The sequence below is a fragment of the Ornithorhynchus anatinus genome, chromosome 10, assembly GCF_004115215.2.
Source record: "Ornithorhynchus anatinus isolate Pmale09 chromosome 10, mOrnAna1.pri.v4, whole genome shotgun sequence".
Taxonomy (NCBI): Eukaryota; Metazoa; Chordata; class Mammalia; order Monotremata; family Ornithorhynchidae; genus Ornithorhynchus; species Ornithorhynchus anatinus.
Window position 1 is genome coordinate 40,335,795 of NC_041737.1, and position 144,179 is coordinate 40,479,973.

The 144,179-nt window shown below is 43.5% G+C and overlaps 2 protein-coding genes across 5 annotated transcripts; both read left to right on the top strand.

Moving 5' to 3' along the window:
* Positions 1–17,869: 17,869 nt before the first annotated feature.
* On the top strand, positions 17,870–26,245 carry LSM8 (LSM8 homolog, U6 small nuclear RNA associated). Its single transcript, XM_001516354.5, has 4 exons — positions 17,870–18,038; positions 20,617–20,657; positions 22,663–22,790; positions 24,450–26,245. Exons 1-4 carry the CDS (start codon positions 18,008–18,010, stop codon positions 24,538–24,540), a joined length of 291 nt encoding a protein of 96 aa, XP_001516404.1. The 5' UTR covers positions 17,870–18,007; the 3' UTR covers positions 24,541–26,245.
* Positions 26,246–38,352: 12,107 nt separating this feature from the next.
* Positions 38,353–115,193, top strand: ANKRD26 (ankyrin repeat domain 26). Of its 4 annotated transcripts, XM_029073314.1 has the most exons (40): positions 38,353–38,434; positions 39,025–39,198; positions 39,860–39,966; positions 41,394–41,531; positions 44,361–44,491; positions 48,455–48,488; positions 49,835–49,907; positions 52,419–52,479; positions 52,873–53,768; positions 56,298–56,463; positions 56,869–56,921; positions 58,108–58,204; positions 61,379–61,477; positions 61,782–61,810; positions 61,910–61,991; positions 62,100–62,144; positions 63,008–63,048; positions 63,705–63,753; positions 65,250–65,309; positions 65,711–65,775; positions 71,829–72,926; positions 73,970–74,145; positions 75,276–75,332; positions 78,127–78,160; positions 78,665–78,806; positions 80,200–80,413; positions 81,214–81,397; positions 82,344–82,487; positions 84,858–85,814; positions 91,856–92,008; positions 94,089–94,159; positions 94,833–94,926; positions 97,014–97,126; positions 98,119–98,248; positions 100,731–101,012; positions 101,210–101,445; positions 103,327–103,555; positions 108,718–108,775; positions 114,272–114,317; positions 114,979–115,071. In XM_029073314.1, exons 1-38 carry the CDS (start codon positions 38,429–38,431, stop codon positions 108,769–108,771), a joined length of 6,774 nt encoding a protein of 2,257 aa, XP_028929147.1. In that variant the 5' UTR covers positions 38,353–38,428; the 3' UTR covers positions 108,772–108,775; positions 114,272–114,317; positions 114,979–115,071. The 4 variants fall into 4 exon arrangements, with proteins under 4 accessions (XP_028929147.1, XP_028929148.1, XP_028929150.1 ...); XM_029073315.2 differs by lacking the exons at positions 52,873–53,768; positions 108,718–108,775 and adding an exon at positions 52,576–52,778 and having other exon boundaries at positions 114,979–115,193; XM_029073317.2 differs by lacking the exons at positions 71,829–72,926; positions 108,718–108,775 and having other exon boundaries at positions 114,979–115,193.
* Positions 115,194–144,179: the final 28,986 nt, after the last annotated feature.

Below are 144,179 nucleotides of genomic sequence, written 5' to 3' on the forward strand. Positions count from 1 at the left end.
TCTGTTGCCGACTTGTTCATCCCAAGCGCTTAGTACAGTGCTCTGCACATAGTAAGCGCTCAATAAATACTATTGAATGAATGAATGAATGAACAAGATCGGTGACACAGTGAGAAGGCTAGCAATAGAGAATCGAAGTGCGCAGGCTGGGTTGTAGTAGGAAAGGAATGAGGGAGATAGAAGGGGTCAAGGTGATCGAGTGCTTCGAAGCTAATAGCGGGGAGTTTTTGTTTGATGCGGAGGCGGGTGGACCACTACTGGACTTTTTTGAGGAGTGGGGAAACATGTCCTGAATGTTTTTGTAGAAAAATGATCCAGGCAGCAGAGTGAAGTAGGGACTGGAGTGGGGAGAGATAGAAGCCTGGGAGCTAGCAAGGAGGCGGATGCAGTAATCGAGGCGGGACAGGGTAAGTGATTGTATTAACAGGGTAGCAGGTTGGGTGGAGAAGAAAGGGAGGATTTTAACGATGTTGTGAAGGAGACACCGCCAGGATTTAGTGATGGATTGACCGTGTGGGTTGAATGAGAGAGAGGAGTCACGGATAACACCGAGGCTATGGGTTTGTGAGACAGAAAGGACGGTGGTGCCGTCTACAGTGATGGGAAGATTGGGGGAGGACAGGGCTTGGGAGGGAACATAAGGAGTTCTCTTTTGGATATGTTAGGCCTGAGGTGATGGGAGCACATCCGAGTAGAGATGTCTTGAAGGCAGGAGGAAATGCAAGACTGCAGAGGGGGAGCGAGATCAGGGCTGGAGATGTAGATTTGGGTGTCACCTTCATAGAGATGGTAGTTGAAGTCATAGGAGCTAATGAGTTCCCCCCCACGCAAATTAGGGAGTGGAAGGCAGAGGAGGAGCCTGTGAAAGGGACTGAGAATGAGTGGCCAGAGAGATAAGAGGAGGACCAGGAGAGGACGGTGTCAGTGAAGCCCGGGTGGGATAATGTTTCCAGGAGAAGGGGACGGTTGACAGTGTCGAAGGCAGCTGAGAGGTCGAGGAGGATTAGGTTGGAGTTGAGGCTGTTGGATTTGGCAAGAGGAAGATCAGTGTGCTGTAGGGCTTCGGGACGGGTGCATAAAGGGTGCAGATCCAAGTGCAAAGGTACCGCAGAAAGGGGTGGGAGAAGAGAAAATAAGGGTTCAGTCAGGGCAAGCTTCTCGGAGATGTGCTTTTAAGATTTTGAAGGTGGGGAGAGCGACCGTCTGTTGTATATGAAGAGGGAGAACGTAACAGGCCAGAGGCAGGACGTGGGAGAGAGGTTGGTGACAAGATAGATGAGATTGAGGTACAGTGAGTAGGTTGGTATTAAGGGAGAATAGAATTAACATCTTTTAATTACACAGAGGATGCTGCAACTCTGCCTTGGGAAACTTGTCCGACCTTGAGAAAGCAAAGGCTCGTATCAACCTCCCCCATCATCCTCTAGAATATAGATGGGATCAAACTGATGCTGTTTTGGGGCGACAGGGTTAATTGCTGCTTCTTCGTTCTCAGTGGGGACCTGGGAAGCCGGGGTGGCCTGGACTCAAGCCGAAGACTTCCAGATTTCAAACTGCGTGAACTCCGGAAGGATTCAAAGGATCCAGCCTGGGAACGGATTCCTTAGGGGAAAAAGCACTTGCAAGGTAAGATCAGGTGAATGAGGACGGTTTATTTTCTGGTGCCGACCCAGAAGAATCGTGCAGGGGCCCTGGCAGAAATGGAGAAAGACACTCATCTGAAGGAGTCTGTGTTTCTTCTCAGCAATGCCATTAAAAACGTTCTAAAAGCAAAATGTAGTTCTGCAAAGTGGAGAGAAAATTTGACAGTTGTCGGTTTGAGCCACTTCTCCAGTATCTAAGTGAGATCCGCTCGCATTAAGGGATGACATAAACCAGATATGAACTCTGAGTTTCTACTCAGCGTCACTACGTCACGTGATGAAAAGTTTTATAGTAAGTCAAACCAAGGGCCCAAAGTCAAGACGGCGTATATATGGGCTCGAGAAGAGAGCCAGACCCAGAAGACTCTATTATTTTCACTGGGCTGCCTCCACTTGAATGCTGAATGTGGGATTTTTTAAGTGCAGGAATGATATGAGCCAGTTCCTGAAAAGGAAAGACATGCCTCCCTTCCTCCCCATTATCCCCTCACCCCATTTTAAGTGAGGGAGACTGCTCAATCAAACTTCACCCCAGAGCTAGCTTTCACAGCTTTTTGGAAGTTCGAATGACTCGTAAAATCTTCCAGGTGTTAAAAATTAGCTAACTCCTGAGCCAACTGAGGACACGTGTCATCACTTAGCCAGAATCTCCATCGGAGCGTGGCGGGGAGGGATGGGAATTAAGCATGTGCCTCGTGTTCGTCTACAGTAAATGATGTCCACATGCTATGGAAGAACAGAATCATCATTGAAGAAAATCAACTGGCTGGATTTGCAACTGAGGTACCGAAAGCCCAGTGATGTATTTCCTTTTCCTCCTCACCACCATCATCAAATGCCAGTTAGCAAGGTTCCTCATGAAGACGGTGCCAGGCTGAATGTCACTATCTTGACGGTAATCTGAGAAAGCAAAGGCCTATTCCCACTGGATGGGAAACTGAGAGGTCTTGGCAGAGTGATGGGGACTAGGATGTTATCTCGCAGAAGCCCTTGGGCAAAAACACAGCAGAAGATTGTTCTGCCTGCCGCCTCCATCCCTAGCGTAGGTGATGCTGGCTAACTCAGCCTGGCCCACTCCCAGCCTCATTCCGATTGACTTTTCCTCCCCACCCCCTACTCTCACAATACCACTGGCTCCATTCCCATCTCCAGAGGATAAGCAGAAATCTGCAAAGTCTAAAAAGTAAAGACAAAATACAGACATTCTATGATCTTCCAGCCCATCCTAATGATGTAGTCTTTGGCTTCGACCCCAAATGGATTGTTATTCCACTGATCCTCCGTGAATAGACCCTTGATTTGGGGAGGTGTGTCCCTATCATTTTTACTTCAAAAGTGGAGAAGAAAAATCACTTGCAGTGGATAATAAATGTTCTCCTGGCAAGTTGATGCGAGATCTGTATAAAAATGACATCAAAATCTCTAGCTGGGTCATCTGAAGTCGAGCCTGGGCAGATACTGATGTAAACAAATGTGGATTAGGTAACCCAGTCACAGACTAATAGATCCAGGTTATAATAGAGGCCCTTGCAGAGATGAGTTTAAGGGGGATGAAGAGAGCTCTAGAGAAGAAAATAAGGCCAAAAAACCAAGCCCAGCCAGACTCAACCCCACGGATCATCCATTCTTTTGAGCTGGAGCTCAATTCCCTATTGATCCGTCAGTATCTCAGGGCAAGGAAACTGAAGGGACGGATCAGGGTTATTCTTCCTCACAGAATCAGTCAACCAATTTTGGGATGTCGGATCCCAGTCATATGTACCTCAATTGAGTGGCAGGCAGCAGGGCTTAGAGAAGAAGCATGGTGGAGTGGATAGAGCACAGGCTGGGAAGCAGCAGGTAATGGGTTCTAATCCCAGCTCCACCACTTTTCTGCCCTGTGAATTTGGGAAAGCCATTTCACTTCTCTGTGCCTCAATCTTAAAATGGGGATTGAGACTGTGAACCCCACATGGGACAAGGACTGTGTCCAACCTGATTTTCTTGTCTCCATTCCAGCACTTAGAACAGTGTCTGATACATAATAAGTGCTTAACAAATACCATAATTATTATAATGGACATAGCAGGCACCAGAGGATAGAAATTTAGTTTAAGTGCACAAAGTGGACCCACAAAGTGTGTGGTCAGGAAAAAGCACCAAGTTATTTTCAATAAGCAAAGCAAAAGGAGTGAAATGATAAAATGCAAACAATAAAACAATAAACCCAGGAGCTGTCAAGATAACCATGCATTAGGGGAACTCAGAATAAAGGTATTCCCCATGTCACAAAAGGAACAACAATAGCCTCCTGGAAAGTGAGGCTGTATTTTTTTTAAGATATTTATTAAGTAGTTGCTATGTGCCAAGCACATGGTAAGATGCAGTTTAATTAGTTAAGACCCAATTCCTGCCAAATACCTGGCTCACAGTCTAACAGGGAGGGAGAACTAGTATTTTGTCCCTGTTTTCCAAATGAGGAAACTGAGGACAGAGAGGGTGAGTGACTCGCTCAAGATCACCTAGCAGGCAAGTGGCAGAGCTAGGACTAGAACCCAGGTCCCCTGGCTCCCAGTCACGTGCTCTTTCCGCTAAACCTCGCAGCCACCCCTACTGCCGAATCGTACGGTAGGTTTTTCCCAGAGACTTACAATGGGATCTGAGCCAAAACATCTGGAAAAAGGATATGAAATTGCTTTACGTGCTACAGACTTTGTGTTAAAACATCCCTGACCTACAGTTTGATCTTGGGTAAAGCGATTCAAAGCATGACAGTACAACATTAACTAAATGAGGAATTGCAGTGTGATTATGAATCTTCGCTGCTGGTTGCAAAAGCAAAAACTTGTTCTGCTGAGTGTTTTTTCAAGGTGGGTGAGGAATTTTTACAATTTAGATTGAAGAAGCTTCTTCTTCCCGTCTTCCTAGAGTACGCTGTACTAGGCCAGCTCCGTCTGGACTCTCCTTCACTCCTTTAAATCCCCTCTTTCCGACACCATCTTCTTCAATCATTCTTATGAATTCATCTTAAAAATTGATGCAAGTTATCTTAGTCCCAAATCTTAGCTGGGGTATCAATCAATGGTATTTACTGAGTACCTACTTTGTGCGGAACACTGCTGTAAGCACTTGGGAGAGTACAGTAGAGCAGAGGTGGTAGACACATTCTCTGCCTACAAAGAGCTTACAGTCTAGAGGGGTCTTGTCTTATGCCGTCCAGTCATCTCCGACCCATAGCGACTTGATGCCTCAGTTCTACCTGTAAAATCAATCGATGGTATTTACTGAGCGCTTACCGAGTAAAGAATACTGTACTAAGCACCAGGAAAAGGGAATGCAGTGAAAATAAATAGACTGTATTTATTCATTCAATCATATTTATTAAGTGCTTATTGTGTGCAGAGCACTGTACTAAAAGCTTGGGAAAGTACGATACAATAATAAACAATGACATTCCCTGCCCACATGAGCTCACAGTCTAGGGGCAGGGGAGACAGACATCAGTACAAATAAATAAAATCACAGATATATACATAAGTGCTGTGGAGCTGACGTGAGGGGAGAGAAAAGAGAGCAAGTCAAGGTGATACAGAAGGGAGTGGGAGATGAGGAAAAGCGGGGCTTAGTCTGGGAAGGCCTCTTGAAGGAAATGTGGCTTTAAATAAGGCTTTGAAGGAGGAGACAGTAATTGTCTGTCAAATTTGAATAAGGGAGGGTGTTCCAGGCCAGAGGCGGGACGTGGGCCAGGAGTCGGCAGCAAGGCAGGGGAGACTGTAGACTGAAGATTCTAGACTGTGAGCTCCTTGTTGGCAGGGACTGTGCATAGTAACTCTATTATATTGTTCTCTCCCAGTGCTCAGCACACCCTAAAAGCGCAATAAATACACTGAACGTTTGATGGAAAATAAATACCTGTTCTCCCTAAATTGTGAATCCTGTGCAGGACAGAGGCGGTGTCTGACCTGAATATCTTGAATTTACCCCAAGGCCAAGCACAGTATTTGGTATATAGTAAATGCTTAATTAATACCATAATTATTATCCTGGAATATTTCTCAGGGAATTTTCTTCGGTATGGCTAGCAACATAATGTTCACACAACTTCATAAGAAGATTAGAGGCCGTAACACTGACTATTGTATTGTACTTTTCAAGGGTTGAAATTTTGGGCAGGGTTCCCTACCAGAACAGAAGCTAGACAGTGATTAATGATTCTTTTAGGCTAATCCTAATGAGGCCTGCTTTCTTTTCCCACTGAGAAGCTTGCTTAGAACCATGAGTCCTAATAAATCCTGAGATTTATGCGTAGAAAGCAGAGGATTGACTATACGTAAGGAATAAGTATTCTCTCCTTTTCTTTAAAGGCATGTGTTAAGCACTTACCGTGTGCCAGGTGCTGGGGTAGATACAAGATAAACAGGTTGGACACTGTCCCTGACCCAGGGTGGGCTCACATTATTAATCCCCATTTTACAGATGAGGCAACTGAGGCGCAGAGAAGTTAAACGACTTGCCCAAGCCAGCAGGTAAGTGGCAGAGCCGGGGTTAGAACCCAGGTACTCTAACTCCCAGACCTGTGCTCTCTCCACTAGGCCAGGCTCCTTTCTCTTGGTGGATGACCAAGGGGAAGGAGGCTGTCCTGTCAGTAATTATGATGATCGCATCAACATCATCACCCTTCTTATCATCATTAACTGTATTTGACACACACCTACTGTGCACAGAGCTCTGTACTCGACCCTTGAGAGGCGTATGGAAGAAGTCTCAAACGTGATTCCTAACCTCAAAACACTCACCATCTCATAAGGAAAGCCAACATAAATTTATGACTATACCATATACCATAGGAAGCATGAGCTTAGATTCATCCATTCATTCAGTCAATAGTATTGATTGAGCGCTTACTATGTGCAGAGCACTGTACTAAGCCCTTGGAATGTACAGATCGGTAATAGAGACAGTCCCTGCCCTTTGACGGGCTTACAGTCTAATCGGGGATATCACGCATGTAAATATTTAGCTGCCTTTTGTATTTGAAGAAGTCACCATTGATGGTGAAACTCACCTACGAGTACCCATGTGACTGAAAAGGCCAAAGATGTGAAAAAAAGACAATGGATAAATAAATCAGAAACAAATAAACGAGTGCCTAAGCATACCAATGGAACGTCAACGCCTACTTCCCCTTGGTCATCCACCAAGAGAAAGGAGTCTGGCCTAGTGAAGAGAGCCCAGGTCTGGGAGTTAGAGTACTTGGGTTCTAATCCTGGCTCTGCCTCTTACCTGCTGGCTTGGGCAAATCGTTTAACTTCTCTGTGCCTCAGTTGCCTCATCTGTAAAATGGGGATTAATAATGTGAGCCCACCCTGGGTCAGGGACAGTGTCCAACCTGTTTATCTTGTATCTAATCCGGTAGATTAGAGGATTAGTCTATCAGATGGAGAGACAAACAGTTAAGCAGTGATGTGAAAGATACGATTATTTTAAAAATGATATTTGTTAAGTGCTCACTATGTGCCAGGCACTGTACTTAGCACAGGAGTAGATACAAGCTAATCAGGTTGGACACGGTCTCTGTCCCGGGTAGGGCTCAGAGTCTAATTGACCATTTTACAGATGAAGTAACTGAGGCACAGAGAAGTGAAGTGATTTGCCCAAGGTCACACAGCAGACCAGTGGCAGAGCCCGGATTAGACAGTAGGTCCTCCTTACTCCCAGGCCCGTGCTCTATCCACTAGGCAACACTGCCCTCCATGATGAATATAAATATGATGAGTAAAAATCTCCGTTTTGAAATGCAACGCATTATATGTAGGCAGTGGCTGCAGTCAGAGAAACAACGTTTTATCAAGTTCAGGTCTGTACATTTTGGGAGCAGATCTTTCTGAGGGTGGTACCAATATATTTATTTTTGTAACCAAGGCTGGGATTTAGAAAACCTCTCACACTGTCCTTTGTTCAGGACTCAACAAATCCCTGGTCTCCAGTGGTAAAGGCAGGGCACTTATGGGAAAATACATTCCTTGGAATCCTGATTCGTATATTTTAAAAGCAGCATAAAATGAGATCATTGATGTGAAAGTCCTTTGGAAAATGATAAGTGGTCAATATATTCAAGGTATTACCATTACCGTTATTATTATCCAGGATTTTCTGACCGTTGAACTCGGTTCTCTTGAAGTACGTACAACCGCACAGACGCACGCAAGAAACCGAAAGATCGCAGACGACAGTGAACAGCTTTCCAACATCAGTGAAGTCCTATGGATAGACTAATAATAATAATAGTATTTGTTAAGTGCTTAAATTGTGCCAGGCACTGTACTAAGCGCTGGGGTAGACACAAGGTGATCAGGTTGGACAAAATCCCCGTCCCACATGGGGCTTAAAGGTTGAATTCCCCATTTCGCTTTATGAGGCAACCGAGGTATAGAGCAGTTAAGTGGCTTGCCCAAGGTCACAGAGCAGACAAGTGGTGGAGCTGGGATTAGAACTCAGGTTTTCTGATTCCCAGGCCTGTGCTCTTTCCACTAGGCCACACTGCTTCCACTGGAAGGTGGCCCGAGTGCCATTCCAGTCCACACCTAACACGAAACAAGGTGGCGAGAGGAAACACTTCAAAGACACCGAGAAGGGCAAACTCAAAGATGTGATGTAGCTGCAGATGGGAACAGCAGCAGAAAATAAATCAGTCTGAGATACAGCAGTTGGAAATGGGGTAACTTGGAACAGAGACTTAGGTAAGACTGTGAATAATAATAGTAATAATAATTTATTGCTATTGTTCTTGTCGGTCTCCCCCGATTAGACTGAAAGGCCGTCAAAGGGCAGGGACCGTCTCTATCTGTTACCGATTTGTCCATTCCAAGCGCTTAGTACAGTGCTCTGCACATAGTAAGCGCTTAATAAATGCTATTGAATGAATGAATAAATAAATGCTGTTGAATGAATGAATAATAATAATAACAATAATAAAAAGCAGTCCCAGGCACCCTGGGTGACAAATCCAACCACAGAATAAGAGTCTAGCCTTCCTTGCACAGATGTAAAAGGGACAGTTGGTCAAATGTTGATGGATATCACTAGCCACACCTGCACACACTGATAGAATCGCACCATCCGTAGCATCTCTGAACTTGAGAGATGACTTTAATAGCATGAGAGTCCCACTGCAAGAGTTTAATTGCTTTGTTCCTGCATATTTCTTCACATTAAGCAGAAAGTACTAACCAATACCTCAACGCTCTCCACCAAGTTTCTCCCTCCTGTCGTTGACTCTCCTCACCCTCAAAACCCCTCAGATAACAGAGGCACAGAGAAATGAAGTGACTTGCCCCCAGGTCACACAGCAGACAAATGCCGGAGTGAGGATTAGAACCCGGGTCCCCCTCTAGTCTGTGAACTCGTTCTGGGCAGGGAATATGTTTACCAACTCTGTTATATTGTAATAATAATAACGTTGGTATCTGCTAAGCGCTTACTACGTGCACAGCACTGTTGTAAGAGCTGGGGTAGATACAGGGTAATCGGGTCGTCCCACGGGAGGCTCACGGTTAATCCCCATTTTACAGATGAGGTAACTGAGGCACAGAGAAGGGAAGTGACAAGTGGCAGAGCCGGAATTCGAACCCACTGTACCTTCCCTAAAGCTTAGTACTGTGCTTTGCACACAGTGAGCACTCAGTATGATTTATTGATTGAAATTCGAAAATAATTCAAGGTTGCCTGTCTCCCCCATTAAATTTAAAGGTCTTCTGAGGGCAGAGACCGTGTTTCCCGTTTTCAGCTTACTCTCCCGAACAGGCTAGTAGAATGCTCTACACCAACTGGAGCTCAATAAATAATACTGATTGCTTAGTTTTTCATCTGTTTTGTAGGGCCAAGAGATCACATTCAGCCGGTTGTAAATGAACACGAACCCCAGGGACACCAGTTTAGTGGCTTCTCCAAAAACCCATGATCTCCTCTTAGCCTTGATTTATATGATTGTTTCCCTGTAATTTTCTCTGTTAAGGCATTAATTGGTTACCGAGCTTGTCAGGCCTACTGAGCTATAATTAACATTCTTGAATGTTAGCTTTTTGTTTTGTTTTGTTTATCGTCTTCTCCTTTAGCCAACCAAAATAGACTGTGAATATAGGTTTTAGCAACTACCCAGGAAACGCAATATGGAAAAAAACAATAACATTGCAGTTTCAAAAATCTAATTTTAAGGCTGAAATCCTCCTGATGTGAACATTTCCACTTTGATGAAGCTGAGTGTTTTGCAGACTCACTCTGAGAACCCTTGTGCACTTTAATGATGTAAGAAGATCTTCTCTTTTGAAAGAGGAATTGGGATTTTTAAAATCCTCTGACAGCTCCTTGTGGGCAGGGAGTATGTCTACCAACCCTGCTGTCATTTAATCTCCCAAACGCTGGAGATTGTAACGCTCAGTAAACGCCACTGATTAAGGTGTCTGACTTGTACGGAGGTTGGCTCTTTAGAGGAGATCACAGTAATTGGTCAACAAATGCCACTGATGGATGGATTGATTGAGAATTAGGTGGTTCATGGAGGAGGCTTTTATCCTCCCCAAACTGGGTCTAGATTAGTACTGACTCAAAGTGGTTTCTAATATAGCTCTAGGAAACGGATTAGAGACCCCTGTCCTGAACCATCTGAAACAGTCTCTCCGCTAACTTACCCCATCTTCCAACTGTGCTCTCTTCACCAGTACCCCCCAGCTCACTCTCTTCTCCTTTTCAAGTTTACCTTTTTTTTTTTTTTAAAAAAAAAGGCATTTTAATGGTACATCAATGGTATTTGTTAAGCACTTCTGATATGCAAGGCACCAACCTAAGCTTGGGAGTGTATACAAGCTAATCAGGTTGGACACAGTCCTTGTCCCATATGGGGCTCATAGTCCTCATCCCTATTTCACAGATGAGTTAACAAAGGCCCAGATAAATTAAGACCCTTGCCCACTTGCAGACAAAGTGGAAGAACCAGCATTAGAAAAAGCAGGTCCTTCTGACTCCCAGGCCCGTGCTCTATCCACTAGGCCACGCTGCTTCTCACCTTCTACCTCTCCCCATACCTAGTGAGAAGCCGTGTTGCCTAGTAGAAAGAGAAAGGACCTGGGAGTCAGAAGACACGAGTTCTAATCTCGGCTCTTCAATTGCTAGCCGGGTAATCTTGGGCGAATCACCTAACTTCTCTGTGCCTCAGTTTCCTTAACTGTAAAATAGGGATTCGATGCCCATTCCATCTAGATTGTAAGCTCGTTGAGGGAAAGGAACGTATCTGTTACGCTGTTATATTGCACTCTCCTCAGTGCACAGAAATACTCAGTAAATGCGACTGACTGACTGACTCTCTCCTACTTACACTGGGAGCCCAGTGTGAGGTAGGGATTGTGTCCAACCCGATTAACTTGCATTACCCCAGCGTTGATAATAGTGCTCGACACGTAGTAAGTGTGCTTAATTAATGCCATTATCACCATTATTATTACTATTATTTAACTGGGCATGTTACAGGACAAGTCAAATATCCTCTCCCCACCCTGCCCTTTTAGCATTTATCTTCCCAGACACTTTCATGGCAGTTTGCTGGGACTAGCCAACTTGATCGTTTGAACTCCAGTGATTTTACAATAGGAAAGGGCACTTAAATGTTTCTATCACTGATCCATCATTAAAGAAAGGAAGGAGCATTGAAATCCTCTCAAAAGAATTACGCTGTAATGCTTTGCTATTTGAGGAATGAAAGGCCTTTAGAGTCCCTAAAGTTAAATACGGCATCCCGAGAGCAAGGAGAGTTGCTATAGCAAGATCACTTAGCACTTGCATCGGTAACTTCTGCATGGAAGGTCTCCAGCCTTAAATTTTCTGATTTCCAGTGAACATTTTAAAGACCATTTTCTGATTATACGCTACAAGGCACAGAGACATCTTGGATCACCCTGAAAAACGACCCGCCACTGTCAAAACCGATGAATAGGAGCCCGCAGTGCATCTCGGTGCAGAAACCCTGAAGAGATTGGTCCCCCTCCCCTCCCACTCCCACCTACCATCTGCATCCCCTGCAGGGACAGGCGCAGTGCTGAGGAACAAACCCAGAGATATGGGATAAAGGTTCAGGAGACTGACTTCAACTGCAGCTCTCTCCATTCTCTAACCACCAAAATCAGGTTTCGGAGAAGGAGCGTTTAGCTCCTCCGGGATGGCGACGAGGCAACGTGGCTTCTGGGGACCACCACGTTGACACTGCCAGGCTCCAGAAGAGGCGACACCTCCTCCCGGGTCAGCTTCAATCCCCAGCCCTCCAGAGCAGAAGGAGAGACCTCAGGTGTGACTTTTTGGCCCCCTCCCATTCCGAACAAGGACTCTCACAAACCAAAAAGGGCCCCAGTTCTACCCTCCCTAGCCCCGAGTTTCATTCATTCACTCATTCATTCATTTGTATTTACTGTGGCTCAGTGGAAAGAGCACGGGCTTTGAGGTCAGAGGTCATGAGTTGGAATCCCAGCTCTGCCACTTGTCAGCTGGGTGACTGGGGGCAAGTCACTTCACTTCTCTGTGCCTCAGTTACCTCATCCGTAAAACGGGGATTAAGACGGTGAGCCCCACGTGGGACATCCTGATTCCCCTGTGTCTACCCCAGCGCTTAGAACAGTGCTCGGCACATAGTAAGCGCTTAACAAATACCAACATTATTATTAAGTTTCAGTCTAAGCTCTTGAGAGACTACAGTGCAACAATAAAGAGACACATTCCCTGCCAACAAGGAGCTTACAGTCTGGGGTCAGGGGGAGACAGATGTTAAATATAAATAAATTACAGATGTGTACATAAGTGCTGTGGGGCTGGGAGGAGGGGGATAATAAAGGGAACAAGCCAGGGCAGTGTAGAAGGGAGTGGGAGAAGAGGGAAGGAGGGCTTAGTCAGGGAAGGCCTCTTGGAGGTGTGAGGGCTAGCATGGTTTCCTGCCTACTAACCTATTTGCGGGGGCCACACCATTTTCTTCTTTCTCAGCTTCCTCTTCTCCTCCTATTATGTCTTCTTTTTTTTTTTTAATGGCCTTTGGTAAGTGCTTCTATGTGCTCAGCACGGTTCTAAACAATGGGGTAGATACAGGCTAATCAGGCTGGACACAGACCCCGTCCCACATGGAACTCCGTCTAAATCCCCATATTACGGATGAGGTAACTGAGGCCCAGGGAAGGGAAGTGACTTGCCCAAATTCCCAGAGCAGACAAATGGGCCGGGATTAGAATCCAGGTCCTTCTGCCTCCCAGGTCCGTGCTCTACCCACTAGGCCACGCTACTTCTTTGCCCTCTCGAAGGAGCTAAATGCTCATACTCTGAAGCGTGATTTGGGTAGCTAGGGAAAGGAAGGAGCGAAAGTTTGACGTCAGTCTCCTGAACCTTTGTCCGAAGTTGCTTTCTCCTCAGAGTCGTGTTCCGTAGGCTGAAAGAGGCCAAGGTTGTGCGGGGTCCAAGTGATGGAAATAGCCTGTAGCAGTGGGGTCTCGAAAAGCTTAGATCGCTCGTTGCCTCTAAACTGAAAGCTTGCTGTGGGCAGGGAATGTGTCTGTTACCTTGTTATATTATACTCTCCCAAGCATTTAGTACAGTGCTCTGCACACAAAGCACTCGATCCATACGATCGACTGACTTGTTTTCATCCGGACCACCACAGCCCACCAGTACACCATCAGTGAACTCTCTGGCATGACTCCGCCTTGGATCTTATTGTGTGGGTTTAATAATGTTGGTATTTGTTAAGCGCTTCCTATGTGCAGAGCACCGTTCTAAGCGCTGGGGTAGACACAGGGCAATCAGGTTGTCCCACGTGAGGCTCACGGTCTTCATCCCCATTTTACAGATGAGGTCACTGAGGCACAGAGAGGTTAAGTGACTTGCCCCCCAGTCACGCTGTTCTCACCCTCCCTCGGTTTTTACCCTACGCCCTGAACCCTGCAGGCTTCTTGTCTCTAGCCAGGGGAATGGGGGGATAAAGGAAGCTGATTGAAATAATAACGCAGCAGTGGGTGGAGCACTAGAGGATGAGAGAAAGTAGACTGCAAGCCTCTTAAGGACGGGGATCATGTCCTGATGGGTAAGGCAAGAGCCTTGGAGTCAGAGGGCCCTGGGTTCTAATCCTGCCTCTGTCAAAGTCTTAATCCCCATTTTACAGGAGGGACAGTGACTGTGTTTGACTTGATCACCCTATATCTACCCCAGAACAGTGCTCGGCTTAAACAGATACCACACGCGGGGAGAGGCAGCGTAGCTTAGTGGGTAGAGCCCGGGGCTGGGGGTCAGAATCCTGACTCGCTTCACTTCTCTGGGCCTCAGTTACCTCATCTGTAAAATGGGGATTGGGACTGTGAGCCCCACGTGGGACAAGGGACTGTGTCCAACCCGATTTGCTTGTATCCACCCCAGGGCTTGATGCGGTGCCTGGCGCATCGGAAGCGCGGAACAAATACCGCAATAATTCATTATTATTATCATATAGTGAGTGCTCAATAAATGATGATGCTATTTATGATACCATCACAGGGAAGGGGATATGATAGGGAAGCAGCGGGGCTCAGTGGAAAGAGCCCGGGCTTCGGAGTCAGAGGTCATGGGTTCGACTCCCGGCTCCGCCACGGGTCAGCTGTGTGACTGTGGGCAAGTCATTTCACTTCTCTGTGCCTCAGTTACCTCATCTGTAAAATGGGGTTTAACTGTGAGCCTCACGTGGGACGACCCGATGACGCTGTATCTCCCCCAGCGCTTAGAACAGTGCTCGGCACATAGTAAGCGCTTAACAAATACGAATATTATGATGATGATGATGACAGGCCACAGTTATCTCCTTCCTCTTTCTGGTAATCGCATCCCTGCATAAATCCTTGAGCCTTACGCGATGACATCACCAGCCCCTTGTAACAGAACTGAGGAAATATCCCTTTCTGTCAGGAGCAGATACGATAACTCGAAGCAGGTTTCCGAGGGATCATCAGCTCTGTCAGCCTCTAAAAAGAAGACAGATGACCATTCTTAGGAGCGGGAGGCGTGTTCCAGTGTAATCCCATCCCGCAGGGGTGAAAATTCATTAGAACCATCAATTAAGGTTCCTTTACACGGGAATTTGCCAGGGAAAATTCCACCACTCCGTGATAAGACAGTTTTGGTGTCCTCCAGTGGCCGCTTCAGTCAACCGCATTGGGTTTGAAGGAGACATGGTCTAACAGACGCGTTCTGAGAGCCGAGAAGATTGCAAAAAATCATCATCATCATCATTTAAAGGACCTTTTCCCATTTCCATAACAATAATTTACCCCACTAAACTCTCACTCTGGAATTTTTCCTCACCAACAATGCTGCCTGAGCACCTACTGTGCACAGAGCACATTACATCGGGTGCCTGTAGTGAGCACAGCTCTGTACGGAGTGCTCAGTGTGAACAAAATTCTCTACTGGGACTTTACGGGGTGAAGGACACTATATTGGACACTTCTGAACATACGGCATAAGTATAACTGGGGAAGCAGCGAGGCTCAGTGGAAAGAGGCCGGGCTTGGGAGTCGGAGGTCATGGGTTCGAATCCCGGCTCTGCCGTTTGTCAGCTGGGTGACTTTGGGCAAGTCACTTCTCTGCGCCTCAGTTCCCTCATCTGCCAAATGGGGGTTAAGACTGTGAGCCCCACGTGGCAACCTGATCGCCTTGTATCCCCCCAGCGCTTAGAGCAGTGCTTTGCCCATAGTAAGCGCTTAACAAATGCCGTCATTATGATTATTATAACATACAGCATGAGAAGCAGCGAGGCTCAGTGGAAAGAGCCCGGGCTTGGGAGTCAGAGGTGGTGGGTTCTAATTCCCGCTCCGCCACTTATCAGCTGTGTCACTTCGGGCAGGTCACAACTTCTCTGTGCCTCACTTACCTCATCTGTAAAATGGGAATTAAGTCTGTGAGCCCCACGTGGGACAACCTGATTACCTTGTATCTACCCCAGCGCTTAGAACAGTGCTTGGCACATAGTAAGTGCTTAACAAATACCATCATTATTATAAGTCATGGTTCCCTCCGCTAAGAGAGCTTAAATCGTACTGTCCCAAGCGCTTAATTGAGAAGCAGCGGGGCTCGGTGGAAAGAGCACGGGGTGGGGAGTCAGAGGTCATGGGTTCTAATCCTGGCTTCGCCACTTGTCAGCTGAGTGACTTTGGGCAAGTCACTTCACTTCTCTGTGCCTCACGTCCCTCATCGGTAAAATGGGGATTAAGATTGTGAGCCCCATGTGGGATACCTGATTACCTTGTATCCCCCCAGTGCTTAGAACAGTGCTTGGCACATAGTAAGCGCTTAACAAACACCATCATCATCATTATTATTATTACAGTGCTTTGCACATAGCAAGCGGTTGAGGAATAGGATTGAATGAATGAATAATGGGGGAGATCAGCTGTCACGAATTGCCAAATACTGATTCCAACAGCTAAAAAAACAAAGAATAGACTGTAAGCCCATCAAAGGGCAGGGACTGTCTCTATCTGTTACCAATTTGTACATTCCAAGCGCTTAGTACAGTGCTCTGCACATAGTAAGCGCTCAATAAATACTATTCAATGAATGAAATGTCGAATGAGTAACAAATGAACAAATAAAAACTTCTAGACTGTAAACTAGTTTTGGGCAGGGAACAAGTCTACCAACTCTGTGGTACTGTACTCTCCTTCATTCATTCAGTGGTGTCTATTGAGCGCTTACTGTGAGCAGAACACTGTGCTAAGTCCCAAACGCTTAGTACAGTGCTCTGCCCGCAGTAAGGACTCAATAAATAGCACTGATTGATGGATAAGCTCGTCTTCTAGATTGTGAGCTCGTTGTGGGCAGGGAATGTCACCGTTTATTGTCGTACTGTATTTTCCTGAGAGTTTAGTCCAGTGTTCCACGCGTGGTAAGCGCTCAATAAATAAGGTGGACTGAATCCATTGGTCTTAAGGACGCAACCTTCTATTAGTTCCACTAATGAGATGTACATCACCTTGATTCTATTTACTGCTGTTGTTTTAATGAGTTGTTCATCCCCTTGATTCTATTTATTGCTGTTGTTTTAATGAGATGTCCATCCCCTCGATTCTATTTATCGCTATTGTTCTTGTCTGTCCGTCTCCCCCGATTAGACTGTAAGCCCGCAAAGGGCAGGGACTGTCTCTATCTGTTGCCGATTTGTACATTCCAAGCGCTTAGTACAGTGCTCTGCACATAGTAAGCGCTCAATAAATGCTACTGAATGAATGAATGAATACTTTTGCTTTTGAGCAGCAGCGTGGCTTAGTGGGAAGAGCCCGGGCTTGGGAGCCAGAGGTTGTGGGTTCTAATCCTGCCTCTGCCCCTTGTCTGCTGTGTGACCCTGGGCAAGTCTCTTGACTTCTCTGTGCCTCAGTTCCCTCCTCTGCAAAATGGAGATTAAGTTTCTGACCGCCCCACCTGATCACCCTAGAATAGCGCTTGGCACAGAGTTTGTGTGCCGCTTGCCAGCTGTGTGACTTTGGGCAAGTCACTTAACTTCTCTGTGCCTCAGTGACCTCATCTGTAAAATGGGGATGAAGACTGTGAACCCTACTTGGGACAACCTGATCAGCTCGTATCCCCCAGCGCTTAGAACGGTGCTTTGCACATGGTAAGCGCTTAACAAATACCACCATTTTTAGAGAAGCAGCGTGGCTCGGTGGAAAGAGCCCGGGCTTGGGAGTCAGAGGTCATGGGTTTGAATCCCAGCTCTGCCCCTTGTCAGCTGTGTGACTGTGGGCAAGTCACTTCACTTCTCTGTGCCTCAGTTCCCTCATCTGTAAAATGGGGATTAACTGTGAGCCTCAAGTGGGACAACCTGATTGCCCTGTATCTACCCCAGCGCTTAGAACAGTGCTCGGCACATAGTAAGCGCTGAATAAATACCAACATTATTATTAACAAAGGCCTCAACGACTACTGGGCCTCGCAGCCCTTCGGCGCATGCGCAGACGTTTAGCCTCAGGACCCCCCTCCTTCCCCCTCCCGCCCGAAGAGCGCGCGTGCCCGCGTCCTCAAAGGCCGCGGCGACGAAAGTCTCGCGGGAGTTAGGGGTGGGGGAGGGGGGGGTGGGAGGGAGGAAGTCTCGCGATAACGCGTGGGAGTTGAGGGCGGTGGCGGCGGAGGTCTCGCGATATCTCCTGGGAGTTGAAGGCGGTGGCGGAGGACGTCTCGCGATATCTCCTGAGAGTTGAAGGCGGAGGAAGTCTCGCGATATCTCCTGGGAGTTGAAGGCGGCGGCGGAGCAAGTCTCGCGATATGTGTCCGTGTGGTGGCGGCGGCGGCGGCGGCGGTTGAAGGAGCGTTGCGGCCGCCGTCTCCGTCGGCCGGGAGCCATGACCTCCGCCCTGGAGAACTTTATTAACCGTATCCGGAAGCTGAGGGGGGCTCGACCCGCCGGGACCACCTGCGGGGGCCGCCTGGGCCGCTCCGGTCCCGTCCGGTCTTGTTCGCTCCCGGGCTGCGCCTCCCCCCCTCCCCTCCCCCCCCTTAATCAATAGGTTGATTGATTATTTAGGGCCTAGTGGCTAGAGCAGCACGGGCCTGGGAGGCCCAGACGGACCTGTCTCCTAATCCCGAAGAATGGTGTTCGTTCAACGCTTACCACCTGCCAGGCCTCGTAATAATAATAGGAATAACGTTGGTATTCGTTAAGCGCTTACTCTGTGCAGAGCACTGTTCTAAGCGCTGGGGGAGGTGCAGGGTCATCGGGTTGTCCCACGTGGGGCTCACAGTCTTCATCCCCATTTTGCAGGGGGGGAAAACTGAGGCCCAGAGAAGTGAAGTTCATTCAGTAGTAGTTACTGAGCGCTTACTGTGTGCAGAGCACTGTACTAAGCGCTTGGAATGAACAAGTCGGCAACAGAGACAGTCCCTGCCGTTTGACGGGCTTACAGTCTAATGAAGTGACCTGCCCACGGTCACACTGCTGACAAGTGGCAGAGGCGGGATTCGAACCCATGACCTCTGACTCCCATGCCAGGGCTCCACTGAGCCACGCTGCTTCCCTCTGCCCCTCCTTCCCTCCCCATTCCCCCCCTTCTCCCTCCCTCTGCTCTCATTACCCTATTTATTTTGTTAATGAGGTGTTCATCTCCTTGATTCTCTTCATCTTGATGATGTCTTGTTTTTGTTCCGTCCTGTTTTGCTTTGCTGTCTGTCACCCCCGTTTAGACTGCGAGCCCCTCACTGGGATGGCCTCTATCGGTTGCCAAATTGTCCATTCCAAGCGCTTAGTACAGTGCTCTGCACATTGTAAGTGTTCAATAAATACTATTGCATGAATGAATGTCCCACTCGGGGCTCACAGTCTCCATCCCCATTTTATAGATGAGGGAACTGAGACCCAGAGGAGTAATGGGACCCGCCTAGTGGATAAAGCATGGCCCTGGGAACCAGAAGGACAAGGGTTTTAATCCTAGCTCTGTTACTTGTCTGCTGTGTGACCTCAGACAAGTCACTTTACTTCTCTGTGCCTCAGTTGCCTTTTCTGGAAAATGGGGATTAAGACTGTGAGCCTTATGTGGGACAAGGATTACCTTGAATCTATCCCAGCACTTAATACAGTATCTGCACAGAGTAAGCGTTTAACAAATAATGAGAAGCAGCGTGGTTCAGTGGAAAGAGCACGGGCTTTGGGGTCAGAGGTCATGGGTTTGAATCCCGGCTCGGCCTCTTGCCAGTTGGGTGACTTTGGGCAAGTCACTTAACTTCTCGGTGCCTCAGTTACCTCATTTGTAAAATGGGGATTAAGACTGTGAGCCCCATGTGGGACAACCTGATTCCCCTGTGTCTACCCCAGTGCTTAGAACAGTGCTCGGCACATAGTAAGCGCTTAACAAATACCAACATTATTATTATTATTACAAGAGCAGACAGGTGCCGGAGGCGGGATTGGAACCCATTTCCTTCTGACTCCCAGGCCCGGGCTCCATCCACTGGGCCATGCGGCTGCTTCTGGGACCGTTTGCACTGGGGTGGTCTGGAAATCCCCTGTTGATAATATTTAAGTGCTTCTAAGTGCAAAGCACTGTTCCAGGCACTGGGGAGGAGATACAAGGTGATCAGGTTGTCCCACGTGGGGCTCACAGTCTTAATCCCCATTTTACAGATGGGGCAACTGAGGCACAGAGAACACAGCACACAGCTGACAAGTGGCTGGGCCAGGATTTGAACCCATGACCTCTGACTCCCAAGCCCGGGCTCTTTCCACTGAGCCACGCTCCTCTACCCAGTTGATGGCAGCTCTGGTACGGTCACCTCATCGCCTCTCCCCCTTTAGTGCCTTAATTTTCCATCCATCCCTTTTTATTTTAAGCGCCTACTAGAGCAGGCGTTCAGTGAATACTGTTGAGAGGGAACACAAATTTCCCTCCAGGCTGGATGGCCTGGTTAAAGGACCAAAGGGGTCCTTAGAAAATTCAAATTGATAACTAAAAAGATGGCTCAAAAGAAATGGTATATGACACTCTGGATTTCCATCCACCAGCAATATCTGGGGCAACCGTAACCCGACGTGTTTTCTGTTTTTGTGTTTACTTTGAAGCTAGAGGGATTAAAGGTGGCAGGTTCGGTGAGCCTCTTGTTGACCAGTCATTCAGTGGTATTTATTGGGCTCTTATTTTGCACAGAACACTGTACTAAACACTTGGGGGAGTATGATACAGTAGAGTCGGTAGACAATCCCCGCACAAAGCTTACGGTCGATTCTTTGTGTTTGGAGATCTACTGTTTGTGCAAAGCAAAGTATACCCAAATTATTTTTTCCATAAGCTTCGGACCAATCTGTAGAATATCCTCAGCTGAATTACCGAGGGTAGCTATAATGTTCACGTTTAACAAATGGGGTCAAAAGGTTTCCAGAGACTCCTAAAGCAAGTCTTAGGTCAAGTTCCCAGTCAATGTAGGTTCTCTTTGCGAGATGTTTCCTTGACTCGGGGATCAGGTACCGTTGCAGTAATTACGTCTGATGGCAGAATGATTGTGGTAAGTTCATTATTCCATGCTTTTTTACGTAGCTCTTGTTTGGGGATTCATTTATTTTATATTGGTTTTACTTTACCTGTCCCACCACCAATGTACCCCTATATTTGTAACATCCTGAAAATAGTTGAAACTTGGGTAACAAAGACCAGACGCAGCTATTCTGGCAACTGCCTGCTGATCTGTGACTCTTTGCCAGAGTTCTGCGTGGCCTCTGACTGTGAATGTGTTTTCTTTATGAAATTCACACACGCCCTTCGTAGTGCGTTGCACCCCTCTTGCCTCCTAGCAGGTTTGGCACTGCCTTTTTGGGGTCGTGAGTGGCAGAGAGGGGGTGCAGAGGGGCACTGAGAAAATCATAATGGGATCATTCTTGATCCCTAAATCTTTGTGGCTGGACCAAGGCTTGTTTGTCAATTGCAACAGGAGATTCCCTCATCCCGTTCATAGGAAAGAGCATAGGAAATCTGGGTTCTAAATCCGCCTCTGCCATTTGCCTGCTGTGTGTCCTTGGGAAAACCGCTGTGCCTTGGTTTCCACATCTGTACAATAGGGAGGAAATTCCTGTTCTCCCTCTCTTATGGTTATTTTTTTATCAACCCCAGTGCTGAGCACATAGAGTACTTTTTAAGTGCTTACTACGTACCAAACACTGCACTAAGCACTGGGGTAAGTACAAGATAATCAGGTTGGACATAGTCCCAGTCCTAGGTGGGACTCACAGGTTGAGTAGGAAGGAGGAGGCTTCTTTAATCCACATTTGACAGGTGAGGAAACCGAGGTGTAGAGAACATGACTTGCCCAAGGTCACACGGCAGTCAACTGGCAGAGCCGGAATTAGAACCCAAGCCCATTCCCAGGCTCTTTCCACTAGGCCACGCTTCTTGGTACATTGTACACGCTTGGTAAATGTCATCGTTATCATTATTTTAGTTTGGCTTTACTGAATCTGGGGAAGTAAGTCTCGGGACAGGACATGCTTTGTTTTTACTAATTATTGTCTTGGAGTGAGGATTAGGCAAGTGAGTAGTTGAATCCAAATAGTCGCCTCTTTTCTCGGGCTCACTTAAAAAACAGGGGCTTAATCAGGCTCACTTAAAAAACAGGAGCTTAATCAACTTCCATTTTATGACCGTCAAAGGAGTTAAATCATTCACTGAGAATATAAAGGGGGTGGAATCCTAAACAGGCCCATTTTTGCAGGTAAGAAGAGGAGGCAAGATGCCGAGTTCTAAAATGAAATGGGAGCATTCAAGCCCACTTTCCTTTATCTCCAGGAGAAGTCTGTATTCTGGAAGTTTAGGGATGAGGGCCCAAGGGACTGGATCCTGCCTCCTTCCCAAAGAACCTCAGAACCAGTAACTAGAATAACCACTTGCCCAGTTCCAAGATCTTTACCCACTGTTTTCTGTTCAGACCCAAGCCTGTTTCAGGGACTTATTGCATTGTTCTTGCCCTCTAAGAGATTGTTTACGTTTCTTGGGAGATGTGGGGTTCATCAAGAAATTCTGTCCTAGTAAGTACCGGTAAGTGCTTACTTGTGTGGAAGACATTGTGCTGAGTGATAGGAAAGAATCCAGCTGTGAGATCGAGACACTGTCCTTGATCCACCGTCCCCAGTCGAAAAGTAAATGGGAAGAGGGGACATGCGACAGGGAGGTAGGAGAGATGAAACATTAAATGCTTCGAGGAAACTCGCCGAAGAATGCAGGTTAGCTCTGAGATCTTGGGACTTGTATATCTGAAATTATTTAGCTCTAAAAAAAATAGGCCAAGCAATTTATTTTCATGGCCAAACTAAACTTCTCTGCCTTGGAATAACTGGAGATTGTCAAAAAGGGTTTGTATTGTAGAATTTTCACTAAAGCTGTTTGCTGTTTTAAAATGATTTAAGTATCCCAGAAATAGAAAGGCAGCTAACTTGATCTATGTTTGTCGTGCATTGTTTTTGGGACTTGATTTAGGACTGGGATGATTCCTATGTTCCCTTTTGATGTGCACCTTCTAGGGAACACTGAAAGGGTTCGATCAGACCATCAACTTGATTTTGGATGAAAGCCATGAACGGGTATTCAGCTCTTCCCAAGGAGTAGAACAAGTGGTCCTCGGGTTGTACATCGTAAGAGGAGACAATGTGTAAGTAGAGTGTGTTCCCGCTACAACCCCACAATTGGAGGTGTTGTTTTTTTAAACAAAAGACCATCGGTGAAAGGGCAGTACCTGGTGAGATTAAGAGTCTGGGGTATATTTGTCCAGACGATGTTGGCCTCAGAAAGTCAAATCTCTTGAAGTTTACCAACAGTGGTGTCTGACAAAATGGAAACCATATCTCAAGATTGATTAGTTATGGTTAATTGTTAGTTGAGAAGCAGCATGGCCTAGTGGAAAGATCATGGGCCTGGGAGTCAAAGACCCTGGGTTCTCATCCTGGCTCTGCCACTTGCTCGCTCTGTGACTTTGAGCAAGTCACTTAATTTCTCTGTGTCTCCGTTTTCTCATCTGTAAAATGTATTGCACTCTCCCAAGCTCTTAAGTACAGTACTCTGCACAGAGTAAGTGCTCAGTAAATTCCATTGAGTGATTTAGTGAGGAGGTGGCATCCTCAGGATTCCTCCTGCTGCTCTGCCCAAGTGTTGGCTGCATGTATTTACGGTCAGTCAATCAATCACATTTAGTGAGCTCTTACTGTGTGTAGAGCGCTCTACTAAGCACTTGGGAGCGTACAGTATAACAGAGTTGGTCGGCACGCTCCTTGTCAGCTGCGTGACTGTGGGCAAGTCACTTGACTTCTCTAGGCCTCAGTTCCCTCATCTGTAAAATGGGGATGAAGACTGTGAGCCTCACGTGGGACAGCCTGATTACCCTGTATCTCCCCCAGTGCTTAGAACAGTGCTCGGCACGTAGTAAGCTCTTAACAAATACCAACATTATTATTATTATTACCCACAATAAGCTTGCAGTTTAAAGACCAGTGTACAGTGTAGTTAGAGATCATGAGGATATTTGCACAGTCTATTTAAAAACCTTAGGAGGAATAACCTTGTCCACACCCTGGTCCACCGGGCAAGCACACTCCGTCGGCCACACTCGCTAATTTGCCCCACTGATGGACAGGAAAACCGTGCCTCCGTGCTTCACTTAGCCCCACATCTGAAGATCAGAGAGGACAGGGAGAGGGTGGGCTTGCGCCCTTGTTATACCTGATAGGGGCCAGGGAACCTCTTGGAATGGAGGAGACCGGTTTGTGAAGATTTTTATATGAAAGAGGGAGGCCTTTGATGCCGCAGTTCCATCAAACCACCTGGCAAAATGGAAGGCACAGAGAAAAAAAACCCAGATGCGATTTGAGGTTCTTCTGGGTTTTTTCCCCTTCCGCTCGTGAAATTGTATAATGCAAGTATTTTATGGTATTTGTTAAGCACTTACTCTGTGCCAGGCACTGTACTAAGTGCTGGGGTAGATACAAGTTAATCACATTGGATTCAGTCCATGTCCCAGAAGGGGCTCATAGTCTTTACCCACATTTTACAGATGAGGTAACTGAGGCACAGAGAAGTGAAGATCACACAGCAGAAAAGTGGCAGAGCAGGGAATTCATTCCCTTTTAGACTGTAAACTCGTGAGTCGGGGACGTATCTCCCAACTGTTACATTGTCGTAATATGCTCTCCCAAGCAGTTAGTACAGTGCTCTGCACCCAGGAAGGGCTCAATAAATATGATCGAGTGAGTGTTCCATACCATTCAGACTTGACCCTAAGAAATTTTAATTTGTGCCGTTTTTTCCCAATTGACAGTGCAGTCATTGGAGAAATTGATGAAGAAACAGACTCCGCTCTCGACTTGGGGAATATACGAGCGGAACCTTTGAACTCTGTCGCCCACTGAGGAGAAGAAGAAGCTGGATTCGTGGGACTTTGTAAATCTCTAGCTGTACAGAACTGTTTATCTGCGTTTGATGCGGTAGCGTTTTTATAAATCGTGTGACATTGCCATCTGAAGGGTTTGCATGCATCGTTTGGTGAAGGTTTTGTAGTCGAATAAGTAAATTAACATTTTTACATGTATTAAATACAAGATTTTTCATGAAGTTGCAAATTTGGCAGCCAGATTTTTTTTTTTTTTTGTCAAGCATAGGTTACCTAGTGCAGAGCATTCCTGATGATATTTGGCATTTAGTTTAAATGTGGTGATTTTGACATTTTCAAAGGTTTGGGAGACATTTTCCAGGCAGAATTTTCGTGTTAATTATATCAGAAATATGGATTAGTACTTGCTAGTCAAGAGTCAGAGAAAATGGAGTAGTAAGGTAGCAGACTGTAACTGTCGCATTTCTTGCCTTTGCTACCGGGGATGTTTGCCGGTCCCGTTAATTGTGGAGCCTTGCCAACCCTTTCTCTGTTCTGGTGGGCTGGGTGAAAGGGTGGAGGGTAGGAGTGTGCTCGATTTCAGAATATCCTTGGGAGAGGAGACAGGCTGCCTCTTGGTGGGGAAGATAAGAGGTAGAGGATGTTTTGATGGCACTAAGCAATAGGAGTTGTATAATGGCTAGGAGACACAAAAGTGAAGAAAGGGTCGTGGGAACGAAGTTCAGGAACGGAGCCTAGGAAAAGCTTTCTAGCAGTAGGTGGCACCTGCAAGGATGATATATCGTTCTCCGCATCGCTTAACATTTCCGAGTAGGCTTTAGCCCCAGTGCCACAATTTGTAATCATTTCAGCCAGTATCTAACGTATGCCTCGAAGAAGTATGCTAACGAGTTCACCTGGGCAAAATGAATGGCTTTCAACCAGTAGCAGAATAGATGATCAAAGGGTAGGTTATGCAAACTGAGGATTATTCAGGATCCCCTTAAAATAGAGGTCTCAAACTCTTCAGTTGAAGCTTCTGAGACCTCCTGGGGATTGTGAATTCTTTGGCATTCCTCTTCAAAGCAATTCAGATGAGGAATGACATCTTAACTGGGGGATGTTGTGTAGATTTTAGACATCTTGGCTTATAACGAATTTGATTTCTCCCAGATTTGGAAGCAGGTACGATTCCCTGGGAAAAAGTACAGTGTAACACATCACGACACTACCGCATCAGAGTCGATAATATCTTTGCCCTACCAAATCCAGGGTACCTGGATTTTAAAAGCTGTCAGAGCACGCTCGGTTCATTCGTAGCCTGAGTTTTCACCATGTAGTGGGGCTAGAACTGTTGGGGAATTAGGGGACTTCTTCCAACAGAGTGCATGAATCTGGATAGGGTGTGATGTTGGAAGAAACAGTGGAGCGCACTTGCATGGCATAGGTCACGGGGCTATAAATACAACGCGAGTTAACGTGGGGTTTGTTAAGAATATAAATCTTCACGCTGCAAGAGAACTGGATTATGTGAGGCTGTCATACTCTGGGTTGCCTAAAGAAACTTAGGTGACATATTTCTTCAGGAATGCTTTGCAACCATCAAAAACAACTGGAAAATAGTTTTGTAAGATTCACCGTCAACCTCCAGAACAGTCCCTTTTTTTTAATTCCCCATGTAAATTACTCAGCTAGCAAGTGATTGATGGTATGAGAACTGAAGTAATCATCGTTTTTAAATAAGAGCTAAGCACTGTTGGTGTGACTCAAGGAAAGTGGGCTTTTGGGGAGTGTTTTTGCTTCAAAATTTTCTTAGGGTTGGAGGCAATCGTGGGTGGATTACCTAACTTCAAACCACGAGCATGAGTTACCTCACAATTCTAGTGCATTTTTATAAACACGAGTATATTTTCACAAAGGAACTGTCATGGCTTTTGAGAATTTTCAAACATTTTTAAACACTTGGGCATAGTTCAGCCTTCCTTAGTAATACACAGATGCAAAAGAAATCCAGGAAGCATCCTGTTAGAAATAACTGGATGTTTTTGCTTGAAGCAAACCTGAAAGGAGGTTGAAAATATTTAGCATTGGGTTAGGTGTGCACAATGCTCCAGGTATCTGGGTTCTAATCCTGCCCCTGGTCTGCCGTGTGACCTTGGACGAGTCACTTAACTTCTTTGGGCCTCAGTTAACACATCTGTAAAATGGGGATCAAGACTGTGAGCCCCACGTGGGGCATGGACTTTGTCTAATGTAGTTAGCATGTCTCTACTCCAGTACTTACAGCAGCGTTTGACATATATTAAGTGCCCAACAAGTACTATTATTATTATCATTTCCAAAGCCTGTTACTCAAGGAATGCAAATTCCCAAAAAGAAAAGGGATCTTCCCTGATGGAGCTCCCTCTTTTTTTTTTAAATTTCTAAATTTTTTTAATGGTATTTAAGTGCTTATTGCATATCAAACTGATCTAAGCGCTGGGATAGATACAGGTTTTTCAGGTCGGGCACAATCTCTGCCTTCCATTCAGTCGTATTTACTGAGCGCTTACTATGTGCAGAGCACTGGAGCTCACAGTCTCAATTGGAGGGGAGAGGATTTAATTCCCATTTTACAGATGAGGTAACTGAGGGACAGAGAAGTTAAGTGACTTGCCCAGGTTCATCCAGCAAGCAATTGAAAGAGCCCAGGCAAAACCCATCCAGACCCATGTCAGCATATTTGGGACCAGATTCATAACTGCTTGAAGACCAGCTGTAGCTTGCAATTTCAGTTGCAAAAAATCCTGCCCCTTTTCAGTCTGTTACCCACATAAGCAAACGGTAAGAAGTGGGGGAGCTGGGGATCATCCTGGGTGCTCTGGATCTCTCATTGTGTTTTCTTCTAATTCACCTTCCCTCTATTCCAAGAGCTGTCCACTCTCTACCTGCAGATTTTTTTTTCTGTTATCTAACCCACACCTGCATAGAAACACTCGTCTCTCCATCTGACTTGCAGCTTTACTGTGGATGCCCATGTGTTGGGTAAATTATAGCTATGCAGCAGGTAATAATAATAAATATGGTATTTGCTAAATGCTTACTGTGTGCCAGGCACTGGATTAAGCACTGGGGTGAATACAAGCCCACCTACTGATACTTTTATTAACTTCCTAGTAGAAAACAGGAAAAGACAGGGTAGATGTGTTTTAGATCGCCTGGTGATCACTATTTTCTCACCCGTTACCCATGTCCTTGCCTGAGTGCTCAAGTCAATGAGAAATTGGGTGCAAATTATAACACCAGACTCCTTGTCATTTTCTAACCTGGGTAATTTCATCCACCAGGGCGATTCAGGCCAAAAAGGAATTTGCCACCTGGAAACTTAGCTACGAAACATGAGCCCGGGTGGGACAGGGACTGTGTCCAACCTGTCTTGTATATATCTTGTATATACCACAGTGTTTATTAGAGCGCTTGGTTCACAGTAAGTGCTTAACAAATACCACAATTAGTAGTATGAGCCCGGTCCCAGCGGACATAACCAGTGAGTGAGTTTTCTGTGGGTGGCACAACTCACGTACCGCGCACCGCCATGTCCAAGGCAACGATTTGAAAGTATTTGTTCCTCAGAGGCAGAAGGGTGGCTGTGAAAACCCAATCAGTAGCGCTAAGTAAATGCTGCCATTTTAAGCAGTCTCGCTCTCCCCTCCTACCTGCTTAGAGGACAGCCCAGAGATGAGCTAAGTGGAATGGCTGAACTGGGAGGAAGCTCAAAGGTCTGGGGAGACGGAACTTCCCGAATGCTCCAGGAAGGCCCTCGAACTGGCTTTCTGAATTACAAGTGGCTGCCCTAGAGACAGGCTAGCCCAAGCCAAACTACTTTTCTTACCACAGACCTGGATGAAAGAGATTTAATTAGCCCCTCAAGTGAGGAAACCTGCCAGTGAATAATAATGAGGAAACAGCCTCCTGCTGTGTGCCTAAATGTAAAATTAAATCAAGAACTGGGTGACTTTTGAGGCTGATTCCAATTAAGAAAAAAAAAAGCAAGCAACAAGCTCTTCCCAACATGTGTGTCCTCCAAAATTAACAACTCTAGACAGATCCAGGAAAAAGCAGATTTTTTTAAATGGCATTTTCTAAGTGCTTGCTAGGCACCAGGCACTGTACTAAGCACAGGGGGGTATACCAGTTAGTCAGGTTGGACACAGTCTGTGGCTCAGGCCTAATCCCCATTTTACAGGTGAGGTAACTGAGGCACAGAAAAGTGAAGTGATTTGCCTAAGGTCACACAGCAGGCGAGCGGCGGAGCCGGAATTAAAGCCCAGGTCCTTTTGACTTTATCCATTAGTCCGTGCTGCTTCACTTTTAACCAGGTGAAGAGACCCAGGATTAAAAACCAGTCCATTCAAGGACAAGCCGGTGTGGGCCAGGGAAACCCTGCTCCAAGGCTGCTGCTCTTTGGGTGACACCGGGCAAGCTGCTTGAGCCGAAATGACCTCCTGCCGTGCCCTTATTTATGCCCGCCAGGTGTGAGCAGAGGGGGAGGGAGATTAGACCACCAGCTAGTGAATGCCAGCCACCTGAGAACCCCCTCCCCTCCACACCTGGTTGACTCCGGTCCAGATCCCCCTTCTGAGGACTGTGAGAGCGAATGCTCTGTCTCGGTGGCACAAATGAGGTGGACACTGTGGCCACGTGGCTCTCGGGAGGGCCAGTCGCAATGTCTTGCGGTTGCTGATTTGCCCATGGGGATTGTCTCCCGAATTGACCCTGTCTGTTGACTGGCTAGCTGATTGACTGGCAGAAAGGGCCAGCTTCAGACACTTTGGTGCCGTGAGGAGGGAATCGATATCGCCTCCCTGATGTGATGAACGTGCCGGGACGGTGCCGGGCCTGCCACCCCGGCCCACCTGCACCCAGGGTCCACCTCCCCGTCCGGGGCCAAGGCGCTGGGCAGGGGGTAGCCACGCGGGAGCTGCCTTGGCAGATGTCGGGTGAGTACAGCGTTAAAACATTGGGCAGTGGCCTCGGGCCCATTCTCCTTAAGGCAAGATATATTTTAGCAGGGGTCGACATAGAATGGGGACATTGCTGCTGCTGTCCCACTGCTTCTGTCCAAAAAGAGCAGCAGCCTTTTGGGCGGTTGAACGGAATCCCCCGATAGTGATCGTTTCCATATTATTGTCAGTGGCGTTACGTGAGGATTTCGCCCTCAGCCCGCTTTTCCCCACTGGTTCGAATCTGGTCTTGATGGACGGCAGGGAGGGGTATTGAGGGGAAGGAGGAGGTACTGGTGGAACAAGTGAGGATGAGAGGCTTATCTGTCTTCCTCCTTTGCAGAGAGTTGAGTTCACTAGCTATTCTGGGGGAAACGTGCGTCGGATAAATCTTAAAAGTGAGTCTCCCCTCTGGTGGGAAGAGGTTAATTAATTGATGTTGGTATTTGTTAAGCGCTTACTATGTGCAGAGCACCGTTCTAAGCACTGGGGTAGATACAGGGTCATCAGGTTGTCCCACGTGGGGCTCACAGTCTTCATCCCTATTTCACAGACGAGGTCAATGAGGCACAGAGAAGTAAAGTGACTTGCCCACAGTCACACAGCTGACAAGTGGCAGATCCGGGATTCGAACCCATGACCTCTGACTTCCAAGCCCGGGCTCTTTCCACTGAGCCACGCTGCTTCTCATGTGAGACGCTCGGCCACTTGTCAGCTGGGTGACTTTGGGCAAGTCACTTAACTTCTCGGGGCCTCAGTTACCTCATCTGTAAAATGGGGATGAAGACTGTGAGCCCCACGTGGGACAACCTGATTCCCCCTGTGACTACCCCAGCGCTTAGAACAGTGCTCGGCACATAGTAAGCGCTTAACAAATACCAACATTATTATTATTATTATTATTAGAAGTGGCTTATAAGAGGTGGCTAAGAAGACTAACCCAGCATCCTTAGGAACACCAGCTGCCTTTCCCGTGAACCTCTGAAGGTGAAATGTCCTGCTCTGTAGGGTTTCGTGACTAATTTGGCAATTTTAAAATGGTATTTGTTAATGTGCCGGGTCCTGTACTAAGCGCTGGGGTGGATAGAAGCCAGTCAAGTTGGACACGGTCCCCGTCTTGGACGGGATTTGCAGTCTCAATCCCCATTTTATGGATGAGGTCTTGAAGGAAGCTCCTCGGGGAATCTCTGCTTATTTAGGCAAGCCCTATTTTACCACTTTAAACTTACCATGTTTTAGAACCCTGCAATTCCCCATCCATGGACATCTCCAGAAGTACTTCTCCTGCAGCACCACCTTCTAGCTCATCGCTATCACGCTGGTGAAAAGCGCGCTGTTTTGGATACGGCGAGTCCTGGAAGCAGCGTGGCTCAGTGGAAAGAGCCCGAGGTCGGGAGTCCGAGGTCATGGGTTCGAATGCCGGCCCCGCCACTTGTCAGCTGTGTGACCGTGGGCAAGTCACTTCACTTCTCTGGGCCTCAGTTCCCTCATCTGTAAAATGGGGATTAACTGTGAGCCTCACGTGGGACAACCTGATTACCCTGTGTCTACCTCGGCGCTTAGAACGGTGCTCTGCACATAGTAAGCGCTTAACAAATACCAGCATTATTATTGTTCATTCATTCAATAGTATTTATTGAGCGCTTACTATGTGCAGAGCACCGTACTAAGCGCTTGGAATGTACAAGTCGGCAACAGATAGAGACAGTTCCTGCCCTCTGACGGGCTTACGGTCTAATCGGGGGAGACGGACAGACGAGAACGATGGCGATAAATAGAGTCGAGGGGAAGAACATCTCGTAAAAACAATGGCAACTAAATAGAATCAGGGTGACGTACATCTCATTAAACAAAATAAACAGGGTGATGAAGATAGATACAGTCGAGCGGACGAGTACGGTGCCGAGGGGGTGGGACGGGAGAGGGGGAGGAGGAGAGGGAAAGGGGGGAGAAGAGGGTTTAGCCGGGGAGAGGTGAAGGGGGGGATAGAGGGAGCAGAGGGAAAAAGGGGGGAGCTCAGTCTGGGAAGGCCTCTTGGAGGAGGTCTACCCCAGCGCTTGCTGCTTGCCACTTAGTAATACGTTAAGGAATACCACGTTTATTTTTACTATTATCGTAATAATATAAACCCAACTTCAGTCACATTACTTCCTTACAAACATTTTTAGCTGCTGGAAGCTCCCTTTATTATTACACTAGCTTCCTTAAAAGCATTTACAGGTGCCGAAAGCCACAGATTGGGAACACACCACGCAGTTGCAGAGCATCGGCTCGGGAGTCAGTGGACGTGGTTCTCATCCCCGATCCGCCGCTTGTCAGCTGCGTGACTTTGGGCAAGTCACTCCACTTCTCCGGGCCTCAGTTCCCTCATCTGTGAAATGGGGATGAAGACCGTGAGTCCCACGTGGGACAACCTGATGACGTCGTATCTACCCCAGCGTTCAGAACGGTGCTCGGCACACAGTAAGAGCTTAACAAATACCGATATTATTATAGCATGTGCCAAGCGCTGGCGTCGATACAAGGTTGGGGCTCCCAGTCTTCATCCCCGTTTTACAGGAGCGGTAACTGCGGAACGGAGAAGTGAAGTCTATCCGTTGCCGACTTGTTCATTCCAAGCGCTTAGTACAGTGCTCTGCACATAGTAAGCGCTCAATAAATACTATTGGATGAATGAAAGCGGCTTGGCCAAAGTCACACAGCTGGTAAGTGGTGGAGCCGGGATTCGCGCTCCCTTCCTCTGATTCCCAAGCCCGTGCTCTTTCCACGGAGCCACGCTGCCGCTTGCACAGTAGGCGCTCGACAAATAGCGTTATGACTAATAACTCCCCTTTGCAACGTGGCTGCTGGTCGCCCACCGAGCGATTGGAAAAGGAGAGATGAGAACACCCCCTGTGGCCTCTCGCTAGGGTCTCCTTTGTCTCCCTCTCATTTATTGAGCATTTACTATGTGCAGAGCACTGACCTAAGCGCTTGGAACGAACAACTCGGCAACAGATGGAGACCATCCCTGCCCAGCGACGGGCTCACCGTCTAATCGGGGGAGACACACGGCAAAGCAAAACAGAACAAAACGAAAACAAGACAACATCAATCAAGCTAAACAGAAGCAAGGGGATGGACTCCTTATTAATAAAATAAATAGGGTAATCATATCCCGCTCCCTCCCCTAGGGTTTCATTCAGTCGTATTTATTGAGCGCTTACTAATAATAATAGTAATGTTGGTATTTAAGCACTTACTATGTGCAGAGCACTGCGTGGCGCAGTGGAAAGAGCACGGGCTTTGGAGTCAGGGCTCATGAGTTCGAATCCCAGCTCTGCCATTTGTCAGCTGTGTGACTGTGGGCAAGTCACTTAACTTCTCTGTGCCTCAGTTCCCTCATCTGTAAAATGGGGATTAAGACTGTGAGCCCCACGTGGGACAACCTGATTCCCCTGTGTCTACCCCAGCGCTTAGAACAGTGCTCTGCACATAGTAAGCGCTTAACAAATACCAACATTATTATTATTATTCTAAGCGCCGGGGTAGATACAGGGTAATCAGGTTGTCCCACGTGAGGCTCACAGTCTTCATCCCCATTTTACAGATGGGGCAACTGAGGCCCAGAGAAGCGAAGTGATTTGCCCACAGTCACACAGCTGACTAGTGGCAGAGCCGGGATGAGAACCCATGACCTCTGACTCCACAGCCCGGGCTCTTTCCACTGAGCCACGGTGTGCAGGGCAGTGCACTAAGCGCTTGGGATCATTCAGTCGTATTTACTGAGCGCTTACCGTGTGCAGGGCAGTGCACTACGCCCCTGGGATCATTCAGTCATATTTACTGAGCGCTTACCGTGTGCAGGGCAGTGTACTACGCGCCTGGGATCATTCAGTCGTATTTACTGAGCGCTTACCGTGTGCAGGGCAGTGCACTACGCGCCTGGGATCATTCAGTCGTATTTACTGAGCACTTACCGTGTGCAGGGCAGTGCACTACGCGCCTGGGATCATTCAGTCGTATTTACTGAGCACTTACCGTGTGCAGGGCAGTGCACTACGCGCCTGGGATCATTCAGTCGTATTTACTGAGCACTTACCGTGTGCAGGGCAGTGTACTACGCGCCTGGGATCATTCAGTCGTATTTACTGAGCGCTTACCGTGTGCAGGGCAGTGTACTACGCGCTTGGGATCATTCAGTCGTCTTTACTGAGCGCTTACTGTGTGCAGGGCAGTGTACTACCCGCTTGGGATCATTCAGTCGTCTTTACTGAGCGCTTACTGTGTGCAGGGCAGTGCACTAAGCGCTTGGGATGTACAATTTCAAGATAGAACCCCTCTCTGGCCCAGGCCGGGCTGACGAGCTAAACGCGCCCACCTCCTCACCGTCCCCCGTTCTGGCCTCTCCCGCCGTCGACCCCTGGCCCAAGTCCTACCACTGACCCCAGGACTGCCCTCCCTCCTCACCTCCGCCAAACTAATTCTCTTCCCCTCTTCAAAGCCCTACTGAGAGCTCACCTCCTCCAAGAGGCCTTCCCAGACTGAGCTTCCCCTTTGGCCCCCCTTCACCTCCCCTCAGCGAAGCCTCCATTTCCCCCCCCTTTCCCTCTGCTCTTCCCCCTCTCCCCTCCCCTCAGCACTGTGCTCGTCCGCTCAATTGTATAGATTTTTATTATCCTATTTATTTTGTTAATGAGACGTCCATCCCCTTGATTCCCTTTATCGCTATCGTTTTTGTCTGTCCGTCTCCCCCGATTAGACTGTAAACCCGTCAAAGGGCAGGGACTGTCTCTACCTGTTACCGATCTGTCCATTCCAAGCGCTCAGTACAGTGCTCTGCACCTAGAGAAGCCGCGTGGCTCCGTGGAAAGAGCCCGGGCTTGGGAATCAGAGGTCATGGGTCCCAACCCCGGATCTGCCGCCTGTCAGCTGTGACTGTGGGCAAGTCACTACTCGGTGCCTCAGTGACCACCTCTGTAAAATGGGGATTAACTGGGAGCCTGACGTGGGACGACCCGATGACCCTGTCTCTCCCCCAGCGCTTAGAACAGCGCTCTGCACAGAGCAAGCGCTTACCAGATACCCCCATTATGATTACTATAAGTCGTATGGAATGGAATGATTCACTATTCCATGATTAGAATTGAACGATTAGCGTGTAGAACGATTAGGACTGAGTGATTAGACTGCAAGCCCGTCAAAGGGCAGGGACGGTCTCTCTCTGTGGCCCATCTGTCCATTCCAAGCGCTCAGTCCAGTGCTCTGCACCCAGTGAGCGCTCAATCAATACTATCGAATGGATGAATGGGCAGGGCCGGTCTCTGCCTGTGGCCGCTTTGTCCCTTCCAAGCGCTCAGCCCAGTGCCCTGCACGGCGGAGGCGCTCAGATCAATCCCAGGGCATGAATGAGCGTTGAACGCCCCCGGCTTGGCGCATGCGCCGCCTCTCCCCTCGTGCACGCGCGTTGGGGGCCGGAGAGGGCAAGGGGCGCGGCGCATGCGCGGTGCGGCCGTCGGCGCCCGGGCCGCGCCGTTGCTAGGGTCGCCGCCCGTTGCCGGGGAGGGAGGGAGGGAGGGGGGGTCGGACCGACCGGTCCTGTCCGGTTGGGTCCGGTCCCGCCCGGTCTTGTCGGGGTGGGTCGGGTTGGGCCCCGCGCGATGGAGGCGGGGCGGTGGGGCTCGGGGGTCCCGGGCAGCCCCGACGGCCCCGCTCCGGCCTTCGCCGCCAGGGTCAGGACCTTCTTCAAGTTGGGGTCGAAGAAGAAGCAGAAGAAGCAGCAGCGGCAGCAGCAGCGGCAGCAGCAGCAGCGCGGGCAGGGCCTGCTGCCGCGGCCGGGGCCGGGGCCGGGCTCGGGGCGGCGGGGCAGCCCCCGGACAACGCTCCTTCCCGCCCCCCCGACGCCCCCGACCCCCGCGACCCCCCCGAGCCCCGCGACCCCGCCGGCCCGGCCGGGCTACCGTCTGCACCCCAAGGAGCTGGGGAAGCTGCACCGCGCCGCCTGGGACGGCGACACCTTCCGCGTCCAGCACCTCCTGCTCCTCCGCAAGCACGACCTCGACCAGCCCGACAGGGCCAACAGGTGCCCCCCCTTCCCCTTCCCCTTCCCCTTCCCCTTCCCCTTCCCCTTCCCCTTTCCCTTCTCGCCGGGGACGGCCCCCTGAGGATAATAATGGATGGCATCTGCTAAGCGCTCACTCTGTGCCCGGCCCTGCTTTCCCCTCCTTTCCCTCTGCTGCTCCTCCCCCTCTCCCCTCCCCTCAGCACTGTGCTCGTCCGCTCACTGTATATAATAAGAATAATCTTGGCATCTGCTTAGCGCTCACTCTGTGCCCGGCCTTGCTTTCCCCCCTTGCCCTCTGCTGCTCCTCCCCCTCTCCCCTCCCCTCAGCACTGTGCTCGTCCACTCAACTGCATATAATAAGAATAATCTTGGTATCTGTTAAACGCTCACTATGTGCCCAGCCCAGCTTTCCCTCCTTTCCCTCTGCTGCTCCTCCCCCTCTCCCCTCCCCTCAGCACTGTGCTCGTCCGCTCAACTGTATATAATAAGAATAATCTTGGCATCTGTTAAGCGCTTAACTAGGTGCCGAGCACTGTTCTAAGCGCTGGGGGAGATACAGGGTCATCCGGTTGTCCCACGTGAGGCTCACAGTCTTCATCCCCATTTGACAGATGAGGGAACTGAGGCCCAGAGAAGTGAAGTGAGTTGCCCACAGGCACCCAGCTGACAAGTGGCAGAGCCGGGATTCGAACCCACGACCTCGGACTCCGAAGCCCAGGCTCTTTCCACCGAGCCACGCTGCTTCTCCATGTGTCAAGCACTGTACTAAGCACTGGGCGCTGTAATCGGGGGACTCGTTCAGCGCCACGTGCCGGGCGCTTGTAACTAGAGGACCTGTTCAGCACTTACCATGTGCCAGGCACCGTACTAAGCACTGGGCACTATAATTCGAGGACTTGTTCAGAGCTTACTTTGTGCCAAGCGCTGTTCTAAACACTGGGGTAGATACAAGGTAGCCGGGTTGGACCCGATCCCCGTCCCCCACAGGGCACACCTCCAGTGCTTAGAACAGTGCTCGACGCATAGGAAGGGCTTAACAAATACAATCGTCATTATTGATCCCCGTTTTACAGCTGAGGGAACTGAGGCCCAGGGAAGGGCCGTGCCCCAGGTCACACACACGTGGCAGAACTGGGATTAGAACCCATGACCTTTTGATTTCCAGGCCCCTGCGCTACCCCTAAGCCGCTTACTGTCTTAAGTGCTGGAGGAGATACAAGCAGCGTGGCTCAGTGGAAAGAGCACGGGCTTTGGAGTCAGAGGTCATGGGTTCGAACCCCGGCTCGGCCACTTGGCAGCTGTGTGACTTTGGGCAAGGCACTTCACTTCTCGGGGCCTCAGTTACCTCATCTGTAAAACGGGGATTAAGACTGTGAGCCCCACGTGGGACAACCCGATTCCCCTGTGGCTACCCCAGCGCTTAGAACAGTGGTCGGCACATAGTGAGCGCTTAACAAATACCAACGTTATTATACAAGATACTCAGGGTGGACACAATCCCTTCCTCACCTAGAGCACGTCGTCTCAATCCCCACTTTAAAGATGAGGTGCCTACACTTGTCCTAAATTCCTTGCCAGTTCTCTCCTTGACCCCTCCAATCTGGCAAGGGAGGAGGCAGTTGTGATGATGTTTTTTCTCCCCCAGTGCTTTAAAGCAGTGTGGCTTACTGGAAATGATGTTGAGGAGGATGGTATTTCCTCAGAGCTTACTATGTGCCAGGCACTCTGCTAAGCACTGGGGTGGAGACAAGCAAATTGAGTTGGACACAGTCCCCGTCCCATGTGGGGCTCGCAGTCTCAATCCCCCATTTTAATATTCATTCAGTCGTATTTATTGACGACGATGGTATTTAAGCGCTTACTATGTGCCAAACACTGTTCTAAGCACTGGAGTGATTTTTTTTTTTTTTTGGTTAAGCACTTATTATATGCCAAGCACTGTTTTAAGCGCTGGGGTAGATAGAATGTAAGCAGTTTTTCCCACGTGGGGCTCACAGTCTTAATTCCCATTTTACAGATGAGGGAACTGAGGCACAGAGAAGTTGTGTCTTGCCTAAGGTCACACAGCAGACAAGTGGAGGAGCGGGATTAGTTCTGTGTGCAGGGCACTGTACTAAACACTTGGAAAGGGCAATTCAGTAATAGAGAGAGACAATCCCGGCGCACAGCGGGCTTCACGATAATAACGGTGGAATTTTTTAAGGGCTTACCATGTGCCAGGCGCCGTACCAAGCGCCGGGGGTGGATGCAAGCGAAGCAGGTTGGACACGGTCCCTGTCCCACATGGGGCTCACAGCCCCACTACCCGTTTTACAGATGAGGGAACTGAGGTGCAGAGAAGTGAAGGGATTTGCCCAAGGTCACACAACGGGCGCGTGACGGAGCCGAGATTAGAACCCGTGACCTTCGGACTCCCAGGCCTGTGCTCTTTCCACTCTGCCCTGCTGCTACTCGTGGAAACCACGTGGTCCTGGTTTGCCACTGACCTGCATAACCTTTCTGCCTCAGTTACAAAGGGGGGGGGGGAGGGGAGCCAGGTGTTCCAGCCCCTAATCCCCCACCCGCCAAGGAGGCTGGCTGGAGGCTCCGCCCGACGGCTCTGGCCGGCTGCTGTCCACAGAGCCCTACGGCAACAATTTGGGGGACACAGGAGCCGCCTGACACCCCTGAGAAACTCATTTCAGATGATCTGGGCTGTGGGCCGAAGAGTGATTCGCCTTTTGTTTTAAAATGAGTTAACTTGTTTGATTTCGGTTCCCTTAACATGCTGTCTAACTTGTGCTACATTTTATAGGACACCGTTGCACCTTGCCTGTGCCAAGGGATTTCCAGAAGTTGTGAGTCTCTTAGTTGAAAATAAATGCAAACTGAACCTCTTTGACAGTGATAACCAATCTCCCCTGATGAAGGTAAGTACCATGAGTCTGTATGAAATGTATACGTATCATTTTAGTAGAAGATGCCTTTTGCTGTCCTTCACTTGTATTTCCCCTCTAGACCATAAGCGCCTGTTGTTGTTTTTTTAAAAAATTGAAGTGCTTGCTAGGTACTAAGCGCTGGAGCTAATCAGGTTGGACACGGTCTATGTCCCACGTGGGGCGCGCAGTCTTAATCTCCATTGCACAGATGAGGTAATTGAGGCACCGAGAAATAAAAGGACTTTGCCCGAGGTCACACCGCAGACGAGAGGCAGAGCTGGGATCAGAACCCAGGTCCCCTGACTCCCGGGCCCGTGAAGGGAATATATCTATCGATTCTGCTATATTGTATTCTCTGAAGCTTTTAGAACAGGCCTCTGCCCACAGCTAGAGCTCAATATAGACGATTGTTCGATCGATTAATAAGATAGCGGGGACTGTTGTCCGTAGGTACCATCGGGGCGGTTCCCTTCCAGCATGACAGGTGACTAGAAATATCTATATTTGATCTCTCTTACTGTCTTTTGAACTAGTCTGGGCTTACTTAATGTAGAATCTAATTCCGTTGGTTTGATTCGTAGGCAATAGAATGCCAGAAGGAACAGTGTGCAATTATCCTGCTGGATCACGATGCAGACCCCAACCTTGTGGATGCCAAGCACAATACTGCCCTTCATTACGCTGCCTTAATTCCGAATGTATCTTTAGCAGGACATCTGCTTGAACACCGAGCTCATATTGACGTGCAAAACCAGGTAGTTTACTTTCTTGTACAAAGAGTCACCTCCGTTCCGTTCACAGAAACCTAGGTTTTTGCCTCTTCACGTCGATCAGCAGTTCTCTGACTCCCCTAAACAGAAGGCCCTCCCACCTCTTAAAGCTTTCCTTCAGATCTCCAAGCCATCTGCGGATTAGGGATCAGTGACGCTGATTTAGTTGTGTCTTTGGAAGCAGATGTTGCGTCAACCGTTCGGCTGGTTTGAGACTGCCCGCCAGTGGCCCCGGTTTTAGAAAGCTGGGTTTAACGTGGGCATTCTAGATACTTTGGTAGTGTAAAAACCCTTCAAATAATAATAATAATAATCAGTTTGATCAATATCAAATAAATGTTGATCGCTGTGCTTGTGTCTCAGGAAAATTGCTCAGGATTGAGTGGGTTTTGAAATTGTTTCATATTCTGAAAGGGATCCCTTAATATCAGAGCACGGAGCCCATTAAGGAAGTAGTTACTAATAATGGTACCCAGATATGATATAGTTACACGGGACAAGCTCTCTAGTAGTTTGTGAGGACTTATTTCTTAATTCCAACCTTATTTTTTAATCCATCCGTAGTCCATTAAATGTCCAACTGGCATTTGGTTCCCGAGCGAGATGCTATATAATTTCCAAGGTAACTTGTTAAAACTTTTTGCAGGAGGGATACACACCACTCTTGCTGGCTGTAATTCAAAATCACCAAGAAATGGTGGAGTTCCTCCTTAAGAAAGGAGCAGATGTGAATGCCCGGGATAACTTTAAAAGGTTTGTAATTCCTGAAGTTAAGAATCTTTTGGGAGAATCTTTAGAAACTCACCAGAGTTAAAAGGAGGTTGCTAATAATAATAGTGATGGCGACATTTGTTAAGTGCTTCCCGTGAGCCAGCCGCTGTCTGAAATGCTGGGGTAGATATGAGGCAGTCGGGATGGACTCTGGTCCCCGTCCTATTTATTGGGCTCACCATCTTAATCCCCATTTTGCAGATGAGGTGACAGGCACAGCGAAGTGAAGTGACTTTCCTAAGGTCACACAGTCTGTTGCCGACAGAGCCGAGGGGGCCCTGACACCTTCAGGAAAGCCATCAGAACGGCGCAATCTCATCGGCTCAGTCCTCTCCGCCCGAGCCCCGGATGTGCTGCCAGCTTTCATTCGTTCATTCAGTCATATTGATTGAGCGCTTACTGTGTGTGGAGCACTGTACTAAGCGCTTGGGAGAGTACAATGCAACGATAAACAGATGTGGCCACCCACGTGCCCAGTGGTACTTTGATGTGCCCCAGGCTTACGTGTACTTGGTTGTAAACCTGTACCCTCAGTCCAACTCTGAGTTCTCTGCTTTTGAAAGAAGTCCTGACTCATGGGCCTTTTAACCTGTGTCATTTCCCCCCTCCCCTCCCACACACAAGTTTCTTCCCTACTTGTGTGTGTATTCTTGTGTACTTGTACACAAGTACTTGTGAACATGCGTACTTGTGTACAAGTGTACTTGTGCACAAGACGTACTTGTTTACATGCGTACCTGTGTACCTGAAGTACTCGTGTACAAGCACACACTTGTACTTGTGTACAAGAAGTACTTGTGTACTTCTTCCCTAGGAGAAGCAGCATGGCTCAGTGGAAAGAGCCCGGGCTTGGGAGTCAGAGATCATGGGTTCGAATCCCGGCTCGGCCACTTGTCAGCTGTGTGACTGTGGGCAAGTCACTTCACTTCTCTGGGCCTCAGTTACCTCATCTGTAAAATGGGGATGAAGACTGTGAGCCTCACGTGGGACAACCTGATTACCCTGTGTCTACCCCGGCGCTTAGAACAGTGCTCTGCACTTAGTAAGCGCTTAACAGACACCAACATTATTATTATTATTATTACTTCCCGAATTATCCTTTAGAATTTTCGCTGATAGATACTGTCCCCTCAGTTCTTGAGTCCCATTAGGTTGTAAACTCCTGGAGGGTGGGAATTACATCTTCCACCTCAATTGAACCGTCCCAAATGCTTAACACAGTGTTCTGAACATGGTAGGAACTCTGTGAAGACTATCGATTGAGTCTTTCTAGGACATGATGAGCCTTCTAGTTCTTTTGTGTGTGTTTATGTGTGGGTGTTTTAGTAGCATAATTCTTAGCTTACATTCTTTGCAAAGAAAGACTTTCTCTAAAATAATTGAGTGAATTTTTCTCTTTGTTATCTTAGAACAGCCCTAATTCTTGCTGCCAAGGGTGAACAAACCGGTATGATCAAACTTCTCCTCGAGCACAATGCCGATACATACCTTGAGGATGATCAAGGATGGACAGCAGAGAACCATGCTACTTTTAGTGGTTTTCATGCGTAAGTAAGATCCTAGAAACCATAATGCTCTTTTTATGAGCCAACTTGAAAATCTGCCTTTCTTCCCTGTTTCTGAGATTTTCATTAAGCTGTTTTGGGTATCTACTCAAGGACACAAAATCAGAACCCACAAAAATATGTTCTGAGACTATTTCCATCAACTTTGACATTTTGAGATCTGCCAGCTCCCAGAAACCTCCAACCCTGCTGCAGGTGGACTTTCTGGAGTCTTTTTTGTTTTTGCCACATGCACCCCTACTCTCCCTGTCCCCTCCCCCCAGCCCACCCCCATCCTTGTTTCTCCTTTTTTTCCATCCCTTTCTCTGTTCGTTGTTCCTCTCTCCCTTTCCTGGTCCCTGGAATCCTATTTTCTCCCTTTATTTATCTCCTTATAGTTTCCTTCCAATGTCCTCTTCCTCACTTTCTTCCTTTTTTTTTTTTTCCGTCCCACCTCCCATCTTCTTTTCATTTGATTTCTGTAAAGAATTCCCATTCCCAACGAGCCCTCTATGTGGAATCTCTTCCTCTCCCTGGAGGTCTTCTTCCTTTATGCATGTCCTTTACCCTGGCCTCTTCTCTCTGGGAATCTGTACATCCAATGGAACAAACTCTCTCTCTATGAAAATGGTGGGCCACAGGGTATGCTCAGTGGTACTGACATAGGAACTGGAAGTCAACCGAACAGGAAGCCATAGGCTTCTGCTCCCAAAGGAACAGAAATAGGAAGGTTAACTGTGTTCTCTGCAAGATTGCTTGGGGCGGAGGATTATTTCTGTGTCTGTGCTAGGTATTATGGTGGATTCCCTCCCCCTTTTCCCCCCTAACGGTGCAGAAAGCCGTTTTGAGGTGGGGATGGGTGTTCTGCCTTCCTTGCAGGTTTTGATCATTCTGCCAACATAGAGCAGCATGACTGAGGTCATGGGACCGTTTTCTAAATCACCTCCTCAAGGCACTTTGTGAAATGATGCTAGAGTCTGGAGCTGGCCTGAGATAGCTTAAGTTCTGAGTCACATATTAATGTCAGTCTCCTCCTCTAGATTGAAAGCTCTTTTTGGGCAGGGAATGTGTCTGCCAGCTCTGTATTGTTCTCTTCTGAGTTCTTAGAGCAGTGCTCTGGACACAGTAAGCACTCAAATACCATTGATTGATTGATTGATTGGCTTAGCTTGGCCTGTTCCCCGACTTCAGGGAACTTACATGGTTTCCAGAAACAGTAACGAGGCCTCTTCAGACCACCTTCCTGTTTTCCTGTTTGCCTCTACATCCTCCGGCAAGCCAGAAGGGCAGAGCATGAAAAAAAATCAGAGTGTGTGGCAAGTATCCTTTGCTATTAAGAAGGAAAGAGTGATTATTGTAACTTTGTATCCCCAAGAAAAGGAAAGAATCCATCAATCAGTGGTTTTCACTGAGCCCTCACTTAGTATTGGCAGGGCCCTGATTTAAGCACTTGGGAGAGAATAATTCAATCGGTAGACAAAAACGTTGCCCTTGAGGAGCTTACAATCCAGTGGGAAGGAATAGTGTCAGGTATGGAGGGTGAAGCCGTGGTGAGTGTGGAGGGTGAATCGAAAGGAAGGAATGATGAAGAAAGCCGATTACTTATTTGAAAGCCTGTTAATCCAGCAATATTTCATCAGGCAACCAGCAAGGGATTCTGAGGGTCATAGTGGCAAGGTGTCTGGATTATCGGATCATTTTAATAGCAAACGTTGCGCTGTGGGTAGGACGGGGAGGGCCTGGGGGAAACCGAAAGCCACGGAACAGCTAATGGAGGCTGGAATTTCTCTAAGTAATTTTATTTTTTGCATAAATCTCAACCGGGCAGTAGGCTAAGTAGATGGAATCCCTAGTTAGTTTCAGCGGCAATATGTTTCCCGCTTATCACTTCCCGCCCCCGTCTTCGTTGCACAAATGGCAGGGGAAGCAGCATGGCATAGGGAAAGCAACGTGGTGTAGCAGTTAGAACATGGGCCCGGGAATCAAAAGGTCATGGGTTTACACTTTACACTCCTCCACTTGTCTGCTTTGTGACTTTGGACAAGTCACTTCACTTCTCTGGGCCTCAGTTACCTCATCTGTAAAAATGGGGATTAAGACCGCGAGCTTCAGGTGGGACTGGGACTGTGTCCAACCCGATTTGCTCATATGCACCCCAGTGCTTAGTATAGTGCCTGGCACAGAGTAAGCACTTAATAAATACTGCAGTTAATATCGTTATTGTTAAAGATGGCATGGGGCATAGCCCTCCCCATCCCCAACCACAGATTTATGCAGCATTCTTTCTCTGAAGCTATGGGGGTGTTAGGGCTCCCCCAAATTCTGGAGTCCCTCCTCTAGTTCTCGGAGTGGGAGCTTGGAGATTTCATAGTACCTAGCTGAAGAACCCAATGAGAAGCAGCGTGGTTTAGGGGAAAGAGCACAAAGTTCGGTGTCAGAGGACCTGAGTTCTAGTCCCAGCTCCTCCACTTGTCTGCCGTGTGACCTTGGGCAAGTCGTTTCACTTCTCTGGGCCTCAGTTATGTCATCTGTAAAATAAAGATTAAGACTGGGAGGCCCATATGGGACAGGGACTGCACCCAACCTGATTTTCTTTTCTCTACCCCAGTGCTTAGTAGAGTGACTGACACATACCTAGACTGTTGAGCCCCATGTGGGACAGGGATTCTGTTGCGCTTCTTAATTTGTACCTACCTAGTGCTTAAAACAATGTTTGGCACATAATGGGATGCAAATGCAATGATAATAAGCACTTAAATACCATTAAAATAGATAAATGTAGAGTTTGTATCATTTCTAGCTGTTAATATTATTCTCTCTCTTTCTCTCTAGTCATAGTCTTCTAATAGCTCAATATGCACTACAGAAAAACCCTAAGCAGTGCTCGTCATCGATATTCAACAGTCCAGACAGAGCTTTTGTGAGTGGGTTTACACTTGGTGGACCGGCTACAGATAAAAAAGGTATGATATCGGTAACCCCGAGGAAATTGTTGACCATACTTCAGCTGCTTCCCTATGATTCTCTGGTATAAGAGGAATTCAGGTCATGAAAGTGCTGTTGCCATTTTTTTAACGGTGTTTGTTAAGTGCTTACTATTCTGTCAAGTCTTATTTTACTGCCGGAGTAGATACAAGGTTATCAGATTGGTCACGGTCCCCGTCTCACATGGGGCTTACAAGTAGGAGAAAATAGGCTTTTTCCCTTGTCTGTGATGAGGGTGGAACTCCCTGCAGTTTTTAATGGCACTGTGGTAGTGTGGATCGGGTAAGTCAGTCAGTCATATTTATGGAGTGCTTACGGCGTGCAGAGCACTGTCCTAAGCGCTTGGGAGAATGCTTGGGAAGCAGCGTGGCTCAGTGGAAAGAGCCCGGGCTTCGGAGTCAGAGGTCATGGGTTCGACTCCCGGCTCTGCCACTTGTCAGCTGTGTGACTGTGGGCAAGTCACGTCACTTCTCTGTGCCTCAGTTCCCTCATCTGTAAAATGGGGATTAGCTGTGAGCCTCACGTGGGACGGCCTGATGACCCTGTATCTCCCCCAGCACTTAGAACAGTGCTCTGCACATAGTAAGCGCTTAACAAATACCAACATTATTATTATTATTACAATATAACAATAAAAAGACGCATTCCCTGTGCCCAATAAGCTTACAGTCTAGAGGGGGGAAGACAGACATTAATATAAAGAAAGAAATTACACATGTATACATAAGTGCTGTGGAGCTGGGACGGGGGGATGGATAGAGGGAGCAAGTCAGGGCAGCGCAGAGGGAGGGGGAGAAGAGGAAATGAAAGCTTGGTCAGGGAAGACTTCTTGGAAGAGATGTGCCTTCAATAAGGTTCTGAAGGAATTTATGCTAGTGATGAATACAAATCTTGGTGGTTCTTGCTTCCCTCAGTACCTAATAGTAGTGCTAGTAAGGTAGAAGTAGTGATGATATTTATTAAACACCTTATTGGGTGTATAAAATGTGTATATACAGACACACACACCCCCACATAGTGGTTTTTGGTATTTGAGGAAGGAAAAATGCCAATGATAGTGAAATTTACCTGTGAGTGGGTGCGTGATTGAAAAAGCCAATTTGCTTGACACGGTTTAAGTTGTAAGGTTGTCCCTTGATGTGTGCTCCTGTTTGATGCTTCTAGTGCCTGGTGCTGTATTTTGTTTTGCCTCCTTGTCTCTCGTTCCTTACAGAATTTTTGCTCAAAAAGAGCCATTCCTTTTTCGGTCGTAGTACACCCTGCCGGTCCGTCCTCAGCAATCGACTCCCTGGTTTTCACCTAGCTTGCAGCATTTTCCGTGTCTTTGTTTGACTGTGTCCTCAAAATGATTCTTCTGTTCTCCTTTGCCGCTGGTCTCCCAGTTTCAGCTCCCCTTTCAGCAGTTGTTTGAGTATTTTGCTGTCTCCCATTCTCCTCACATGTCTACTTAAGTGTAGCGGTGTTGAGGTGAGCATAGCTTCAATACTAGGAGATTCACTTCGTTCCAGAGCTTCATTATTTGTCATCCCATTTTACCGTGCGAGGTTGAGTTTAGTCTGAAAATAACACTGATGAAACTGCTGAAGGAGTCAGATTTGTTGCCCGTATGAAGTCCAAGTTTAGTTTGGTCTGGAATCTGACACTTTCTTGCTACCACCCTCTGACTGATCGTCTCCCAAAGGATGTCCTGGGCTTATCGAAATGGCTTCTGCTCAGTTATAGTGTATTGTCCCCAGTGCTCAGTACAGTGCTTAGACTGAGCCTAAGCCTACAAATGCCTGGCTTTTTCAGGGAAGTGGTCTACGGTCATTTGCCTATCTTCTTGGATATATGCAGATGACTGAGCCCTAGGTGCATATGGCAATTCATGAATGACAGGACTTTGTATGATGCTCAAAATCTATTGAGTTGGAAGAATTTCTAGAGGTGTGAAAACAATCAGACATCCAAATCCGGGTCTCTAAGTGTTTAGCCAGTACCGCTATCGTTATTTTCCAGCGTGACTATTTAGAATAACAATGATAGTAACCTTGGTATTTGTTAATGAGCCTTGCAGTGATCCTTATCAACTGCTTCCTGCCTGCAGAGCACTGGACTAAACCCTCGGCCTCGCACGACAGAGTTGGTAGACACGGAAATTACGATCTAGAGGGAGAGGTAGACATTAAAATCAATTATGGCTATGTACATAAGTGCTGTGAGGCTGAAGGTGGGGTGAATATCAGGTGCTTAGGTGACACAGAAGGGCAAGGGAGTTAGAGAAATGAGGGCTTAGTTGGGGAAGGCCTCTTAGAGGAGATGCAATTCTAGTAGGGCTTTGAAAGCAATGACAAATCTGTTTTGTCGTATGTGAAGGGGTTCCAGGTCAGAGGCAGAGGGAGAATGTGCGTAAGGGGTCAGTGATGAGATGGAGATATGGTGACCAGGCAAGTAAGGTCTGCTTTCCGTTTTTTCTTTAGGCATTCTCATAATCGATTAATTAGTAGAACTTTTCAAAAATCATAGATTTTGTTTGCCTTTTTAAGGTTGGAAGGGAGCTGCTTGTTTTCAGAGTATGTTCTGATTTAACTGTTTCATCTGTCCTTTCCATGCCTTTTCCTAAATGGATATAGAAATCCAGGAATCTCCCAAGGAAACATCAAGAACAGGAAATTCAGGGAAAGGTATTCTGTGAAATAAGCCTTCTAATATATCAAGTAGAACCTAGATGAAATAGGAGCAAGTATTCAAATCATAAGGACAAAGACTATCATAGTTCAGATTAGATATTTTTACATTGTTTTAGTATCTTTTGTTTCACCTCTTGTATGTAGTGTTTTTGTGAGCCAAGACATTTTGTAGTGTAAGGTAATATGAAATTAAGTACTGTGACCATGCTTCAAGTGTAATATGCCAGTAAAAAGAAATTATAGTGTTATGTCCTTTTTAAAACCTGAAATGTTTACTGAACATTACACGTTTTTACAGGGGTTTCCCCGCAAATTAACGTGGTAGAATCGATTGTTTAGAAATTGGGACTCTTCCACTTCTTAAACTAAAACTCAATATAACTGACTAAACTGCATCCTATTGAACTCCAGCGTGTAATAAGTTAGAGACAAGCACTGTCCTAAGTACTGGGATAAATGCAAGATAATCAAAGTGGACAGAGTCCCCACCCTACCTTGGGGCTCACAGTCTAAGTGGGAGGGAGAACAGGTGTTTTTATCCTCATTTTACAGATGAGGAAACCGACTCACAGAGAGGTGATAATTTGTACGAGGTCATGCAGCAGACGATGGGCAAAGCCGGAATTAAGACTCAGATCTCCTAGGACACTCAGTTCCAGTCCAGAGGGAGAATCGCTACCTGTCAATAGGCTACAGAGTTATTGGCCAAAAGAGTTTGTCATTGTCCATTCAGAAGGGAAGGGATGCAGCAAACAAAGCTTTATCCGAGTGGGAGAGCAGGCGTCAGAGTGGGAATTCAGCCAATTCCCCTGATCCTCGGCCACCGATTGCCCACCCAGCTTTTTGGCAGTACAACTGATTGGACTCGAGCCCAATACTCCCATGTAGTGGCTACTGCATCTGTCACCGGGGGGGAAGAATTTCTTCTTGAGTTAAACCCTGCTCCTTCCCGAATTCAGTATTTTTTTCCCTTGAAATGAGTGCATGAAGAAAATCAATTTTGCTTGTTTCATCAATTGGGTTTTATACTCTCCAGTCAGATTGTCCTAACTGCCCGATGTTTATGAAACTGGTCAGCAAACAACTCTTCTTTGCATTTTTTCTTCAGTATTGGTTTATTGATTTATGACCATTCGCATGGAGTGAATTGCTTAGGCTTTGAAGTTACGTCACGTATTCTCTGTGTACTTGTCAGTTTTGTTATGTGGTCGGCCTTAATCTAATAACATTTCTGGGCTTTACTCTTTCATTATAATTTACCTTTTTCCACAGGCATGGATGAGAGTTCCTCAGAATCTTTGAGCAGGTGGGTTTTTTGGTCATTTCCCCCCAAATCATCAATGATGTTTATTGAGTGCTTATTGTATACAGAGCAGCGTACTAAGAACTTGGTAGAGTACAGTACAATAGAGTTGGTAAACGTGTTCCCTGCCCACAGCGAGCTTACAGTCTAGATGATATTCTTAAAGGCATATGTAATTGTCCCAAGGCCTGTTAGCAGTAATCATACAGAATACTAAAGTGATATTGGGGTTTATGGTGTCCTGTGAGCTTTTCAACAGGAGTTTAGGAACGGAAGATTAATGAGTTCACTTCTCCCTGTTGAAAAGAGGGGGGATGGACTGTCATAAACTCAGAGACAGGTGCCCCTTCCGGTTTAGGTGTGAGTAGAAGAATATCTCCCCTCTGCCTCACCCATAATGCAGTAATGCGCCACATATTGCCTTGGTGGGAGCAGACAGTACTTTCTGACCTTTGGGGGTGTGTCTGGAGTAATTTAATGCCTTCTCCCCTTTTTATGGTATTTGTTTAGCACTTTACTATTTGCCTGGCTCTGTACTGAGCTCTGGGGTAGATACAAGCTAATCAGGTGGGTCACACTCCCTGTCCCACCTGGGGCTCACATTATTAATCCCCATTTTGTAGATGAGGTAACTGAGGCCCAGAGAAATGAAGCGATTTGCCTAAAGTCACACAGCAGACAAGTGGCGGAGCCGGGATAGAACTCAGGTCCTTCTGACTCCCAGGCCTGTGCTCTGTCCACAGCTTCGGTAACTGCCACGTCTTAAAAAGACGCGTGACGGAGCAGTATAATAATTGTGGTATTTGTTAAGCACTTACTATATTGGGCTGGATAGAAGCAAATCAGGTTGGACACAGTCCCTGTCCCACACGTAGGGCTCACAGTCTCAATCCCATATTACAGATAAGGTGACTGAGGCACAGAGGAAGTGAAATGACTTGCCCAAGGTCACACCTCAGACAAGTGCAGAGCCGGGACCAGAACCCATGTCCTTCTGACTCCCACGCTCGTGCTCTATCTACCGCACCATGCTATTTCTGGATGGAATTGGCCAGACGGGCAGGTGGAAAGTGTCTGAGGCAGACAGGGCCCATTGCTACTTCCATGTGGGGCATAGAGAGAGTGTGGTTGTGATGGTGTGGTCCCTCATTATCTCTGTTCCTTCCCGGACTCTATTCCCTGCTCCTCCTTTTGACATCTGCTTGTTTCAGGCATTAAAAGAGATGATTGTGAGAAAGGAGGGAACGTACAGGCGAGGACACTTGGCTGCTTCCAGTTTTGTTGACCAGTTGTTGGATTAAACTATGTGTAGAGAATGGGTACACTAATTTAAGTATGTTTTGATTTAGAGCCTCTAATAAACCCAGCCCTTCAGACTCCTGGCCACCCTCAGATGAGGAAGAATCGGACTTTAGTACAAAGGTAGGTTGCGTTTTGAAGAAATTACGTTTTAGCCCTAAATTTCAGGATTTAAAAAATATTTTTGGGCCACTTTCAAAAATAAAATCTATCAGTAATTTTTGAATTTTCTGGAATCAGAAGGGATCACAGGTAGAATTGGCGATATCAAACTCTGTATCCACGTGAGAGATCCTGTACTTTTTTTTAAATTGGTATTTGTTAAGCGCTTACTCTGCCAAGTCTTTAGAGATGCGTGATGGAGCGATATAATAGTTAAGCACTGAATATGTGCCAGGCACTGTACTACACATGCTGGGCTGAATGCAAGCGAATGAGGCTGGACACTTTCCCTTTCCGACGAGGGTTCGCAGTCTCAATCCCCTTTTTACAGATGACGTTACCGAAGCACAGAGAAGTTAAGTGACTTGCTCAAGGTCACACAGCAGACAAGTGCAGAGCCGAGATTAGAACCCTGGTCCTTCTGACTCCCGGGCCAGTGCTCTCTCCACTAGGCAACATGCTTCAATGTGTGCTTCCCTGCACATCACTTCTCTGGCGTCTACTGAGAATTACTTCTGGACTGAATGCCAGTACAGCCGATTCTGGATTTTAGATTAATACTGAGAATATTTTGGAAATGGAATTGGTAAACTCATTCCATCAATCTTCGACGTCTTTACTCCATTACCGTTGACAGCCGGCACCCACTGGCAAGTTTCATTAAGATAATGCTACATTGGTTGGTGAGCTCGCTCCAGGGCTAGGCAGATTTATAGCCAGGTTCAGGCAGTTCTTTGCCCTGTGTTCCTCCATTCCCCCTGCAGTATTCCACAACATTTTCACAGGCTCTTCTTGAAGCGAACGAGGGGGAACTATCTCCTAAAAGAACCCGCACACGGCATTTTACTTTAAGACGGTTCCTTTTTCCTCACATCTCAAAAAAGCAGGAAGCTGGAACCAACAAAAGTTGCTACTTTTGAATTTTCTAATCTGCATTTCTCTTGGTTCCTTTCTAATCGTTTTCCTAACAACATTCCTATTGCCTCAATCAATCAGTGGTATTTATTGAGCACTTACCATGGGGAGAGCACCCGACTAAGATTTTGGGGACTTGAATACAGTAGAGTTTACATCAAAAGAGTAATTTGTAATTTGTATTCACTAGCACTATGCAGTGTACTTCAACACAAATTATTTTTTCTTCTTTCCTTGCTCATGTAACTTTTGGCAGCTTCCTTTAGAGCCAGTGGCATATAGTTACTTCACCTGGCTCCAGTGGTTAAACAGTCTTCAAATTCATTTTCCACAAGTTCCGCAAAACAAGACAATCCAAACGACATTTCCTTTTTCTTTTTTTTTTTGACCCAAACATAACTACTTTTAGAACAGACACATGATGCATAGTTAAGAACTGGCACTTGTTCATTTTAAAATACTTACTGCTTTGAAACCAGCAGAGTCAAGACATGTGGACACAGACTTTGAGCGGGCCGTGAAGTTATAGACTGTGATTGAGGCTTTCCAGAGATCCACGATTATTTATGATTCAAATAGGAATGTGCTGTTGGAACCTGACTTGGCCTCCTTTTACTGCCATCCCCAGTGGTGTGGAGGAGTCCAAAAAAAAACCCCTCGTGAAGCTCCCTCCAACTCATCTTGGGGAATTCAATCGATCGGTCGTGTTTACTGGGCACTTACTTGGGTGCGGAAGCCTGTAGTAAACGCTTGGGAGAGTACGGAGTTGGTAGAAACGTTCCCTGCCCACGATGAGCTTACGGTCCAGCGAGTCTAAGAATTCCTGCCCTGACTGCAATACCAGTTTTGTTATGTTGACTCTGCCATGCCTTCAGTCAAGCAGTGACATTTATTGAGTGCTTACTTTGTGGGAGAATACAGTACAACAGAGTTGGTAGACACGTTCCCTGCCCACCAGGAGCTTACAGTTTAGGTGAGACCCATTCAGATAATTTACGGATAAGTACGTAATTGCTATAGGGCCGAAGATGGGGTGAATGTCAAGTGCTTAAAAGAGGACAGATCCAAGCGTATAGATGATGCAGAAGGGAGGGGAGTAGGGGAAATAAGGGCTAAGTCAGGGAAGCCTTTCGGAGGAGGTGTGATCTTAATATGGCTTTGAAGGTGGAGAGAATGAACATCTGTCAGATATGAAGGAGGAGGGAGTTCCAAGCCAGAGGGAGGATTTGGACAAGGAATCAGATTGTGAACGAATAACGGAGAGGTACGGAGAAATCCCATAGGGCTGTCCCATCTGGGTTTTGATCAAGAGTCCGTCTCTGCTCATAGATAGTATGGCTATTATATTTTCTCTCCCTGCATAGGCAGGAGAAGAGAAACAAGCCTTTTGAATGATAGCATGAACTACTTAAGAAAAACAATCTTGATAATGCCTTTTTCCTATTCCGTCCAATGATCAGGCAACTTTTGTTTTAATAGAAATCATAGGAAAACGCTGAAGTGTTGAAGTAAATAACGTTTTTTAGTTTTCAAATCTCCTATTTATTTTTTTTATAGAAGCCTGCAAAGCCAAATTTAAGCCGTCTAATAAATGCTTCACAACAAATCAAGAAAGATGGTAAGCTCTTGCATATTGGTTTCCCCGTTTGGATTTGATGTCAACTTGAAATTGGGCGCTTTTCATGAAGTTTTGCTTTTGTTTTTATTGTGGTAGATGAAAAAAGTAGCCTTGTCAGAACAGAACGCATTACCTTTCTTGGGCCCAGTATGTCAAGTAGTGAAAAGGAAGATGTGACTGAATCCCCTCCTAAACCTTCACCCCACGTCCAGTGCATCCCTCATCCTGTCCTTCCTTTACCTGGCTCCTTTTCAAAACCTCCCTTGATGACTTCCACTCCTCTTCTGAACATTAAAAAGGTAATGTGTTGGACTAGTTTTTGTATTGAATTTCCTAATTGTTGAAAGGCTGTTTTTGTTCTTTTCCTCCACACTTACACATGATATTATGAAGATGACAAGCCTACAAAGATTGTGATTGCTCACCTATCATGTAAAGACCGAAATGAAGCAGTCAGAAGAAACAGAGGCTTGTCCAATGTAGATTATAAAGCGTTGGATCCAAGCACTTTGGGCCCAAATGATCAGGAGGAAGAAGAGCTTGGACGTAACCAGGATGGACAACTAGAAGAGTTTGGAGAAGAGGAGGAAGAAGAAGAATTCAGTCAAGAAGAACAGGACGATTTAAAAAGTGGAGGAGATCCAGACTATGATGAAATAGAGACTGCAGAGGAAAGTCAAATTGAAGATGAATATTGGGAACCCTTGAAAGGAAAAAAAGATGTAGTTAAACAGGAGCAGAACCTCTCCACCTTTACTAGTAAATGTGATGGACATGAGAAAAAATTGGAAATATGTGAAGAAAACACGGACTTACTATATCCTACTGATATTCCTGTATCGTTTATATCTGGAAATTATGAATACATAAATGAAAACATAGTTTCCACATTTCCTCTGGAAAAAGAGAGCGTATCTTACTCACTGAAGAATGATGATGGTGATAAACCTCCATGTCAAGATGAGGTGCAAGAAATAAATGAAAAAGACCATATCAGTAATACAGATCATGAAGAAGAGTGTGGAAATACAACTCAATTTATTCCAAAACATAATGTTTACATCAAGGGGCAAAAGTCAGGCATAGTGGAGACTGAGAAGCAAAGGAATATAAATCAAAAATTAAATTTAAAGAGTCCTAAGCCACTGAATGATCGAAGCATTGAAAATAATGAAAGCAAAAAGCATGTCAAGTGGTTTAATATCATTTGTGCATCATTGGAGTCACATGATGACACACCATTAGATGATTCTCAAATGTTGGAAGCAACATATGCACAAAAAGTCCAAGTAAGCTGAATTCAGTGCTCCAGAAAACAAATGTTACAGTACTGATAATTCAGAAAGTGAAGGAAATATCACCTACGTCAAATCGGATTGACTATAAGACACCCATTTCTCCTGTAATGCAGGGGTTGAATTTTTGCAAACCTCCAGCTTAAAGAAAACGTGTGTTCTAGTATTCACAGATTCATATGCCGGGCATGGGCTTGTGCACAAATCATTTCTGCCAAACATCACTCCATACTTTATGCAAATTACACTTTATCAAGTGTTTCTTATCTCCTTAGCTACACTGGAACCAAAGCACCTGAGTAAAAATGCAATAGGTGACATCATCGATCGATAATACGTATAGAACTCCTATTGCGTGCAAAGCACTGTACTAAGTGCTTGGAAAGTGCAGTAGTCTTGGGGGATATGCACCCTGCCCTACTGAATTTACAGTCAGGCAGGGGAGAGGATCATTTAAAATAAGCTACAGGTAGACAGAAGTCATAGAATATATGACTGAAAATGAATCACAGCAGTAAATTTAATTTTAACCAGTAAGCATTGTAATAATTGAGATTAGCAATTTACTGATTGAATTTAATTCTAAGAACCGAACATGGTGTGAGTTCTTAAATGGGAAATAATCACCGGAGCAATACACTGAAAGGAAGAATTAATGTTTCTCCCAAAGTTTATTACTGCCAGGAGTATCCGTAGCTTATGGAAGAATCATACCCACTGATGAAGTTTGGAGTGGCTGTGCTTCACTTATCTTAAATAGGTTTAGGATGAATTAAATGAGGAAATTTGTTAGGATTTATTTAATTGTTTTACTTGTAGTGGAAGCATGGATTGAGTGAAGTTACTCTTTGCATACTGACTGTGATCACTGATTGTGATTTTGAAACAAAGTTAGCCTAAGCGTGGAAACGTTATTTTTAGAGGTGGCCGGCCTTCAGTTCAGAAGTCACACTGCTATCACAAAGGTGGTTATTTAGCCCTGTTGCCTTTCCGTGCCTCTAGATAGTAAGCTCTTTGTGGGCAGGGAATGTTTCTGTTATATCATACTATCCCAAGCGCTTAGTACAGTGCTCTGCACACAGTAATTAATAAATATGATGATTGATTGAAATGCCAAACAGAAGCAACATTGTATTTACTCTTCCCTCTAGACCCTGTACTTCTTATTGGCAGGGAACGTGCCTACCAAATCTTTAATTGTAGGGAAGCAGCTAGGGTTAGTGGAAAGAGCACGGGCCTGGGAGTCAGAGTAATTGTGTTCTAATCCCGGCTCCACCGCTGTCCGCTCTGTGCCATTGGGCAAGTCACTTACCTTCTCTGTGCCTCAGTTTCCTCAACTGTAAATTGTGGATTCAATACTGATCTTCCTCCTAAATAGACTGTGAGCCCCATGGGACAGGGACTGTGTCTAGCCTGATTAACTTGTATCTGCCCCAGCACCTATAGCTGTTCTGTGTACCTGATAAGTGCTCAATAAATACCAGAGTTGTTGTTACTCTCCCAAGTACAGTTCTCTTACACAGAAAGCGCTCAGTAAGTATCTTCAATTGTTCAGTCAATCAATGGTAGTTATCGAGCCCTTACTTTGTGCAGAGCCCCGAATTAAGAGCTTGTAAGAGTACAGTGCAACAGAATTAGCAGACGTTCCCTGCTCATAATGAACTGACAGTCTAGAGTGATGATTAAAACTTCCAAAGAAGTATATTCCTTATCCTCCTTCAGTAACTCTGACATCAAGCACTAGTAAACACTGCAATAGAAGCTGTTTCTATCCAAACTAATTCTACATACTGCTAGGTCAGCCATCTCTTATCTCCTAGCTATATGCTATCTCCTTGTTCCCTTCTCAGGTGGAGAGAGATCTGTATAACCTTCTGTTTTCTGAAGAACAGTCGTTTCAGATGGAATAATCTTTGTTCATTTATATTTTCTTTAATCATCTTTGGGCATGGTGGATAATAAACCAATTGGCATACTAGCACATATTTGACTTCTTTGCATATGAAAAGTGGAAGTGTCGAGCTCTCAAAGTGTGTCACAAGTTATTCTTTTCAATTTGAGAGCTCAATACATCACTTTCATTAATGTAACACTTTAATCATATTGTGTCTGTTGCAATATACAGGTTGACCTTTAAGACAAATCATAGGTAATAATCTTGATTCATTTTATTGGGAAAATTAAGCTAAAATTCCATTTTTTGGGAAGTATGGAACGTAGAAAGTCATTGACTTTTCTCAGAACCTATATGCGCTTATTGAAATCTGAGTATGTGCCTGGAAATTCATATTTGCTTAGATTTAAAATGGAGAATATTGGTCATCTGTAGGCCATATGTTGAAGATATTGCAAAACTGAAACCTGAAGTTAGTTCCTTAACTTCAGTTTTTTTTGTCAGTGGATAGTGACACTAAGAGTGGATAATTATATAATTATTAAATAAATGTTATCTAACAAATATTATTTCATTTCAGTGTTCGGTTTGGGAGGTCACTATGTTCTTCTTGTCCTCATTTATCATAGGAAGAATCAGTAGAAACTGAGGATGAAGAGGAAAATAGTGGGAATTCTAGTGATGATGCTCCCAAGGAGCAACCGCACAGTTTTAAAAGTCTTACTAAATCTTTGAATAGTAGTACCGGCTACCTCAAAACTCAGAACACATCACAGAATTGTGCTCTTGGCGGAGGTAAGCTATTAAATTCCTATTCCAACTTTTCCTTTGATTTAAACTATGTGAATTGATTTGTCTGTGATATGAATGAATATATTTTCTTGACTGCTGCATTTTTCTCACAGAAATAAAATCCTACCAAATAGATAAATAAAAATACAACTTTTTCTAAAGATTTTTTCCCATATGGTTACTTCTCCAGCCAGCCCCTGACCCTCTTATCAGGCTTCCAGTTCCCAGTCCCCTTAGCCCTGTCCCTTGGAAATTAGTGTGGTTTTCTAAAGCTACCTTTAAATTTGATTATCTGTCTGCTATTTTCTAATTTGAGGTTTAGGCCAAGAAGTGTAAAAGCATTTTTGAATCTTTTTTGTCATTAAAAGTTTTCAGTATATAAAATGTCATTTCTGGTATACTTTATAGATATACTGCCAGAACTAGGAGTTGAAGAGGAAGAAGAATCCTGGAAATCTGAGGTATCTTTCTTTAAAATAGCTCTGAGGAGACTAAGTATGCCTTTGGTTTAACAAATCCTGAGTTGCATCAGTTTGAAATTCTGTTTTCACAGTAGGCTTCCTTTTGAAAGACCACTTTGTTAGTGTGGCTGGTAGATCCTTGTGTATTTTAGCAGAATAGTAACTGAGGGCTCTCTCAAGGGTCAGAGTTGCAAACGTATGGAATTTATCACTACAGGAAGTTGCGCGAACCAAAAATAACCACTTGGAGAGATTTGGAGGAATTTGTGAACAGAATGCAGAAAGACATGTAGAGGAAGAAGTTTGGGATGTGAGATGGTCAATCTTATTTTTTGAGCACTTACAGGGTGCACAGCACTGTACTGAGTGCTTGGGTGGGTAAAATATAGGAGTAGGAAGGTAGATGCCCAGGAAGGCAATCACCAAATAGTTCTTTCATCCGTTCTTTGGTGCCACTGTGGGAGACAGAATACCTAGTTGGATGGACCATTACCTGACCCAATAATAGAATTTCTTAGGTTCTTAATGATATGGGGAGAGGAGTGAAGGTTTATGATGACAGTGGTGGCAACTGCAGAAGAGGTAGCCCGAGAGAGCTAGCCCACTGGAGGAGGAAAGGCAGAAAAGATAGAGCTAGCCCCAGTTGAGAGGACACCTTTTCCAGCTTGAGACAGCTACTTCTGCCTCTCCTTACCTCACCGGCTTTCCTGGTGCAGGCAGTAACCTGTAGCTTCAGGAAATGGTCTGTTTACTGTTATATTGTAGTCTCCCAAGTGCTTAGTACAGTGCTCTGCACACGTTAGGTGCTCAATAAATATGATCGACCGATTGACTTCACAATACAGCCAGCCTTTCTTTGACAGTTCAGCAGCTCCTCTAGGGAGAGCAGCAGGCCAGACCAGAAACTCCTGATGCAGAGGCGAGAGTTTCTGGAATGCCACTAACGTCCTCGTTGCATTAATACAGTAAATGAACAAATCTGTGCCGAGATGATAAACCAACAGTACTCGTATTCCATATTTTGTATATTCCAAATGCCATGTCATTATATCTAGGGGAGAGTCTGTGTTAATCATCTGAGCAATAACCACCTTAGGGAGTAAGTGTAAAATGAGAAGAAATCTCTCAGAAAAAGTTTCAGCTTGTGAGTCGTTTCTCATGTCTTTGTTGGCATTATCGTTAACAGAGTGCCTCTGAGAGTACCCCAGAAAGATCAGTCCCTCATTTGCCTGCTGCCCGAAGCAATGAGCCAACAAATAGTATTTCAAAGGAAAAATCAGAAGGTAAGATATTTTGAAAATGCAATTTATGCTAAAAAGAATTAATTTTATGGTGGTAGAGAAAGCTGTGTCTGAATTATGGACGTGATTTTTTTTTTATGGTCAACATTTTTATTCAGTTATCCAGTTTGTATATTTTCCATGCTCTCTTTTATGCTTTTTCTAATTTCCATCTTTGGAACCTGTCACTACTTTGTCATATCTCTGAGAAAATAGGTGCAGGAATCCTGGCAGAAAGCAAAATTCAATCACCCAATCACTGAATTAATGGTACTTACTGAGCACATACTGTGTGCAGGGCAATATAGTCAGTTCTTAGGCGACTACAATACAGTAGCGTTGGTAGACACTTTCTCTGTCTACTAGAAGCTTACAATGTAGAGGAGGAGACAGACATTAAAATAAATTATGACTATATATGTAAGTGCTGTGAAACTGAGGGTGGGGTGAATATCAACTGCTTAAAGTATACAGATCATCAATCGGTGTCTTTTGAGTACTTACTATGTGCAGAGAGCTGCCTTTGTGGATAGAGCATGGGTCTGGGAGTCAGAAGGACCTGGGTTCTAATCCCTGCTCCACCACCTGTTTGCTAAGTGACCTTGGGCAAGTCACTTAATTTCTCCGAGCCTCAGTTATCTCATCTCTAAAATGGGGATTAAGACCGTGAGCCCCCTGTGGGACAGGGACTATGTCCAACTTTAAACACCTTTGGGGCAGGGAATGTGTATTCTTACATTGTGTTCTCCCAAGTGCTTAGTAAAGTGCTTTGCATACAGTAAGTGCTCAGTAAATGCGATTGAATGAATGAATGAACTTAACTTGGTTCTACCCCAGCACTTAGAACAGTAGTTGATAAATAACACTTAACAAATACCACCGTCATTATTATTTTTTTTTAAAGTGCTGTGGGGAGTAGTTGGTAGACATAATTCCTCTGCACAAGGAGTTTTCAACCTACTCATATCAGCCAATTTTGTTTCCTTTTAGCAACTTAAGGCGGCCAAAGAATCAATGAGAAAGTCAGTTGAAATTAATGGCTAGGAGTTTTGTAGATTTCAGTTACCCATGCCCTCTCTGTTCTCTGTTAACCACAGATAAATTGAGAATGGACGTACTAATTTAGGTGAACACGGTCTTTTTCAGCAAATAAGACTCAAGTGGCTTTGACTTCATTTCATATAGCTCCTTCTTGACAAGCTTCCAATTTTGTTGCTCTGAGTGTTAGCCAATCACAGTCAGATCATTTACCATTTGAAGTACTTGCAAGATGGTGTTAAGACTGTCTCTACTCTTCCGTATGACATTCATTATTACTTGGGTTCAACAATGATTGGCTCTAGGCATTTAAACAAAATCATCACTGATCAGAGCTTTAACTTCGATTAACCTTTATTGCTTGATTTTATATGATGCTTTATTATGGCGTTTAAGTACTTACTAAGTGACAGGCACTGTATTAAGTACTGGGTAGATACAAGCTAATCAGGTTGGACACGGGCCCTGTCCCACGTGGAGCTGTAAAGTCTTAATGCCCATTTTACAGAAGAGGCAACTGAGGCACAGAGAAGTGACTCTCTCAGTACCTCTGTGCCTGATTTTACTGGGTTTACCAATCACACATAGTATTAATAGTATTAATCACACAAAGCCTCCTCTGCATTTAGACTTAGACTGGGCGTCAGGGACTGTGTCCAGCCTGTTTATCTTATACCTACTGCAGCACTCAGTTCAATGCTTGGCACCTAGTAAGTTCTTAACAAATATCATTTTCATAGTTATCCACATCTTTAATTTTTCCCCCTTCAGGTATACAGGCTATTTGACCCATTTATTTCTTCGATTAACCTCTTTATGTTTGATCAGATGTAGCTTTTCTTAGGTTATGTAATACAGTTCTTATTACAACAAGATTTCTGCTTCTCTTTTCAAGAGTTGATAGTCTTTAAATTAACAGATATTTACTGAGTAGCTCCTTCGATATGTCGTGGAAGTATGAATTTGGCAGAGTTGGCTCAGAGTTTACAATCTTAAGAAAGGGATGAGATTAAAAAGAATAGTTCTAACAAATAGATCATGTTTGTCCTTAAGTGTGACACTGAAATACAAAAGTGGACATAGTTGTACTCGAATAGAGAGGACCCAATTCTTTACCAGGGGCAGGAGAATGGCTGGGTGTTAAGTCCCTATAAGAGTCACTGGTAATTCTAATTGGGGGAAGGAATCAATTGATTAATCAGTGGAATTTATTGAGCACTTACTGTGGGCAGAGCACTCTACTAAGCACTTGGGAGAGTACGGTACAATAGAGTTGGTAGTTAATAATAATAATATTGGTATTTGTTAAGCGCTTACTATGTGCAGAGCACTGTTCTAAGCGCTGGGGTAGACACAGGGGAATCAGGTTGTCCCACGTGGGGCTCACAGTCTTCATCCTCATTTTACAGATGAGGTAACTGAGGCACAGAGAAGTGAAGTGACTTGCCCACAGTCACACAGCTGACAGGTGGCAGAGCTGGGATTCGAACTCATGAGCTCTGACTCCAAAGCCCAGGCTCCTTCCACTGAGCCACGCTGCTTCTCTATGCTCCCTGCGCGCAACAACCTTACATTCTTTGCCCAAGCTTCTTTCACTGTGGCTTAATGGAAAGAGCCCGGTGTTGGGAGTCAGAGGAAGTGAATTCTAATCCTGCCTCCACCACTTGTCTACAGTGTGGCCTTGGGCAAGCTACTTAACTTCTCTGTGCCTCAGTTACCTCATCTGTAAAATGTGGATTAAGACTGATTCTCATATTCTTCACTCTTTTGTCCTTTTGCATCCGTTTCTTGTATAACACAAGGGTTGCATGTTTGCCGAGCCTTGCCCTAAGGAGATGTCGGCTGCTTTGATGCCTAGCACAAGCACATAAGTAGTTTCTTCTGCAAACTCAGCTTGCCAAACCCAGACACGGATTCCCCTAATCCCCTAACAGTGTTCTAGCTAAAAAGTGTTTGAAAACATATGTTATGGCAGAACTTTGTATACCAGAGCTTGGCACTTCTAGTTAAATAGAAAGTTGTAAAGGTCATTGGAAAGATTCAAGAAAATCAAATCACTGTTCATTCTATAATGATCAAATGATGTTGCTTCATATTAACCTTTTCTATATTAAAGGTTTGTTTTAATTCATTTCTTAGATATATTTTATGAACCATCTTTCGTGAGTGGATCAAGAAACTGTAATATGAACAAACTAGAGGATGTCAGAAATTTAGGCCGGCCAGTAGACCACATGGGTATGGATATTACATTAAGAATGAAATTATTTTATTAATTATTATGGTCACATTATTTTGCATACACATTTCCACTTAATCCACCTGAAATATGTAACTGCTCGTGTTATGTTTCTATATTATGTTTTCCTGATATGCTAATAATTGGTTCTGATTTCTATCATATGACAAGAGCCTTTAAAAATTCAAACTTTCATTTTCCTAAAATGGCTATTCAGATATTTACTAATAACATATGAAGTTTTAGTTGGCTTATAATAATATTGAAAGGCAGTACATAATATGATTTTCTCCTCACTTACAGATAATTATGAGAACCATCCTGTTTCGAAGGTAATAATGTTTATACTTGGATTTCTTTGATCAATTCTTAATTAAATGTTTGATGAATGATGTGTATTGGACTATATTTTTCTCTTTTTTAAATAATAGTCAAATACAACTAAGGCTGTGGTTAGTAAAGATTCTGTAAATCAAGAAGAAGAACAAATGGTTAAACAAAATCGGACATCAGGTAAATTCATAAAATTAGACTTTAGTTTGCAGATGTGATTTTAAAATATTTGAAATTCTCATTGAAAATATTTATTTTTCCTCTTTCCATCTTCCCATTTCATTGCAGATTTTATGGAAGAATTTGGTTTAGATAATGCAGATGACATTGAAGGTATTTGAGTTTTTTTTTATTTGCAAGTGTCATGTAGTGTTATCACCCTTCCTTTTAAAAAAATTTTACACTGTAATTTCACTTCTATCCCACGTAGCTCTTTTTCTTAAGTTTGTGATTTTTTGAATATTGCAGTTTATCTCTTCTTTTATGGAACCCTTGTTGAAAATAATGGTACTTGTCAATTTACATAACCCAATAATACAACGTGGTAATTCCCTCTTTTTGGCTACATCCACTTTTATTCTTTTAGTGGAAAAACTGGTTTATATAATGTCACTTTTCTTGAAAAGCCTTAAATTGGGTATCTAAAAGTTAGACATCTTGAAAATGCTTGTTTGTTTAGAGGAGACTATCCAATATTAAAATATAGCTATGTAAATTAAATAAAAAACGGATTAATATCTAATCAGTACAGATAATTACTTTGGAAATGTGCTGGCTGAAATTCTATTGATATCTTAAGTACATAGGAAGAATGATTATTTTAAAACTCTTCTAATATTATTACTTTTACCCTCATAGTTCATAATTTAACACAGTGGTTTACAGAAAATGAAACAGAATTTAGTTTAGAAATAGTATGCTATAGAGAAAATAAAACATTTTATAAAATAAAGGAGGTGAGATAAAATGAAAGAGGATGATTTGGAAAAATGAAAATATTCCTCATAGCTGAGTGAGGATATTTTTGTTAAAGAGTACAATAAGGGTCCAACGGTCAATAAAGAGGAAATCTTTATATGGGAGGGGAACAGCAGGAGAGAGAATATTAAAAGAAAATACAAGGGAACAAATGTATTGAAGTAAACTGTATCACGTAGTCAAGCATGAAGTGCTATTTAAATTCTTCTTCCTTTCAGATGCATCAGATTGGGATTCTACCGATACATCTTATAAAAATGTAATGTACTAGCATTCCTTAAATACTTGCAATTTACAAATCACTGTACTAAGTTCTGGGTTAATTGTGTCATTCTCATTAAGTTGTAATTATTGAGTGCTTACTGTGTGCAGAGCACTGTACTAAGCGCCTGGGAGAGTACAATGCAATAGAATTAGCAGACAAGTTGCCTGCCCATACCGAGCTGTCCTCCTGGAAGCTCCCTTCCAATCTAAGTGAAAGAGAACAGAAATGTATAAGAATAAGAATGTAATCCAAACAAAAATGAAAATAACAATCATCCAAAATGCCAAGAGTAAAAATAATGTCTTTGAAAGGACAATCTTTCTCACCATTTCGGTCAGACATTTTATAGTGAGAAACATCCCCAACCTTCCCAATGTTCCCAGCTTTGGGAAGGTGATTTCTGTGGTTTCAGGTGGGGGGAGGGAAGCTTCCCTGACATTGGATAGCCCCAGGGTTCCGATAACATGGACTCCATCAGCGTGCTGTAAAACTTCCAAGATTCTGACTTTGGAGGGTGGTCGTCCACCTGAATCACTGTTATTGACTGTAAATGAATCAATGGCCAGTGGTATTGGACAGAAGCTGAAGAAAGTGGCCCACTCCCCAACTGTGATTTACCACCAGAAAATTATTTTTCTCTTTCTTGCCAGAGCCAGAATGTACCACAGTATAGTCCAGAAGTAAAGAGAGCACAAAAAGGTAATTAAGATTATCACCTTACTATTTTCTTTTCCCCAATCTTAATTAATAGGATGGTTCAGAGGACTAAAATAGTAGTAAGAGTAATTTATAGTAATTGAACTCCCATTTGGTGCACTGTACTAGGTGTTTAGGAAGTGCAAAATAATCATGTATCATGTTTCCTGCCCACCAAGAGCCTATATTCTAATGGGGGGAATGGACATAAAAATATTTACAGCTAGGGTTATTTGGGTACCCTAGTGGAATAAGCCTATATACAGGAATGCTAAGGATGGATATAAAGAACTTTGTGAGTGCTGGGTTCAACGATGCGTTTTAGGGTGCTACAAATGAATCAGAGAAGGCCTGTAAGAAAAGGTGGGCTTTTTAATATGTGGAGAGCTAAGTTCTGGTGAATTTGAGGGGGGAAAGTGTTCCCATGGGAGAATGGTGGAGGTGGTGGGGGAGGAACTTTGTGATTGAGGGAAGGGGAGAAGGAGAGTTGAGAGTGAGGTAGAGTTAGGTTAGATCAGGTGGAGAGAACATATAGGTATGATGGGGTGAGTTAGTAGAGAGCTTTGAAGCTAGTTGTGAGGAATCTTTATTTGATGCCGAGAGACTCAGGAAACCAGTGGAGTGCATTGCGATGAGGAGATCGACATATTAATACTTAAGAGATATGCCTTTCTAAAATTTGTTCTGAGTATTCTTTTATTATAGAGTCGTTAGTCATGCTGCAGTTGTCAAATGGAATTTTTGCTGCTTTGTTAATATCACACAAAGAAAAATGAGAGAAAATTTAAATTGAGCACTGTTTCAAAAATTTCCCTTGACATTCTGTACCATTTTTCAAACTATCATTTGAGATTTTCCATTTTTTTTTAGAATCGCTTTAGTGCTCTTCCATGTTATTTCCTTCATTAAACATCACTTCTCTTAGTTTCCTTTATTTCCAACATCCTAGTCAGATATTGCTTCTGTGGTTTTATAGAATTCAGTTCCCTGGCAGTTTAGCATGTATTAATCAAGCATCCCTAGGGTACTGAGTGGATACTGTGTTCCACTCAGAACTTGATGCCCTTATTAAAGAGTATAAATGATGCCATTTCCTTTTCCTGGTTTTTTTTTTTTTTTTTTTTTTTTACTATTTCTTCACTCTGATTTCTTCTCATGTATTATTTGAGGAATGTTTCTCTGCCATCCTATGGGAAACATTTAGAAATAATAAAGGATCAAATTCTCCCAGACAGTGGATCCTGTCAATCAGTCTCTATTTAGGTTGTCCCTCTTCTTCCCTGACATCTACTAAAAGTATCTATCCTCCTTTCTATGCTTAGAGGGGTAAAAAATAAAATCAGGACATGTGTGTATCTAATAAAAATCCATTGCTTATTTGTTGACATGTGCATCTTTACATACAGAAAAAATGAAGTGCAGTACTTGACTTTAAAAATAATGCATACAGTGTTTTGAGGTATTATTCAGAGCTAAAAGCTGATGAACTTTGGTTTCAGATTCTAATGGAGATTTAGAAGATGCTACAATTTCTTCTAGTTCCAGACATTCTGAAAAGTGTAAGAATTTCCTCTTATCACCTGGGTCTGTTCTTTGAGGTAGTTTATTTGTATCATAGTCAACAGATTACTCTGTAAACTGATTTTGAAAACTATGATTTGGCATGAATTAAAAGTCAGGAAACGGAAATTAAAAGCCACATGGTATGGAGTCTGCCCAATGAAGAATTTAAATGTATAGTTAAGGTGTTTTTAGTGAATGCATTCTGTTTTTTAAAATATTATTAATAAATAATAATAGTATTTCTTAACCGCTTACTATGTTTATATTTAGCATTAAAGTCCAACAGGTAAAAAAAAAACAAAAACAAACTCCAGTAACTAGTGTAAAATTTGGGATTTGGTAGATGGTATAAAATTTAAGTATAAAAGCTTTTTAATCAATATAAATTTGCCACCAGCACCTGTACCGAAGAATTCATCGGAAGAAGCCCATGAAGGCCTCAGTGGAAGTATCCCGCAACAGGTGTGTAAATATTAAATTGTGCGTATAACTTGTTGTACATTGTTTTTTATGGTGTAGAATCGAATATTTCTCTCAGTGATAATGCTTTTCAACCCAACTCTTGGAATCTTAGCTAAACAACTCACTAGCCTGTGTCTCAAATGTGGCAAGGATCGAGGGATTATTTGTGGGTGGTGAAAATGTATCACTAGTGGCTGGGTGTCTGGGGAGCAAATTAATCCATTTACTGAGCGCATACTATGTATCAAGCGCTTGGGAGAGAAAAGTAGAGTGAGGAGACATGATCCCTGCACTCAAGGAGCTTACGATCGAATGGGGGAGGAAGACATTAAAACACATTTCAGGTAGGGGAAACAATCATGTATAAGAATATGTATGTAAGTGCTGGGGGCTTGAGTTGAGTACCTAAGTGCTTAGTGGGTATGCAGTCCCGCGCCTAGGTGACGTGGTAAGGAAGGAAAATAGGATGAGGAGGTGAGAGATTAAGCAGGTAAGGCCTCCTGGAGGAGGTATTAGTAAGTGTGTAAGATGGGGAGAATGGGGGTCTGTCAGATGTGAAAGGGAAGCGAGGTCCAGCCAGAAAGGCAAGTCGTGAACGAGGCACAGTGAGTAGGTTGGTTTTAGAGGAGTGATATGTGCAGGCTGGATCGTAGTGGGAGAGTAGAGAGGAGAGGTAGTTCCCTCACCGAGTTGCCCCCTTCTTTTTTTCCTGGTCATATGTCTGCTCCTCAGTGGTTTTAAGCCCATGATCGGGGGAGAAAAAGTCAGATAAAATTGCAGTGGCAGTTGTGTCAATAAACCAGAGCTAAGTCTGAAACTTGCCCTTGTCAAGCAGAAATTTCAAATATGCTCAGGTTGGGGCATGCATTATTTCTTACTTATCTTTCATAAAAGGAAAACATCTTAAAATTGGTCCATAATTTGACATATCAGTCAGTTATCCTATCTTCCATATTGAAAGTAAATTAGTCTCTTTAAATGCCTCTCAATGACTCACTTTATAGAAGTTTGAACTGAGTCATCCACAGTTTAATTGCTTCTTTTATAGGCTTTTCAAATATTTATAGCATTAATTCACCTTAAGGAGTGGATGGCATCGGACACCAACAAAAATAACCTAAACATATTGAGCTTTTTAATCCAGTTATTAAAAGGCACTTTGGAAATTGCCTGCAACATAGAAATGAAGCATTTTCCAGTGTTTTTTTTTCCTTTTCTGAAACTGCTGTTACTTTTTTCTATGTAGCCGAGGTGCATTTCATTGTAGTGGCAAGCTAAACCCATGAGGGTATTGAAGCATTGCAGAATTCATCTCAAGGCTTTTCTACTCTCAGATTCTCCCTCAGTGTGACAGTAATGCGGATCTGGTCAGAGCTCTTCTCTAGAGGTGATTTTGGTGGAAGTGGTTTTGCTGGAGATGATTTTGCCGGCGCAATTGAATTCATCATGCTACAGTGATGTTCTGAAACTGCCCCTTGCTGTGTTTATTAAAAAGGCACCATAAGCATTGGTTTCACTAAAGGTTGACTTCAGTATTCCTGGGTACAGAACCTGTAGTAGAGGAAGACATTAAAATATATTTCAGAATGACTTGTTCAACTCCAGTCAGTCCATGAGTCCTGCTGGGACTGAGCCCAAGGGCCAATTGAGCCAAAATAGGGAAAAAACTCTCTTAGTTAATTGTTTTCTATCTTGAAATAAAAGCTTGCCTGCCACACACTCATTCTCTTCTGCTGTATCCCAGTACACTCAGTTCTCTTACAAAGTGGCAGTTGTGTTCTTCAAGAGCCTTGCCTTATAAAATAAAAATCACAATCTAGTACTCACCGACAACAAACTTATATGCATAATATTTCTTATAGTGCATTTATTTGCACCAATGTGTGGGTTACGTTATATCTAGACACGTACACTGGGGGAAAGAATGTTCCTTAATTTTTCAGCAGCATTCTTCCCTAATCGTGTAGTGAAGACGCATCTTATAAGAGAGCCAAATGGTTTCCAGCAACTAGGGAGAGGGAGGCACATCTCTCCTCTGTTTCTTACTTTCAAGCAAGTTGAGAAGCAGCATGGCTTAGTGGGTAGAGCATGGGCCTGGGGGTCAGGAGGACCTGGATTCTAATCCTGGCTCTGCCCCTTGTATCCTGAGTATTCTTGGGCAACTCACTTAACTTCTCTGTGCCTCAGTTCTGCATCTGTAAAATGGCAATTAAGACTGTGAGCCCTCTGTGGGACAGGGACTGTGACCAACCTGATTATATTGTATCTACCCATGCGCTTAGTACAGTGCCTAGCACGTTGTAAGTGCTTAGCAAATATCACCATTATTAAGGAGGTTTTTGCCAGAAATTGAGAGGAGCTAAAGTGGGGGGCACAAGCAGTTTTTCTCCCTTTCTATTTTCTCCACTCCTCTACCTTGTGTGGTTTCTTAGCTCTGAGTGGCAAAAGGTAGACAGAATTCGTCTTTTCAGCTCATCACCATGATTCTTAGTCCTCAAAGGACTGTAAGGCAGAGAGAGAGAGGAGATGCCATCTTGGTTGTTTGTCTGTTCCAATTACCTTCTCATCTCCAGGCTTTGAGGGCTGAGATTTGGACAGATGGCTAATCCCAAATCTGCTAAATAAACATGCTTGATTTAGAGAATCTCAGTAGTACATTAGGGATGTCATAGTAATCAAACCCCTTTTTCTTCAGGGACCCAAATTGTAAACATTTTCTCTAAATATTTATGTAAGATAGATAAATAAAGATTTGTGTTCTCTAAAATTCAGCCAAACAGCTGCATTTAAGCTTTCAGGTGACGTAGGATATTTGTCAGTTTGCACAGGTGTGAAGCACTAAAACACCTTTAAATTTCAGTTAGCCTTTTGGGTTCTAAATAGAGTCTCTTTGAGCTTCTCCCAAAGTTGGATCCTAGTATCCCTATGAAAGCTCAGTATTGGTCTGTGCATAATTCTGTTTCATTTAGAGGCTAAAACTACTCCTCCAAGGAACTACAGTACAGATTAGAAACCCAAATAAGCAATCCAGATACCTACCCCAGGAGCGGAAATCATCTGGAATGTGGGGATCAGAAGAGACCTTGCAATTGCTTATTCCATCTTCTTTTTAAGCCGTCTTAATAGTGTAAGACTATTCAAGGCTGTCTCAGATCCCGTTCTCAGTGTATTATGGAGGCTGTGTCTATTTCTGTTCACTGAGAGGGCAGTGCAGAGACAGTTCATGTTTCTGTTTTTAGGATGTTACTCCCAATATTCAGTTTAACTGGGGACCCTCCCCCCCGCTCTCATCCCCTGCTTCTGAGATCCTCGATCAATCAGTCAGTAAATCAACGGACCTTATTGAGTGCTTACTGTGTGCAGAGCACTGAACTAAGCACATAGAAGAGTTTGGTACAACAGAGTTGGTAGACAATGATCCGTTCCCACAAGAAGCAGTCCTTTCCCAGATAGCCTGGTTTAGCAGAAAGAACATATATCTGGGAGACCTAAGATCTAGTCTCAGTTTTGCTACTTGGTTGCTCAGTGATCTCGGGTGCGATCCCTAAATTATCTAATAATAATAATAATAATAGTGGCATTTGTTAAGTTCTTACTATGTGCCCGGCACTGTACTAAACGTTGGGGTGGATACAAGCAAATCGGGTTGAACACAGCTCCTTTCCCATGTGGGGCTCATAGTCTCAATCTCCATTTTACAGATGAGGTAAGTGAGGCACAGAGATATGAAGTGACTTGCTCAAGGTCACACAGCAGACATGTGGCGAAGCTGGGATTAGAACCCGTGTCCTTCTGACTCCTAGGCCTATGCTCTATCCACTAGACTAGGTCATGCTGCTTCCTATGGAAGTTGTCGCTATCGTGTCCGCCATTCTTGGGAGGTGACTCCATGGGACTGAAGGGTGGGGTGGGGGGGCAACCCCCAGTAGGGCTGACAATTCCAAATGGGGATTGAAGCCATTCGTTTCTCTGCTAAACTTTTTTGGGCAGGTTGGGCAGCCTTAGCTATTCCACCTTGCCCCTTAGGGCTTGAAATTGACCAGAGGTGGAACCAAAAGGCAGGTCCACTTCTTGCTCCTTTTTGGCAGAAGGAGGATAAGGAGGAGGAGGAGCCACTGCTTCTGGTCCTCACTGATCTCCAGAACTGGGTATGGAGTCAAGCCTTACCTTTTATTCATTCATTCACTCATTCAACTGTATACATTGAGCACTTACTGTGTGCAAAGCACTGTACCGAGTGCTTGAAAGAGTACAGTACAACAATAAACAGGCATATTCCCTGCCCACAACAAGCTTACAGTTTTACTCCTGTCTGAAGCCCTTGAGAAGGAGACATCCATCCATCAGTCGTTGAAATTTACTGAGCACCTCTTGAGTGCGTTGTGCTTAGCAGAGTACAGTACAGTTGGAAGACACGATCCCTGCCCTCAAGGAGCTTATAGTTTAGTTGGGAGACCCATTAAAATGAATCGCAGATGGAGGAAGCAATCTAGTAAGAGGAAATGACTGTCGGTTCGGTGGGTTGAGTAGCCAAGCGTTTAGGAGAGACGGACCCGGTTGCAAGGGTGATGCAGAGGGAAGGGTAGAATAGGGCGAGGCGGTGAGAGGTTAGTCGGGGTGGCTTCCTGGTGGAGATATGATTTTGGAAGAGCTTTGAAATGGGGAGAGTGGTGTTCAGTCAAATATGGAGGGAGCTTGGAGTTGGGGTAAGAGGGAGGATCAATGTCAAGAGAGGTGAGATTGAAGGACAAGAAGTAGGACGGTGCTAGAAGAGTGATTTTTGCTGGCTGAATGGTGGTGGGAGAGGGGCAATCATAAGTAGCAGGGAGAGAGCTTGGATTGAGTACCTCAAAGCCAAGCACCCCATCTGCCCGGACTGCCTGTAGGATATGCTGGGGATGGGATGGGGTTGGAGCTTTGCGGCAACTGCAGCATCAATCTGTGCTCCATAGGTTACTTGTGTAACGATAGGCGTCGTGGCCACGGGTGGCCACTCCCGGCTTCAAAACAGCAAAGTACTTGTGCTGCCGTAGGGAGTGTTCACCACCGCCGCGTTGACTCTGCAGATGAGGCCAAGGGATTCCCCAAACTGTCTGGAATGATTGGATGGGGCGAAACAGATAGCTTCAAGGGACTTGGGGATGTATCGGTCGTATTTATTGAGTGCTTATTCTGTGCAGAATACGGTACTAAGCGCTTGGGAGAGCACAATACAACAATATAACAGACATGTTTCCCTGCCCACAATGAGCTTATAGCTTAAAGGATGTGAGAGGAATAATGATTATATGGTATTTAAGTGGTTACTCTGTATCAAGAAGTGTACTAAGTTCTTGGATAGACACAGTATTATCAGGTCATCCAGTTCGTGTCCCACGTGGCGCTCACAGTCTAAGTAGGGAGAACAGATATTCAATCGTATTTATTGAGCGCTTACTCTGTGCAGAGCACTGTACTAAGCGCTTTCTTATCACCATTTTACAGATGAGGAAGCCGAGGCCCAGAGGGGGCAAGGGAGTTGCCCAAGCTCACATGGCAGGCACATAGCAGAGATGGGATTCAAACCCAGGTCCTTTGACTCTCAGCCCCATGCTTTTTCCAGTAAAAATGATAATGATGGTACTTGGTAAGTGCTTACTTTGTGTCAAGCACTGTTCCAAGTGTTGGCGTAGATATAGGCTAATCAGGTTGGACACAGTCCCTGTCCCACATGGGGCTCACAGTCTTAATCCTCATTTTACAGATGAGATGACTGAGGCACAGAGAAGTGAAGTGACTTGCCCAAGGTCACACAGATAAGTGGCGGAGCTGGGATAAGAATTCAGGGCCTTCTGACTCCCAGGGCCATGCTCTATCCACTAGGCCACGCCGCTCTTCAGTATCTGTTAAGATCAGACCAATCTCATAATGTCTTTGAAAAAGTAGAATTTAACTTGATGTTTGACAGTAGTTCTGTTATTTCTCTGGAGGATTAAGGGATTTTTTTCCATGCAACAAAGTACTTTTAGCTACTATTCATTCTCTATTTTTCGCTTTGTATCTGATTATTCAAGGATAAGGTTATGTTAAATATATGCAGCTTGACTGAAAAAACAGCCCTCGAAAAGCAAACCAATAAGGCACGAATGTCAATTTCACATCTGAAAACTAAATCTGAAGGACTAGAAACAAATGAGGAAATGTGTAGCGGTGACTTACCTTTAGATTCAAAGCTGAATTGGGAAGAAAGATATGAAAAATTATGGGCCGACAAGGAGAAAATGAAAGTGAAAATGAGTTTTAAAAGCATTACAGCTGAACTTAAAAAGATGTTTGGTGAAACATTTGAAGAAAACAAAATTGCTCCTATGTCCAGGGTTGAGCCCCTGCAAGACATCTCTAAAGAATCAGAGACTGTTGGAGAACCTCCCCATAATCTGAGAAAAAACATCACTGAACCAGAGGATCAAGACAAAATTGGAGTCTTTCTCACTGTAACATTGCCACAGTTCTCAGGAAAAGGGGAAAAGGGTCTTGAAAACTCCAGTTCTTATAATTTGAATTCCAATTCCCAAGAAAATACCACCCAATCTTCTTTTAAGCTTTGTACAAGCAGTAATACATTAGGCAGTGAAAATGATATTGGATGCATTTGCAATGCAAATGAAGAGGGCCTTGCTGATGATGCAGAAAATACAAAAATATCCAGTTTGAAAATAGCTGCAAATAAGCTATTTATTAAGCAGACAGCAGGAAACAAGGACAGAATTTTCACAAGTTGGGAATCGGTCTCAGGAAAAAATTTGGAGTGTGTATTAAAGCCAAGTAGCACGGAAGAAGCTTTATCTACAGGACTCACCTACCCAGAAGTCATGAGACCTATTTCTCCAGAAAAGGCACATACACTTTCTGCTGAGACATATAATGCAGAGAAAACAGATTCAAGACTGAACTCTCATCAGAGCCACAATCATAGAGGTCGCAAAGCTGGTAACTCAACAGTTACGGAAAATAAAAAGTGGAAACACTCAATTTCCTTTTATGACAAAATCTCCCAAGCTCATCCAGATGAAGAATTACAGCAAGCCATGCAAGGATTTAAGAAAGAAGTAGGAGTGCTAGAAATAGGATTCCTGACTCTGGAAAAACAGAAGATGCAACTACAAAAAGAGGTAGAAATATATCTGCTGTCCTACCACATTCTCTATACTTTTCCTTTCCTCAACCATCCGGTTCACTCTGTTTATTCATTATAGGAAAGAGGTTTTTTTAACCAGGGTGGCATAAGATGTTGCACATTTCCCTTTCCCCTTTGTAGGATATAAAAATAAGGTTAAAAATAAGAGCTGAGGAAAACAGCCAACTATTAGTGTGTTCATTTAAAAAATCTACAAAGTGAGTTTTGAACAGGGTATTCACTAAATCAGCACAGCCAATTAGCCCACATTCCCAGGGTCTAAAAGGAACAAGGCTGTCTGCTTTTCAGAGACAAGACAGTGAATGGGCTTCAAATGTGTAGCCCATTCTGGCTCTCAGTATATTTTAAAATCACATTTTCTTTGTCTTTGGAGTTTGGAGGGAAATGCTGGAGGTATCTCCTACTAATCATAGAAGGGTTGCAGTAAGCGGGGTTAACATTGATGAAAGTGACTGCGTTTATTGTAAATATCATCTGCTTGTCTGCTCTGTGACCTTGGGTAAGTCACTTCACTTCTCTGTGCCTCAGTTACCTCATCTGTAAAATGGGGATTAAAACTGTGAGCCCCATGTGGGACAGGGACTGTGTCCAACCTTGTATCAGTCCCAGCACTTAGAAAAGTGCTTAGCACACAGTAAACACTTAAATACCATCATAATAATAATTATTATTTTTCTAGTAGGGATTTTCCTCCTTGATAAAGATTTATTTATCTAAAGTCACATTTTTGATATGGACTCTTTTTGTTTTTTTAACAGTTCACCTGTTCTCATACATTTTGTCATCTTTTAGGTTTTTACTGTTTAGAAATTTACCAAATTACATTTGGAATTTCAGTATGTTCCTGCCTTCATCTCAAAATAAGTGGAGTAGACACAACCAGTATTCCAGATGGAAGTTACCAGTTTTTAAAATGGAAAACTAAGTGTAGAAAACTAGATGGGTATAAAAAACCAAGCCTGAAAATATTTTTATTAAATAAAGCAATAACAACTACATTGCAAAATTTTGTTTTAGGTTGAGGAGGAAAAGATAAAGCACAAATATGATGAAATGGGAACACTGGAGAAAAGACATGAGTCTGATAAATCAGTTCAGGAGAAGATGGCTAAAATACCCAGGCAACACAGTCAAATAAATAATACAGTTTCCTCCAAGGAAAGGTCACCACTTATACTCAGTCATTGGAAAAGGTAAGATCATCAGAAAACCTAAATGTATACAGTACTGCTGCTTCCCCTAAAGGTAATAATGTCCATTTTTCATTTGGCTTGTTTCTATAGAAAAATACAGAAAAATCTGATTTTAGATTTTTGGATCAGATTCAAGTTTTTATATCCTCAAATTTAGATTGTACTAGAGAATTATTATTCTCTTTATAGTCCCACTTTTTGTGCTAACATGTTGTTGACCTTTCTCTGGTGGGGGCATTAATGATACTTTCAGAGTAATAATAGAGTGTAAGTTGAGAGGTCAGCCAATTATTTCCCTGTAAATCGAATTGTAATGTGTCCAGAACATTCTTCAACTTGAACTTCATTAAAAGAATCACTTTTCTCCTCTATTTCCTTAGCCTCAGTTTTTCAGTTTGCAAATGTGAGCTATTTTGTCGACTCATCTATCACATTATTTCACCTGCATTCCTCCTCCCCTGCACATTGAAAGAAGCAGAGGTTGAATTTCACAGGTCATTTGTATCTCTAAACTGTAGAGATGCCATTTTGCCGCTTCCAATGTTGCTATTTGGAGGAGCTGTCACGGGGTACAAGTGCTTTGCAAATGACTCCTGTGTGGTGATAAGAATAGTAACAATAATAATAGTAATTATAATAATTGTGATATTTGTTAATCACTTACTATGTGACAGGCACTATACTAAGTGCTGGGGTAGATACAAGAGTATTGGGTTAGACACAGTTTCTGTCCCATATAGGGCTCACAGTCTTAATCCCCATTTTACAGATGAGGAAATGGATGTATAGAGAAGTGAAGCAACTTGCCCAAGGTCTCACACCAGACAAGTGGCAGAGCTGGGATTAGAACCCAGGTTCTTGTGACTCTCAGGCCTGTGTTGCATCCACTAGGCCTTGGTGATCAACCTAAGAGACTAAAGCACAAGAGGTGCCCGTGCAGGTGATGTTCTCTTGCCTTCTCACACTCCTGGAGGAGCGGAAATGCAAGGGAAGTAGTCCTATGTGGTCCCCCTGTGGTCCGGGGCGGGGGCGGGGGGGATCAGGCTAAAGCTCCAGCTCTACTTCCCAGAGCAGCCATATCGGGAGAGGGGTCGAGGCCGGAAGGACTAAACGACTGTCTTTGCTTTCAGCCACGATGGCCACTTTGCAGGAGGTGAAGGCAGCAAGGAGACACCCGATCAGCAAAAGTAAGTGTGTAACCCTCGTTCTGTGTCTTCCCCTCTTCTCTGTGTTTGCCACATCCTCCTGTGATAATAAGAGTAATGGTAGCATTTATTAAATGCTAACCATGTGCCAAGCTCTGTACTAAGTGCTGGATCAACTGATGATATTTATTGAGTGCTTACTGTGTGCAGAGTACTTTGTGTACATACTCTGTGTACTTAGTGCTTTGGAGAGAATAGTACGGTAGGGTAGGTAAGACACAATCCCTGCCCACAAGGAATTTGTAGATCAGTGGGGGAGACATGCCGAAATAAATTATAGATGGATATGTACATAAAAGTGCTGTGAGGGTGTGGTGAAAATCAAAATGCTTTAGGGTTACAGACTCAAGTGCATAAACAGCCCAAAAGGGAGGTAAATAGGGGATGTGATCATTTATGTGGTTTGGAGGGAAAACAGGCATTGAATCCCCTTTGGAAGAAACTGAGGCACAGATAAGTTAAGCGACTTGCTGACGGTCGCAGAGCCGGGATTGGAGCCCAGATCCTCTGATTCCCAGCTCTCTGCTTTTTCCACTGTGCCACAATAACCACAGGAGAAATTTATAAACCTTCCCCTGAAATGAGGAAGATCCCTGCATAGAATTTCAGCCTCAGTGTAAAGGTTGCTCTTACTTCATTGTTTTCATCATTTTTTATACTCTCAACTCTAGTTTTTGCAAATAAATTCAGTGATAAATGTGGAAGCATTTGTATGAAAGTAGTCAAACTTTACTTTATGTTACCTTACTCGATTTCTCAAAAGGTTTCCTCGTCATCACCTGATTATAATAATTTTCCAAGCTCCTAATTCCTGCCATTTCTTATACTACCTATTTTTTTTTTCCAACCAAAATGACCAAAGTTGGGAAAAAAATCTGCATCTCTGAACAACCATCAGTGCGGGCCACCGGGATTGAGGGATCAGAAATAAAATAGTTTAAGATGTTTCCCTGACTAGTTGTTAAACAAACTTTTGAAAGTTTCCAATCATAGCCATTGAAGATAAGTGACGTTTTCGATTCTCAGATATAAAGTTATGGCTAAGTGTACCCTAGCAGGCAAGTTCGGTAGGACGTCAGTGTATCTCGATCTTGTCTGTCACATCACCAGCCTCTCACCCCCATCCTGCTTCTGGCCTGGAGCACCCTCCCTCTTCATATCCAACAGACAATCACTCTCCCAACCTTCAAACCCTTATTAAAAGCACATCTCCTCCGAGAGGCCTTCCCCAACTAAGCCCTCATTTCCTCTTCTCCCACTCTCTTCTGTGTCACCCTTGCACTTCGATTTGCACCATTGGTCATCACCCCCCTCAGCCCCGCAGCACTTATGTACATATCTGTAATATATTTCTATTAATGCCTCTATCCCTCAGTAGACTGTAAGCTCATTGTGGGCAGGGAATGCATTTAATACAGTACTCTGCATACAGTAAGTGCTGAATAAATACTATTGATTGATTCCCATTTTGCTTTAGGGAAGGAACCGTCATGATGTGTGTGTGTGTGTAAACAGTATAACCCTGTTGACAGTCCCAAGGGCATTGAGCCATTGGTGCTGAAAACCAAAATCTGCTTTATAAGTGGTGTCTCCCCAAATTTCTTTGATTACCATTGTAAAGAATCAACCAGTCATTCGTATTTATTGAGCATTTATTTTGTGCAGAGAAGTGAAACCACTTCCGTTTACCGGTGCTATAAGCTTCTTAGATTGGTAGTCTTTCAAGGGGCAGGGTCCACGTGTAACTCCCAAATATATTGGAGAAGCAGCGTGGCTCAGTGGAAAGAGCCCGGGCTTTGGAGTCAGAGGTCATGGGTTCGAATCCTGGCTCTGCCACTTGTCAGCTGTGTGACTGTGGGCAAGTCACTTAACTTCTACGTGCTTCAGTTACCTCATCTGTAAAATGGGGATCAAGACTGTGAGCCCCACGTGGGACAACCTGGTTACACTGTGTCTACCCCAGCGCTTAGAACAGTGCTCCACACATAGTAAGCGCTTAACAAATACCAACATTATTATTATTATTATTATAGTATTTCCCAGTGTTTAGTACAGTGCTCTGAACAACAGTGAGCACTTAATAAATGCTATGTGACCTTGGGCAAGTCACTTAACTTATTTTTGCCTCCGTTACCTCATCTGTAAAATGGAGATTGACTGTGAGCCCCATGTGAGACATGGACTACATCCAACCTGATTATCTTGTGTCTACCCCAGGGCTTAGTAGAATACCTGGCATACAATAAGCACTTAACAAATACCATTAAAAAAGTACTATTCTCATCACAATCAGAGCTGGATTCCTTGTAAAATTTCTTTTTAGGGAGCTCTCAGTTACTACATTATGTTTGTCAGCTCTGGAAAGTAGTTATGTTTCTTAGAAAATTTCTGTTCTTAATTCTCATGTGAGGGTTACAAATGAACTCTGTTCTCTTCCATTTAAATCATATTCTTGTAGGCGTTTAATCTGTATTTTTAACTAAGGATAAATTTCTTGTGTGAAAAAAGTTATTCCACCTTTTGACCAAATGATATTTAATATTGAATGTTGCTTGGGGCTGTTAGCTTTAAAAGTAATCTTTTGTTTTAAAAGGATGAGCCTGGAACTCAAAATTCTTCCTTGACAGTTGATTGTGAATAAAATAAGTTAAAAATGATTTCATTCACCAGTAAATTTTACAAGAAGAAAAATAGGAAATCTGTGCAATGCCATATTGTGTATATTTACTTTTTCTCACTTGAATATTCATGTTGAAAATAATTATTTGCTTTTTAGATCTGCAGAGAAAGGAATTCATAAAAAGAGCAAGGTACTGTAAAATATGTATATCAGAAATATTATACACTAATGCGTTTGAGAAAATGCTGTCATATTAGAGGGATTGTCTCTATCTGTTGCCGAATTGTACATTCCAAGCGCTTAGGACAGTGTTCTGCACATAGTAAGCACTAAATAGATACTGTTGAATGAATGAATGAATAAAGAGGCGGGAACAAGTGGAAACTCATCTTTCATTATAAAATTTGGTGAAATGTGTTTAAAATTATGAGATTTTATAGAAATGCTACTCAAAATAAAATGCTGAGTATTTTGATAGTGGTTTGTATCAAAATACTTGTCATTTTCCCAGAGCACTTCAGCTTTCTATATCCTTGTGGCAACCTCCATTTTCCAATATGTAAAAAGCAGAATATTTCTAATTTCCTTAGTATTCAGTTATTAATACTGATGAGAATTTACAAAAGATACATTGAAGTAAAATGAAAGTTATGATTTTCCCACTATGAAATGCTGTCATATACTATTAATTTAGGAGCCAGCACAGATGGCTGTTGATGGTGATCTTGATGATTTGACTCAGTCTTCTGACACGGCTACAGAGGAGTTTGATTTTCCTTCCTTGAATACTAAGAATCCAATGTTACTGATAGAACAGCTTGGTGTACACTGTAATGGTAAGAATAACAATTATTTTTCTAACAGATGGGAAAATTAATAATATTTTTTGAGCAATGACACATACCCACAGAGCTTGTGCTAATTAAGCAATTTGAGAACATAATATAAAATTAAATTTTGTGTCCTGCTCTCAAGTATCGTACAGTTCAGTGTTGGAGAAAGTCAATCAGATGTTATTTGCAAACAGTGACCCAGTATGAAAAGCTGATACTGTTGCTAATAGAGTATGAAAGAAAGTCGAACAAGAAAATTGATTTTTTTTAACAGGCACACACACACACAGAGGTTGTTGAGATTCATGGCCCAGCAATTCCATGTTGATTGGTTGAGTGGCTTCTTTCAATTTTTGCTCATGTGTTCTATTTTGAGAGTTTTTTGGGTGTCCTGTTTAGTTCTGTCAATATCCAATGGGTTGGGTAAGCCAGCCTCCCATTGGTCCTGTGGGGCTGGATGATCATGACCCAGTCAGTCTCCTCTTCCCAGTGTTCACAGATACAGAAGACATTTAGGGAGTTCAGGAAGGACTGCCTCCAGATCCAGGCCCTACAGGCAAATCCATATCGTCTTGGGGAACCCAGGAGATTAGAGGGCGGGAGAAGCAAATGGCACCCAAAGCCTATTGGTTCACCTTGCTCTTTCTGCCTTCCTGTGGTATCTATCTGCCCCAGCACATCATACCCTTCTTGGTGCATAGTAAATACTTGATAAATGACACAAGTATTTTTATTAGTGTTCAAGGATATGCTCTCTGGCTATCTGGGTCCTTTTACTACGCCATTCTTGGGGAAACAGAATGTGTGTTCAAAGAAGCCTGGCGCATGGCTTTATGGGGAAGTTAGTCTATTTTCCTTTTTCTTGTGAGAGAGCTTGTAAGAGTGTCTGGTAGTGTGACAGAGCAATGTTTTTTCCCATCTGTAGCCTGAGACTACATATTCTGTAGCAAAAAGGGGAAAATTAAGCTAATATTTTGTATTATTATTAGGAAGACTTATACAATAATTGAGTATAGTATTGAGTTTTGCCATACATGAAAGTATTACAAATATTTATTTTGAAAACATAAAGACTTTCACTGAGCACTCTAGCACTAGTATCAACATTCTTCATTTGCATACAAAGCTTTCAAAATGTTTAAAGAGCCTCAAATTTCAAGCAGATCCTTCAAGCCGTATTAGACTGATAAAATGCCCTTTCGTGGTTCGTAAAAAGGTATATTTTTCTGTCATAATGCTAGTCCCTTTATGAAACACAAAGTTGCAACATTCATAGTGGTGAACATTTAGAATCCTGCTTTCATGTTTGATAATGTCAATAGAATTTAAAAATATACATCCAAGACTTTTCTAAGAGGAGTACTGCTTTTCTGGAAAAACTTGTTTTTCCCCTCAGATTCTGCTGGTTTATTGCAAGTTCAAAATGCATTCCTTTCTTGTGAACGGTCAGTTGAGTTTGAAAAAGGCCGGTATCAACTACTCTTGAGCAAAGTCGAACTGATGAAGAAGGAGAAAAAAGAGCTTCAAGAAGAGCTATCAGAAACTAGAGAAATAAAGTCAAAATTGGAACACGAAAAAGTGGAATGGGAAAGTGAGCTCTCCAGCCTTAGGTATAGAACCTTAGTTTGGAATAAGTGCTTTCATTGAAATGTGGAAGAAAAATTTCCATCTTTTAAAAATGATTATATTAGAATTCAAATCAAGCTTTAGAATTTACTACTACTTTCTAGATGTGTTTGTTTTTCTGTCTAACATTAAAATTCTCTCTACGTTAAAATCAAATGGAAAAGTAGTCTGTGAGAGAAGTTGTGGTCCTTACTGGTTTTGTTTCTAATCGTCCTAGGAAATACCTTAAAAATAAGATAAAACTCGAAAAGCACCTCAAAAGCGGGTTCTTATGGCAAATCACATAGCTGTAACATTTTCTTTTGCTGGCGTTTTGCTTTTGGTGACTTCAAAAAAATATTAAATATTCTTACAACTATCAAAAAGATAACTTCTTAGTTCCTCTGTAGTCCATTTGATGAAAGAAACAAATAACTATGAGAAATCCAAAGATGGTGCCCAAGCTTGATTTTAGCTACCTCTGTCCCTAGAAGTTACTAAAGGTAGTAATGTTTATTAGAGGTTTGAATTGTCTCCTATACTCTGTTGGCCTTTGTTGGAGGCATTTATAGGAAATAAAATAGGCTAAAGGCAGACTGAAAGAGGGGAAGGAAGAGAAGCAAAGATCATTTGTAGTCCACAAACTGGATGATTTTTCTTCCTAAACATTAGAAATCTGACACATTTAATAGACCTCAATAGAAGGTGCTTCAGGATGGTAGTCACTGTAGATACTCTGGACTGTTACATATGTTACAATGCCTATTTCTAATTGTGATCTTAAAATATGCCTGCTTAAATCAAGATTTACACTGAAACAAGAAGAAGAGAAGAAATTAAGTATGGAAATAAAGTACGAAAAAGCTCGAGAACAGTTGAAAAGGAAAGAAGATCAGTATTGTAAAGAGTTGGAAATGAAACAGCAACTTGAACTAACGCTGCGGACTCTGGACCTGGAATTGAGAACAGTGAGAAATAATTTGAAACAGGTGTGTTAATAGCTGAACTTCTACTTCCAGTTTTCTGCTCTTTTTTTGTGTTGAAATTATTTAGTTCAAATAGGTTCCCATTTAACAAGTAATGGGCACACTGTTCTGCTTCAAGTAATGTAGAGGCATTACTTTGGGGTTAGTTATACGCACATTGTCTCTCAAGGGGACTGTAGCCAAAAAAAAAGGGTTGAGAGTCAGATTGCCCATCCTCCACTCTTTAGACTGATGTACTTCAGATAAAGGGGAAGCAGCATAGCCTAGTGGAAAGAGCACGGGCCGGGCAGTCAGAGGAACTGGGTTCTAATCCTGTCTCAGACAATTGCCTGCTGTGTGATCTTTTGGCAAGTCAGTTAACCTCTCTATGCCTGTTTCCTCATTTTTAAAATGGGGATTAAATACCTGGTCAATGTATACTGTGAGCCTCAAGTGGAACAGGGACTATGTTTATTCATTCAATCATATTTATTGAATGCTTACTATGTGCAGAGCACTGTACTAAGCGTTGGGAATGTACAGTTCGACACCAGATAGAGACAATCCCTGCCCAATAACGGGCTCACAGTTTAAACAGGGGAGGCAGACAGCAAAACAGAACAGAACAAAGAAGAGTATCATATGTCTACTGCAGTACTTTGAACAGTGCTTGGCACATAGTGCTTAACAAATGCCATCATAACAGGCTTCATAAAAAGCATCTTCTCTCTGTTTTGATCCACGTTGGGTTTGTGCTACTACACTTGAGCAATTAAAATTATATAAGTAATCACTGTTACCATGGGGAAAAGATAAGATCCAGTTTTTCTTCAAGCTTTTCATTGATAACAATCTGCTTTGTTTTCTGAAATATCTGAAAGATTTTACAGTGTTAATGCGTTCCATGTCCACTTGAGTACCCTTTTTTTGTTAAAAGAAAAGTAGCAATTAATGAAACTCCTGACTCCAGGTTGAAGAGGAACGAAATGACACACAGAGACAACTTTCTCAAGAGCAGAGTGCCAGAGCTTTGCAAGATGATATTCTGAATAATCATATTTGGAGGCAGAAGGAAATAGAAGCAGCCCAGAAAACAGCGACTCACAGTTCTGAGGTACTTTGTGCTCTCCTACTGAAGTACCATTACAAATTCTGAAATGTAAATGAACCTCTTAATATTAATATTTTATGAGTAATCATAGTCCTGTGGAAGAACCTGTTTTGTAACAGTCTCCAGCACCTCCTTAGAATATCCACTCACCTTTAAGATGTGAATGTTAATCATAGCAATTAAAATGTTTACAAAGGAAATATCTTCAAATGTCACCAAGATATATTTAAATCTCAAAATATCTTCCATGTTACTGTATTCTTTTTCCAATCTCAGTTGGGTCCATTGTTGATAAATATTAAAGGGAGCTAGGTGTACTTTAGAAGAGTGTAGCAAGTAGAACTGTAACAACATCATTAACAATTCACCCAAAGAAGGTATTCGCTGAGGGACAGTTCCAGTGTCAGACCAAAAATATAGCCTAAGATGATGTAAATTTAATAAGAGAAAGCCATGGAATTGGGATAGGCAGACTTATGGGCTTAGGGATAAAAGTTTAATAAAACCCCCCTACATTTAATTGGCCTGTTTCTGGACCCTCTGGGCTTTTGTGAACTTACCAAGGAATGTAATTAATATGCCAGGTATTTATGTTGGGGTGGGAGAATGTTGACTGTCGAATGTTTCCCGACACCCGGATCGGGATATCGAGATTCTCCTGGTGCCAGAAGGTTGGGGGCAAGAGTGAAGTAGCTGTCATGACCTTCCAGTGATTTTGCTGCACTTCTGTAATCAAACAACAGTATTTATTGAATGCTTGCTGGCCTGAGTGATTGAGAAAGTACAGTTTTATAGAGTTGGTAAACACAGTCGCTGCCCCGCAAGCAGCTTAGAGTCTACAGGGGAAGACATACATTAAAATCAATTTCAGATAGGGGAAATAGTTGTATTTATTGAGTGCTTACTGTGTGCAGAGCACTGTACTAAGTGCTTGGAAGAGTACAATGCAACAATATAGCAGACACATTCCCTGCCCACAGTGAGCTTAGCATGCAGAGAGGGAAATAGAGTAAAAGGGTATTTACCAAAGATCTGTGGGGCTGGAGTGAATATGAGTTCCTCTGAGAATCTCAAGGAGACACGATTGCAGGTGAATGTTGTAAAGTCTGAATGCAGTAGAAAGTTCACAAGATTTGAAGGGAACCTCTCCCTCTTATTCGTCTGTGGAGACTCCTGTCCCCTACTAGATTATAAGGTCCTTACAGGCAAGAATCATATCTACCAACTGTATTGTACATTTCCAAGTGCTTAAAACAGTGTCCTGCACACAGTGAGTATTTACTAAATATTATTGATTGACTACAACATCAAATAGAGACTTTAATTCAATGTGATTATGGACTCCAGTCCATACTTCACTCTGCTGCCCGGATCGTTTTTCTACAAAAACGTTCAGGACATGTCGCCCCACTCCTCAATAAAGCTCCAGTGGTTGCCCATCCATCTCTGCATCAAATAAAAACTCCTCTCCACTGACTTCAAAGGACTCAATCACCTTTCCCCCTTATACCTCACCTCGCTGCTCTCCTACTAAAACCCAGCCGGTGTAATTCGCTCCTCTAATGCTGCCTTCTCACAGTGCCTCAGTCTAGTGTATCTCATCCCTGACCCTCTCCTGCCTCTGGCCTGAAACATCTTCCCTCATCAAATCCAATAGACAATTACCCCCCGCCTTCAAAGCCTTATTAAGGCACATCTCCTCCAAGATGCCTTCCCTGAATCAGCCCCCCATTTCTTCTACTCCCATTCCCTTCTGCATCACCCTGATTTGCTCCCTTTGGGTCGTTCCTCCGGCCCCACAGCACTTAGGTGCATATCTATAATTTATTTTTATATTATGTCTTTCTCCCCCGCCTAGGCTTTAAGCTCGTTGTGGGCAGGGATTGTGTCTGTCTATTGTTGTACTCTCCCAAGCACTTAGTACAGTGCTCTGCACCCAGTAAGCACTCAGTAAATAAGATTGAATGAATGATCTCCATTATTCAAATAGATCCTCACATCCCTTGTTTTCAGGGGTTTTCTGAGTAGGCTGTAGACTGTAAACGCATTATAGGCAGGGAATATGTCTGCTAATTCTGCTATATTACACTCACCCAAGCAATCAGTACAGTGCTTGGGACATAGTAAGCACTCAGTAAATGACATTGATGGGTTGGTTTTCCAGACACTCTTTTTTAGGTCTTTCAGTTCTTTAATTCAGGTGAGTGTGCTGGCCAGATTTTTGTAGTTTGCTTCTTTCGGCAATTCCCATTTTCTTCTGATTGGTTCTATGAATAGTTTGTAATTTTAAGTGCAATTCAGCAATGGAGTTTCTAGTCATATTTTGAGAAACCACTGAAATATTAAAGCTTCGGCTTGCTTCGGTTTACTTAGATCCCTGATAATCATGAAAAAGAGAAAGAACTACAACATATAAATCAGAAATTGCAAGAGGAAATTGCCATACTGAAGCTGGAAGTGGACACCGCAAGAGTTCAGAACCAGGAGAAAGAAAGCAGATACGTTGATGAAAATGAAGCTTTGAAAGAAAAGAATGAGGACCTTCAGAAGGAATTAAAGCTGAACGAGGAAGCGTTAACGAAGAGGATGTTTCAGTACAATGGCCAGCTTACTGTTCTCACAGCCGAGAATGCGATGCTGCGCTCCCAAATGGAGAACGAAAAGCAAAATAAAGATCGGCTAGAAACAGAAATGGAGTCATACCGTTCTCGCTTGAGCACCGCCATTCAGGAGCATGAAAAGAGTCAGGTAGCAAAAAGCGATGCAGAACGTAAGTTTCAGAGGGAGCGAGACGAATGGCTCCGCTTACAGGACAAACTCAATCACGACCTGTCTAATCTACGGGATACCAATGGCGTCCTGTCGCAACACCTTTCCCAAGCGGAGAGTAAAGCCAACGGTTTAGAGAATGAACTCCACCGTCTCCGAGACATCATCAGAGAGAAAAGTTTAAGTTTAGAAAGCGCCCAGCGAGACCTCCAGCAAACCCAGTGCCAGGCCAAGGAGCTTGAACGCGTTTGTCAGAATGAGAAGGCACAGATGACCAAGTTCACTGTTAAACAAGAATCCATGACCGAAAGATTAGCTCAGCTCCAGAGTGAAAACGCTTTGCTTCGACAGCAGCTGGAAGATGCTCAAAACAAAGGCATCGTTCAAGACAAAGTTGTGAACGATGTCCAGGTGCTATTCCGTGATATCGTAGATAAACTTCACGCCGAAAGTGACAAACAGATTCTTCTAGTGGAAGAGAGAAATAAAGAGTTAACCTGCAAATGTAGCCATTTGAGAGAACAGCTGTATAAGAGCGAAACACAGCAAGCTGACAGAGAGGTAGGTGTACAAAGCATTTATAAACAAAATTCAAAATATGCTTAAGTAATTCTCATTGAATTAATAGATTATTAAATTAAGGAGCAGCATGACCTAGTGGCAAGAGCACGGGTTTGGTAGTCCGAGGACGTGGGTTCCAATTTTGGCTCTGCCACTTGTCTGGTGTGTGAACTTGGACGAGTCACTTCACTTCGCTGTGCCTCAGTTACCTCATCTGTAAAATGGGGAGTTTACAGCCCCATATGGGACAGGGACTGTGTCCAGCCCACTTACCGCGTATCTACCTCAGCACTTAAAACAGTGCTTGGCGTGTAGTAAGTGCTTAACAAATTATTATTAATTATTATTACAGTATGTTGATTGGAATTATGTGTGGGCATTTGGGTGATTTGTTGGAGAGATGTCATTCGCTATTCCTTTATCACAATACCCTAAGCTGTCCCCATTACCACTGTAGTAGAGAGTTTCCAATTATTTGGTGACCCTGAGCAGGGCAGAATTAATGGGGCTTAAACTCTGGGTTCCCCCTGACCCCCACACTAAGGTGGGAGTGGGGACCTCCCCACCTCTCTGTGATATTCCCAGCTTTGTGTGCTGCCTCCACAGCCCCCACCGAAGGCAGCCCTCAGGTGTGGCCTGATGAAGCCCCCGTCCCCCCGTCTGTGCTGAAACCCCTTTCCCTCCCTGAAGCTCTAGGAGTGCCGGAGGCATGCGGGAGGGACCTCCACTCAGCTTGGGAAAGGAAGTCTGGAAAGGAAGCGATCCTCTGACCTGGGCCCCTTCACTTGGCCTCTCCTACCCTTCCCTTTGCCCCCAAGGCCCTTGGTTAAAATGGAGTTGACCTGCCGCTGCCCCATCATCTGTCCCTGGGTTGAAACCCTGATATCCCCAGGAATTGGCGATTGTTCCAAGGGGGAGGACAAGAGAGCTTGGAGAATCAGCATGGGGATGTGATGGGATCTTAAATGAGCTGTAATCAGTTCATCCAGGGTAGGTCCACGGTCCTCATTCATTCATTCAGTCGTATTTATTGAGCGCTTATTGTGTGCAGAGCACTGTACTAAGCGCTTGGAATCTACAATTTGGCTACATATAGACAATCCCTGCGCAACAACGGGCTCACAGACTAAACGACGTGAGTCTAAATGAGTCCTCGTGACGTGAGGGGCATTGATGAGATGATAACAATAATAATGTTGGTATTTGTTAAGCGCTTACTATGTGCAGAGCACTGTTCAAAATGCTGGGGTAGATCCAGGGTAATCAGGTTGTCCCCCATGAGGCTCACAGTCTTAGTCCCATTTTTTTACAGATGAGGGAACTGAGGCACAGAGAAGTTAAGTGACTTGCCCACAGTCGCACAGCTTAACAAGTGGCAGAGCTGGGATTCGAACCCGTGACCTCTGACTCCCAAGCCCGTGCTCTTTTCACTGAGCCACGCTGCTCCATTAACGCTGGGCTCATTGGATTTTTACACAGTCCTGCCTTGTAGATTTCACCAGTAATACAGTCTACAGGTAATGTACAGGCTAATGGCATCAGATGACTTTCCAGCTGTGGGTTTTTCTAACACATGCCTTCCGCTTCTCCTTACTAGGATGTTTTTGTGTTTCACTAATCGGTCTTGTCGTTACTGCTCCCCAGTTTGCCTCCAGCCATTGAAATGACATACCTGAAGGTGGCCCACCTGAGGGAAAGGTGGAAAAACTTCCCTAGGAAGTCGACAGCTCACCAGTTTTTATCACACTAATATCGGGAGCCTGATTTTCCACCTAAAGGGAAGGGACTCAGGCTAGCGAGACTTCATTAGATGATCAGAAGGGGGTACCAAATACTAATTACATGCTTCAATACACTGCAAATTCACCTCATTTAACTCACTTCGGGCCTAACTCTTAACTTTGGAACAGCACTGCATCTTGTACTTCCGTTGCATGTTCCCAAGTAAATTCTCAAATGCCGTGGCACAGGATTATGAAGACGGCGATGTCCAGAGGTCACCTTTTGTACTACCGGCCATTTGCCTGAAATAGACTGTAAGAGAAAATTGGGGGAGCGTGGGCTGGGTATTTTTTTTAATGCTATTTGTTAAGCTCTTACTATTTGTCAGACGCTGTACTAAGCGCTGGGAAAGAAACAAGCTAATCAGGTTGGGCACAGTGCATGCCCCACATAGGGCTCACAGTCTTAATCCCCATATTATGGCTGAGGGAACTGAGGCCCAGAGAAGTGAAGTGACCTACTCAAGGTCACCCAGCAGACAACTGGTGAAGCTCGGATTAGAACTCAGCTCCTCTGGGCCTGTGCTCCTGCCGTAAATTCATGCCGCAGCAATCCTGTTCAGGAGAAAATTGATGACTATCGCCCAGGTATTGCCACTCCAAGTGTTTTGGAAGCTGTCTTGTATCATAAAAGAGAACCTGGTGACTAATGGGTTGAGCCAATTCCGCATGCTGGTATCATGTCTTCTACCATAGTTGCCCAAGTGTGCGGTAGAGGGCTCTGCACATAGGTGCTCAGTGAAGTGATTGATTGATTGATTGATTGATTGGCTAGAGAATGCTAGGTTGGTTCTCTGACACGTCAACTTTGCCATAGGTTTCTTTTTTGATAATAACAATGGTATTCGTTAAGTACTTACTATGTGTCGAGCACTGTTCTAAGCTCTGGAGTAGATACAAGTCAATCAGGTTGGACACAGTCCCTGTCCCACATGGGGCTCACAGTCTTAATCCCCATTTTACAGATGCGGTAACTTGGACCCAGAGAAGTGAAGGGACTTGAACAGATTCACATAGCAAAAAACGTGGCAGAGGGTGGATTAGAACCCAGAGCCTTCTGACTCCCAGGCCCATGCTCTATCCATTTCCCAAGTCTACACAATTTAAAGCAGCACCAATTGCCAGCTCCCACTCCGCCTTTACCCTAGCTGCCAGTCTCTTTTTGGAATGCTTAGAGCACTCCTCCTCTCTTTCTCTCTTCCCCCCGGCCCCGCCACCACATCCCTGCTAGGGGCCTACAGCTGGGTAAGGATAGAGGGATGGGGACTGGGAAAACCTAAGATGATTCCACGGTGAAAGGAGGGCTTTTGGGACAGATACATAAGCAGGATTCGTGAAATTTGGCTCTCTTCCTCTTTATTTTGCCTCCCCAGCTCAACACCCCTAACAACAGAGATGTAGTATCAGGCTTTCCCCAGAGAGAATTGGAGAATCAGTCAGTCAGTCAGATGTATTTATTGAGCACGTACCGTGTGCAGACCACTGTACTAAGCGATTGGGAGAGTGCAGTATAACAGAGTTTGCGGACCCGTTTCCTGCCTACAGTGAGCTTACAGTCGAGAGGGATAGAGTAGCAGTATACCCTAGTGGCTAGGGCATGGGCCTGGGAGTCAGAAAGACTCGGGTTCTCATCCCGGCTCTGTCACTTGTCTGCTTTGTGACCTTGGGCAAGTCACTTCACTTGTCTGTGCCTCAGGTTACCTCATCTGTAAAATAGGATTAAGATCGTGAGCCCCATGCGGGACACGGACTATATCCAAACTGCTTAACTTGTTTCTACCCTAGCTCTTAGTATAGTTCCTGGCACATAAGAAGCGCTTAACAAATATATCGAATTTAAAAAAAGGAAATTATATTATTCAATGGAAAATCCAACTCCCAAAAAGCACGTGCAGCCTTGGAGTGTGTAAGATAACTAATTAGCATCTTCGGAAGAGTTCCGATCATTTGTTTCCCTTTACATTGCATTTTGCTCCCAAGCTCATTGCAGTCAGTTCTCCAGTACATTGATGGCGTTTTCCAGTAGAACTCTGCATTTTGATCAACCATACTGAAGTTCCAGTGACTTGACCGATGCTGCGCCATGTGGAAAATAATTTTGTCCAGACTATTAAGACTACTTTCCAGTTTTTCAGTAGCGTTCTATCCAGAATGCATAATGCAAACACATGTATTGGTGGAATTGACTGGGCCGGGTTTTTAGAAAATATATATCATTTCAATAATAAAAAAAAGTACCAGATTTGAGCACAGAATTGACTCTTATGTCATCCAACTAGACCGAGCTGGATACAGTGCCATGCTATAGTTATCATTTGTTTATAACATTTAGATTTTGTAAAAATCCTTTAGAGCATTTTCGTTTTTATGCAGACTAATTTGAGGTATTTGTACAAGCACAAAGATGTGACTTTTATATTTCACGAAGCAGCAAAAATGACTATGTTCATTTCTTCCATAACGTATGTTTTCACTCTGCATTTTGGCTAGAACACTGTTAGGGAATTACGGAATGTTCCTATGACAAGGTGAGCCAGATTGGAGACAGCACACCCCAGTGTGGGTAGAAGAGGTTTAAGTGCATGTGAGCTGTGTCTGAATTTATATTATGTATATATGTATTTTATATATGTATATAATGTATATTATTACAGACTGAGATTTACATAGCAAGTTTTGGGAATGGGACCCTCCCCCACCCCCAGTTATTAGAAAACTAAGTCATTCTCATGAAATTCTCTAACACTTGTTTTTTCTATGACATAATTGGTTTTTATTTTAGTCATGTTCCTCATTTGTGCTTCCATTTTCCTCTGGAAGCTTTCTGATTTTTCTCTCAACATTTTTCCAGTGCTTTATTAATAATAGGTGCTTGTTTCTCAAATTGGTGAATTCCATGACCTTTCATTTAAATATTTGAAGAAACCCATATTCTCTTTCGGGAATTTTTCCAGTTTTCATGAAGTTTCACGTCTATCCTTAGTGACGTAGCAATTTAGCCGAACAGTTTGGCATTTTATGTCGCTTCGTTTCCGGATAGTCCTCTGCCTGATTTTTTTGGTCACAATTAACTTTGGCAAAATGCTCATTTCATCTAATTGTCCAAACTGCTATTCTCAATTTTGCTTTTGAAAGAACATTACTGGATCATTTTCATCAACCTTCAGTTTTGCTAGCAGGCTTTGTTTTCCCCTCAGTAATTTTTAGAGTCTGTTTTCTTTTCAGCAGTTCTTTTTTAGTTGGATCAAGGCATCTGCTTTTCAGTGAAAGTGGTCAGGATATTATTCCATTTGATTCGCATTAAATTCTTAAGGCAAATCTTTTTTATTTAATGGTATTTTAGTGCTTACTATGTGTCGGGCACTGTACTATTACCAAGTGCTGGGTGGCAGTGGCTACAAGATAATCAGGTTGGATGCAGTCCATGTTCTTCATTCATTCAGTCGTATTTATTGAGCACTTCAGGGCACTATACTTAGCGCTCATAGTCCTAATCCCCATTTTACATATGAGGTACTGAGGAACAGAGCAGTTAAGTGACTTGCCCCAAGTCACATGGCAGAAAAATGGCAGAGCCGGGATTAGATTCGATCAGTCATTCGTATTTACTGACTGCTTACTGTGTGCAGAGAGGACTGTATTACTCTCTTGGTAGAGTACAGTAAAACAGAGTGGGTAGATATGTTCCCTGCCCACAACAAGTTTACTAGTCTAGAGTCTACAGTTTAGAACCCACGACCTCTGAATAATAATAATGATTATGGTATTCGTTAAGCGCTTACTATGTGCCAAGCACTTTTCTAAGCGCTGGGGTAGATACAGGGTAATCAGGTTGTCCTACGTGGGACTCACAGTCTTAATCCCCATTTTACTAGTGAGGTAACTGAGGCATAGAGAAATTGTGTCTTTCACAAGGTCACACAGCAGAAAAGTGGTGGAGCCGGGATTAGAACCCATGAATCTCCGGCCCGTGCTCTTCCCGCTAGGCCATGTTGCTTCTCCTTTCAATAGAATTGTCACTTTTCTTAGGTTGTTAAAGGCCTTTAACTGCTCTCACGTTATGGGACAGAGAGTTAATATCATCTATTAGGAAAATAGTAGGGAGGAAGGTTAATAATCTCTTGGTTTTCTCCTAAATATCTTCATTGAAATATTTATGCTGATGCACTCGTGAGCATGTGTATTACTCATCCTCTCCAAGTTGATATGTAAGTGGTTAATGAAATCAATGGCAACAGTAACATAGAACTATTTTCTCAGGCTACTATAAGACAACTGCAACAAGAACTTGCTGACTCCCTTAAAAAGCAATCCATGTCAGAAGCTTCTCTAGAAGTTACAACCCGGTATCGCAATGACTTAGAAGATGAAAAGCAGCAACTGCAGAAAGAATTAGACAAGATCAGGAATAAAGTAAGTATGCAAGGGGACTTAGCAATTTGTCACCGATTACTGTGGGAAAGTGTTTTTAATATATTGTATTTTTAGAATATTGCGTATTTACCCTCCTGACGTACTGTTACTTCACATGGCACTTGTCCCTACAAGTCTCACTTAGGCTGTGAATTGGAGCAAGTCAGATAGCTTATTTATTTTGACTATAAAATGAGGATGGTGGTATTGACTTTTTCAGGAATAAAATGCATCATTTTTCCTGAATAAAGTGCAAAATTTCAGTGACTTTACTCTGCTCTGCATATTTTGTTTTAGGACAAAAGATTCAGGTTTTGGACATGAAATCAAGTGACAGACTAATACATGTTTCAAGGAGGATAGAATACACTATGAAAGTTTTGTGTTTATAGGGCTTTTCGTTAGAAAGTTCCTGAGATCTGTTGTTGGTAGAATGCTGTCCAGAGAATTATCATTTGATGGGGTAGAAATAGGTAACTAAATCTAATGGGATTGATTTAGTTGGTTTGCTCTGTTAGAGGTACCTTTACAGATTTATTTTAATTTAATTTGGCATATATCTTCTGATATAAATTATGTATGAATAAACACATACATGAATAAAAGGGGCATAAGCCAATAGAGGTTGAGTGCATAATGAAAAGTTACTTGTAAAAGTATTCCTGAAATCCTGCCATTTAATCAATTCCTCTAAATCTGACCTAGTGGACCTAATCTTAACCTAGTGGAAAGAACACAGGTCTGGGAGTCAGAGGAACTGGGTTCTAATCCCAGCTCTGCCAGTTGCCTGTTATGTGACCTTAGGCAAGTCACTTAACTTCTCTGTGCCTCAGTTTCCTCATGTGTCACATGGGGGTTCAGTCCCTGTCCCCCTCCTACTTAGATTGTAAACCTCATTTGGGGGAGGTACTGTGTCTGAACTGATTAATTTGTATCTCCCCCGTGTTCAGAACAATGATTGACGTAGAGTAAGCACTTAAACATAATAACAATAATAATAATCTTCCATCTCTCCCACTCACGTTAATTTTAGCTGTGTGGAAAAATTATCAGGGGACTTTTCAAGGAGACCGCTGAAAACCCACCATTTCAAGGCACATTTTCTGGGTTTTAGTACACGTACATAGTTATCCTTCATGTTCAAAAACGTTGCTGCCGTCACTAAAAAATACTGTCATGAATGTGAATGTGGAGAAACAATCTATTGCACAGTACACCAACATAAATCTTGTTGGGAGTCTTTTCTGGCCATTTGGAATGAGTATTTTTTTTTTATGTAATTGTTAAGCACTCACTATGTGTTGTAACTTGTTCTAAGCGCTGGGGTAGAAACAAGTTAGGCCACATACAGTCCCTGTCCTACCTGGGGCTTACCGTCTATGTAGGAGGAAACACAGGTGTTGAATCCCCATTTTGCAGGTGAGGAAACTGAGGCACAGTGAAGTTAAAGTGATTTGCCCAAGGTCACAGAGCAGGCAAGTGGCAGAGCAGGGATTAGAACCCACGTCCTCTGGCTCCCAGGCCCATGCTTTATCCACTAGGCCAAGCTGCTTCCCCCTGTATTTGTATTCCTAAATTGCGTTGCTTGGACATCAGGCACTGTTGTATGTACCCTTACCATTTCCATTAACCATTTTTGAATAAGGCACATATTTGTAGCCACTTGTCAAATTTCAGATCCCCTCAAGACAGGCTTTCATTAAGTGCTAACTATGTAGGCTTTATGTGGTTCTTTAGCAGAATGGGAAGAGCTTGAATGGAAAAATATCCAGTTTTAATTAGGAGCTTTTTTATTGTATAGGAACACAAGAGGCGTGGAAGGATAGGTGAACAATTTTATTGGTTGATAAATAGTCATGTCTATCAATAAGTAAGTGGGGTGTTTTGAGTGCTTTCTGTGTGCAGAGCTAACATTTTACAAACCACTTGCAAGAGTTCAGTAGAGTTGGGAGGCATGTTCCCTGTCCACAACAAGCTTGCAGTCTAGAGCTGTTCGATTTATTTCACAGCCAAGAATCAGATTATGATTTGAGTATTAAAATCATAAAAGTACATCCTGTTCCTTATTGCTTCCTTTCAGATGCAGGAATCTGAAGAACTGCAGATGCAATATAAAAGATGTAATCACGAATTGGAAGATCATGTACAAAAGTAAGATTTTAAACCTGGTGGAGTTAAACTATGCTTTGAATATGCCTGGTCAAAATGTGAAGAATAACAAAAGTAGAGCGAGAGACTTATTGCAATCTCCCATTAGCACAGCAAGGATCTAGCCTTGATTGCAAATAGTCACAGAGTGTTTTGGTCATTTGTCAATGTTTCAATCACATTCTCATGTACGGCTAGGCTCTTGCTGCCCTTTACGTCACTGGAAATGAAGGAGTGAGATGTATGTATTGGGAAATACAACTTAAGAATTAATTGTAAAATCATTGTATTGAAGGGAAAACACCATTAAATTTCCAATAAGCCAAAGCTGAAGTGGTCATAAAGTGTTTCCTCATTTTAGAGTACATCGAGAAATGTAATATTTTTCAGCCTCTGAATGCATTTAAATGGAGCACGTTGACCAGAGAGAACACTGTGCTCGACAACTGTCGAGTGCATGGCTCAAATTGCTCTACAGCCCAACTGCAGTCGGTCTTTCCAACCCTAAGGACCTACCCTGTTTAATCAGTTTGTTCTGATGTTGTCACATTTCTTCTTCATGTTTTAATATTCAAAATCCAAGTGCTTAGTACAGTGCTTTGCACACGGAAAGTGCTCAGTCAATACGATTGAATGAATGAATGAAAATTATGACGTCAAATATCTGCTCCTTTAGACTTGAAATTGAAAATACCACACTAGAAGCTACAATCAAACAACAGACTACCAGGATTGAGCTACTTCAGAAGGAACCTCAGGATTCTTCTTCAGTAAGACAGCCCTATTCTGATTTTTTCGGTGCTAATGCTGTCGTGGTATTCTTGAAGATTCTCGTATTGTGGGAAAATAATTTGAGGCAGGGAGACTGAGGGACTGGCATATAATAGTCAAGCTGAAATATGTGAAGCAGGTAAAGAGAAACAAGAACAAGAAAGGATGACACAATACGAGAAGCAGAATGGCATGGTGGACAGAACACGGGCCTGGGAGTCAGAGGTCATGGGTTCTAATCCCACCTCCACCACTTGTCTGCTGTATGACCTTCACTTCTCTGTCCCTCAGTTACCTCATCTGGAAAATGGGGATTGAGACTATAAGGGCCACATGGGACAGGGACTGGGTCTAACTCGATTTGCTTGTAGCCTCCCCAGCGCTTAGTACAGTGCCTGGCACAAAGTAAGCACTTAACAAATACCATTATTATTACTACTATTATTACTATTACGACACTTTCATTCATTCATTCATTCAATAGTGTTGATTGAGCGCATACTATGTGCAGAGCGCTGTACTAAGCGCTTGGAATGTACAATTTGGCAACAGATAGAGACAATCCCTGCCCATTGATGGGCTTACAGTCTAATCGGGGGAGACAGACGGACAAAAACGAGACAACTTAATCGCGGTAAATAGAATCAAGGGGATGTACACCTCATTAATAAAATCAGTAGGGTAATAAACCTTAGCCTAGCTGCTGTCACTGACAATACAGTGGCCATTCTGGCTGGGGTTTTGTGCAGACATGATTCGCTTTGGTGCTGGGTCTCCTCTGATTCCTTTCGTTGGGCATGGGGCAAAACCCGGAGTGACCATGACCCTGTATGAATGATACAGATGTCTATAGATCTCGAGGGTCAGCATGGCCTAGTGGATAGACCCCGGGCCTGGGAGTCAGAGGGCCTGGTTTCTAATTCTGACATCACCATTTGTCTGTTGTGTGACCTTGGGCAAGTCATTCACTTCTCTGGGCCTCAGTTTCCTCATCTGTAGTCGAATCCAGTGAGCCGCATGTGGGACAGAGACTGTGTTCAACCTGATTATCTTGTATCCAGCACTTAGTATAGTGTCTGACATAGAGTGTTTAATAAATACCGTTTAAAATTATAGATAAATATATCTATATCTATAAATATATATATGCATATATATGTATACCTGTATAGAGAAGCAACATGGCGTGGTGGATAGAGCACGGGCCTGGGAGTCAGAAGGTCATGGTTCTGATACCGACTCCGCCACTTGTCTGCCGTGTGATCCTGAGCAAGTCACTTCACATCTCTGTGCCTCAGTTCCCTCATCTGTAAAATGGGGATTGAGACTGTGAGTCCCACGTAGGACAGGAACTGTGTCCAACTTGATTTGCTTGTATTCCCTCCCAGCGCTTAGTATAGTGCCTAGCACATAGTAAGCCCCTAACAAATACCACAGTTATTATTATTATTACAAACTGAGATGGTTGGGAAATAAGTGAAGAAGCATTTTGTTTCACTAACTGCATTGCATGTAACTTAAGTATGACAAAATGACCTTTGTAATTATCAATCAATTCTACTTATTGATTGCTTACCGTGTGCAGAGCACTCTACTAAGTGCTTGGGCGAGAGTAGTTTAATAATATAACAGACACATTCCCTGATTGCAACAACCTTAGAGTCTCGAGGGGGAGGCAGACAATATAAATTAATTACGGATATATACTACATAAGTGCTCTGGGGCTAAAGGTGGGAGGTGAATAAAGGGAGCAAATCAGTGCGACATTGAAGGGAGTGGGAGAAAAGGAAATGAGGGATTAGTCAGGGAAGGCCTCTTGGAGGAGTTGTGCCTTCCATAAGTCTTTGAAGGTGGGGAGAGTAATTGTTTATTCCCCTCGTGTTTCAAGTATATGGTTCCCTGAGCTGGATAATCTGAGGTTTACTGTATGCTTGTAGTTAACGGTAGTTATGTGTGTTGCCTTTTTAATCTATTAAAACTTGAAAATGCAAAAGTCACTCAGAGATCAATAGGTCATGGAAAAAAAAGTGTTGTTTAAAAACCTGTCCTTCTAACCGTTTCCAAATTTTGCTTTTATTTTGAAAGTCTGAGAATGAAAAGGAAAACTTAAAGAAACTAAATCAAATAAAGAGATCTTTGGAAAACCGTCTAGAACACGAAATAAAGAAAAATCAAGAATTACAAAAAAACATTGATGGGTAAGTTTTTTTGAATTATTTTTCCATCAAATATTATGGAAGCAAATATCTCTTTTGTAAGAGCATAGCTATTTCGTTTTTCCCCATAACTTGAGTTATAATACTTCATCTTTAAGTAGTTAAATTTCAGACGCATAACATCTCAGTCTAGTTATGTAACAGTCTTCTTAAGATGCAGAGCCTGGTGAAGTGTGTTTTTGAATTGACAGCAGTTTTTTGGTGATGCTTATTCCTTGACTAATGGCTTCCAATTACAGTGTGATCATACCTTCTTTGATTAGGCCTCCTGCACTCTCTTTCTCATGCCATCCATCTGGTTTGCTCGTTCATCTCTTTGGTCTCCATCATTAATCATTTTCAGTCCCGGAGTAATTTTTTTCACTCTTGGGCCTGAATTGCAGAGAATCATCTACACTTCCTTGCCGCATCCCCTTGGGACCAACATCACTCAGTGCAAGATGTTTGGTCGGGGCTTTTGAAATTCTATGCCGTTGCCGCTTGTGGCCTGTCTGCGAGTCACGATTGGCTTGTAGATGGCTCCTCAGTAATGACTGGCTGTGTGTACAATTCTTTATGCCCCCTTCTACAACCCAGTAATTGCAGCCTTGGGGTAAGTGATTCCTGTCCCTCTCTTGAACACTAACTAGCTTGCTGGCCATGCAGGCTCCATCTTGCTACGCTCAAGAGCATGATCAGAGTGGTGGCCAGAGTGAGGTAGAACCCACAGAGGGCCCTACTTCAGCTTCAGGGGCCAAGATGGAGGTAGAGGCAGCAAGGAATAGAGCAGCAAAGGCTAAATGCATTGTTTCTGCTTCTGCCTCCGCCTCCATCATAGCCACTATGTCTGTTATCTCCACTCCTCCTCCTCCTCCTCTCCCTCCCATCTGCACTCCCGATTGTCTGAGTTTTTTGGTGTGAATCTGCCTGTTGTCATTGGAAGTCTGCCAGTTATGCGAGGCACAGAAGATAATTTGATTTCTGTGTTATTATAGGTTTCAGAAAGATATAAAAACCATGAAAAAGAAACAAAAAGAATACGAGAAGAGGGAGCTTAACTTCCAAGGCGAATCGAAGTACTCTCACTCTAAAATAGATGACCAAGTTAATAAATTAAAAATAAAGGTAATCCTTGATCATTCCTGGAAATTATAAATCATTCAATTTTCCTATCCTGCTGAAACAATTGTACATTTGGAAATTGCTCAACTCAGGTCATTTGTGAGACAGGAGCTACCTCGTTGACATTCACTGGGCAGGGAATGCATATATTAACTCTCCTGCACCCAGCGGACTCTCAATCAATCAATCAATCAATCATATTTATTGAGTGCTTAGTGCATGAAGAGCACTGTACTAACCAGTTGGGAAAGTACGGTGTAATAGTGTTGGTAGATACGTTCCCTGCCCACCACATAATTACAATCTAGAGGGCGAGATAGACATTAATATAAATAAATTAGTTATGCCTATGTACTTAAGTGCTGTGGGGCTGAGGGAGGGGTGAATAAGGATACTACGAAGAAGTAAAAGCGTTGGGAGTCTGGCCGATATCCCAGTGGGAATGCCACCCAAAACCCAGAAACCATGGCTGAAATAGATTCCCAGACAGATTAATATCCCAAATTGAAATGTAAAGAATCAGTATTATAATTGCCATAAATACAAATAGAGATGCAAATGGAGGTTCCCCAACTAAGATTTTCTAATTATGAAAGTTCCTCACCATATGTTCAGGCCAAGACCTCTGAGCCCATGTGCAGCTTATTATCAGGTTTTGGCTTGGACAGGGATGGAGTCACAAATTATGAAAGTATAGCCTTATGTCCCTGGCCTATTTTACCATAGTTACTGGTTAAACAGAAAGAGAAAACATACCACTTGTCAGACCAAAGGAAGGGGATAATTCTTCCTGGCAGAGACCCTCACAGGCAGCAGCTAAGAACAGTTGGAAGAAGGAGCTTTTTAATCACTACAAAAGCTTAGCTCCATCCTAGCTCTACTCCAATTAAGGCTAAACTCCTCCCAGAAAGTCCTAGTGCCCTCTGCGAAATGTAGGCAACCAGCCCCATGACTTTCTGAACCATGTAGTTTTTTTCCCTTTCATTCCCTTGTAAAACTTCATTAAAGAGTTTGAAAGCACACCACTCTTACCGAAAGGACTGGCTGTGATCCTTTCATAGAAATGGAAAAAACTTTATTTCTGTTCACTGTTCCAACTTCAAATATAAGAGAAAGCTAGACTTTAGATGGTCTTTGTAGAGGAATATATATGTGAATCAGGAAAAGGTACTCCAGAGGAAAATATAGTCAGAGCAATGAATCTGGGGGAGGAGTAGCAGTTTTAGAGATATAGCAGTGTCACTCAAGTAATTGAGAATTTGGCTAAAAATGACCATTGATCTGTCAGTGGAGATGCATCATGACTTTCCAACTCTGAAAACACAGAAATACTATCGGATGAATGAAGGAAAACTAGAGGAAGACTAAACTTGGAATGTGCTTCATTTTTTTTCATTACCAGAAAAAGATCGGCACACTAATGGAAGTTCTAACCTGATCACCAAAGTCATGATTAGGGGAATGAATTGGTGGATTAAATTTCCAGACACCAACATTCACTAGCAGTAAACTAAAAGTTAAGCAATTCAGGTTTCCCTTCTCAACTTCAGGTTCCAGGTTCCTCAAAGGACCCAGCCGTTACGATCAAAACCTTTTGGAATAATGGGGTCTGGATTAGGTCTTACCCAGTTCAGCGAACCTTAAGGTCTGTAAAAACAACAGAACAGCATTCTAAGCCGATTTCAGCCCAGCAGTATTCCATTGGTAATGGTGAATTTAAAGCAGTAACAGTTCCCTGTGTAATGTTAATGAGCATGTAATGTTCATGTAATGTAACGTTCATGATACAGTGATGAGGAAATACCTTGGTGTCCCAAGACAAGTCAGAAAACAGGAGCTGGTAATGACAGATAGGGTTATTCAAAATATACTGATGATATTTCAACAGGGAAGGAAAACCAGGCTTAGTCTATTCTGAATACCGTGGTACTAAAATGGCATGCAGAAAACCACAGTTGGGGAGAAACCACATGGTAAGGGAAATTCATGTTCTCAAGAGTGGAAGGAGGGAAAGATGATTTTAAGAGGAAGAACATCTATTCTCAATTTATAGTGGTTGTCAATGCCATCATTTCATTCTTAGGAAGGTATCGTCAGATTTGGAATTGTTGTTTTCAGGAAACTGGTTTTAACTGCCTTCTGAATTTCCCATTTGTTTGTTGAGGTTGGGATCTGGGCCCTTGATTTCAAAGTCTATATTTGATTTGTAAATTTGTCCAGAATTTGTCCTCTTTTTCCACTGTTTCCTTCCCCCAAACATGCCTCACAACCTACAGTCACTGGGCTGCTTTGGACAAAGCCCCTGGTAGAAGCCTCAAATGGTGCAGGTCTCCGTGGACACAGAGGGCAGGAGACCATGCCTGTCCTATTGTGGCAGCTGATCTGTTCCCTCCTCCCCCCTGCCCCGAGAGAGAGAGAGAGCGCTGATATTTGAAGGAAATATTCTAAACTCTGATAACTGAGCTTTGTTTTCACATCCTTGCAGATTGATGGGCTTTCCCAAAAGTTGGAGGGAGCAACATCTAAATATTCGCTTTTGGAGACAACAAATCAAGATCTCAAAGAACAGTTATTTTCTTTGCAAAAGAATTATGAGATATCAGAGAAGATTAAGAGACAGTTAGAGGAAGAAATGGTTAATCTCAAACGCTACCAAGAGATGAATATGTTTGAACGCAGTCAGATGGAACAGTATAAAAGAGAGGTTGATGAACAGGCGAAACAAGAAATAGTAAAAAAGCTGGAAGAAGTCAATCTATTCCTTCAGGTAAAGTTATTTACTAGTAAAAATACTGCGAATGTTAGCATTTTTTCTTGTCTTGAGTGGATTCTATATATCCCAAATCTATTATTGTCAGCAATTAAAGTGGTTTTGGAATGAAATTTTAGAACATTTTCAACATTTGTTCCTATTCATCTCTGTCTTCCCCTCTCTCCATCCCATACCTATATATTTTGCTTCAGACGCAAGCTGCATCTCAAGAGACCCTAGAGAAATTAAGAGAAAATAACAATGCATCACTCATAAATCAAATGGAGACTAGAATTAAAGATTTGGAAATGGAGCTAGCCAGATTGAAAAACTCATCCCAAAATAACACTTTTCAAAAAGATCCTACCCAAGCGGAATTGGAAAGATACAGAGGACTGTACAATGAAGAGTCAAATATTAGAAAATCCCTCTCAAGCAAATTAGACAGGTGAGTTAAAAAAATGAGTTAGGCATAATAATGACATCAATATGCTTCTAAAGCCTCATTCCTTAGTGCTGTGGTTAACACTAAACTAATGACCAAAATCACAAATTTAGTAGGGAATAGTGGTTAACGTTGGAGAAAATCAGCCTAGAATCTACCAAATCAGCAACCAACAATATCTTTCAAGATGGGTAGAGTTAATTTTTCTTTCTTTTTAAAAGTCCCTCTTTTTTATCACACTTATTTCTTGGGACACAGATTTTTCTGAACTGGCTGGTTGCTAAAGCAAAGTCATTTGAGATAATCCAAAAACACCATGGAAGCTACAAAAAAACTGGGAACCCAGCAACCTGAGATAACAAACCTGATTTTGTTTGATTAGCCGAACTAGCCTCAGGGTCCACTCAGTTCCGATAATCAGCTTTCTGTGGGATCTCGTTTAGCTGATATTGGCCTTGTTCCCATCCTGGTGTCCATTCAGTGATGGTTTCAGTTCCTCTCTTCAGGGCTCTGAAAAAGTCAATCACTTCTGCAATTTCTACACCTCAGAACTAGTTTATTTACCTGTTTGATGCCCGACATGTTCATTTAGTCAAAGCAGTCTTCAAACCAGGTTAAGTGGCGTCAAGTTTTCTTGAGAGGGTGACCAAGCTCCAAAAGAGTACATAGGCAATTGCTTTCTTCACCTCCCTTCAATCGATTGAAGGGATTGAATATTAGTAACTGTGGTATTTCTTAAGTGCTTGCTAGGTGCCAGGTACTGTACTAAGTGCTGGGGTGGATACAAGCCAATCAGATTGGTCACATTCCCTGTCCCAAGTGTGGTTCACAGTCTCATCCCCATTTTACAGATGAGGTAACTGAGCCACAGAGAAGTAAAGTGACTTCCCCAAGGTCAGACAGCAGACAAATGGCGGAGCCGGGATTAGAACCCATGACTCTTCCAGACCCATGCTCTATTCAGTACGCCATGCAATTTGATGATTAATCAGTCATTTATTGAACGCTTACTTCGTGCAGAGCACTGTACTAAGTGCTTGAGAGAGTAAAACGCAACAATATTGATATATTGATGCATTTCCTGCCCATAATTAGCTTACAATCTAGAGGGGGAGATGGACATTAATATAAATAAATTCCGGATATGTACTTAAGTGCTCTTGGGCTGATGGGGAATAAAGGGAACGAGTCAGAGTGGTACAGTAGGGAGTGGAAAAGAGAAAATGAGGGTTTAGTCAGGGAAGGCCTCTTGGAGGAGATGTGCCTTCAATAAGCCTTTGAAGGTAGGGAGAGTATTTGTCATATATGAAAAGGGAGGGCAGGGCGTTCCAGGCCAGAGGCATTACAGGTCGGTGGTGAGGTAGACGAGATTGAAGCACAGTGAATAGGTTGGTATTAAAGAAGTGAAATGTGCAGGTTGTGTTGAAGTAGGAGAGTAGTGAGGTGAGGTAGGAGATGACTGAGTGCTTTTTAAAGCCGGTGGTAAGCAGTTTCTTTTTGATGCAGAGGTGGATGGGCAACCAAGGAAGTAATTAAAGAATGGGGAAACATGGACTGAAGATTTTTATAGAAAAATGGTCCATGCAGCATAGTAATGTATGGACTGGAGTGGGGAGAGGCAGGAGATTCTAATTAGTCAGGAGGTTCTAATTTCTTAGAACCATTTCTCAAGGAAGAGTTGGAATTGCACTCAATCAGTTACTGAATGCTTAGCATATGCAGAACACTGAACTAAGGGCTTGGAAGAGTTTGATGTAACAGAGTTTGTAGACACTCCAAAGTTTCCAGAGCTTTGGGATTGCCACTCTCCTCTGTCTGTAATCCATTTAGTATTATGACACATTAAGCAACGTGCTAACAAGTCTTATTTGGTAATGTTTACAGAGCTAACGAGAGACTAGCCGAGACCAATGTGAAACTTCTGAGCGAACGACAAAAGAGAAGATCTCTCATTAGCAGTCTTACTTCAAGTCCAGTTCTTGAGCCTACTCACCTTGGCAATCTGAGCTATAGTTTTGTCTTCAATAGAGGTCTCGACCTTGGGGGAAGCTTCTTAGGTGCTACTCCAAGCACACCATCTTCAGAAACCACTGTGGAGACCTATTTGACAAAGGTTAGTAATAAATTTGAAATATTCTGTCTTTGTTTTTTTTAAAAACAATATATTCAATCGCGTTAATCTTCATCCTCCAAAACTGTGAATGCTTTCTGTGTTCCAGATGCTTTATCTAATAAAGAACTTAATTTTATTGTATTGGTTAAGCACTTTATGCTGCTCTGAGCACTGGGGTAAATACAAGTTAATCAGGTTGTTCACAGGCCTTGTACCACACAGGACTCACAGTTCAAGTAGGACGGAGAACTGGAATTTAATCTCCATTTTACACTTGAGGGAAATGAGACATAGAGAAGTTAAGTGACTTACCCAAGGTCACACATTCAACAGGTCCTTTGACTCCCAGGCCTTTACTCTTTTCACTAGGTCATGCTGCTTCTCATTATTTATAGTCCTGAGTTCTGAAAAGTACTAAAGAAGTGGCTTTCCTGAAATGTTTATCAAGATCCAAAGATTGCTCCACAGTGTTCTTGCTTACCTATATCAGAATTGTGGTAGCCTTGTCTGAACTTTCCCCATCATCAATAGAGTACACTACTGTGAACGCTCTCAGTCTAGGGTACACAAGCATTCTTAAGAGCGCAGCAAGGAATCTGGAAACTGGAGTCAGAATACAATTCTGATCCTTTGGGAAATTCTTTTGATTCAGAAACATCATCAAAATTCCTTGAGTCATTCATATAAGAGCGCATAAATGCCGTGCTCTAGAGGTATACTCCCATAAATCCATGTAGATGATCATAAATACCCTTTTTGTAATAAAGCAAGTGGAAAGGTAGTTTTTAAACTTAATTTCCAGGCTTGTCTATATTACCTTCAGGCATTCTGATATTGAATTAATTTTCAAAGGCAAGACAAGAAAGAACCTATAGGGCCTTGTCTAGGAAATCAGTCCTCCCGTAGCTTCAGTTGCAGTTATTTTCTCCAGCTATTTTTGCTGGTCCCCTCTGAGGTAGGCCACCCACCGGATGATGAGTTCTCTGCGCTCGCTACAGTGGGCTCCACTGCAGTGACAGCAGCCACTGAAGCCGCTCTTTCTTCGCTTGGTCGTTGCCTATAGCCACTGCAGTTGCTGTGTTCGAACCTGTGCCAGAGTCATTTAGAGGGGTTGGCAGGAGTGTGTGCATATGTGTGTGGGTGTGTGTCTGTCTCTGTCCATCTCTCTGTCTCCAACTCCCTATCCTTCTAAGACTTTGCTGTCCAGTCCCTGTAGGAGTTGAGGTTAGAGCTGTAGCTGCTGCTATCACGAGGGGAGGCACTACTCCTGCTGCAGTTTGATTTTTTAATGGTGTTTGTTAAGCACTAACAGGGTGTCGAGCACTTTTTTAAGTGCTGGGATAGACAGATACAAGTTAGGTCATATTCGGTCCCTGTTCCACATGGCATTCACAGTTAAATAGGAGGGAGAACAGGTAATTACTCCCTGTTTTGCAGTTGAGGAAACTGAGGCCCAGAGAAGCACAGTGACTCGCCCAAGGACACAGCAGGCAGTGGCAGAGGTGGCATTAGAACCCAGGTCCTCTGACTCCCAGGTCCGGGCTTTATTCCCTAGGCTGTGCTGCAGTTCTTCTCTTCTTGACCACTTGGGGTGAAAGTCTGTCTGGGAAAGGGATCTATTTCCTTGAAACAGATCCTTCCTCCACACTTTTTTCTTCTTGAAATTATTGTAACTATACTATTTGCTACTGTATTTCTATGGCACATTTCTTACACTTTCTTACACTCTATGAAATACATTTCCTGGTTTTGCAGTAATGACAAGTAATAGTAAATTTAAGTACATTCCAAAAGGTAGGTCCTGGTTTTAGAAAAATACGCAGGGAATGTCTTATCAGTGGATTTCGCTCTGCGCACAGTAAGCACTCAATTAAATATGACTGACTGATTGTTTGGATGATCCCCAGCCGTTTCAGGATTGAGTCCCTGGTTTTTTTAGTAATACCTTCATACCTGTTTTTCAAAGTGTAACATAGAAACAGTGAACGTATTTTCTTTGATCCTCTCTTGATCTTCTCCATTTCTCCCTGCTTGACTACTTAAAGGTTCTTGATTGGTTCTCTGAAGAAGGACATCTAGAAAAGACATCTGTCCCTTTAGGTCAAGTCCTGAAAGAAGGTTGAGAACTTGGATGTCAGAGAAAAGGCAGTTGGATAGTTTTCACATCTTTTAGATTGTTGACCAAAAGTTTGCTTTTAAAAAAACAAATTCTAGATGCTGCTGCTGGTGTACAAGATGAAGTTGGTAAACCTCCTTATGAATATGGGAGCAGTTTGTAAAAATGCTTTATTTTTCTGCAGTCGCTCAGCATATGGCTAAAAGCTTATTTTTATTTCAAGCGAGTTTAATCGTTTCTTTGTGTGACTTCCTGTGAATTAGTTTCTCAAGCTATTATGGTAGCTTTAAGGTGTCGTGTCAGTGAGGATAAGAGCTATTAGAAGCACTTTAAATTGCCTCATTCTCCAGTTATGCAAGATCGAAATGGACTTGCAAGCAAGAGGGGAAAGCTGTTCTCAGAAAGACCTCCCAGAGTCAAAGTGCGGAGGGTGCTCAGCTTAATTCCTTCGTTTGGTGAAGAAGCAGTTTACCAGCCTGCCAGACCCTGCAGTAAAACAGCAACCATCTGGTTTATACACCATTGAGGTCTGAAGAGTTTCAAGTGGCAGGAGGGCTCTGAACAGGTCAGGTCAGAACTGGGCTGAAAAAGGGCGTCTCCAACTGCTTTTAAAAAGTCCATTTTAGGTTTTCTGACTCCCCCATCTGTGGAGACACCATCTGGTGTGTGTCTGGAGAGAGGGTCGGTTTCCTCCAGGCATCCCTCTCTCTGTTCCTGATGGACTCGTCCATTCAACAGGATCACCAGTCCGAGAAGACTGAAGCAGATTCCTTACCCCAAGAGGGCATTGGGCCATATAGTCCTAGGGTGATCCCAATTCCTACTAAGTGCCAGGGCCATGATCATGATTTTCAAGCAAGCCAGTGGCAACCGGCAGCACTCGGCAATCAGTATTAGTGCACCGTCTTGCACTCTTAGGCAGAAATAAAAGTCTGTGATGTGTTCCTGCACTTTTCAGAATCTCCTGGATAAGAGCTTTGATGTCGAGTTATCATTTCCTCAGGTCACCCTTGGTGAATTTCAGGAGCATTCTATTCAAAAAGCCAGTAATATAACATCTATCTATTAATGGACATATTTGGACTGGACTACTTATTAGTCCAAAGCTTGTGAATCTTCAAAGACTTCCAGTGTCTGGAACATAAGATTATGTTTTTCTCCAAGTGTTGTAATTGTTCAATTTTATGTAATAGTTCCTATTGAAGCAAAAAGATTTGCTTTATTTCAAGAATTATCCAAAAAGCAATAATATTAAGTTAGATTATCCTTGATATGATAAAGTCATGCATAGCATTTTTGCTAATTTAAAAAGAAAATGTAATTCATTTTTTTCTTTTACTTCCTGTCTTTTGATGTCCAAGTTTCCATTCTAGGTCTACATTCAATATGGTTTTAGCATCAGATTATGAACAGAACTAATTCCTCAATTTTATGGCTTTCCCACTCAACTGTTTCTCGTAATCAGGCCCCCTAATTAAATATCAGATTTCTACTCCTCACTAGTTTTATATGTTTAATTACTTAGTTCTAAATGTTCCTCTGAGAACATTATCTTGCAAAATGTCTTGCAAAGTTGTTTTAAAAAATTTAAGAATTTATTTTTTTCTGGTTCTAAAATCTCATATTGCTTCAAGGCCTTTGAAGTGACTCTTTTCTTGTTTTTTTTTTTTTTAAGCAGAAATATTGGGTTTGAGGTGATCTGTTCGAACATTATTATAGGATCCTTAAATGAACATAACCTAAAAGATTAAATAACATATTTTTTCAAAACTCAAATCCCATCACTTAAAGAAGTATAGTGATACTAAAATGTAGAGCTCTATATTGACTTTCCCAAGTTTGGTATATAGCTGAAAGTCATTGATTTTTCCAGCAGAAAACTATTTAATCAGCCAGGATGACAGAAAAAGAACAATGTTTTGTAACTTGGAATGCTGCTGCTCCTGCAAAGAGGGGATGTTGATCAGGGGGAAGAGTGAAGGCAGACAGGGGAATCGGCCTGCTGTCAGGGAAAGGGTCCAGATCACCACCATGGTTTCCAGTGCCAGGGGCTGCATCCTGCCAGTTGCCAGGCAACAGAAGGTGAGGGTCGCGGATGGTCTGCCCCTGAAGAAGGCCCATGTGAAAGGCACCTGAAATAATAATAATTATAGTAATATTAAATGTGGTATTTGTTAAGCACTCAATATATACCAAGCACTGTCTAAGCACTGAGACAGATACAAGATAATTCGACTGACCACAGTCCCTGTCCCACATGTGCTCACAGTCTTGATCCCCATTTTACAAATGAAGTGACTGAGGCACAGAGATGCTATGTGACTTGCCCAAGGTCACACAGTAGATGTGGAAGAGCCAAAATTAGAACCCAGGCCCTCTGACTTCCAGGCCCATTTTCTTTCTACTAGGTCATGCTGCTTCTCACCCAGCCCAGGGCCCTGGGGACAAAAGCAAAACAGGAGAAGTGGGCTCAGCCTCTGGCGACCAAGAGTCAGCAGGGGTTGGCTACAGGCCCCTCAGCCTCTCTCTTCTCTGGCCCTGGCGTGTGGACAAAGACACCGCCCTCACCCACTGAAAGGGCTGCCACCACCAAGTCATTTTCACACCATCCTGGCTGATCCATGACTTTACTTTTTTCCAGAACTAAGTGCCAGCCCATTTGGATTTATTCCACCGCTGTTCTGGAGACACTTATCCTTCCACTTAAGAATAAGGACAATCTCTTGTTTCTCTCTGTCAAGTGGAGACTTTGCAGACAGAAATGTAGAAAATTGAAGCCATTATTTCAATATTTTAAATCAAAAAACCTACTCTACGAAATGAATGGGGTTCAGGGGCCTAGATTATTCAGATTTATTTGGCACACTGATTAGTACCCTCAAAAAATATCTCAATTTTCACTCTCCCGGGACCTCAGTGTTCTCCTAATGTAGTTCATTTGCCTATGGAGGACATAACGGACCTTCACTCTTTTTCTTTTCCTTTCTCTCATTGGATTATTTTGCTACCAGTTGTGTGTACTTATGCCTTTTTCTTACTTCTTCAGCTCCTTGATCAGCAATCTGTTCCTCACTTCTCTTCTCTACATCCAGATCCGTGACAAGGTGTGTAGCCAGTGTTGCTTTACTGTTTCTGTGGGTCACTGTCCCGGCGACCTCCATCTGAAACTCCAGCGGCAATCAAAAACATTGCATCTCAATCTTCGTACAATTGCCGCAGAACTCAGCTGTAACATAAGCATCAAGGCATTTAGAAACAATAGGCAGAAATACTGTAGACAGATGGCACTTCAGTTCGTTACATAGTGCCATCGCATTCAGTATCTTCATCATCATATTCATCCTGGAAGATGTATTTCACTGTGTGAGAGCAGAGCACACTATCAAGACCCTGTCCCCTGAATGGACAAAGTTACAAAGGTTTTCATTAGGGCTGTTCCAAAGGAAGGGAAATGTTATTTTCCAACTTGGAATCTTAAAAATCATCCTAATCAACACTGTCCTTAAGTAATATATTTCAGACACTAAGCTTTATAGAATTTAGACATAAATCAGTTAAACCTGCAGTATTACCAAAGCAGCATTCCATGAAGTTTCAATTTTTCTATACATATTCTGAAACCCTTAATGTGTTTCTCTTTCAAAAAGCAGTTCTAGATTGTGCCCTGTGCTCTATACCACTCTTCACAGTCATTAAGTATTTGATATCTCTTCTTCTGGGCAGTCATACTTTGTGTGCAAAATCTGCCGAACTTCCAAAAGCAAAATTAAGTACCAAGGTGCAGTGTGCTACCTTGAAATTCCCAATCATCCCTCACTGTCCATGGTACAGCAAGTTCAATGCTTTGCCCATTTTACTCCTCTGTTAAACATCCCTCAGTTAATGATTCACCTTCTTTTTGCCCTTTTCTTTTAAAAAATGAATTTTTAATTTAATAAATGATATTGTAAATGATAATAGTGGTGTTTAGGTAGGAAATAATCTCCATGGTGTTAAATTTTGATAGTGGCATTTAAGGTTTTTCAGGGCTCCTCTAAATTTGACAAATTTTTGTCAGGTGGAAATCTGATCCTGAAAATCTTAATGGAGGCATCGGTTTTCTGATTCTGTTGTCGTTAGCTTTTCTTTCAAAATATTTTATTTCCGATGCTCACCTGAGAACAATCAACCCATTTGTAAAAAGTGTAGGACTGTGCAAAGAAAGTGTCACTCTTTTTGATGCAAGGAAATAATGTGTCAATGAACATTTATCTTTTATTTGCCAGAACACACCCACCCACAGATAATGTATTTTGTTTGATTTCAGTAGCTGGAAGAAAATTTGAATGTAGATTTTGTAAAAAACCAGTTACTTCACAGTGTTATTGAACTCACTGCAGAAGCAGTGTGACCTAATGGGAAGCAACATGGTCTAGTTGGAAAAAGCATGGGCCTGGGAGTCAGAAAACCTGGGTTTTAATCCCAGCTCTACCAATTATCTGCTGTGTGACTTTAGGCAAGACACTTAACTTCCCTGTTCCTCCGTTTCCTCAACTGTAAAATGGAGATTCAATACCTGTTTTCCTTCTTAAACTGTGAGCCCCATGTGGGACAGGGACCATGTCCAACTGGATTAACTTGTATCTATCCCTGTTCTTAGAACAGTACTTGAGACAAAGTAAGAACACAGTACCATAATGAAAACCTAAATAAATGAACATATTTTATGTTGAAAAATAATCCTATCCTGATGATAATATGTTGATGACAGTGATTCTCTAATGTTGGCTCTTAAATTGAGATGGCTCCACGGGTGATCTTAAAGACAGGCCACTGCTAGACTGCAAGAAAAGCAATTAGAAAAACAAGATTGCACAGAGATTGTTGAGAGTTGATAGGATCTGTCTCATTCCAGTGGCCAGTGATGAAAATGTCATTTCTTTTACACATTTCTTTGAAGCATGAAAGTAAATTATTAAACTCCACTACCCTGAGATACGTATGCTAGTTTGTAAGAGAAAGTAAGATTATAGGGGTTTTTTTCCTTAACTCCCAGTGGACTCATTGGCAAAGCCTAAATTAGATTTAGTGGTCAAACTTCCAGTTGGGAACACATTCTCATTCTTCTAATGATTATCAGAGTAAACTGCATTTGTATTGTCAACGCAATGTCTACATTTTCCCGAAAGATGGGGAGAGGTATAGTGGATTTGAGCAGAGATGGGGAAGGACATATGTCAAGTGTTGTAAGCAACAGAGTCAAGAATGAGGCATAGTGTGAAGGTTTGCTTGGGATGCATGGAGAGGATGGTGAGCTGAGGTGTAGTAGGAGAATGGAGAAGCAGGAGGGAGAGAGCTGATGTTGTGATTTAGCCCCAGTGATCAGGTGTTTCTGTTGGATGCGATTATGAATGGATAAACTATGCCAGTTTTTGAATTTTTACTTCACAAATCTATGTTTTTGAATGCACTTTGGTAATTTTTTTAATTAATGAGTGCTCTATAGATGCGTGAAGTTTCTTTAGCTGAAGTCCTAAATTGATTTTTAGAGCCTCGGGCATTTTCACCGGAATGTAGAGTAGCTTATAAGAAAAGGTCCTTTTGAAACAACAAAATGTTTCATTGGTTGATTGGTAATAAAATGTTGCCCCTTGTTTTTTTTTTTTTTTTCTCAAAACACTGACCTTTCATATTAACCCTGTTATTTAACCTCATTACTTAACCCATTAATGAAAGACTTCCTGAAATAACTTTAATGGAGATTTAACTGGGCTAGTTCACAACTCTTGTTCTAAATAATTTGCCATGTTGCAAAAGACATTAAAACACCTAGGTCAAAAAGCTGTCGTATCTCTACCCTGTGTGTTTTGTGTCCATGCGTGGTGGAAATTTTCTAAATGCAAAGGCAGTAATTCAGAAGGTATTTTGTTCTTTTCTTTGGTGGAGACATTTCACTTCTGTTTGAATTGGAAAGATCTATCAAGTTCTGAAATTTTTCAACCTTTAATTCTTTAACAACTACTCAGTAGCGTTCATGATAGAAAATTTATATCTGTTTCCTAGCTGTTTCCACTAGCTATGAGCTCATAAACCAAAAGGTGGAGGTAAGAGAGCTAAATGAACCATCATTTCTACTTCACTTAAAGCATTTTACACTGCAACCATGACAGTGACCATGTCTTCATAACTTGTGTAGCCTTTGATCATAATGTTTTCCCTAATTATTGGTTGGGGTATTAATATCCTGAACACCAATGGAAAAGGGCTCAACCGTAAAGGTCATTTTTAAACCTTGAGTAAAAATAATGCAGACTGGACCAACTGTAATGTTTTCACAGGGTAATATAGAGCTCTTCTAGAGCTGGTAGCATACATCTATTACACAACTCCCACCCATCCTCCAGGAACACCCAACCAAGTAGCAGGTCAGGTTGGAAAATTAGTGTCCAGATCCGAGTTGCATGGCCCAGTGGTTAGAGCACTGGCCTGGGAGTCAGCAGGACCTGGGTTCTAAACCCTTATCTGCAACTTAACTGCTGTGAGACCTTGGGCAAATCACTTAAACTTCTCTATGCCTCAGTTATCTCATCTATAAAATGGGGATTAAGGCTGTGAGCCCCAATAAGGGACATGGACTGTGTCCAACCTGATCAGCTTGGATCTACCCCAGTGCTTAGGCCAGTGCCTGGCATATAGATGATATTAAAAAAACACATTTGGGTTAGACTGTGCCTACCAACTCTGTCATACTCTCCCAAGGGCTTAATAGAGTGCTCTTCCTACAGTAAATACTCCGTAAATGTCACCGATGGGATTTATCCCCTTCTCCCTTTGACCCATCAGATCACTCTTTGCCTCCCTCAACTCATCTATCCTGCCGTTCCCTTTTCTTCAGATGACAAATGTTTCTTTACCTCTCCTTAAATGTTGACCTTTCCACAAAATTTTGAGTCAGGCAGGGGATGGGTACTGTTTCGGAGGATTCAGGACAGGAAGCTGCGGGTGACCTGTTGGGACAGGGCAGACACTGGTACTAAATGTTGTACCTGTACAGGTCTCTAAAGACTGACAATGTTCATTTGGGCCTTTCTTAAAACTTTCTGGAATTAAAACCATTTTTCATTCTTATGTGCAGTTTGAATTGTCTCCGGGTATTAACAGATTCAGATAATTTGCATGCCTTCTACCTACGCTTTTCCATTCTTCAGAATCCTCCAGTGGTTTCCTAGCTCTCTGCATATCAGTCAGAAGATCCCCGACCACCAGCTTTAAGGCATTCCATTAGCACCCCCACCTCCGTTGTAACCTCTCCTTTCTCTCATGACACCCCAGTGCCCTGTCTTTTCTCCCAAAGTACCTCAGGTGGCACTTTTTGTTCCTCTCTGTGCCTCAGTCTCATCGCTCTCCCTGCCCCCCATAGATCATATCCTCCCTCCTCGCTGGAGGTCTCTCCCACTTCGGAAGTAACCGACCACAGATCTTCCCATTTACAAAGCCCTTCTCCAATCATGGCTCCAGGAAGCCTTCGTAAATTAAGTTCTAATTCCCCCCAGTAGCTACTTCGTTGCCTCCTCGCCTTTTAAGCATATGTGTTTTTGCCCTTCCCTTCCTTCTAGCTGTAATTTCTTTTAGTGTCTTTCTCCCCAGTTAGATTATAAACTCTGACGTCAGGGATCGTGCATATCAATTCATGTGTACGCTCCCAAGGGCTTAATACAGTTCTCTGCACACAGTAGGCTCTCAATAAATATGATTAAATAATTGATTGATACATTGGCTAGTGATACTAGTGTTTCCTTTTTTTTAATTAAAAACCGTTGCTTTGTTTTTACAAATTTTCTCCTTTTATTTTAATGGTATTACAATTACAGTGTATGGCATGAGAAGTAGGGAAGTAGAGAAGCAGCATAGTTCAGTGGAAAGAGCATGGGCTTGGGAGTCAGAGGTCATGGGTTTGAATCCCGACTCTGCCACTTGTCAGCTGTGTGACTGTGGGCAAGTCACTTAACTTCTCTGTGCCTCAGTTACGTCATCTGTAAAATGGGGATTAAAACTGTGAGCCCCACGTGGGGCAACCTGATTACCCTGTATCTACCCCAGCGCTTAGAACAGTGCTCTGCACATAGTAAACACTTAACAAATACCAACATTATTATTATTATTATTATTAAGTCAGTAAGGATGATGATATCCCAGGAGATTTTTTTTTAATGTTATTCATTAAATACTTACTATGTCCCAGGCACTGTACTAAGCTCTGGGGTAGATACAAGTTAATTAAGTTAGACACAGTCCATGTCCCATGTGGGACCCACAGTAGTCATCCCCCTTTTATAGATGAGGTAACTGAGACACAGTGAAGTGATGAGGCACAGTAAGGTGACTTGCACAAGGTCACACAGCAGACAAGTGGCGAACCTGGGATTAGAAAACAGGTCCTTCTGACTCCCAGACACTGGCTCTATCCACTAGGCTATGCCACTTCTCTTTGTAGTAGATCTACAAATCGTCGATTTGTCTTTTTTGTTACCTTATGGATTATTTGTACTGTCTGTTCTTCTCTCCTACTTTGATTCAATGATACAATATTGTTCATTCCTCTACCCCAAAATTTATTTCAGATGCGGCAGGAATTGGACAGAAAGATCACTAAAGAACTTGCTGAAGGTATGTTGCGGTGTTGGATGACTTTGAATATAAAGAAATGACTTAGTAACATTCTTCAAGTTATTCCACACTCCTAGGAAGGAAGTTCATTCAATAGTATTTATTGAGCGCTTATTATGTGCAGAGCACTGTACTAAGCGCTTGGAATGAACAAGTCGGCAACAGATAGAGACAGTCCCTGCCGTTTGACGGGCTTACAGTCTAATCGTATAATGTTGGTATTTGTTAAGCGCTTACTATGTGCAGAGCACTGTTCTAAGCGCTGGGAGAGATACAGGGTCATCAGGTCGTCCCACGTGAGGCTCACAGTTAATCCCCATTTTGCAGATGAGGTAACTGAGGCACAGAGAAGTGAAGTGACTTGCCCACAGTCACACAGCTGACAAGTGGCAGAGCCGGGAGTCGAACCCATGACCTCTGACTCCCAAGCCCAGGCTCTTTCCACTGAGCCACGCTGCTTTCAAGTGCTGTTACTAAAGTTAATTACAAAATAATAATCTAGTCTAATGAAAAGTACTTGCCTTTTCTGTAAATCTTATTTAACTTTTAGAAGACATTTGCTGCTCAGAGATGCCTTTACACTAACTTTCAAATTAAGGTTATCGCTAGAAAGTTGGAATTCAGGGTCTAAAATGTAATTGATTTTCTTTTCTTTTATCAGCCAATACGGAACTTCAATTTGCAACCCTCAGAGTTTCCCCCCAGGGATCGACTGATGATTCTTCAAGAAATCCTAACTGCCATCGGGATCCAGCTGCTAGGGCAACTCAGGAATATTTAGATATTTTAAAGAAAAATTATATGATCTGAAAGAAACAGTTTTACTTTTATGAAATAAAGTTTGCTGTATTGTATTTTTTCCCCAAACAGTAAAAATCACTTGGATTTGCATGTTAACTTATGCCAGCACAGGACACTGAGCATTTCATTGGAATGAGGGGAAAGGTTTTGGTGGTCTCAAGTTAGTAGACGAGACAGAATTCATTTATAACATCTAATAATGGAAATTGTGTCGATTCAGTCCCGCAATTTCCTATTTTACCCCAAGAAGAGAGTATGTTAGTGTACTTTGTAGCAGGGTACACTGGATTCCATCATTCATTATTACCCTTTTAAGGGGTCAAGACTAAGCCCCCCCAGGGTAGAGGCAATATGGCAGAGACAGGACAGGTCCCTACTTAGACTGTGACCCCCTTCTGGGACCTGATCTACCCCAGTGCTTTCAAGAGTGTTTGGAACATAGTGAGCGCTTAAATGCCACTGTCGTCATGATTATTAGGACAGAGTGATTTGCCAAAGCTGTGCTAGGGGATGATTTGTGAGTGGTCCTTTTCCTCACAGGCATCAGTTTCCTTTCGGTCTATTGCTCGCCAAGCTTTGCTCTCCTCTGGCCCTCACCCAGACAATCTGCCTGCATCTTCTGCTTGACGTCAGCTACATCCATATTCATCGATCTGTAAACCATCTGGTGTGACAAGAGGGCAGTATGCTCATTGGGTCCAGCTGAGGCAAAGTATACCCTTGGTTTTTAATGGCCTTTTCTCATCCCTGCTCATGGGCTAACTGAAACAGTAGCTGGGGCTGTTGATTCTTTGCTGACATGATTTCTGCCCCGGGTCTATCCCTGCTGCAAAGTTTGGGCAACTCGTTGAACCTCCCTGAACTTCTAATGATATAAACTGCTCTCAATTACCACTGCTTACTCCTAACGACTGACTGCTGAGGATTTTCCCCTCTACCTCTCCTCCTCTCTTTAGTCAGTCGTATTTATTGAGTGATTTATTGAGCACTGGCCTAAACACTTGGGAGAGCACAATATGTGCAGAGCACTGTACTAAGTGCTTGAGAGAGTAAAATGTAACAATAAACAGACATTCCCTGCCCACAACGAGGGTCTAGAGGGTAGACACATCCTTGCCATCAAAAAGCTTACAGTCCAGTGGAACTAGCTCAGCTTGTAGCTGGCACAAACTGAGAATGTGTGGTATTTATTGAGCAATCACATAGTACAGTGGACTATACTAAGTTCTTGAAAGAGTACAACAGAAGACCGAGATGAGACAGATATTTACAAAGAGAGCAATCGGAATAAACCGTACAATCAAGCATACTATATATAAAGGGCTGAGGGATGGTGAAAATAAATATGGGCTTGCTAGAAGCGGCTGATGGGTTGAGGTGGCTTGGGCTTTGGAGGGAATGGGGGAAGGCTTGTGGGAGGGGTGGGATTTGAGGAGAGGTTTGAAGGAGGAGAGTCTGGATAGTTCCTGTTTGTAGTGAGGATTCCTCACACTCTCCCCATGTGACTTCCCTGAGTGGACATGGACCCAACTGAGTCCTCAAGTCCTTCTGGGCTTAATAGTAATAATAGTATTTAAGCACTTACTATGTGCCAAGCACGTTTCTAAGCCCTGAGCTCCTTTCCAAGCACTGATAATTATATTTGTTAAGCAGTTACTGTGTCTCAAGCACTGTTCTAAGTGCTGGGGAAGATATAGGGTAATCAGGTTGTCCCACATGGGGCTCACACCTTTAATCCCCGTTTTACAGATGAGGTAACAGAGTCACAGATAAGTGACTTGCCCGACGTCACACAGCAGACAAGTGGCGGAGGCAGGATTAAAATCCACGTCCTCTGACTCCCAACCCTGTGTTCTTTCCACTAAGACATAATGATGATGATGATGATATTTGTTAAGCACTTACTATGTTTCAAACACTGTTCCAAGCACTGGGGGAGGTACAAACTAAGGTTGGACAAAGTCCATGTCCTTCATGGGGCTCATAGTCTTAATCCCTATTTTACAGATGAGGTAACTGTGCTTCAGAGAAGTTAAGTGACTCCCTCAAGATCACACAGCAGACAAGTGCTAGAGCTGGGCTTAGAACCAGGGTCCTTCTGACTCCTAAACCCATGCTCTATCCACTAGACAACGATGCTTCTCAGGAGGTGCTGAGGATGGTTGGGTGGATTCAAGGGCATCAACATTAGACTCAAGAGGACATGAGATTTGTGAGATTGGCAGGACCACCTTGCCAAATTACACTGAACAAGTATTTAAATGAACAATATGAACCCTCCTCTGGATGTGTAGATGGTCCAAGATCTCTTTGCCAGCTCTACAAAAGCCCTAGTAACAGTGGCCGAATTAAGTTCCCAGATGGAATAATGGCCAAAGTCAATGTTCACCCTATACTTGCACTTGGCAAGATTGATTAAGGGATAAAGAGGACATGTGTGACCTCGTAAAACACGTGAGCCCTTAACCTTAAGGCTTTGGTTTGGGAAAGGGATGCCAGCTAGCACCCCTAAATGCAGTCCTTAAGTTCCTGATCTACTTCTCCACATACTGGTTGAATAGACAATTCATCTCATTACATGGGAATTTTCTCCGGATGAGGTCCCAGGCGGAGAGAATATAGCAGGTAGTGGGAGACAACTAGGCAGTGAGCAGGCGAAGAGAGAGAGCTTACCTCTGGAAAATGCTTCAGGAAAATTAAACTCTACTCCCAGGCCATTCCCAAAGTGGAGCGTAGCTCTCCCTTCATCTGTGGCAGGGAAGGCAAACTCCTTCTGGAATGTTCCAATGGCCATGGGTAGAGGGAAGAAAACCAGCTCTTTTGCTCTCTGAGGGTAAGGTAGTTTTGTTCTTTTCTTCCCATTGATTATTTTGCTAACTTTCACTCTGCCCTTCATGGTGGGTTTGAAGGAGCACCAATCTACCCAAAAGACTGACTGTCGAACAGTCAGATAAAACACAAGAGCATCCAGAATTGGTTTCCCTACATGTGGTGTTTTTCTGTTTTCCTCAAATGGCCTAGGAGGGGACACAGGCACCTTCTATTGAAAGAAAGCTGGTTCCTCTCCACAAAAGAGCAGAAGGAAGGACAAATCAGTCTCAAATTCTCAAAAGGGGAATTGGGGAACCCTACTCTAGAGCTAAATTTTATGTATTCATCATTTGTAAAATGACCTCTATCCCTATCCGTCTGTCTTTGCCTTCTTTAGCCCAAGTGGTGGTTCAGTAGAAGAGAAGGCCATGGATGAGAAAGACTGAGATCATAGCTTCCCCAGATTGGCCTAAGCCTTCAAAAGCCCCCAGATAACTGGCCGCTTCATCCCTGTTTTGGATCAATTTGGATGTTCATAGCACTGTTTCTTCCCATCGTGAATCTCAGAGCACGTTTATCATCAATTCAAAGAAAGATGGAAGGAAACAGAAGATGCAAATGAACTCGGGATCCAATATCCCCCACTTAGACTTGAATTTTCTGGCCACGATGTAATGATTCCTGATTGTTGGGGGTAGGATGTAAAAATGAAAACGAGTCCCCATCCCACTAACAGTCACACTGAAAGTCACTCGACTGGCTGTAGCTGCTTGCCATCTAGTGGGAAAATAAGAAAATAAGCAGAAATCTTTGGAGGTAGATAATCCACTTCTACCCACACTATTTGGAAACCGGAAGAGTTTGCAGCTTTACAGAGGGAAAATGCCTTTATGGATTTTCAGCATTAAACTATGGCATTGTTAATCCCTAGCAATCCAACCAGGAAACTTGCTGGAATCCCCAGATACTTCTGGACCGGAACAGGTTACTGAAGGATTCTCATGAAATCTGTTTCCTCTATCTCATCTATGTTCTGTCAACTGGTCTAGAGTTGACGTTACAGATGTCCAAAAGTGCTGGGAGTTTGGATGGTACACTCCTTGGGGATAGTGACACTATCTTCAACCGCTATCCCATGTTCACAAGAGTCTGGTTTGGAGCTTTGCACATGTAGACCGTCAGTACCTAATAATAATAATGTTGGTATTTGTTAAGCGCTTACTATTGTGCAGAGCACTGTTCTAAGCGCTGGGACAGATACAGGGTCATCCGATTGTCCCACATGAGGCTCACAGTCTTAATCCCCATTTTACAGATGAGGTAATTGAGGCCCAGAGAAGTTAAGTGACTTGCCCACAGTCACACAGCTGCCCAGTGGCAGAGCTGGGATTCGAACCCATGACCTCGGACTCCCAAGCCTGGGCTCGTTCCACTGAGCCGTGCTGCTTCCCACTCTCAACTCACCTTCAGTCTTTCCCCCTTCTGTGGCTGTGTTTGCCTTTTAGCCCACATTGCATTAATCCTTCCAGGATTTAACTGTGCTTTATGGGACCGTTTTTCCAATTTGCCTTAGGATTGTCTCTAGAGTGCGGTAGGCTCCATCTGTGGGAGTGCAGAGCAGAAGAGCTTGGGACCAGCTGCTCCTCTTTGAGCTGTTGATACCTTGTCCCTCCCACACCTCTCTGGGCCACCCTGAGGCTCAGTCACTAGCCGGGACGTGGGGGGCGGGGGGACCCTCTCTCCCCTCTCCCTGACCATCCTGGGCCCTGTGGATGAAGGATCCCTGGGCTCTGGAGTGTTGCCGGAGAGAATGAGGTCCAAGGGAGGTAATGATGTTATTTGTTAAGCATTTACTGCGTACCAGGCATTATACTCAGTGCAGGATGACAGAAATGACAGCCTCCTCACCCTGCCAACCCTCAGGGTATGTTCTGATTGCCTGACCTGGGGTGCAGCTGCCTCAAAGGGAGAGTAGTTAAACCAGGAGCTTAGACAAAAAATAATAGTAATAATAATATTGGGGAAACACTTACTAAATGCCAAGTAGTATACTAAGCACTACGGCAGGCACAGTAATAAGAAGAAGAAGAAGAAGAAGAAAAATTGTAGTATTTGTTAAGCACTTACTATGTGCCAAGCACTGTTCTAAACACTGGAGTGGATTTATTTATTCATATTAATGCCTGTCTCACCCTCTAGACTGTAAGCTCGTGTGGGCAGGGAATGTGTCTATTATTGTATTGTCCTCTCCCAAGTGCTTAGTACAGTGCTTTGCACACGGTGAGTGCTCAATAAATACGATTGAATTGAATAATTAAATGAGTGACACTCCCACATGGGGCTCACAATCTTAATCCCTATTTTACAGATGAGGTAATTGAGACCCAGAGAAGTGAAATGACTTGCCCAAGGTCACACTGCAGATACATGACAGAGCCACGACTTCAACCCATATCCTTCTGACTCCCAGGCTCATGCTCTATCCACTAGGTCAAGCTGCTTCACCCAGATACAAGAATCAAAATAATAAGGTACCACGTGAAATTCAGTCTAAGCAGGGGAGAGAACAGACATTCGATCCCCCTTTGCGGTTGAGCGAACCGAGGTTCAGAGAGGTTAAGTGACCTACCCAAGGTGCAACAGCAAGACAAGTGCCTGAACCAGGATTAGAAACCAGGACCTCTTTGTCTCAGGTTTAAGCTCTTTTGACTAGGCCCTGTTGTTAATAAGAGTATATTCCCCTGTGTCTACCCCAGCGCTTAGAACGGTGCTCGGCACATAGTGAGCGCTTAACAAATACCAGCGTTATTATTGTAAGCACTGCTATGTGCCAAACCCTGGGCTGCATACAGGATAATCAGATAAAACACAGATCTTGCCCCACATAGGACTCACAGTCTAAGAGGGGAGGATGAACAGGTATTTCAAATGGTGGTATTTGGTAAGCGCTTACTATGTGCAAAGCACCGTTCTAAGCTCTGGGGGATAGAAGGTGATCAGGTTGTCCCACGTGGGGATCGCGGTCTTGATCCCCATTTTACAGATGAGGTTACTGAGGCCCAGAGAAGTGAAGTGACTTGCCCAAAGTCACACCGCTGGCAAGCGGTGGAGCTGGGATTCGAACCCATGACCTCTGACTCCCAAGCCCGGCCTCTGTCCACTGTACCACGCTGCTTGTCATTAACCCCTGTTTTGCAGATGAGAGAACAGAGGACAGTACACAGTCGTTTCTACTGTGAGCCCGTCACTGGGCAGGGATTGTCTCCAACTGTTGCCGAACTGTACATTCCAAGAGCTTAGTACAGTGCTCTGCACATAGTAAGCGCTCCATAAATACTACTGAATGAAGAGGAACGAGGAAGTCAAATGACTTGACCAAGGACACACAGCAGGCAAGCGGCAGAGGCAGGATTAGAATCCGAGTGTTCTGACTCCCAGCTTTGAACACTTGCCACTATGCCACACTGCTGGCCACCACATTCTCTGGGAGGGGGCAGGGCCGGGGCTTTCTTTCACTAACCTGGCCCTAAGGCCAGCGGTGGCTTACATCACATTCCATTTTGTTTCCATCTTCTAACAAGTTGGCCACCATTCATTCATTCGGTAGTATTTATTGAGTGCTTACTGTGGTGACAACACTGTATTAAGCACTCAGGCGAAGCAGCGTGGCTCGGTGGCAAGAGCCCGGGCTTGGGAATCGGAGGGCGTGGGTTCAAACCCCGGCTCCGCCACCTGTCAGCTGTGTGACTGTGGGCAAGTCGCTTCACTTCTCTGGGCCTCAGTTCCCTCATCTGTCAAATGGGGATGAAGACTGTGAGCCTCACGTGGGCCAACCTGTTGACCCTGTATCTACCCCAGCGCTTAGAACAGTGCTCTGCACTTAGTAAGCGCTTAACAAATTCCAACATTATTATTATTATTATCACGATATAACAATAAACAGACACATTTCTGCCCACAACGAGTTGGCCACCAAACCCTGCTGAGTGGATTTTACAACCTGCAGGAGGGCTATTCTCCCATGGGTCCAGGAATGGGGCACAAAGATCCCGGAGGATGTCCCTGGTAAAAAATAAAATAAATGGTGGTATTTGTTAAGCGCTTACTATGTGCAGAGCACTGTTCTAAGCCCTGGGGGGATACAAGGTGATCAGGTACTCCCAATTTTAACCCCCATTTTAGAGATGAGGTAACTGAGGCCCAGAGAAGTGAAGCGACTTGCCCAAAGTCACAGAGCTGGCAAGCGGCGGAGCCGGGATTAGAACCCATGACCTCGGACTCCTAAGCCCGGGCTCTTTCCACTGAGCCATGCTGGTAGACTTGTAGGGGGAGGCAGGGGTAGTGGTAAACTTGTTGTGGGCAGGGATGTATCTGTTTATTGTAATATTAGAGAAGCAGCTTGGCTCAGTGAAAAAAGCCCGGGCTTGGGAGTCAGAGGTCATGGGTTCGACTCCCGGCTCCGCCGCCTGTCAGCTGTGTGACTGTGGGCGAGTCACTTCACTTCTCTGGGCCTCAGTTCCCTCATCTGTCAAACGGGGATGAAGACTGTGAGCCTCACGTGGGCCAACCTGATGACCCTGTATCTACCCCAGCGCTTAGAACAGTGCTCTGCACATAGAAAGCGCTTAACAAATACCAACATTATCGACATTATTAATACTGTCCTCTCCCAACAGCTTAGTACAGTGTTCTGAGCACAGGAAGCACTCGACAAGTACGACTGACTGGTAATACAACCTGCCGATTCGAAGGTAGAGAGTCACAGAGTGTGTGAATTGCTTTTCTTCAACAATAGATGGCACCTGAGCTTCACAATAAGCTTTTCTCCTGGCATTCCATCTTCAGTTTCCTTTTGAAACTTAACCCTTCACTACTTCCCCACTGGAGGGAAATTCGATGAATGCCCTCTAAAGCCATGCTGCTTTTTTTCGGGTTCAAACAAAACACGCAAATGCCGTTTTATTCGAAGCTCCAACGTCCTAGAAATTCCACACTTCAAAATGTCTTTACGCCTTTTTTGGAAAGAATGAATGTGATTAAGTGCTAAGTACAGTGGTCTGCACACACTAAGCGCTCAATAAAATCTGATTGAATGTGAGGACCTTTTCAGAACATATCTTTTGTTCCCAAACTAAGCCTTGTAATCTTAAATAAATTCAAGTGAACTGTGGATGCGGAGCATAAAAATGAGACTTCCTAATTTGCATATTACATTATTTAAGTGATCCAGCATAATCTAAGTGTACAGTTTCTAAATATTATATAGTCTTTGCTTTTAATTATGCATAACGGCCCCTAAAAATCTAGATTTAATAGACTTACTGGATATAGAAACAGTATATATATATATACACACATAACCAGTATATATATATATATATATATATATATATATATATATACACACACATATAAGAAGCAGCGTGGCTCAGTAGAAAGAGCACGGGCTTTGGAGTCAGAGGTCATGTGTTCGAATCCAGGCTCGGCCACTTGTCAGCTGGGTGACTTTGGGCAAGTCACTTAACTTCTCGGTGCCTCAGTTACCTCATCTGTAAAATGGGGATTAAGGCTGTGAGCCCCATGTGGGACAACCTGATTCTCCTGTGTCTACCCCAGTACTTAGAACAGTGCTTGGCACATAGTAAGCGCTTAACAAATGCCAACATTATTATATATATATATATATAATAGATTTTCTATATATCTAAATATATCCTATATATATGTATCCAGTGTGTGTGTGTGTATAGATATATAAATATATAAGTATGTATAAATATAAATGTAAAAAATTCCCACCATATAATGAAATCAATCGATTAATTATATTTATTGAGCACTTACTGTGTGCAAATCACTTGTACTAAGCTCTCAGGAAAGTGAAAGGAAAGTATTAAGGGAAGTATTGTGGACTTGTGGAAAGTTCACGGGCCTCGGAGTCAGAGGACTGGGTTCTAATCTTGGCTCTGCTACTTGTCTGCTGCATGAGACCTTGAGCAAGTCACTTACCTTCTCTGAACCTAATATCCTTGTAGACAGGGAATGTGTCCTTGGCTTCTGTCGTACTTTCCAAGTGTTCACTATAGTGTATTTTACTCAGTAGGTGCTCAGTAAATACCATCATTGGTCGGTCCCTCTGTGCCCTTCCATCTCTACCTCAACTAATGCTCCCCATGACAGGCACCGCTTTGATCTGCCTATAGCCCCTCGTGAAAACATTTATTCAGTTGAGTCATGGTGATGGATCATGCTTCAACACTTCGCTCTTCAGGATATATGATTAACATTTATTGCAGAAATCTTGGGGATTTTCATCTCAAAATATTGAAAATAAAATAGAGAGCAATTATCATTTATTCATGCTTGAAAAGGCTTTTGCTGATGAAGAAAATGTGTGAATTGATTTTTTTTACATCTCCCATTTCCCTTAGCTTGAAATCTTAGACAAGATATAACTCCAGGACCTACCGTCTGCCTTGAATTGTTTTATTGCTAATGCTAGAGACGGAAGATGTAATGGACTCCGACCACCATTTTAGCAACAGAAACGGAAAGCCTAACGGGTTATCGCTGGCAAGGAATCATTTTCTGACAAAATTCAGCAGAGCGGAGAATCATAGAAGCATCAGGCCACACTACAGTAAGCATATTCCACTCGGCTTTATCGCCACTTGACATCACCATATGCATAGAATCCCATCTTTCTCTCTATAGAGCTCACCCTCTCCCCTAAATTTCTTCATGCATGACCTTGATATACACCCACACAAGCCATTTCCTCTTAAGATGATGATGTTGATAATGATGATGATGATAATACGGGATTTATTCAGCGCCTATTAGGAGCCAAGTACTCCTAAGGGCTGGGGCAAATGCAAAGTAATTGGATTGAACCCCAGGGAGATCATAGTCTAAGTCTAATCCCCATTTTACAGATGAGCAAGCCGGGGCCCAGAGAAGTGAAGTGACTTGGCCAAGGTTGCATAGCAGACTAGTGGCAGAGCCAGGATTAGAACCCAGATCCCCTGACTCCCAGGTCCGTGGTCTTTCCACTAGGCCATGCCGTTACTCTATGGATTTTCTCCCTCTACATCTCCTCGTTTCCAAGCAATGTCCTCTTAACGTCAAATTCCAGTGTCCTAACTCTCACGTGAACTCTGCATTGCCCATTTTATTGTCTAGCAATGTTATTTAAATCTGGATCGCCACTCTAGGCGTGAATGCCCCTTGAGCTCCTATCACACACCTTGGCTATAGTTGACATTTCAGCAAGGATGTTCTTCATGATTCCCTCATGATTCCATGCTAGGACATTGGTCCATACCCCATCAGCTATTCCACTGATTTCCCCGCAGGAGTCCAGAAAGGTTCAGGCAGTCGGAGGAGTAGGAAAGGCCTCGAGGGTCTTTCTGATTGTTTATTTGTGCTAGTGAATAGTACAGTACGTTGGAGAAAGCGCTTAGTACGGAGCAAGTACTTTGTACAGTGCTCTATGTACAATGAACTACTCAATATATACCACTAATTGATTAAATGGCTCTTTTGCCTGGGAATATGTGCAACTGAGCTGGTGGGAGGAAGGATGGATTTTTTTTTAATCCTTGAATTTTTAACCAAGAGTGTAATTTAGAAATCATCGTTCAGAGTAATTACAGCATCCTCTTCGGTCTCGTTCTTCTATTAAATCAGGAGAGCATACACCCAGAGGAAAGGAGGAACTTAATTTAAGGGCTACGTATCGTTCGCTTTAGGCCTGGCAATATAGCAGTTAACCGCAGCCAGCTTCCGGGAACATTGGACATTCAGGCCGATCGCATTCCTTGTACCAGTGAGGTTAGCTCATTTTCTCTGGCCTGGGACCTGGTCGGGGAGGGTTATCCCAATAACCCTTCAGCAGATGTAGGATGTGAAACCGACCTCTTTTGTTTTTTGAATTTAGAAATTTCATAACTGAGTCAAAAATGGTTAGAAGAACTATAAGAAATAGAGACATATTGGAGGGCAGGAAGGAGATGTGTTTTTGCTGATGTGCATTTTCCCCAAACGACATCAGTGCTGTGTTCAGATATCCGAGGGAGGGTGACCGCCACAGATGAAGTCTCTCCATTTAAGTCCCTTCTTTACCTCGGCCCATTATGACACTTAAAGGGATTTCTTAACTCTGGTAATGCCAAAAACAAACATGGAAATGTGTATCCTTTCAAGTTGGTCTTCCGCAGCTTCTGGAAAACCGGGAGCAGAGATCAGCTAAGTATTACTTTCACAGTACCAGGTAGATTCAGACTTCAAGGGTTCTATCTTTGGCATTTGACTCTATTTTACTTGAAGGTCAGGAAGCGAAGAATGGAGTGATGGTTGTGGGTGGTTTTAACTTGCATCATCGATAAGCCTAATCATTGTTTTGCAAAGCCAAACATAAATATTCTGCTTTCATCCATTTCAGGAAATGACTCCTGCTGATTTCATCCATTTGGCTTACATTGTTTTCTTATTCTGCATTCCCATTTTGTAGTCCTCTTCTGAATTTTTGTTCTGTAATCCTCTTCTGTATGCTCGTTTCATATTCCTCTTCTGTATTTTTGTTCCATACTCCTATTCTGTATTCTTATTCTGTCTATCTCTTCCAAATTCTTATTCTGTAATCCTCTTCTTTTCTTATTCTGTATACTTATTCTGAATTTTTATTCTGTATTCCTCATTTGTATTCTAATTCTTTATTCTGATTCACCTTTTTTGTATTCTTATTTTATATTCTTCTTCTGTATTCTTATTCAGCTAATCTGTATACTTCTCTGTGTTCCTCCACTCTATTCCTCTTCTGTATTCTTATGATGCATTCTTATTCACCTATTCCATATACTTATTCTACATTCCGATTCTGTATTCTTATTCACCCATTCTGCATTTTTATTCAGACGATTCCCGGTTAGAAGCACCCCATCGCAGCCCTGGGATACGTCCTGCACTACTTGCCGATTTAGCCCACCAAACGCGAATCTCACCCCTTAAATTATACCCAGTCACTGCTGGTAAATCAATTCTCCCCTCGTCCCTTCCTTCCTTCTTCCCATTCCCTCTCTGCCATCCTCTGTTCCCCATGGCTCTCATGCCCTCTCCTCTGCCTCCCAAGTCTTCTCCTCCCTCCTCTGTCCTCCAGTATGTTTTTTATTTGTTTGAACTTTAGTCACAGCGAGGGGGGATTGCCCTGGGCACAGCTGCTTCCATCCCTGCTTCAGCCTTCCTCATCCTGGCTTTGTAACATCACCTCTTCATTCTGACCCAGGGCCTGGGGGAGGATGGGCCCAGTCACCTCTTATGTCTAGGATAAAGTGTATTCCACAATACCTTAATGAAGCCACTACATTTTCGAGGAATGTATCTTGGTTAGATCAAGGGATATCGGATCAAGGGCTATACATGTACTGTATTCCTATTCCCTATTATGTAGAGAAACAGTATGGCTTCATGGAAAAGACACAAGACTGGGAATCAGGAATCCTGCATTCTAATCCTGCCCTGCCACTTGCCTGTTGTTTGAGCTTGGATGAGTCACTGAACTTCTGAGTACCTCAGTTTCCTCATCTGTAAAATGAGGATTCAATATCTCCCCCCATTTAGACTATGAGTCCCAAGTGATAAATGTGGTAAATTGACTATTTGACCTCCTTTTTTTTATATTCCTCAGCACTTAGCACAATCCTTGGTACATCACAAACACTATTATTATCATTGTATTATCTAAAATAGTAGTATGTTTTTACTGTATTCTATGCAAATGTACTCCCAGTTCTTGATGATCACCAAGCACAAAATCTGGAGATTGATCAATATGCTAATTGCTGACATAGAATAGAATCTGTATGTCCCACCTAACAGTGCATCCCATCACTGCTGGAAAATGAATTCCCTTATCTCTCCCTCCTCCCTTTGCCTCTTTTTTGTTCCCCTCTGCTTGTCCTGAACAGTTTCCCCCTGCTCAGCTCCACACTCTCAACCCAGCCCCTTCAGTGCCTCTTTCCCACCACTCTCAATTTTTTTTAAAAAATCAGTGATGAGAGGTGCCTTACTCAAGATTTCACCAGCTTCTCAGATTCAGCTGGGCTTTATCAGCAACCAGCAGAGTAATCAAAGAGGCAGGGGTGGTGGTTATTTTCTGCAGCAGCTGCCAATGGAGGCAGAGAGCCTCAGGAAAGGAGGGTGAGAAGAGAAAGAGGTGAGGAGATGGTGGTTTCTGCATTAGGGAATGGGAGCTCCTGAAGGATCTGGGGAGCACATAGGTTTTGGCCAGGGTGCTGAGGGGAAGCTGCAGAGAGCCTGTGGAGCCCAGGCACCAGGAAATACAGATCCTGGCTCCACCACTTGTCTGCAATGTGATCTTGGACAAGTCACTTCACTTCTCTGGGCCTCACTTACCTCATCTGTAAACTGAGGATTGAGACTGTGAGGTCCAGGTAGGACTGGGACTGTGTCCAACTCGATTTTCTTGTATCCGCCCCAGCACTTAGTACAGTGCCTGGCACATAATAAGCATGTAATAAAGACCATAATTATTATTATTATCAGAGTCAGACTGAGAGCACTGAGGCGGCTGGGTAGAAAGGAGCTGCCTCCCTGCTCTTTGAGGCCAGGAGGCAGGATGGGAGCCCAAATGTCCGATCACCAGAAAGGGGACCCTTCTCCTGCTGATGGGGACTGTGGGCTGTGGTTTGAAGGGGGCTCTGTGCATGGTGGGGATTTTCAAAAGATTAAAAATCCTGCTGGATCGGGGGGGAGAGGAGCTGAGGAAAGCGGGATGGAGGCGGCTGACGTTCAGGTTCATGCGATCAGAAATATCCTAGGAATGATGGAGGAGAAGGAACAAGGGAGGGATTGAAAGTGTCATTTTGGGGTGACACTGGTTCTGGAATAAGAAATGAATAAATTACATTACATGAAAGAAACTGTATTCCACAATTCGATGCTTTAAAATGTGCCTTTATTTTTGAGGAACATGTTATCAATTAACCAACAGTATTTATTGAGTTCTTACTGTGTGCAGAGCACTGTACCGTACACTTGGGAAAGTTCAGTGCAGTTGGTAGACATGATCCCTGCCCCCAAGATACTTACAATCTATTGGGACTTGGATGCATCCTGAGATAGTGTAATCCTATTCTGAAGTCATATTATCATGTAACTATTTTCATTGTATTTTCATCACTGTTTTTTAACAATCATATAGTTGGGTTCAATTTCTTCATTCAATTGTAATTTATTGAGCACTTACTGTGTGCAGAGCACTGTACTAAGCATTTGGGGGAGTACAATACAACATTAAACAGATACATTCCCTACCCACAATGAGCTTGTAGTCCAGATACGGGGAGACACATATTAATATACATGAATAAATTACAGATATGTACAAAAGTGCTGTGGGGCTGGGAGGGGGGAAGAACAAAGGAGCAAATCAGGGTGATGCGGAAGGGTTTGAGAGAAGAGGAAAGGGGAGTCTAGTCAGGAAAGGTGAATCTTTGGAATGCATTAACGCACTTTACATTATTTCCCATGGTAAACCGTATTTTGTTTAATGCTCTTTTGTTTCACACTCAATTTTCGTGGAGCCGGTAAAGTAGTAGGAGCAGGAGGTGTAGTAGTAGTTATAATAACAATAGCTGTGGTTTTGGATAAGTACTTACTCTGAGACAAGTACTGTACTAAGTTCTGGGGTAGACATAAGATGATCAGGTCGGACACAGTCTCTGTCCCACATGGGGCTCACGGTCTAAATAGAAGGGAGAGCGTGTATTGAATCCCCATTTAGCACAGAGAAGTTGGACGATTTGCCCAAGGTCCCACAGGGTGGCAGAGTGGAATTAGAACCCAGTACCTCTGCCTCCCAGGCCAGGGCTCTTTTCACTAGGCCGAGGTGGTGGTGATGATGATAATGATCACCGTGATGTTTGTAGCTCCGTACTTAGCATTTGAGCAGTAACTAGAGTGTAGCAGTATTGTATGCTAAAAGCTCTATTTTTATATTGGATTCTTGTTCTGCATTCTTATTCAGAGCTTTCCCAGGACTATTTCCCAGAAAGAGAATTTCATAAATCTTTTTTTTTTTTAATTTGCTACTGCTGGATATTTTTATTGCTTTTTTACTCAGTAGGAAAATGAGTATGGATTTTATATGCTTATGCTGAGGCAGTGTTAACTACACCCCATCTTTCTGACTGCCCCATGTACCTAATAGCACTCATTTAATTGTACTAAAGATATGTGGATATAAAGATAGTAGGTATCGTCTGGCGTTTTAATAGTTTCTCCCCATCTGCTAAGCTCTGACGACCTTTTTGGTCCTAGTGATCATTGTTTCTGGCACAGTTTAATGCAAGCCTGCAATTACGCTAGAGGAGGGTGAAGATTAGCGTATGGCTTTTAAAAATTACAAATATCACTGCAAGTCCAAAACACGTTAATGTTCTGAAATTTTCAATTATGGAAAATTCAGCATTCAGCAATTCCCTGGGTAGAGGCAGTTTCTGGAAGCACTGTTTTCTTATGTTCGTACTTCTGGGAAAGGAGTCGAGAAGCCTTGTACACTCATCCGAAATGGTTGAAATAATAATAATGATGATAATAATGATGATGGTATTTGTTAAGCGCTTACTCCGTGCCAGGTACTGTACTTAGCACTGGGATGGATACAAGCAGCTTGAGTTGGGCACAGTCCCTGTCCCACGTGGGCTTCACAGTCTCTATCCCCATTTTACAGATGAGATAACTGAAGTGACTTGCCCAAGGTCACACAGCAGACACGTGGCAGAGCCGGGATTAGAACCCAGGTTTTCCGATTCCTAGACCCGTGCTCTTTCCACTAGAGCCTGCAGCTCCCTGACACATGGGTCCCTTACAGGCCTAACATTTGTCCAGAGCAAAGAGCAGTGGTCTGGGATTCAGGCCATCTGGATTCCAGTTATGTCTTTGCCTAGTGAAGCTAGGCTCCCAGTGGTAAAAGCTTCCTGACCACGAGTCAATCAGTCAATGAATGGTATTTATTAAATGCTTACTCTTTGCAGGGAGCACTGTACTAAGCACTTGGGAGAGTATAATATAACAGAGTCGGTAGACATGTTCCCTACACGTGAGAATTATCTAAGACAATGTGCGTTCAATCAACCATATTTATTGAGTGCTTACTATGTGCAGGTCACTATACAAAGCACTTGGGGAAGTACAATATAACAATAATCAGGCCCATTCCCTACCCACAACGAGCTGAGAGTCTACGAATTCTCCGGTAGAAGTGTCTACCAACTCTGTTGTACTCTCCCAAATGCTTAGTACAGTGTGCTGCATGCAGTAAGAGCTCAATAAATACCATTGTTTGGTTGATTGCAAGGTGGACAGACAGCCCTGGCAGGAATCCTGGAAAAGAGCTGTCTAGCACGGGCGGTGCCGACCAGAGTGGCTAACAGGACACAACTTGACTGTGAGGGAAGAGAGTGCCAGGTTGTCCAACGTGGGGCTCACAGTCTCGATCCCCATTTTACAGATGAGGTAACTGAGGCACAGAGAAGTTAAGTGACTTGCCCAAAGTCACACAGCAGACAGGTGGCAGAGCCAGAATTAGAACCCTCGACCTCTGACTCCCAAGCCTGGGCTCTTTCCGCTAGCCACGCTGCTAATAAATGGTGGAGGCAGAATTAGAACCCAGGTCTTCTGACTACCAGGGCTGTGCTTTTTCCTTCAGGCTGTGCTGCATTACTGCTTCGTTCTTGATGGGAGACTCCATCGTGTTGCAGGAGGATTCTGGGAAATCCTTTCGATGTAGCCATTCTTTGCTCCATCTGGGGGTGACCAGTATATTTTTGATGAACTTCTACCCTTATTTTGCCTGGACAAAGAAGCAAGTAATGAGAATTAAAGTAAACACAAGAAGCAAATTAAAGCGTAATTAAAATCTTATTTTAAAAACTGCCAATTTTCTTATACCCCCAAAGCCAGTACAAAGAATAACTTTAACATAGATTTAGTGCTCGATTAAGAGAAATGATGGGACTTGGAAGAATCGCACATTATAAATGTCGAAGAGGGTAGCTATCACACTGTTATATGGTCTCGTGTTGCCACTGTCATAGAGAGGACTTCGATATCGAAGGTTCATTAGTTTGGTCTATGGTTGACCTGTTGGTTTGAGAAGTAGCTTTGCCTAGTGGAATGAGCACGGGCCTGGGAGTCAGAGGAAAAGAGTTCTAATCCTGACTGTGCCATAGGTCTACTGTGTGACCTTAGGCAAGCAACTTAACTTCTCTGTGCCTCACTCACCTCATCTATAAAATGGGATTAACTCCCATTCCCTCCTCCTTAAACTGTGAGCCCCATGAGGGACAGGGACTGTGTCCAAAATGATTAACTTGTATCTACCATAGTTCTTTGAACAGTGTTTGGGACACTGCAAGTGCTTAACGAATACCTTAAAGAAAAAAGAATAGTGTGACATTTCTTATGTTCTCATTTCGTGGAGTAACACGATGCGTAGGCCACAAATAGAATTATACAAAGATCTTTCTTCAGTCTTTAAGTCATATTCATTCTGTCTTTCAGGGATATTAGGCAATCATTTTCAAAATCATATCTTAGCAATTGACTCCTCCAGCTTTAAACATCACTCCTGAAAGGAAGACTATAGCCTCATCAAGACCCGAATCTAAGAAATTCATTTTCCAAACAACGAGCATTTTTTTCTGAGCCTGCTCAACCCTTACAATATCCGAGACAGTGTATTGACTTCTCTGGCATATCTACCCTCCATTTTGTCCCCATTTCAGAGTTTGTGCTGTTCTCAAACACTCTTATATCTGCATTTATATAATTTATCTAGTGTGAAAACTCTCTAAAATTTTGGGCTTAGATTTAATTATAGTGTGTGAAAACTATGGACTACAATAAAGGTAGTTTTAAATTAAATCTTGAGGATAAATTTGATATACGTGAGATTAGTGAGTCTAGTGTGTAGAGTGTTCACCCTTGGAATTCTTGGCCGAGCTCAAAGAATCCATTTTCTCCTGAAGTTTCCAAGGGTCTTTATTTTACTGAGAAGACATTCCGCTTAATTAAAATCTCCAAAAGAGCCCCCGAAGTCTATAATCCAGATTGGAAGCTTTTGAGTTCTCTCAGTTAAAGATTTAAATTTCTTTCTCCCAGATTTCAAAGCTGAGGGCATTCAATACTCATTTGAGGAGCATAAAAATCAATTTTAGCTTTTAGTGGTTTAATAGCTGTTAGCTGGGGTTAGCAGGGCTGCTCTGCCTCTCTTCTGCCTCTTCGGCCAAGGACAGGGATTTGGCATCCACAGTATCTATCATTTCACCTGTTGCCATGCGTTATTTTTTCTGGTGTGGGGGGTGGGGAATTAGCCCCATCCCCACCCAAGAGGAGGATATAATCGATGGGAAGCGGAGAAATGAATGTAATGAAGTGAAAGAAGAAATGGAACTAGATGAAAATGAGGAAACAGCTGAAAATGAAGCATTTGTCAAAGTCTATTTGGTCTTTAGCTGTTCGAGTCTGAATAGCTGTCTGGGGGAAGGAGTTTGTTAAGCAAAACGTGGAGTTAGAAAGGAAGGAAAGGGGAAGAAAGTTCAACTGAACCCTCAGAAAAAGGGGAAGGGGAATGGGAAGAAGAAGACGCTATTCGTGGGTAGATGAGGGGATTTGAAGAAGGCAAGGATTTTGTTCTTCCTCCATGCATTCTTCCGAGAAAGGGCCAGAGCTTGGAAGAGAGAACAAGGTAAGAAAAATGATATAGATTCATGAGGAAAGATTACAAAAGGATGAGCCTTTGAAAGGGAGATTAGTTACAAAGATTAGATTGATGGGCAAAGTCAGTACTTAGCCCTGGCTTGTACGATGGCTTCAGTGCCCTCCACCTTCTTAGAATGAGATGGTAGGGAGGTGGGGGGAAATGAGGACATTTCAAATTTCCTGTTAGAGCAGTTTGATTGATATCTCACGCTATCTCAGAAATGGGTGATTTATACCATTTGGGGAGACACACTCTTTGAGTAAGGGGGAAAATAGTGAAGCCATTTCTTTTGGGATGAATTAATTTAGTTAGCCAGGCTCCAAGCCATTTGCATTCTCTTCGGGAATGAAACGATAACAGTACAGGGCATTAAACTACGCCTGCAGCAGCAATGGAAAGTCGTAAGTCAACCAGGAAATATAGCTGAATAAAATAGGAAATATAATGTACATATAAAACTGTGGCTACGTGAAGGAGTGAGATGTTGACTGAGAATTTCTGTGCAAGTGAAGAAAAGGATTTGTCAGTGATATATACAGCTATCTTCTGCATTTGAAGATGGTGCTTTGGATTGTGATATTTCATCACCAGATAAGAGTGGGGGTTAAAGAATGGTCTCATCCAGGTGTACCCAAGGAAAGGTGGTGGGAAACTTTTCCTACCCCAATCAGAATGAGCAGTGTATCTATTTCTGGGTTTGAAGATGGCGCTACCGATGATGAGAGGTTTTACTGGTAAGTACGTATGCCTAAGACTGATGGGTCCCGTATCAGCTTGGTCCTTGTGATGGCCCAAGCCAGACTAGCCTATCGCACACAAGGGGAAAATTTACACCAATCTCTAGAATTAGAATCTGTTCCCTTCTCAGGATACTTTCCAAACATTTTCTCCCTTCTTAAGTGGGAATGAGAAACAGAAAGGACTTGGAAGAAAAGTGGCTTAGGGGAGAGAACATGGGCCTGGGAGTTAGCAGCTTGATGTAGTGGATAGAGCACGGGGCTGGGAGTCAGAAGGTAATGGGTTCTCATCCCAGTTCCTCCACTTGTTTGTTGTGTGACCTTGGTCAAGTCACTTCACTTCTCTGTGCCTCAGTTACTTCATCTGTGAAATGGGGATTGAGAATGTGAGCCCCACATGGGACAGGGACTGTGTCCAACTCAGTCTTCTTGTATCCATACAAGCGCTTAATACAGTGACTGGCACAAAGTTAAGTGCTAAACAAATACCATTATTATTATTATTATTGTTACTAATAATAAGGTCTGAATTCCAATCCTGGCTCCACCCTTTGCCTGAGGTATGACTTTGGGCCATTCACTTACCATCTCCATACCTCAGAATCCTCACTGGCAAAATGTGAATTAAATATCTTTTCTATCTTCATACTTTAAAAGTAAACCCCATCTGAGAGAGGGACTGTGTCTGACCATCTGATCTGTGTTAGCCCAGGTCTTGGAACATAGGAAGCACTTAATAAATACCATTCTTTTTCTTATTTTTATAATTATTAAGGGTTAGCAAAACTCCAGATCTAGAAGCTGCTTATTTCTCAAGAAACCTGACAGAGGGATAAGCTGTTTTACAGTGGGTTGGCAATCACTCACCTAGTGACATCAGCTGGGGCGCAACCAGTTACCTGGAAGAATTGGGCAAGAAGACGGAGACTAGATGCGTGGAAATGCTTCCCAGAGCCAGAAGAGAAGTCTTATAGAAGATAACTGGAGAGGGTAAGTGGGGTCGCTAAGGAAAATAGAGTAATTTTTTGGAGGTTTGTCAACTCTGGGTTTAAGTTAGAAAGAAGTGCAATATGAGGGAGAGGTGTTTACTCCCAGGTCTGGGTTGAGAGTTTGTGGTCCTTCTACTGTTGCTGGATTTTTTTTTGTTTTTGTTAGGGACTTGTTAAGCGCTTACCGTGTGCCCGGCACTGTATTAAGCACTGAGGTAGATGCAAAATAATTATGTTGGACACTTTCCCTTTCCTATATGGGATTCACAATAAAGGTCAGAGGGAGGAGGATATAACTCCCCATAATACTGATGAGATCACTGAGGCACAGAGAAGTTAAATGGCTTTCCTAAGGTCTTACAGCAGATAGGTTTTGGAGCTGGGATTAAAGTCCTTTGCCTTGCAGGCCCATGCTCTCTCCACTAAGCCCAGCCGTCCCAAGTTCTCAACCAAGTAAATCCATCACCAAAACGTGTTCCTGAGCAGTGCTTTTGGAGTTGGGAGAAATCCGCTCTCAGAGGGAGATGTGATATTTCCCATTTACTCCCAGGTTGGAGAAGCAGCATGACCCACTTGATAGATCTTGGGCTAAGGAGTCAGAAGTACCAGAGTTCTAATCTGCATCTGCTACTTGTCTGCTGTGTCACCTTGGGCAAGTCACTTTACTTCTGTGGGTCTAAGTTCTCTCATTTGTAAAATGGGGTTGAAGACTGTGAGCCTCATGTGGGATAAGGGTTATGCTCTCCAGTGCTTAGTACAGTGCCTGGAACAGAGTGAATGCTTAAGGAATATCACAATTAAAAAAGCAACTAACAAACCTTCAGCAACTAACCCACAGTGGGCAGGACCAGTTAGCTGAAGGCCTAATGCTCTCTCATGAACTTTGTGGGTGTTAAACCAGCATGGGCAGCAAACTACTGGGAAATTAACGAGGAGCCCCCCGGCTTAAAAGGGTTCCTATCCCAGCTGCAAATAGTTGAGTCTGTGAGAGGTTTATGTGTGTCACATCTCGCTGGAAGTTAATTAGAAGAAGCATGGTGTAATGGATAGAGCACTGGCCTGGCAGTTAAAAGGTCATGGGTTCTAATCCTGACTCCACCATGTGTCTACAGTGTGACTTTAGGCAAGTCCCTTCATTTCTCTGGGCCTCAGTCACCTCATCTGTAGAATGGAGGTTGAGACTGCAAGCCGCATGTGGGACAGAGACTGTGTCCAACCTGATTTGCTTGTTTCCACCCTATTGCTTAGTACAGTGCTTGGCACACAGTGAGCTCTTAATAGGTACCACAGTTATTATTGAGAAGCAGTATGGCGTAGTGGATAGAACATGGGCCTGGGAGTCAGACGGTAACGAGTTCTAATTCCAACCCCACCGTATCTGCTGTGTGACGTTGGGTGAGTCACTTCACTTCTCTGTGCTTTAGTGACCTCACCTGTAAAATGGGGATTGAAATGTGGAACAGGAACTGTGTCCAAACTGATTGCTTGTAACCACCCCATTGCTTAGTATGGTGCTTGGCACATAGTAAGTGCTTAAAAGATACCGCTATTATTATAATAATTATTACTATTCATTCATTCAATCGTATTTATTGAGTGCTTTCTGTGCGCAGAGCACTGTACTAAGTGCTTGGAAAGTACAATTCGGCAACAAATAGAGACAATCCTTACCCAACAATGGGCTAATACTACCACCACCAGCAGCAATAGTGATATGTTCAAGTACTTTGATATGTTTAAGTACTTTCTATGTGCCAAGCCCTGTGTTAAGCACTGGGATAGATGCAGTCAGAGCAGACACAGTCTTTGTCCCACAGGGAGCTCACAGTCTAAGATAAGTGAGCAGATATTTAATCCTGACTTTACAGATGAGGAAACTGAAATGCAGAGAAGTTCAATGACTTTCCCAAGGTCATGAGTCAGTCAAGAGGCAGAGCTGGGATTAGAACCCAGTTCTAGCGGCTTCTAGTCATACGCTTTTTCCCGCTAGGCCACACTGCTTCAGTTCAATTTTCAGTTAAATTTTGTATTCAACCTTTCAGTTGAATTCCCCTGCCCTCTTCATAGGTGGCATTTCTGAGGATAGGACAGTCCGCAGTCCGACTGTCTCAGCTCTCAGAACTCAGGAAAAATAAGAGGTCTTCTGGACAAACTGCTGCTCTAAAAGCAGCGTGGTGGAGTGGGTAGAGCTCGGGCCCGGGTGTCAGAAGGTCATGAGTTCTAATCCTGGCTCCGTTACTTGTCTGTTGTGTGACCTTGGGAAAGTCACTTCACTTCTCTGGACCTCAATTCCCTCAACTGTAAAATGGGGATTGAGACCGTGAGTCCCATGTGGGACAGCGACTGTGTCCAACCCGATTTCATTGTATCCACCCCGGCGTTCACTACAGTGCCTGGTACACATTAAGTGCTTAACAAATACCACAATTGTTATTATCGTTATTACTATTATTCGCTTCTCTGCTTCATCCCGCTGCTCTTGCCAGGGAGATCCTTTCAGTCCAGAACAGCCTCATCCCTTTCTTCTTTGTCTCTGCCTGACACCCCATCCTCCTCAACAGTCAGTGTAAACCAGCCTTCTCTCCTCTCACTTTTGCTGGTTTTAGTCTTATAGAGCTGAATGCGTGGATACTTCCAGACCTGATTGGTCCTGCCTGTGGATCCTGTGTGAGGAAGGGTGTGATCTCCACTTCTGTGATTTCAGACAAGATATTTTCCTTTTTCAAATTTCCTCTTTGAGGTAGCATCAGAGTTTGCTCAATAATGCCATGCTCCATTGCAGGGAGGTTTTTTTTAATTGAAAATTAGGGCTGGCAATTCTGACCTCTCCCTTTCCCCCCGCTGTGCCTCCAGGCCTCGTTGCAACCCTCAAGGTGCAAAAAGCAGGAAATTTTGGCCCAAGTAAAATCGCTTCCTTGAAGATTAATTTAAAGTAGTTCCTAGTTCTCCAAGAAATGATTTTGCTGGTTTTCACGCCTAGGAATACAATCGGAGAATAAATCATCTGGGCTGCTAATGAAGCTTTAATGAGAACAGAAAATTGTCCACCGCAAATTTCCTCGATTGAGGTTTTTTTTTTTAAGAATAATAAAATTCAATGGTAAGCTTGCCATATGATTAGAAATTATATCAATTGTTTCCATTTGACCAGGGCCATAATGAGAGGTCCAGGACAAGTAAATCACATAAATTTACCCTGTCCCTTGGAATATATGAAGACTGTACTTTCACGGCTCCCCGTGGGCATTGTGCCAATATTTGATAGAAAAAAATGTGTTAAATTTTAAATAGAAACCCAGCACAGTGGTAACAAATAAAGACTAGAGACTGTAAACACAGAGGATGAGAAGACAGCAGATCCTGTATGGGAACTGAAAGAAGTAAGAAAACATATTTTTGAGAATAAAATAAAGAAGTCAAATCATTACTCATGGTGAGTAGTTGCCAGAAGAATACTATCATTTATTGTGGGGAGCTGTCAAAGTCAAGGTGTTAACAGCCAGAGTTCCTCCTCGTGTGATCTGATAAACGAGCCAATAAAATATCTATAGAAATAGACAGTAGTGGAAAACTAGCAATCACACCCACCACACGATAGGCCCCAAAGTCTTTACTTGCCACTTTTCTGGGCCAAGGGAAGGCTACAACTCCAGATTCTGGCATTTTCAATTGAAATCTTGCTGACTATCAAGAAGAGAAATCCCAGGAGACTGTTGGACAGGACCCTAGACAACCCAGACCTGTTCTGTGAGGTGGGAGAACATTTCCAAGGTTCACCATTCCTCTACACCCAAACAGCCAACACACTGATCCAAATTCTTTAGACTGTAAGCTCATCAAGGGCAGGGAACATCACTACCAACTCTGTTATACTGTACTCTCTAGACTGTAAGCTTGCTGTGGGCAGGGAATGGGTCTGTTTATCGTTATATTGTGCTCCCCCAAGTGCTTAGTACAGTGCTCTGCACACAGTAAGCACTCAATAAATGTGATTGAATGAATACTCTTCCAAGTGATTAGTACAGTACTCTGCACATGGTCAGTGCTCTAGAAATATAATTGATTGATTATTGTCTTATCCTGATGACAAAAGGCTCTGCCTCCTCACTAATTTCTCTGCTTCCAGATTCTTCCCTCTCTAGTCCATACTTAACGCTGCTGCATGAATTATTTTTTTAAAACATCACCCTGTGCCTATCTTCCCACTCCTCAAAAACCTTCATTAGTGACCTATCCTTCTCCACATCAAGCAGAATTTCTGATCATGAGTTTAAGGCACTCCATGAATTTTCTGCCCCTTACTTATCCACTCTTCATCCACTACACCTCAGCTCACACACTTTGCTCCATCCTAGTTAACCTGTTCACTGTAACTTGTTCTAATCTCTCCTGCCTCTGACCCTTTATAGCCTTTCTGTGGCACAGAACTCTTTCCCCCTGCTTCCTTCAGATCTGCCAGTCTACAGCTCTCCTTATCTTCTAAGTCCTTCTAAAATCACATCTCCCCCAGAAAGTCTTCCCATGGGCCTCACAACCTCAGTAGGGGGAGTAGGATTTAATTCCCATTTTACAGAGGAGGTAAGAGAGACTCCAAGAAGTTAAGTGACTTGTCCAAGGTCACACAGCTGGCAAAAGGCAGTGGCAGGATTAGAACTCAGGTCTTCTGACTCCCAGCCCCATGATCTTTCCCCAAGTCCATGCTGCTTCTAAAAGAGGAGACCCAGAACAAGAGCTCTGAGGAACCCCACAGCTTGGTGTTTGGAGAGCGGGGAGAATAAGGTAGTGAAAGAGACTTAGAAAAGGAAAGCCAGAGAGGTAAGAGGAGAATCAGTGAGACCTGTGCGAGAATCCGTGAGACCTGTGCCAGGCAAAACAAGAGAAGAGGGAAGACAGCGATCCTTAGTGGCAAAGCCAGCTGAGAGGTTAAAGTGGATTGGATGCAATATTATCTGATAGATTTGGCAAGGAGGAGTCACTGATGACCTCAGAGTGAGGAGGGTGGACCCTGGACTGAAGACGGAGTGTTAAGAAGGGATTTGGAGGCGAGAAACCAGAGGCAATGATCATATATAGTTTGTTCAAGGAGTTAGGGCATAAATGGGAGCAGGGAGATGGGTCAGTAGGTGGACGGTTACAGAGAGATCCAGAGACATTCCCAACAGTTCTGTTTGTATTTTACTTTCCCAAGTGCTTAGTACAATACTCTGTACACTCTATAAGTGCTCAGTAAATACCACTGATTGATAGGTAGTGAGTTGTTGAAAATAGTGATTAGTTCAATGATCTGCACACAATGAACATTCAATAAATGCCACTGATCGATTGATTGAGTGATTGAAGATGCATTTTAGAGAGAGAATTACTCTCCCCGCCTTAAAAGCCAGATCAAAGGCACATCTCCTCCAAGAGGTCTTCTCTAAATAAGCCTTCCTTTCCTCCTCTCCCACTCCCTCTGCGTCACCCTGACTTATTCTCTTTATTCATCCCCCCTCCCAGTCGCCCAATACTTATGTATGTATATGGAATTTACTTATTCCTATTAATATCTGTCTCCCCGTCTAGATGGTAAGCTTGTTGTGGGCAGGGAATGTGTCTGTTCATTGTTATATTGTACCCTCCCAAGCGCTTAGTGCAGTGCTTTGCAAATAGTAAGTGCTCAATGAATGTGATTGAATGAATGAGTGAGGTAAGAAGAGTTGTCACAGGTGTTTTAGTGAGAGAGGACAGGATACAAGTTCACCTGTGCTATCAGCGTGCAAAATATGAAAGGGATCATCAGTCTCACTTTGGTCTTGCCAGTTGGATGTGAATCAAGTCTCCTCCATCATTTCAGATCTCTGAATCAACAAGTCAGTTGTGCGTAACGGGGCTCGGCCCCACCCCTAGGATGAGATCCAGATTAACCCTGGGCTATTGAGCGGCTTCCCCAGACCTAGCATCTCCCAGGTCCACTGGTGAACTGATGCTTGTGTAGGCCCGTTTTAAGCAGTGTTGAGCTAGTGGCCCGAGAGTGGAATTTACTTCCCTCACATCTTTTTCCAACCTGGTTCCCAGTGGATCTTGGGAGTGGTGCATCAACATCATCATCGTCAGTACAAATAGTGAGCACTTACTGTGTGCAGAGCACTGTACTGGCAGCCTGTAAGCTCACTGTGAGCAGGGAATGTGTCCGTTATATTGTCGTACTGTACTCTACCAAAAACTTAATACAGTGGTTTGCACACAGAAAATGCTCAATAAATACTATTGACTTACTGACTGACAACAGGGCACTGTCCTGGACAGCTGCTGTGTGCAGAGCACTGTACTGAGCAGACAATTCATTCAACAGTATTTAACTTGAGCGCTTACTATGTGCAGAGCACTGTACTAAGTGCTTGAAATGTACAAATCAGTAACAGAGAGCCCTTTGGCTGGCTTACAGTCTAATCGGGGGAGACAGACACACAAAAACAATAGCAATAAATAGAATCAAGGGGATGAACATTAAACTCATTTAATTTACTCATTAAAACAGTAGCAAATAAATAAAATCAAGGTGATGTGCATCTCATTAACAAAATAAATAGGGTAATGAAAATATATACAGTTGAGCGGATGAGCACAGTGCTGAGGGGAGGGGAAGGGAGAGGGGGAGGAGCAGAGGGAAAGGGGGGAAAAGAGGGCTTAGCGGAGAGGAGGTGAAGGGGGGTGTAGAGGGGCAGCAGAGGGAGCAGAGGGAAAAGGGGAAACAGTGTGGGAAGGCCTCCTGGAGGAGGTGAGCTCTCAGCAGGGCTTTGAAGAGGGGAAGAGAATTAGTTTGGCGGAGGTGAGGAGGGTGGGTATTCCAGGACAGCAGGAGGACGTGGCCCAGGGGTCAACGGCGGGACAGGCGAGAACGGGGGACGGTGAGGTGGGCGGCAGAGGAGCGGAGCGTGCGGGGTGGGCAGTAGAAAGAGGGAAGGGAGGAGATGTAGGAGGGGGCAAGGTGATGGAGAGCCTTGAAGCCTAGAGTGAAAAGTTTTTGTTTCATGCAGAGGTTGATAGGCAACCACTGGAGGTTTTTAAGAAGGGGAGTGACAGGCCCAGAGCGTTTCTGCAGGAAGATGAGCCGGGCAGCGGAATGAAGAATAGACTGGAGCGGGGATAAGACCGATACCAGCAGCCTGATCCTCTACTCTCAGTTACTATGTCACTGTTATAAATGAAGAGAAAAGATGATTTATCTCTTAGGACTGCTGGAAAAAAAATTACTAGAAAACTTCCTCTTTGCTATATAAATTTTTCAGCTTTTAAAATAGCCCTGATGCTATAAATAGTCTCTAGGCTATTGCTCAATCTATATAACCCTACAGTCTTTAAGGCTGCTGCAGCCCCTGTTGGCTTTTTCAAAGGCCTAGGCTTCATTATGCTTTCCAAACAATCATAAGCTTAACCTGAGGAGAAGAAGGAGATTTCAGAGACCAAGTCCTTTTAAGGAAGTACTTCTTCTGGCCCTCAGGAGGTCCTGCTGTCAAAAATAACTTCCGTATCCCTTTCCCAAGTACATGGGGGCATGTACCTTGTTCCTTCTCTCCCAGAGTTGGTGCCCACAGTGCCTTCCGGGACTTTTCTTTAATTTCTCTCTCCCAGGGAATTATCTGGAAGTTTCATTTCTAAAGCAGTCTTCCCATTTGTACTAACAAATCATCTGAACATTCATTCTGATTGAATTTGCATCCGATTCCATGTAATAGTAGCTTTTCTTTGACCTTCTATCTACAGCTGAGTACCTGGGCAGTGACAGTTGCCAGAAAGAGAGTGATATGAATAGAGGTCACCTCTGAACTTGCAAACTGCAAATAGACACTCAGGTTCCTTTCAGTGTAGGTATTTCAGAAGGACCTTGGCTGTTCCATATTGTCTTATTAATAGCCAGAAGATTAAACACTCTCATTAGCAGAAATTGAGTCCAGACCCTTCACTGTTTCTTCCTCTCATTAATATAGCTTTTATTATGATCAGGTTTAGTAGAAGAATGCAAGCAAAAATATGTCGTGTCTTATGCTGTCGAGTCCTTTCCGACCCATAGAGAAGCCATGGACAGATCTCTCCCAGAGCACCCCACCTCCATCTGCAATAGTTCTGGTAGCATATCCATAGAGGGGAAGCGGCGAGGCTCAGTGGAAAAAACACGGGCTTGGGAGTCAGAGGTCATGGGTTCTTATCCTGGCTCCGCCGCTTGTCAGCTGTGTGACTTTGGGCGAGTCACTTCACTTCTCTGTGCCTCAGTTCCCTCATCTGTAAAATGGGGATGAAGACTGTGAGCCCCACGTGGGACAACCTGATTACCTTGTATCACCCCCAGCGCTTAAAACAATGCTTTGCACATAGTAAGCGCTCAGCAAATGCCATCATTATTATTATAGAGTTTTCTTGGTAAAAATACGGAAGTGGTTCACCATTGCCTCCTTACCTGCAGTAAACTTGAGTCTCCGCCCTCGACTCTCTCCCATGCTGCTGTTGCCCAATTTACTACAGTGCTCTGCAAACAGAAAGCACTCAGTAAATACGATTGATTTATTGATTGAGGAAATACAAGACTGAAGAGAAGGAGAGAAATGTATTTGGGGTATTTGGGATGGAGCTGTATTCGGCTTTCTGTAGAAACTGGGTTGGGGGACTGGGCCTGTCCAAGCTTGGTCAACCCTGCATACAGGTGTTTCTGCTACTAAACAGGAATTGCTGAAATCTGTGAGGAACCCATTATTAAAGTGAAGGA

Bases quoted from the DNA above. Each gene is read 5' to 3' on its own strand.
- LSM8 (XM_001516354.5), top strand. From the start codon at position 18,008: ATGACCTCCGCCCTGGAGAACTTTATTAACC. The intron at 18,039-20,616 runs GTATCCGGAAGC...CTCGGGGATCAG, and splicing joins CCTGGAGAACTTTATTAACC to GTACCGTTGCAGTAATTACG. The intron at 20,658-22,662 runs GTAAGTTCATTA...TGCACCTTCTAG, and splicing joins CTGATGGCAGAATGATTGTG to GGAACACTGAAAGGGTTCGA.
- ANKRD26 (XM_029073314.1), top strand. The intron at 72,927-73,969 runs GTAGAAATATAT...ATTTTGTTTTAG, and splicing joins AGATGCAACTACAAAAAGAG to GTTGAGGAGGAAAAGATAAA. The intron at 103,556-108,717 runs GTTAGTAATAAA...TTACTTCTTCAG, and splicing joins TGGAGACCTATTTGACAAAG to CTCCTTGATCAGCAATCTGT.